This window comes from Hibiscus syriacus, unplaced genomic scaffold (genome assembly GCF_006381635.1).
Source record: "Hibiscus syriacus cultivar Baekdansim isolate YM2019G1 unplaced genomic scaffold, ASM638163v2 tig00116970_pilon, whole genome shotgun sequence".
NCBI lineage: Eukaryota > Viridiplantae > Streptophyta > Magnoliopsida > Malvales > Malvaceae > Hibiscus > Hibiscus syriacus.
The window spans coordinates 473,102-616,426 of record NW_024063494.1 but is presented as its reverse complement, the minus strand read 5'-3'; the positions used below and the strand labels follow the sequence as shown (position 1 = coordinate 616,426).

The window sequence follows — 143,325 nt, the reverse complement described above, 5'->3', positions numbered from 1 at the left end:
AAATATATCATTAGCCACCTAACTATTTAGCTTTGTACTTTTATCATCTATATTTAATTTCATCAATTAAACCACTTAAGTATTTAATTATATTCAATCAAGCCACTTGACGTTAATATCTAACGGAAACGCTGATGTAATAAAATCGGTATAATTATACATTTAGTCCTCAATACTTATATATACTATCAATTTAATCCTAAAATAACTTTAACTCAATAAATTTAGTCCTCCAAATAGATGGTGACACGTGTCACCATTAGATTAATATTTTTTATAATTTAAATTTATTTAATTTATATATATATATATATATATATATATATATTTCTATAATTTAAATTTCTATCATTTATAAATTTAAGAATTATATATTTTTAAAATAAATTTAATATTTTTAATTTTACATTTATAATTCAAAAAATATATAATTTTAAATTGAATCTTTTTAATTTAATTAATGATTTTACTTTTATTAAATATTTTATTTTTTAATTTAATTAACCGGTATAATATATATATATATATATATATATATATATAATCTACCCTCCATTAATTAAATGTGAGGTTTATCTTAGTGGTTTAATTCTTTTAAGATTTTCATGTGGTCTTGGTTCAATTCTCACCATGTACATATTTATTCTTTTTTTTTTCTGGCATTAACGAAAATATATACAATATTGTGTAAATAAAGACACAAACATTGGCTCGACTCAGTGGTAAGGCGTGCAGATTTTTCCTAAGATTCTAGGTTTGATTCCTTATGCCTCTTGTCATTAATATTTAATGGAAGTGTTTATGTGGAACCCTAATTTGTTTTCTTTCATTTTAGTCACTATTTATATATGATTTATTTTCTTGGATTTTTATTTAATGCAATTTGATCCTAATTCTGTTTTTAATTTGTCAAATGCCTTAATTTGAGCATCAACTTTAAAACTTTTATTCTAATCATGTATTAAATTTATAGATTAAATCCCCTAGATTTCAGAATTAATTGTTGAGTCAATTCTCACACTTCTTATCAAGATAATATACATGTTATATAACTTGTTTAGGTTTAGGCAAAAATACAACTAAAATAACTTAATTGCATTTAAACCAAAGATCAATTAATGGCCAAGCAAAACCCTAACCAATAGGCTAAATCTAGTATTAGGAATCAACTAATATATTTATATTTATATATATATATATATATATATATATATATATATATATATATATATATATATATATTATAATTAATGATAGAAATAAAAATAGACAAGTGAAGACTTAAATCTAGGCCAATTGAGAATATGATAACACTTAAATTGCTAAAAAAGTCTAATATATTACTTATAATTAATTGGAGATTGTAATATTTTTAAATTAAATTAAATTTATTTATTTTATATTTATTTATTAATGATTATATATATGATATTATATTTAAAATTAAATTAAAAAATTGTTTAATGCACTCAAACTCACGAGCATAATTTAAAATCAAAAGATAAATTTATAATTTGAATCATAAATACTTTCTTTGATTATAATTTGAATATTAATTTTTTTAATGATTTCACACGCATATATATATATAATCATAAAAAAATATGAAAATAATAAATTTAATTTAAAAATATTAAAATCTTAAATCAATTATAATAAATTATTAGATTCACTTTAGTGATTCAAGTGTTCTCAATTGGCCAAGATGTAAGTTCTCACTTATCCATTTTCATTTTTTATCATTAACTATAATATTATAATTGATTTCTAAATGTTAGATTTAGCTTATTGGTTAAGGCTTGCTTGGTTACTAATTTATTTTGGGTTCAAATCTAATTAAGTTATATAACACATGTCACCTTTTGATCGGACTGAAAATTTTATTAAATTAAAATTAAAATTAAGTTGAAATCAAATTTATTATTGTATTGCATATTAAATTAATTTCGATGTGCAACTTTAAGATTTAATTAAATAATATAATTTTAATAAACATATTAATTTAAGCTTCATGTATATAGTTTAGATTTACAGCACGATGATTAATACATTCTATAAAAAAATAACAATTTTACAAAAATCCCGATATGCTTTACAATTATAATTTTACTGTCAAATACTCTTATAATTAGAAAAATACTTCCATGCTACATATCTATACTATTTAATTACAGGAGAGGTTGAATTTTACTGATTTTAATTATTTTACTCCCCAACACAAAGATAATTAATTTTATGATATGAGAGGTAATTAGGGATGAACATGGGTCGAGTTTCGGTCAATCCAATCCGACCTGAAAAATATATACCCTTCACCCGACTCGAATCTGACCTGATACTATGAGATAAAATATGAACCTAACCTGACCCGAAATAATAAAATTTATTATTTTTATTCAATAAAAATAATGATTTAATTGAAAAAAAATATATATAGAGGGGTATTATTGTAATTATCTATAAATATATAAGGTAAAATTTTATTTTTTTCAGGTCGGGTCTGGTCGGGATATTTTTCACCTTAAACCAGAATTCGACTTGACCCAAACATCACCTTAAACCCGACCAGAATCCAAATTTTAAAAAAAAAGTCTGATCCAATCAAATCTGGTCGGGTCGGAACCCATCAGATTCAGATCTCATGTCCATCCCTATGTAATTTGATTGTATGATAATTAATTACCAGCGATTCCGTATTCAGATTTACGTCGACTTGCAATTTATACGTGATATAAAATTAAATTATTTTTTTAAAAAGTTAAAATCATAACAAATTTATTATTAAAGGTAGTCACACATTTATTTTTAATAATGGTTATATTGAAAACTTGAATATATAATTTTACTTTCAAAAAAATAATTTTAATCGAGATGCTATATATTCCCATACTTAAATTATTTTTATTCCAAATGTTAAAAGTTTCTCTAATATCAAATGATTTCAATCGTAAAACTTTCTTAATATAATTATTAATATTTAATTTATTAATTAATTTTTGTGAATTAGATACAACAATTTGAGTTTTCAATTGTAATTTTCGAGCTCAATCGTCTTGTTTGAACGTTTAGAAACGAATTCAAATGTAAATTTGAAAATAAAACCCCAATAATAAATTATGGCAGTGATCTTATTTTGGTCAGTAGTTTTAAAAAATTACATTCTGATCACTTTTATTTTTTATTTGTCTTGTTTTGGCCGATGATCGGTTGACTCCTATTAGTATGATGGTAAAAATGTTTAAATTTTAACTCGACCCTTAAATTTTAGATTAAACTTTAGATGACATATTAATTTAGGATAAAGTACACAAATGGTAACCCGACTATGTGGTGATATTTTATTGAGTCTATCAATTATTAAAAGTTATAAAATGGTCCCCAATTATAGGGCTATTTTTTGTGGGGTCCCCTGATGATTAAAGGTTATAAAATGATCACCCAATTATTCATAAGTTCTAAACTCACCTTTTTCGTTAAAAAATTGACGATTGTTTGAGATGTTAACCTACTGATTGAGATGTGATAAAATCAATTTTTAATGATGCCTACTAGCATAATCATTGCTTTTAAGCACTAACCCTATGATATACTGTAAACGAATAATCGATCAACAAAATACAAGTAAAGTAGTCATAGGATTATATTTTATCATATCCCATTAACGTGTTAATGTACAACTTAGACAATCGTCATTTTTTAACGAAAAAGAATAATTTTGGAACATGTGAATAGTCTGGCGATTATTTTATAACTTTTACTAATCGAGAACTATTTTTATATCTTTTAATAGTTGAAGAACTCAACAAAATAATATCATATAGTTAGAGGACCATTTGTGTACTTTACTCGTTAATTTAATTTATGAACTTTGGAAAAATATATATACCAATTTGATTCTTTAATACCAAATTGATTATTTAATACAATTAAAGTCTATGTCGCCGATACTCACTCATTGTTATCAAATGTTGTCATTGAAAACTATCGACTACCATCATCGACCATTCTTGGATCTAAAAATTTATAATCAACTATTTTTTAATATTTTAAACAAAAATCTCATGTTCGTTTTACCGAAAAATAACATGAACTTCATAGACTAATTTAAAATCATATATTTTTTAAAAAAATATAATAATAAATTTATCATCATATTTCTTAATAACACATAATATATACACATAATAATAGTACATTTATAAGAAGATCAATTGGTTTAAGAAAGAGATTTTAGATATAAATGGAGAAAGCAAAATTTAATTCAAATATTAGTGACATTTATGTAGTTTATCTTTTTTAATTTTATATATTATTGTGTCATGTCATAAATCTGTTAATGATCTAATGACAATTAATCTTCAGTGATCACATCTTAATTAATCAAAAATTAATATGACAAAATATTATATTTTTTTAATTCAATAAAAATAAGTTAACAAAACTAAAACGAAAATGATCAATTATGTAGTTTATCATAAATTTAATTTTTATCATTATTATACAAACATATTATATACAAATTTATCTTTTAAAATATTTTGAAGGGTTTTAGACTAAGGTCCCATCGGGCGTGACTTTTCAAATGCACTCTTAGTTAAGAAACTCGTTTTGGCTGCAAAATCAATGTTAAATGGGTAAAAAAATATAAAAAAAATTGTGGTGAAAAACGATGGTTTCAAACCAATCGCAAAAGCTAGGATATGTAGCTATTGTAACATACGATTTACATACAAAATACAGAGGTAAATATAGAGGAGAGCACGAAAAAATACAAAGGCGAAGCTATTGTAAACGATTCGAAAAGGAAATAAAAGGTAGCATATTTTTACCTTGATTCGTTCATTTTATCGCATGTGCATGTTATTTTTCTTGAGATTTGATTCAAATAACCCAAAACGTGGGTTGCGCCGATGACCAAAAAGGGGTGGGGTTTCGAAGTTTCGAACCTATATCTACCCCCGAGGTGTTTTTCTGTTTTTAAATATTTAATTCTCTCACCTAAATCAATTTTTTTATTCGAAATTTTCCCATCGATTTGTTTTTCCTTTTGATTCGGTCCCTTACATTTACGTTTTAATTATTATTATTTTTTTATTTAACTATATTTATACGCACATTTCCTTTATTACTCATTTTATTTAATTACTTTGTTATTTTTTTCATGTAATATTTTTTACATTTTATGCATTTTCTTTTTTACTTTGATATATATTTTTATTTTTTTAGATTATATATATATATATATATGTTATTTTTTATTATCTGTTTTATTAATTTATATATATATATATATATTTACTATTTTTTATGTTTTTATTTATTATATATATATATTATTTTTTGCTTTTTTATTATTATTTTATTTATTTGTTTTATTTCTATATATTTTTTCTTTTTCTCTATTTTTTATATTTTTATTTATTTATTTTACTTACTATTTTATCTTTTCTTTCTTTATCTTATCTTATCTTTTATTTAATTTGTTTCTTCTTCATTTTAATTTAATTTATTTATTTATTTCTTACTTTTTTATCTAACATGGTCTTTTGACCTTCTTAAGGGCACACATTTAAAACTATATAAAGTAAGTAATTGGGATCATATTTTTACCTTTTAATTTTAAATTACAATTTTCTTAATTTAAGATAATTGGAAATTGCGTAGTATCGAAAGGGCAGTTCAAGGGTGCTAACCCTTCCTTGACTCTAACCGACCCCCGAATCCGACACATCTTTGGAAAGACGCAGATCAGGTAAGAAATAGGGTATCTGATCAACACATTTGTTTTAAAATAAATGATCGGTGGCGACTCCAATTCGTTTAATCCAAGTCGAAGCCCAATTCCGGACATAACCGAAAGATGATTCCGACAGTTTGGCGACTCTGCTGGGGACAAGTAAGTGAATCAGGCGCTAAGGTAATTTCTAGTTGTCTTTTTAACGAAAAATGATAAGTTTAAATTTTAAGGTAGCATTTCGATCCTTATTGCTTACTTTTGATTATATTTTCGAGTAAATAATTGTACTAACCGTTTTCTAATTATTTCAGCCTTCAAAGCTTGTTTCTCACAAAAGGCTTTAAACTCGAGTTTTAAACCCTATTTAAGTATGGGTAAAAGCGACGCCTTTGTGTAAATTTATTCACCGTATAGACCTAGCAAGTAGTCTTCGGGATTCATATTGTAACATCCGTAATACCGGGTTAGTGACTAAATTGAAAAGTTTCAGAATTTGGTGATTAACGTATAAGAATGAAATAATTTAATGATTATTGGAAATATATGATGAAGGCTATTTAGTAATTATTAAAGGAAATTAAGGGTTAAATGGTCATTTGACCAGAAATATTTTTATCTTTCTTTTAAAGGTAATATAAACGTGGGAAATGAGAAACATCCAGAGTTCTCTTCTCCTTTCTTCTTCTTCATACGTGGGAGAGCAAGGCAAAGGTGAGAGTTTTATTAGTTGATTATTATTTGAATTTTAAGTTTGGCTTTTTGATCTTTAGTTGATGGATAAACTTAAGGAAAGCTTGGGTTACGGTAAAATCAAAGAATGGAGGGGTTAAGGGAGATTAAAGATTTGGAGTTTTTATATGAAATTTTGGAAAAGAATTGATAAGTATAATTTGAAGTTAAATTTGACTTTTCAATGGTTAAATTAAGAGATTTGGAGTGATAGAATTGGATTTAGAACATATAGAAAATTTGAGTATGATTATTGAATTTCATAAGAGGAAAGGTTTTTGAGAATTAAGATGGGATAAATGAGCACAAATGGGTTTAAGTATGTGTGTTTGAGTTTAGTATATAAAAGAGGTTGAAATAGGAAGTGTTTAAGTTGAAATGAAGTATTTTTCGTGCTGAAAATGTAATTATGGGCTAGGGGAATCGGTACCCATTCAAGGGGAACCGATACCCCTTCAAGCGAATAAAAATTCCAGAATGTCATGGGGGAACCGATACTCCCACAGGAGGGAACCGATTCCCCCTAAAGGAAAATTGTAAATATTGGCTTAATAAGTTCGTTTAAGTTGCTAGTATCAAATTACAAGGTGTAGGTATCTAATAATTTTCTTAAAATGTATAATTATGTAGATTTAGAGCCTAAACGAGTTTCGGAATCATTGACAAGTAAGATCGATAAAAAGGGAAGATAAGAGATTGGAATGGACTAGTGAGGCCAGGTGAGTGCATACTAGTGATATGTAGTGTTTAATGGAAATAAGACTTGCGATTAGTCTATTTCCTAGAGTAATATGCATGAAGTCATGGACATGATTATGTGTGGTTATAATTATATGTGATTATCTGTATTACATTGATTGTATGTATGCATGACTAAAGATAATGATATGCTTTGTATATGCTATATGATGTATGTAAGACTTTAATATGTAATAATGGAAGAACATGAAATAAGTTATATGATAGAGTCATAAGAAATGAAATGAACATGAGAGAATAAGATAATCAAGTATAGGTTATATGATATGGTATAAGTGATTATACGAGAAATGTTAGGAGACTCTAAGAGAATAGTATGAATTCGAGGGCATAAATAAGGATACATAAGTTATATAGGGAAGATTGATAAATTAAAGCTAACCATGGTTTATGTATTATAGTGAAGAGCTACAAAGTTTTATTAAAGAGTATTGTGGAAGTCATGAGAAATTGAACTAAATAAATAGATGGTTTATGTAAGTGGAAAAGGAAAATGATATAAAATAAATGGAAATTATTTATAAGATAGCATGAGACTAATTGAACATGTAATATAAACTTTATAAAGGAGTACTTGGGTAAAATCATTATATGATACAATTATAGAGTATTACTATACAAATTATATTAAAATATGATATATGAGAATATGAGTAAGTTTATAGGATATTGATAGGACATATAAGAATATTTAAATGTATGCTGATATGAAAAAGGGAATACAAAGAAATGGAGCATAAGGTAGATAATATGATATCAGTTATTATATATCTATATGATATATGTCATCATGTAATATGAAAGGACTCTGAAAATTGATATAAGCTATGAGAAAGTGTTCTAGGTGTTTCTATGTGTTATATGAAGCATATATGATCATATGTGAACAAGATATGATATGTATGTTTATATGAATACCTGAGAAATGATCTAAGCTATATGACATGTTATATGACATGGATCTATGTAACTACGCGAGAAAGTATATAAGCTATGTGACATGTAAATGTGACTCATATGAAAATGGTCTATGAGTAATTGAACTATGTGTTATGTGAAATGATAAGTATAAAAGAAAATGCCCATGTTATGTGTCTTGAGAGCTAGGGGTATAGTTGGCATGCCAAGAGTCGAGGGTCTATGTGGTCCTTCGGGACATATATGTATTCTTTGGAACATGTGTGAAGTCTGATGAGACACATACTTGATCCCTAGTATATGTATATGATTCTTAAGGAATGATATATGGTCCTTCAGGACATATATGTATTCTTTGGAACATGTGTGAAGTTTGGTAAGACACATACTTGATCCCTAGTATATGTATATGATTCTTAAGGAATGATATGTGGTCCTTCGGGACATATATGTATTCTTTGGAACATGTGTGAAGTCTGGTGAGACACATATTTGATCCCTAGTATATGTATATGATTCTTAAGGAATGATATGTGGTCCTTATGGACATTATTATATGGCACTACGGTACAACTCTACGCGGCACTACGCTGCAATTCTATATGGCACTACGGTGCAACTCTACGTGGCACTACAGTGCAATTCTATATGGCACTTCGGTGCATTTATATGAGCTATGGTGACAGCATTAGTGCAAAACCTCCATAAACTCACATATCTATAGTTCTCACATATGTACATGGGCTAATCAAGAGATATAAACAAATATATGTTAGTGATATGATAAATGTATTACAAATGATATGATAAATTATATGAGCTATAGTGTTTGATTGAAAAGGTTAAGCATAAAAGTATGTGATTACATGATAAACTGCTAATGATGATTTATGTGTATGTATGTATTTATTGTTAATTAATCTGATATGATTTTACATGATATGAGGAAATCATGTAATTTGGTATAGCATGATAGAACAGAACATGCATATATTGATATATGTTATAAAGTGCATTATAAGTTTTTATGCCTCACTAAGTCATAGACTTAGCGTGTGATTGTTTCACACGTAGGTTTCGAGAAGAGTAAAGAGTAATGCGGAGCAAGACAGGTCAGTTTTCCTTACCAAATGTCAGATCAGAAAATATATGTACTGTATATAGAGTGTAGTTGGCATGTAGTCTAAAGATATAAATTGTATGAACTCTGATATATTTTGTAAACATTTTGAATAAGTTAAATGTTATCAAAGTTTTTTTAAATTACTCACTATTTTATACAAATAAATGTTTGAAAAGTCAATGTGACACTTCGGACTCGTATCCGGGTCAGATACGGGTTGGGGTGTTACATTTAATGGTATCAGAGCTAAGGTTTAGCTGATTCTCGGCATAAACCGAAGTCTAAAGTGTCATAAAAGGTGTACATGCCAACATAGAATGAAAAAAATTTCTGATCTGATAGTGTAAGGAGTATGTTGTCTTGCTAATAGAATAAGAATAGTTTAATACAGTAGAAATCCGATCGTGATAATTTCGAAGTAAATGAAAGGTGATATTCCTGATTGTGATAGCTCTTCACTTGCCCTGGCCAGGCAGGATGAAGAGCGGACACCTCAGGAAATGGCTAGTAAGATCAAAAGTTGATTTCAGAAAGCTGAAATCATATCTGAATAATGATAGAAAATTTTCATCGTTTGGAATCGGAAACACGATATAGAGTAGTTTTGTTATTATGTGGATAAGATAGAATATGGTGAACAGGTGTCACCATAAGAATGTTAAAAAGATCTAATGACGTGATGAGTACGTATAGAAGAACTCAAGGATAAGTGCATCAGTGACAAGTGTATAAGATGTATAAAGTCAGAGCTTATGAGTTTGAAACGAAGTGATAATATTGCGCATAAACAAGAGTATGTTTATGATAAGGGTTTGCAGTTAAGATGGAAAGAGTTAGCATTGGCTAACTAGAGTATGTGATAAAAATGTACTGAAATTATAAGATTATAAGATATTGTCAGGATATGATAACCAAATTTGAAATGGATCTGGATACAGTTGCATATTTGGATCATAGTAATATGGTATAGTAAAGGAAAAGGAAGTAAGAATTAGTATATTTGAGTAAAGCTGAGGATTGATAAGAAGAGTTTGAGAATGTGTATATCGATGATCAGATTATAGGACACAAGAAGTCAGAATGTTGAGTTTGAACAAAAGAAATTTCAGGATGTATGAGAATAGAGGTGAAATTGATAAGTTGAGTAAGCGAATTTTGAGATAATTTAGATTGGAAATGATGTATATGATTGGTATAATAGGGCTTGTGCCCTAGATTGAACAAAAGTTATTATCTAGCTGTCAGAGTAAAGGTGCTAGAGTTATAAGATTGGAGGAAAGATAAAGTGGAGTTAATCAAATATGATATGAATCTGGATGTGGTTATGTATCTTGATCATACCGATATGATGTAGGCAAAGAGATAAGCATTGGTATGTTTTAAAAAGTGGCTTTAAAGAAGAAAATACAGATACAAGAAATGATAAAGAATAAAGATTGGTAGAAGAAATAGGGATATCAAAGTTATGAGGATGCAATGAAGATGGTTACACAGAGATAAAAATAAGTGATAAGACAAGAGTATGTGAACATGGAAGGAAAGATATGATTTGTATATAAGAAGATTTTGATAATAAAAGGATAAATGGATAAAGGGTTATAAGGAGGTGCAAATTATAAGTTTGATTAGAAGTAATAAAAGTATGTAAGGTTATATGAAGAGATTATGTGTATCGTAATACAGACAAGGATGAAAGAATGAGTAAAAATTTGGATTGTGGAGAATTAATTAGAAAATGAGGAAAGAAATCAATTGATTGATCTTTGATTTTGAGTAATAAGAATTGATGTTACTGTCTACAGGATAAGTAACATTATATGAATGAATCAGAGTTATGAATTTGAAACAAAGGGATAGTATTGTATATAAGAAAGAGTGTGGAGATGATAAGGATTTGTACTTTTGAATGAAAGAGTTAGCGTTGACTAACAAGATTTTGTGATGAAATTGTATTGGATATAGTTGTATATTTTGATTACGTAAATGTGATATAGTGAATGAAGTGAGGATTTGTATGGAAGTGTAAATGATAAGTTCGATATAGAAACACGAAAAGTGTGCAAGGTGATGTGAAAATATTGTTTGACTCCTTAAAGTATATGTTTAATCACAATTGAAGAAGATTTAAAGTTGTGTTTTGGTCAAATGATGACGAAATACAAGTTTGGTATGGTTATAAGGTAATTAGAGAGTTATGAAGAAATAGATGGATTTATGATATAGAGATGGATGTTACTGTCAACGTGATGAGTGACATTATATGGAATTTTAGAAAGGTCAAAGGAAAAATGCATAATCGAATGAGAGAAAAGACAACAATGGATTGGTATTACTGGTTATTGTTTATATGATAAGCAACAGAAGATGAATGTATAAACGAAAAAGATAGTTGGAAAACTAAAGGATTGAAAAGTAAGTTTATGATGATGACAAGAAAGAATAAGTCAGGGAAGCAACATAAGAACATTAGAAGATATGTTCTTATTAAGATGTGCAGTGAAAATTCGAGGACGAATTTTCTTATAAGGAGGGGAGAGTTGTAACATCTGCAATACCGGGTTAGTGACTAAATTGAAAAGTTTCAGAATTTGGTGATTAACGTATAAGAATGAAATAATTTAATGATTATTGGAAATATATGATGAAGTTTATTTAGTAATTATTAAAGGAAATTAAGGGTTAAATGGTCATTTAACCAGAAAGATTTTTATCTTTCTTTTAAAGGTGATATAAACGTGGGAAATGAGAAACATCCAGAGTTCTCTTCTCCTTTCTTCTTCTTCATACGTGGGAGAGCAAGGCAAAGGTGAGAGTTTTATTAGTTGATTATTATTTGAATTTTAAGTTTGGCTTTTTGATCTTTAGTTGATGGATAAACTTAAGGAAAGCTTGGGTTACGGTAAAATCAAAGAATGGAGGGGTTAAGGGAGATTAAAGATTTGGAGTTTTATATGAAATTTTGGAAAAGAATTGATAAGTAGAATTTGAAGTTAAATTTGACTTATCAATGGTTAAATTAAGAGATTTGGAGTGATAGAATTGGATTTAGAACATATAGAAAATTTGAGTATGATTATTGAATTTCATAAGAGGAAAGGTTTTTGAGAATTAAAATGGGATAAATGAGCATAAATGGGTTTAAGTATGTGTGTTTGAGTTTAGTATATAAAAGAGGTTGAAATAGGAAGTGTTTAAGTTGAAATGAAGTATTTTTCGTGCTGAAAATGTAATTATGGGCTAGGGGAATCGGTACCCATTCAAGGGGAACCGATACCCCTTCAAGCAAATAAAAATTCCAGAATGTCATGGGGGAACCGATACCCCCACAGGAGGGAACCGATTCCCCCTAAAGGAAAATTGCAAATATTGGTTTAATAAGTTCGTTTAAGTTGCTAGTATCAAATTACAAGGTGTAGGTATCTAATAATTGTCTTAAAATGTATAATTATGTAGATTCAGAGCCTAAACGAGTTTCGGAATCATTGATAAGTAAGATCGATAAAAAGGGAAGATAAGAGATTGGAATGGACTAGTGAGGCCAGGTGAGTGCATTATAGTGATATGTAGTGTTTAATGGAAATAAGACTTGCGATGAGTCTATTTCCTAGAGTAATATGCATGAAGTCATGGACATGATTATGTGTGGTTATAATTATATGTGATTATCTGTATTACATTGATTGTATGTATGCATGACTAAAGATAATAATATGCTTTGTATATGCTATATGATGTATGTAAGACTTTAATATGTAATAATGGAAGAACATGAAATAAGTTATATGATAGAGTCATAAGAAATGAAATGAACATGAGAGAATAAGATAATCAAGTATAAGTTATATGATATGGTATAAGTGATTATACGAGAAATGTTAGGAGACTCTAAGAGAATAGTATGAATTCGAGGGCATAAATAAGGATACATAAGTTATATAGGGAAGATTGATAAATTAAAGGAAACTATGGTTTATGTATTATAGTGAAGAGCTACAAAGTTTTATTAAAGAGTATTGTGGAAGTCATGAGAAATTGAACTAAATAAATAGATGGTTTATGTAAGTGGAAAAGAAAAATGATATAAAATAAATGGAAATTATTTATAAGATAGCATGAGACTAATTGAACATGTAATATAAACTTTATAAATGAGTACTTGGGTAAAATCATTATATGATACAATTATAGAGTATTACTATACAAATTATATTAAAATATGATATATGAGAATATGAGTAAGTTTATAGGATATTGATAGGACATATAAGAATATTTAAATGTATGCTGATATAAAAAAGGGAATACAAAGAAATGGAGCATAAGGTAGATAATATGATATCAGTTATTATATCTATGATATATGTCATCAGGTAATATGAAAGGACTCTGAAAATTGATATAAGCTATGAGAAAGTGTTCTAGGTGTTTCTATGTGTTATATGAAGCATATATGATCATATGTGAACAAGATATAATATGTATGTTTATATGAATATCTGAGAAATGATCTAAGCTATATGATATGTTATATGACATGGATCTATGTAACTACGCGAGAAAGTATATAAGCTATGTGACATGTAAATGTGACTCATATGAAAATGTTCTATGAGTAATTGAACTATGTGTTATGTGAAATGATAAGTATAAAAGAAAATGCCCATGTTATGTGTCTTGAGAGCTAGGGGTATAGTTGGCATGCCAAGAGTCGAGGGTCTATGTGGTCCTTCAGGACATATATGTATTCTTTGGAACATGTGTGAAGTCTGGTGAGACACATACTTGATCCCTAGTATATGTATATGATTCTTAAGGAATGATATGTGGTCCTTCGGGACATATATATATTCTTTAGAACATGTGTGAAGTCTGTTGAGACACATACTTGATCCCTAGTATATGTATATGATTCTTAAGGAATGATATGTGGTTCTTCGGGACATATATGTATTCTTTGGAACATGTGTGAAGTCTGGTGAGACACATACTTGATCCCTAGTATATGTATATGATTCTTAAGGAATGATATGTGGTCCTTATGGACATTATTATATGGCACTACGGTGCAACTCTACACGGCACTACGGTGCAATTCTATATGGCACTACGGTGCAACTCTACGTGGCACTACGATGCAATTCTATATGGCACTTCGGTGCATTTATATGAGCTGTGGTGATAGCATTAGTGCACAACCTCCATAAACTCAAATATCTATAGTTCTCACATATGTACATGGGCTAATCAAGAGATATAAACAAATATATGTTAGTGATATGATAAATGTATTACAAATGATATGATGTTGTGTGTGTATAGTGTTTGATTGAAAATGTTAAGCATAAAAGTATGTGATTACATGATAAACTGCTAATGATGATTTATGTGTATGTATGTATTTATTGTTAATTAATCTGATATGATTTTACATGATATGAGGAAATCATGTAATTTGGTATAGAATGATAGAACATAACATGCATTTATTGATATATGTTATAAAGTGCATTATAAGTTTTTATGCCTCACTAAATCATAGACTTAGCGTGTGATTGTTTCACACGTAGGTTTCGAGAAGAGTAAAGAGTAATGCTGAGCAAGACAGGTCAGTTCTCCTTACCGAATGTCAGATCAGAAAATATATGTACTGTATATAGAGTGTAGTTGGCATGTAGTCTAAAGATATAAATTGTATGAACTCTGATATATTTTGTAAACGTTTTGAATAAGTTAAATGTTATCATGTTTTTTTAAATTACTCACTATTTTATACGAATAAATGTTTGAAAAGTTAATGTGACACTTCAGACTCGTATTCGGGTCGGATACAGGTTGGGGGTGTTACACATATACCTTATGTCTTCGTGTGAATTTATTCACTGTGCGGGCATAAGGAAATGTTTCCTCTCGAGTTTAACTTTGTCCACACAAGCTTGTAATGGGCTTAGGACAAAGGGTCTGGCAAGCCAAAGGGACACCAGCAAGGAGAACTCGGGTACATTTTTAGAACCTAAATCGGGAGATTACAAGGAATTAGAGCCCACCCTGAAATCTCATTCCAAACCCTAGGTTGCTTTGATTTTATTTACTGCTTTACTTTTTGTTCAAAGAATACGACTAGATAAATATGCAGTTAGGGTTTGTTTAAAATTAGCATGCGGGACAAAAATCATGTCTGGGTAGGAATAATAAGCATGTGGGGTAGATATCATACGAGGTAGGATTTTTCATTTTTATTATTGTTTTGATTTACCTCACTACCTCTTTTTATTTTTGTTCTCTTTTATTTTAATTTTCATCATTTGCATCATTAAAGAAAGAGGTGTTGATAAAAAAAACGTGTTCGTTAAACGTAAATAATTCGTATTAAAGGACAAAGGGGTTGTAATACAAAATGTGAAAAACACAGGAGTCTAGCTATGGTAAGAAAAGACTCAAAAAGAAAAGAAGGACAATCTGCAAGGTAACTATGTGTCACATTCGATCAAGAAGACGTGGTGCCCACAATCAAGTACATCACAAGTCAACTTTTCAAATATAGGTTGACAAAGGTGGCAGGGGCAAGACGAGAAAGGTTACTAATCTTGGGAGTCTCTTCAAAGACAATAATGGAAAAATGATAGCTGAAATTGAAGACCATTGATGACGAATTCAAGAAACAGACAAATAAACTTTACATAGTTCCCATCAATTGAGGGCTCCAATGACGTATTCGTTGGGAACAAGTTCAACAAAAGATAAATGTCAGAGATGCAGTCATTCGAGACTTCTTGTTCTAGTAAAAAAAGTAACTCAACATTTGCACGATTCATCCAGAGAAGCCAGAGCGGATCGACATGTTATTCAACCGGTGACAGACGAAGGCAGAGGACTAGTCAACACGTCAGAAGTTGTCATGATATTTTTGTCTCTTAATAGATAAAACACTTGGTCCTCAATAAGGATTATTTATAATAACAAGCATGTTTCCGGATCAATGCCACTAGCATTTCATACATTTTTGCATCTACATTTCATTTTAAGCATTTTCATAAACATGAAGTTTCTCCATGGAGGATTTGATGCAGTGTTCTTAATCACGTGACACCACATGGAAGAAATATTTTAATAATTAAAAAACTGAAATTAGTACAGTGGGAGCCTGATCAGCTGACTGTATGGATAAGCCTGCTAGGATGATCTGAGAAAATAGTCCATATATCCTAAGGGCTATGATGTTGAAGCGGTGTACAGTTACCATATAGGAAGCTCCATACATTCCACTGAGAACGGTGGGGCATTGAAACGTAAGGTTTAAGATCTGATCGATTCAGGGGCGTTGACTTTCAATGTGTAATGGGGTATTCCGATCGGGAGTTGATTGGGGCATCCATCAGGAGTTTTGCATGTCATATTGTTTGAAATTGTCTTTCTTTTGTGATTCTTATGTTTAAAAGTCACTTGACATTCAAACATTTTAAATAAAATGCTTCATTTTGAGGAAATGAGCAAATTTTAATCTTGAATTCCTTGGATATCACCTTAATTAAAAGCTTTTTAATAATTGAGGTTGTAAATCTTTGACAAATGACAAGATTGAACCATGCAAAATAAATACCCCTTGATCATAAAAGATACACCAGACTACATGCTTTTCTATTACGAGAACCGAGCTAGTTTTCTCTTCTCATTAAGAGTCCATCAAGGGTTTGGCATTCAGACATATATTAGGAGCAGATAAAATGGGGTATCTAGTACCTGAAATTGCAAAGCTAATTGGTTTCAACTTCTGTTAATGACGTTCAGTGATGATCATGATCTTCTCAGATGGAATAGTCAAGTAGGTGAATCTAGTTTAGGTCAGTTGCTTGGGAATTGAACTCTAACGATGAGATTTTCTGACCTTCAACAAACACTAGATTATAACAGGTTCTTCTTAATAAACTTAAGAAATTGGACCCGTATACACAGATTATAATATATATACAATAAAGCTTGAGCTGTCCCTCTAAAGCAATTGGTTAAACTCCCCGACTTTATGGATAAGATTCAGCTAGCCTGATAAATATGATTATAATGTACAATAAAGCTTGAGTTGTCTATCTAGAGCAATTGGTTAAACGCTCTGGCGTTATGGATAATATTCAGCTAGCCTGATAAAGGTGATTATAATATATATACAATAATATTAAGCTGTCCCTCTAGAGCAATTGGTTAAAACGCCCCGACTTTATGGATTCAGCTAGCCAGACAATGGCAAATTAAATAAGGAGTTTCGGTAAAAATGGACTAAGGGAGTTAAGGAAAACATGTTATAGTCAAATTCACATGAGCACTCAAGAATTTAATTTTTAGACCGATATTTCTACACTACCTTTGTTAGAGGAGCCTACGAAGCTTGACCAAATGGAAGATTTCAGAGAACTAAAATAGAAGTGTTCTGAAAGTTCTGCAATTGATTTTTCTAGTTGTGTCATTTTGTTCGCCTTTGATTAAAATATCAAACCAAGAAAGAGGGGCAAGCCATGACCGAATTGAGAAAACAAACCTTAGGATTTAGGTAGCCCACCTCTACCAACTTTTCGATCTTGATATTTGTCAAAGATTTGTAGCTATCAAAGCATAAAAGAGAATTTGATTCTTTTGATATCCAATGAACTCCTGTTTTATGATTTTCTTTAATTGTGAAACCTAGAATGAGGCAATATTATTCAAAATTCATTTTGATATTTTTCAAAATTTTGAAAATTCAAAGGAAGAAAAGCATTTTCAAGATAAGTTCTCTAGAAGCATATCTTGAAATTCAACAAATATCTCTCTGAAGCTCAAGATTCAAGCTAGGGTAAGAGAGGCCAAATTTTTGGGCAAAATTTGTTGGAGCAAGGAAAACAAATTATCTCAAGTTGAAGTTTGCAAGAGTACACCCGGGTGGAAATGAAGACGAACTGAGTCAGGGATAGAATAACCCAGCTTCAACATATACATCAACATATACATACATGATGCATGAAATTTACATCTCTACATTCATAATCATGTGCAATAAAGACCTTTATTTTTCCTCTATTGAGGACAAATTCAATAAAACAACAAATAAATTTCATCTTGGCATACATCAAATATCCATCATCAGGATAGTTACATCCAGATACATTTTAAAGATCTTTCATGAGAAGATGAGATCAAAAGACAACAAGACATCCTCGTCAAGAGGGAACAATCATCTTCGTATTCAACATAAATTTTGTCTCGATTGAGACAGTCTCATTTAATGCAGATAATTTATCTCACTTGAGATTGTTTTTCTGGAAACAGACTTTGTCTCTCTTGAGACCTTTTTCACTCGAAAGAAGATTTATTTCACTCAAGATTGTTTTTCTTAAAACAAGATTTGTCTCGATTGAGACCGTTTTCACTCGAAAGAAGACATTTCATTTCACTCAAGAATGTTTTTAAAGAAAGTTTTATCTCGCTTGAGATAGTTTCCCTTGAAACAAAATTTTGTCTCCTTTGAGATTGTTTCTCTTGAAATATAAACATTAAAAACATTTCCCTTGAAATTAATTTTGCCTCTCTTGAGATAGTTTCCCTTGAAACAATATTTTGTCTCCCTTGAGACAGTTTCTCTTGAAATATAAACATTGAAAACATTTCCCTTGAAATGAATTTTGTCTCCCTTGAGACAGTTTCTCTTGAAACATAAACTTTGAAAACATTTCCCTTGAAACACAAAATATTTGAATTAGTTCCCCTTGAAACGAGTTTTGAGACAGTTTCTCTTGAAACACAAACCTTTGAGATTGTTTCCCTTGAAATAAATTTCGTCTCGCTTGAGACAATTTTCCCTTGAAACAAGACTGTTTTTAAAGAAAATTTTATATCGCTTGAGATTGTTTCCCTTGAAACAAAATTTTGTCTCACTTGATATTGTTTCTCTTGAAACATAAACATTGAAAAAATTTCCCTTGAAATGAATTTTGCCTCTCTTGAGATAGTTTCCCTTGAAACAAAATTTTGTCTCCTTTGAGACAGTTTCTCTTTAAACATAAACATTGAAAACATTTCCCTTGAAATAAATTTTGTCTCTCTTGAGATAGTTTCCCTTGAAACAAAATTTTGTTTCACTTGAGACAGTTTCTCTTGAAACATAAACATTGATAGTTTCCTTTGGAACAAAATTTTGTCTCCATTGAGACAGTTTCTCTTGAAACATAAACATTGACAACATTTCCCTTGAAATGAATTTTGCCTCTCTTGAGATAGTTTCCCTTGAAACAAAATTTTGTCTCCCTTAAGACAGTTTCTCTTGAAACATAAACATTGAAAACATTTCCCTTTAAATGAATTTTGTCTCTCTTGAGATAGTTTCCCTTGAAACAAAATTTTGTCTCCCTTGAGACAGTTTCTCTTGAAACATAAACATTGAAAACATTTCCCTTGAAATGAATTTTGCCTCTCTTGAGATAGTTTCCCTTGAAACAAAAATTTGTCTCCCTTGAGACAGTTTCTCTTGAAACATAAACATTGAAAACATTTCCCTTGAAATGAATTTTGTCTCTCTTGAGATAGTTTCCCTTGGAACAAAATTTTGTCTCCCTTGAGATAGTTTCTCTTGAAACATAAACATTGAAAACATTTCCCTTGAAATGAATTTTGTCTCTCTTGAGATAGTTTCCCTTGAAACAAAATTTTGTCTCCCTTGAGACAGTTTCTCTTAAAACATAAACTTTGAAAACATTTCCCTTGAAACACAAAATATTTGAATAAGTTCCCCTTGAAGCAAGTTTTGAGACAATTTCTCTTGAAACACCAACCTTTGAGATTGTTTCCCTTGAAACAAATTTCGTCTCGATTGAGACAATTTTCCCTTGAAACAAGAAATTTTATCTCACTCGAGAGAGTTTTCTTAAAATAGATTTCTTATTCATTTTCACCCAGATGTTGAATATTTGATAGTAACTCGAAAGTTACTAGAGGTTTCATTACACAATTCCATGTTGAAGTAGAAGATTTCAGCAAAGAATAAATTCACGTCTTCATTTTTGAAAGAAGTGGATCTCAACAAAGATTCGAGAACCTTTGGCTCAATACCTTCGGCTACTTCAAACACAATTATTACTGACACATGATAATCTTTTGCAGGTTTGAGAGAAGATAAATCGATCAACATTCCAGTAGAGAATTCATAATGAAGAAGATTGTTCAATTTTTGCTTGATTCCATCACCGAAGGAGTTGGATTAACATCAACTTCTTGCTTGATTCATCACATATGGAGTTGAATCAGTAACACCTCTCTTGAGGGATCAATATTTCTGGAAAAAAGATCACGATGAGAAAAAACCTGCGACTTGAAGAATTAAAGATGAAGACTCAACCAAGAGAACGAAGCAAAGATGACATCATTTGCATTATAACTCAAGGCTATAAGGGTTATCTGCCAACCAAAGACCTTCGAGTTCGACTACGCTCAGCTCCAAGGCACATCATTTGCAACATAGCTCAAGGTAAGAAGGGTTATTTGCCAACAAAGACCTTCGAGTTCAATTACATTCAACTCAGAGGTAAATCAAATTTACAGTATAACTCAAGGCAAGAAGGGCTATCTGCCAACAAAATTGTCGAGTTCGATTCCATTCAGCTCGATGACACATCAATCACACTACTTTCTGGTTGCAGACAAGGTTTTCAAGTCGAGAAGAGGACCTGGGTCAACCGTGCCTTAGTGACAAGCAACCATTTTCAAGCAGCATAACTTAAGTCAAGAAAAACTATCTGTTAACGAAGATTTATGAGTTTGATTCCGATCCAAGGTCTTTAAATCGAGAATAAGACCGAATAGAAACGAGAAGCCACATGCTGATTCAAATTCTGAACTACGGCTTCAATTCCATATCATTTCAAGATGAACTCGACTTCACGACGGAGGAGTCATCCACAACTCAATTCGACATGGAGTTATTGAAACATTAGAGTCAATTTTTAACTCCACCGAACGAAAAGTCTGTCTTTTAATCTTTGTCATATCCCTGTTACACGACTATGGGCAAAGAGGGGCAGTTGTCAACACACCTTTTTGTCCGGGTACAACACTCTCAACAACCTTGATTTAGTGGGATTCAGAAAACAAACATAACGTTAGAGTTTATTAGGATTCAAACTCCTAAAAATATGATAGAGTTTTACTAGGACTCAAACTCCTAAAAATATGATATAGTTCTACTATTATTCAAACTCCTAAAAATATGATCCACAAGCATTATAAATAGCCATTGTAACACACGATTTACATACAAAATACAGATTAGAGCACGAAAAAATACAAAGACAAAGCTATTGTAAACGATTCGAAAAGGATATAAAAGGTAACATCTTTTTTTACCTTGATTCGTTCATTTATCACATGTGTATGCTATTTTTCTTGAGATTTGGTTCGAATAACCCAAAACGTGGGTTGCGTCGATGACCAAAAAGGGGTGTGGTTTCAAAGTTTCGAACCTAGATCTACCCCAAGGCGTTTTCCTATTTTTAAATATTTAATTCTCCCCCTAAATCAATTTTTTTCTTCGAAATTTGCCCATCGATTTATTTTTCCTTTTAATTCGGTCCGTTACATTTACGTTTTAATTATTATTATTTTATTTATTTAACTATATTTATACGCACATTTCCCTTATTACTCATTTTATTTAATTGCTTTGTTATTTTTTTTCATGTAATATTTTTTTACATTTTATGAATTTTCTTTTTACTTTGATATATATTTTTATTTTTTTAAATTACATATATATATATATATATATGTTATTTTTTATTATTTGTTTTTATTAATTTATATATATATTTAATATTTTTTATGTTTTTATTTATTATATATATATTATTTTTACTTTTTTATTATTATTTTATTTATCTGTTTTATTTATATATTTTTATTCTTTTTCTTTATTATATATATATATTTTATTTATTTTACATATTATTTTATCTTTTCTTTCTTTATCTTATCTTATATTTAATTTGTTTTTTCTTCATTTTAATTTAATTAATTAATTTATTCTTACCTTTTTATCTAACATGATTTTTTGACATTCTTAAGGGCACACCTTTAAAACTATCTAAAGTAAGTAATTGAGATCGTATTTTTACTTTTTAATTTTAAATTACAATTTTCTTAATTTAAGATAACTGGAAATTGCGTAGTACCGAAAGGGCAGTTCAAGGGTGCTAACCATTCATTGATTGTAACCGACCCCCGAATCCGACACATCTTTGGAAAGACGCAAATCAGGCAAGAATTATGATATCCGATCAACCCATTTGTTTTAAAATAAATGATCGGTGGCGACTCCAATTCGTTTAATCCAAGTCGAAGCCCAATTCCGGACCCAACCGAAAGATGGTTCCGACACATGGATTAAATTCATATTTTATCTAAAGTTTAATGATTAAATTAATATTTTATATGAAATTAAAATCAAATTAATATTTTATCTAAAATTAAAAAATTAAGTTAAAATTTAAACAATTTTACTATCATATAACCAAACTAACTAGAGTTAATGGTTTAATTATCAAAATAAACTGGTCGAAAACAATTCAAATTTTAACTTTTTCACATCCTGTGACTAAAATAAGATAGACCTAAAACAAAAGGGAAAAGCAGAGTAGTTTGAACAAAATTTAAAGAAAAATAAATCGTGACCGAAAGAGTAATTTTACAAAATCGTGTCCTCTCCTTGCACAATATGGGCCCCACAGTTTACAATGATCAACCAACGTTCATAATAATATGTATTATCACGCGTTAACTTGGCGCGTAGTTCACACGGTCAATTATAAAGGGGAAGCTGTTGAGGTGAAAAAGAGGGGAAGGACTGGAGCGTGGGAAAGAAGTGGTTTTCAAAGCGTACAATTCAAAGAACCTCTCCCTCGCTTTTTCTGTTTTGGGGGAGGATTGAATATGATATATCCTACGCACAGCGTTTAGTCCCGTAATTGAAATTCAAAAACACCAATTTATCATTTGGTTTTGGTGTCTCTCGCTGGCGTTCGGCAGGGAAACAAAAAGCAAAGGGAAAGAAAACAAAAGGGAAGAAGAAACTAGAAACCCCTAACCCCTTCACCTCTTATTCTAGATCTGGATAGATCGATTCATTCGATAGGAGAAAGATTCATCAAGAAGTAGAAATAAAATGTCGGAAGAAGAAAAACTATTGAAGGAGGCAAAGAAATTGCCATGGGAAGACAGGTTGCTGCACAAGAATTGGAAGGTGAGGAATGAGGCTAACATCGATTTAGCTTCTTTCTGCGATTCCATCACGGATCCGAAGGACCCGAGGCTTCGCGAAATAGGTCAGTTTTTATTTTAAAATTTTTCATAGACTTGTTATTTTTTTTGAAAATTTTAAACGCTTCAGATCTGGTTTCCTCAATTGATTGCTGGATCTTTGTAATTTTCAAATGTACAGCTCCGTTTTTCAGAAAGACGGTGGCGGATTCGAATGCTCCGGTGCAGGAGAAGGCTTTGGATGCTTTGATTGCCTTCTTAAAAGCGGCCGACGCAGATGCCGGAAGGTGATGCCGTTTTAACTTTAAAACTTCTTTTGTGCAAAAATGTTTTTTCGAATCTGCATTTTGTGAGGTTGCTTCCGATTTTTTACCTTGAGTTTGCTCGGTGTTAGGTATGCCAAGGAAGTATGTGATGCCATTGTGGTGAAATGTCTTACGGGGAGGCCTAAGACTGTCGAGAAGGCCCAGGGAGCGTTCATGCTCTGGGTAGAATTGGAGGCTGTTGATGTTTTCCTGGTATGTTTGATAATTTATTAAAACAATTCTTATTCTTAAGCTATCTATGATCCAAATTGTGCATTTTCTCGTACTAAGGTTCTGAGGCTTTATGCATTTCCTTTATGTGTTCTGCGGTAATTATAGGATTCAATGGAGAAGGCCATAAAGAATAAAGTTGCCAAAGCAGTGGTGCCTGCAATTGATGTCATGTTTCAGGCACTAAGGTTTGTGTTTAAGAGCCCCTTGACGTGAACTATGAATCAATTCTATGGTTTGCTCCATAAAGCTGCTTATGGTCTGTTTGTATTTAGTGAATTTGGAGCCAAAGTTGTCCCACCTAAAAGAATTCTAAAGATGCTTCCTGAACTCTTTGACCATCAAGATCAAAATGTCCGTGCATCCTCCAAAGGACTGACTCTCGAGCTTTGTCGTTGGATTGGAAAGGATCCTGTAAAGTCAATATTGTTTGAGAAGATGCGTGACACTATGGTAAAATAATATTAAAATTAGTCTGCTCTAGACATGCCTTTTTATATTTATATTGATATATATATATATATATATATATTTGGATCTGCTGCTTGAAGAAAAAAGAGCTTGAGGCTGAGCTTGTGAATGTGACTGGGACAGCTAAGCCATCACGGAAGATAAGGTAAATTTCTTCATCTTTAGTAGTGTAAGTATGCACTGTGCTGTTTATGGGTGTATTTAGAGCTATGCTTCGTTAAATTGATGCTTTTATTTAAATAAGCATTGTTCTTTCATTTCTTTGAGCATGTATTTGATGACAACTGCTGGTGCACTATGATAGGGTAAAAGAATAAAGTACTTTGAAGGAGTCGTGCATTTTTTCTTTAAATCTTGAAGTTTATAGAGCAATCTTAACGCTGGTTTCTACATGCTCAAAAAAGAAAAGAAAGGAAAACAAAGCGTATGACAATCAGAAGATAGACAACACTTGAAACTCAATTTGACCATTATGGGCTATCAATAAGGGTTTAATAAACCATTAAATGACTTCGGTACTGTCAGGGATTAGCGGATTTGTTTTCTTTTATAATTCAGATAATTTATTGAATTATTTATTCGATGTTTTACACTACTATTGTTTCAGTCATAAATGTCATCTAAATGTATTAGCAAATTCAGTTAAGTGTCTATTACGATGTATATGTGATATTTCGTGTCTTCTATCTGATAGAGTTGATGATTGCATGTCCCTATTCACTACAACAGTTATATTTTCATTTTTTACTTGTGATTATCTGTCTTAGCAATTTATGATTTTATACTTCAGTTTGCTATGTTTATTTGAGATGTTTCATGTCTTCTGCCTTATAGAATTGATGATTGCATGTCCCTATTCACTACACAATTATATTTTCATTTTTCCTTGCGATTATCTTCCTTAAAAATTTATGATTTTATACTTCAGTTTGCATTGTTTAGGCCAGATTTATCATTATCTTATTCCCTTCATTTTGATTTTTCAGATCTGAGCAAGACAAGGAACCGGAACCAGAAACTGTCTCTGAAGCTGCTGGCCCTGGTTCTGTTGAAGAATCTGAAGCTGACGGTATGTTTTTTATTGTGAACTTTGGATTGTACAATTTTCTTTTATTTTTTTAATGAAGCTAATCTTGTAATTTTGGTTTGTATATCGTACTGGTAGCTCCTGTGGAAATAGATGAATATGAGCTTGTTGATCCAGTTGACATATTAACTCCTCTGGAGAAGTCTGGATTCTGGGATGGAGTGGTTAGTGCTGTTCCCATACTATTTATTTTTAGTAATTGCAACTCTTCCTTTTTATAGTAATTTTTCTGAAATTGGGTTTTTTTAAGCTGCTAACTTCTTCATTTATAAACACCGTCTGTCTTGTAGAAAGCTACCAAGTGGTCAGAAAGAAAAGAGGCTGTTGCTGAACTCACAAAGCTTGCATCGACGAAAAAGATAGCTCCCGGTGATTTTGCGGAAGTTTGCCGGACCTTGAAGAAGGTTTACAATTTTCTTCTTCCTAATAAAAAGATTTCATTAGTCTGTTGTATTGGGACAATATAATTTTGTTTCAACCAGAACAGGGATGAAAGTGCTATTGATTTTCCTACTGCTTGGATGTTATTATATTTTTTTTGATAAAGAAACGAGGCCTCGTTAAAAACACTACCTTCCAATCAAATTCTCTTGTTTCTGCTCCTCTTTTAGCATGCAAGCCAGGGTGTTATCAAGCATCTTTCACTCGTATGAGGTTGGCATATGTCAGCACGAATTACAATGTTTTTACTACTTCCTATCTAAATCCTGTTGCTTTCTTTGTTTGCATCTAAGAGGTTCTTTGATATTTCTACCTTATTTGGAATCTGAAACCAAGATTTAGTTGCACTTTTCTTGATGACTAGTGTAACTGCTATTTGTGGCCGCTGAGGTATTTTTTAGTACAAGGTCAAGTCGATAACAATAAATTCATAGTATGTGTTGTGTTTGATTAGTTTCTGCTTTGTTACCTTCGCTTGTCGTACTTTCCTTTATGCTTTAACCTTTATGTCTCTTATGCCTTCAGTATCATGATTTGCGTAAGTTGTCTTTCATCTTGCAGCTTGTTACAGATGTAAACATTGCTGTTGCAGTGGAATCCATCCAAGCTATTGGGAATCTTGCACGGGGTTTGCGAACTCATTTTTCTGCTAGTTCGCGCTTTTTGTTGCCAGTTTTACTTGTAAGTGTCATATATCTTACATTATCATGAAAGCATTTAATTGCAAGTAATGTTCCTTTTCCATTTTGCTAACTGTGCCTTCGTTTATCATTTTTGAACCTGCTTCATTTTTCTTTATCATAAGGTCTTTTGGATGTGGAATTTTACTTTAGGTAAAACCGAAGTACCACGTTTGTCTGGTTGACACCCTAAGATTGAACAAACTTTTTTGAATAGTTAAAGCCAAAGTTAACGATCGTCTATTTCCAACTGAAAAATAGAATGCTGGAAACTTTCTACAGAGCTAATATTTTTGGCATGAAAGATATGATTTTATTGGGATCTTACATTAACGAATTGAGATGGAAAGACTGAATAGTTAAAAGGAATGAATATAAATTTTAATGTAGTTAATTGATGAAAATAACGAATAAATTAGGGAGGCTTAATTACTTTAAATGTTTTCATTAATGAAAATATTTTAATTAGTAATTGCTGAAACAATAACAGAATTACATAAATACTACCGTACCCCAAAAAGGAAAATATTAATAGAAAATTCCCTCAGCGTGTCCTTTGCATTTGTTGAGTTTCTTTGTCCCCCATCTTTTGTAACCATGTTGCTGCTTTTTTGTAAAAGTTCATAGTGCTAAAGGTCCACAAAGTTCTCGAATTTACTTTCATGTAGTAGCCTGATATATAGATTTTTTTGTCAAATTCTTTTTAGCATTTATATTGGTGGAATAGGTAGTTAACATAAAGTAATGGCTTGTGTATGGATCATTTCTTCTTCTATAGGAAAAATTGAAAGAGAAAAAACCTTCTTTGACTGAGGCACTCACACAGACTCTTCAAGCAATGCACAAATCTGGGTGCTTAAATCTGGCGGACATTGTTGAAGGCAAGTTTATTCTTATTTTAATCAGTAATTTTGCTACTTGTCTTTATTGGGTAAAATAGTTTTTAGTCTCTTTTACTTGCAATGAAATCACTTTCTGATTCGTTTAATTTTATTTTCCCTGTTTGTTAGCAATTTCTTTTTTTTTATTTGCATCTGCTTATTTCTTTCAAAATCTAAGCTGGTTGGTATACCTTGATTATTTGCTACTTTCAATTTTAATATTTTTCAATATGATTTATTGCAGATGTTAAAACTGCAACTAAAAACAAAGTTCCACTTGTGCGTTCATTAACTTTGAACTGGGTGACATTCTGTATCGAAACAAGTAACAAAGCTGTGGTTCTGAAGGTGCATAAGGATTATGTCCCAATCTGTATGGAGGTCAGTGCAGTTTTTCTTTTATAATGCTAATTCCAAGTTAGAATATTTTAGGCCTTACTATTTTCATCTATCTTCGCTTAATGTCAGCCTGTCCATGCTGCATCCCTCCCCTTCCACTGTTGTTGAAAATGGAAACCCTGAAATATGTAATCAACGGGAAAGGGGGAATTTTGAGAACATTTTGAGTTGAATTATGATATGTGGCTGTACTGAATTTTAGAGTTCTTAAAATTAAAATTTACAATTTCATCTCATTTAGAAGTTAATGCTCTTATTAGTCTTTTCTTTTGTTATTTATTGCTCTAACTATTAAGGTTATTAATTTGAATTGCAGTGTCTTAATGATGGGACCCCAGATGTCAGAGATGCAGCCTTTTCAGTGCTGACAGCTGTAGCTAAGGTAATGTTTTCACTTATTATGTTATCATCTCCTTAATCCCCCAAGATTTATCCCTACATAAAGGTTTTTGTTCTTTCTCTTAGTCTGTCGGTATGAGGCCATTAGAGAGGTCATTGGAGAAACTTGATGATGTTAGAAAAAAGAAGCTTTCTGAAATGATTGCTGGATCTGGTTCTGTATCTGGTGCTACTAGCTCAGGTATATTTTCTGTATTACCATTGCAATTAAATTTTGGATCAATTAGAACCCTTTTTGACTGGTTTGGTGTTTTTGTTTCTTACCTTTATTATGGTATTCCAGCTGCTGTAAAAAACACAGGGGGTGGTGTGTCTTCTACAGAGGTGTGTGCCCTGTTAAATCTAATGTTTTTTTTCTTTATGTTCTTACGATATATACTACCCAATTTTATTTTTTAATCTGACTAGTTGATACATTCTTCCTTACTTTATGTGGATCTGTAACCTTAGCCAGTAACAAGTTTGCTAGAAGCTATGACAGAACCTATTTGGGGCTTAGTAACTAGCAAAGATGTTAATCCTTGAATCATATGCTGATCACATATATATTCAAAAAGCAAAATGAAATTGTTGAGTTTGGCACATGTGAAATAGAAGTGTTATGATATTTTATGATTACACATGTATGAGTGGAAGCATAAAAACATGATTTTTTTTTTATTATGATGGAACATGGTAAACTTTACAAAAGGTGACTTTGAATTACTGATGATGATATTTCTATACAGTTCTCCATTTATATACAGTTCATACAAGGCATGCTTAACCATCTTTCCTTAAACCTTCGTCGTAAATTCGGTTTTGTCATTCTACAAAAAATGGCCAAGTAAGTTAATTGCTATGAAAACGGCCATTTTAATGTTAGCATAGATAAGTCAACCATATGAGATGTGGTTTTTTTTTTAATAATTTTTAATGGAATTGGTGATTCGAGTAATGATATATTTGCTGACACTTCATTTGAGACAATTTTTATTAAACTTTTTAAATATTTTTATTTTGTCTGTTATCTTTTGTATCATGTTTAAGGGATTAGAAACTTATGAATTAGCTACTCGCCTACTCCATGTAGGCTTCTGAAGGTTCATTCGTTAGGAAATCAGCCGCAAGCATGCTTAGCGGGAAGAGGCCTGTCTCTGCAGCTGTAAGATTTTATTTTCTCATTGTTATTCTAGAGCATTTTCATATAAATAATATCATCCATCCGTGAATGTTATTGAAGTATGTAATATTCTATAGCATCAAGGTTCTGTAATAGAATTAGAGTTAATTCCGTGCAATAAAAGGTTGAGATCTGATTTCTGTTTCTCTTTGTAAGTTTCTGCTTATTTGGCTATTATTCCTATTTTTGATTATTTTTTAATCACATTTTTCTAATGTCATGCTGATTGAAAACTTTAACTGTCTGTCAGCCTGCCAACAAGAAAGTGGCTTCAGTTAAGTCAGGCAACATTAAGAAGGTAGATGGAGCTGGACGGATGGAAACAAAAAAATTGAGTGAAAAGCCCGAGGACATTGAGGTTAACTTATCTGTTAAAGTTTCTTTATTGCTATTACTTTAATAGCTGGAAATATCTTAGTTTCTTTGATATGTCTGACAATTACAGCCAGCAGAAATGAGTCTTGAAGAGATTGAAAGCAAATTAGGTTCCCTCATACAGGAAGATGTCATTTCTCAAATGAAGAGTGCTGTATGGAAAGAGCGTCTTGAAGGTTGGTTTACCTTGCAAATTCATGTAGTCATGGAAGCTAGATTTTACTGTGTATTGATAAATAGGGACGTAGTGAAGCTTATATAGGATTGGTAACTTGCAAATTCATGTAGTCGTGCAGGCCATATATCTATATCTATCTATATGTATATATAAATGCATATACATTCAGATCAATATATCATATGCATACATACATCCATGGATACATGTGTATAACCGTATAAAATCTGCAACCTTGTGCGATTTGTTCTCTTATACAAAAATTGAAAGTACACTCTTATGTTCTTATTGTTAGAAGAGGTGCTTAACTAAATCAATGCAGGCAACAAATGTCATATTTTTTTGCCTTTAATTACGCCTTGTTAAGCGGCCTACCTTAAACTAATTGGCTATAGTTTGAGGGACTCAACTTGAATATATGACCCTGAGATTCAAGACTTGAGTTTTAGGATAATATCACTTTAACACTTGCCCTAATGTGTGGATCCCTATTAATAAGATAAGGGGTAACATATCTTAACGTGTCTTTTCCCATTTTATTTATCATTAACTTCTTGTTGTTGGATCTTTTTTTTTTTTGGTTTGGTTACTTTTCTTAAAACAAGAGAAGAGGAATAATCCACTTTCCTTTTTAGATGAGACTCCTAATCTCTTATCCTCAGAAACTATATTGAGCTGTAATTTTCATTTCGAGTTTCTTTAAAATGCTTCAAAAGCTGGATCTTTTCTAGTCAATTGGAATGCTAATCAAATAATTAGATAATGTAATTGAAAAAAAGTTATTTTATTTTTGTGTTTATTAATCATTTGTAGCTAGAATTGCTAACATTAGTTTCTTAGTACTAATATGAATGTATTCTCCTCTACTTGTTTCTTTTAACTTGGATAATATTGTTGCTATGTTAAATGAGAGTGTAATACAAGATATCAATGTTTTGGTTGTTTTCTTTCATTCTTTGACATTTTATGGTATTTAAAAACCTTTTATCTTCACATTATATCTATTCATAACTCCATTACAATTTTATCACATTTTAGTTGTTTTCTTTTACATTTTATGGTATTTAACTTCTAACCTTTTACCTTCACATATGAGATAATCTGTTTTTATCTTGATTACAATTTTATCTTGCTTTTATCTTTTTGGTGATTATTGGATGTAGAAGATGCTTAACATATTTTCTTTTCAAGTAATAACCATGATTCTAACTTTATTCCAAATAATGGTTACATGTTTCTGGTATGCTCAGTTGCATGTAATTTATATGTATGCACCCATTATTTTTTAATTCTCTGCTGAGGGTTCGAATTATGGTATCATGAGTTCTGTTCATAGTGTTTTCTGTCTAAAACATTGTTCTCTATGTTGCTTGAAGTAGGTAGATGTTTTTTCCATTTTACATTATTTGATCATTTGAATTTTCTAATTGGGTACCAAACCTCTCTGATTGCAGCCATATCCTCTCTGAAACAACAGGTTGAAGGTCTCCAGGACCTTGATCGGTCTGTGGAGATTTTGATTTATTTGCTTTGTACACTTCCTGGTTGGAATGAGAAAAATGTTCAGGTATACGATATTTGCAGTCTGTAGATGGTAGCTTGTCTTCTTTAGCCTCTCTCTTTCTCCTAATTTCACTTTTTATTGGTGTCAAGATTTTAAATTGAATGATGCAGGTCCAGCAACAAGTTATTGAAGTCATCACTTATCTAGCCTCCAGTGCTACAAAGTTTCCTAAGAAATGTGTTGTTCTTTGCCTTCTTGGTAAGTATTAGTTTGACGTACACATTTTCCAATAACAGGCTTTTAGAATTTGTTATGATTGTCCTCTTATACTCAGTTTTGTACCTAATTTTTTTTCTATCCTGTGTCAGAATTAATTCTCTTATGATCGTCTTCCTATACACTGTTTTCTGTTTACTCATTTTTTTACCTAAATTTTTGTCCATTCTGTGTCAAAATTAATTCTCATTCAGTCTCTCATTATGGTGCCTGCTGTTATTTTGCCTCGTTGACAGGTGTAAGTGAAAGAGTGGCAGATATGAAAACTCGTGCTCATGCGATGAAGTGCCTAACCAGTTTCTGTGAGGCAATAGGTCCAGGATTTGTTTTTGAGAGGGTAATTGAAGATCAAATATTAATCTTCTGATCATTAATTCCTTTTTTTGATTTCAGTTCAGTCAGCTGTGCCTTTATAGAAGCAGAGATCAAGAATACTTTGTTCTTTTAAGTTTTTTTCCCTACTTTTATTTTGTTTTCTCTTGAATACTGCATAACAGATATTTATTGCAGCTTTATAAAATAATGAAAGAGCACAAGAATCCCAAGGTTCTGAGTGAGGGTTTATTGTGGATGGTCTCGGCTATTGATGACTTTGGTGTATCACATCTGAAGTTGAAGGTAATTCATTCATCTCAACTATTTGTCATCTCTCAGTTTTAATGCTATTTTTTGAATGGTTTACTTAGATATCGTTGCTAACCGTAATGCAGGATCTAATTGATTTTTGTAAAGATACTGGATTGCAGTCTAGTGCTGCAGCCACTCGGAATGCTACAATTAAGCTTTTGGGTGCTTTACACAAGTTTATTGGCCCAGGTGATGGCTGATACTTGGCATTGGCCTAATTAGATTTGTCTATACCACTTCTGTTTATGATTCAACATTCTATGAATTTCATTTTTCACATTTAGCTTTTTCCTTGGTCACACATTTTCACAGATATCAAGGGGTTTCTTTCGGATGTAAAACCTGCATTGCTTAGTGCACTAGATGTTGAATATCAAAAGAATCCTTTCGAGGTATGTGGAATATTTTAATCCCTTATTGCTTGAGTTGATGGACTTATAAATTCTAACATATTTGCTCAAACCATTGAATACCATAACACATTTAAATTAGGGACTGAAGAAACTTCATTTTGATTTCACCCAATTTTCCCATAATTTTACTTGCTTCTATCCTGTTCTCTGGCATTTTTTTTTACTAATTTATTAATAGAAATATAGGGATGAACACATCTGGTCTGTCTTTCAGGCTTATTAGCCTACATTCTAGCTAATTGTTGTGAATAGGATACTGATTGTATTTTGTGTCACTGTTCAGGGTACTTCTGCTGTTCCTAAGAAAACTGTTAGGGCATTGGAATCAACCTCTTTGTCTGTTGGTGGACTAGATAGTCTGCCACGTGAAGATATTAGCGGGAAGCTCACTCCTACCCTGTTAAAGAGCTTGGAAAGTCCTGATTGGAAGGTATTGCTATCTGTTTATCTGATCACGCTTGCACTTCACCCCTCAAATTTGTTTTAGTTTTGATTCATAATTGATTCCCTTAATTAGTATTTATGGTGGGTTCCCATGTTTAACAATTCTAGGTTCGTTTGGAGTCTATTGAAGCAGTGAATAAAATTTTGGAAGAGGCCAACAAGCGCATTCAACCCACTGGAACAGGTGTGCTATGGGTCTCATAACTTTCCTTGACTAATTGAGATCTTCTGTATTGTTCATTGTGGCAAACATTCTGATCATGTGGGTTATTTGATTGCCAGGAGAGCTATTTGGTGCTCTTAGGGGGCGGCTATATGATAGCAACAAAAATTTGGTTATGGCCACTTTGACTACCATTGGCAATGTTGCATCTGCAATGGGACCGGCTGTTGAGAAAGCAAGCAAGGTTTGATGTACACACTTTATTTATCATTTAAAATAACCTTTATTCTTTTATTTGCTTAGAAGAATGAATTCATGCCGGATTTTGTTAAGTGCAGGGAATATTATCGGATATTTTGAAATGTGTTAGTGACAATAAGAAGCATATGAGAGAGGGCACTTTGTCTACTTTAGATGCTTGGAATGCAGCTGCTCATTTTGACAAAATGGTGACTATTTTTCTGATTTCAATGTTGTAGCTTTTATTATCTTTGTTCCATATCCAGAACAATTCTGTTGTTTTAGGTTCCGTATATCACGTCAGCACTAACAGACACTAAGATTGGGGCAGAAGGACGTAAAGATCTTTTTGATTGGTCAGCTAGGCAACTCTCTGGACTCAGTGAATTTCCTGATGCTGTGCATTTGCTCAAACCAGCTGCTACTGCCATGATGGTAAATTTTGGTTGAATAGATAAATTCTGTGTTTCCTCTTCCTCTATACATTTCCACTATATTTACATGTATCTGTATGTTTGGTATTCTTCCAGGATAAATCTTCGGATGTTCGCAAAGCGGCAGATGGATGCATTGCTGAAATATTAAGAGTTAGTGGGCAGGAAACAGTATGTACTATCTAAATTATGTCTCTTTATATTTATTTTTGTTGTCGATTCTCCCTCCATGATTTTCATTCATTTGTTTTTAGAGTAATGCCTGAGCATCTTAGATTTTGTGTATGCCATCTTGTCAGATCGAGAAGAATCTAAAAGATATTCAAGGACCTGCTTTAGCTCTCATCCTTGAGCGAGTTAAACCTTATGGGTCTTTTCAAGGTACTTTTTTTTGTTTTCATTGGCTTGTGTCCCTCCCCCTATCATCTCACTTCCCTATCCCAATCTTTTTGTATGATGAACTGTTTAATGTCCATTAGAATTTGTTGAACCACCCAAAGGAGGGTCCATTGGACTTTCGTCAAAAACCAGCACAAAGGTTGCAAAATCTACTTCCAATGGTGTCACAAAGCATGGGAATAGAACTGTAACTTTGGTAGGTTTTTATTGCTTTGGTTAGTTACTCTTTCAATCTGAAGACTGTTAACTATCTTCTTTTATTCTATTTTTTTAAAAAATGTCCCTTTAAAGAGGGCCGTTCCAGCAAAGGGGTTGAAACCAGACACACTGTTGCCTGTTCAAGGTATATCTGTTCAGCCCCAGGCTTTATTGAATGTCAAGGATTCAAATAAGGTATGATTGGTTGATTTATTAATTTGAAACTTGTGTGGAGCATTTGAATACAACTCTTCACACTTATATGGTGCATGAATTTTCATTGATTTTTTGTCACAGGAGGAAAGGGAGAGAATGGTTCGAAGATCGAAGTTTGAGGAGCTGCGAGTTGAACAGATCCAAGAACTTGAGGTCTATTTTTTTATTACACTTGCTTATCATTTTGTGATTGCCAGTGATTAATATTGATTTGTAAGAAATCTGAGCATCACACCTTTATTGCAGAGTGATATGATGAAGTATTTTAGGGAGGATCTACATAGGCGCATGTTGAGCACTGATTTCAAGAAGCAAGTTGATGGTCTTGAGATGTTACAGAAGGTTTTCCACGAGTATATTATTATTTATTTAGGGTGGTTGTGGTGATATTTTTCTTATTTCAATCGTCTCAAAATAACTGCAGGCACTTCCTTCCATAGGAAAGGAAATAATTGAAGTTCTCGATATACTATTGCGGTGGTTTGTTTTGCAATTATGTAAATCTAACACGACATGCCTTTTGAAGGTCAAATTTATTTTATCTCTTTGTTAATGCTTCAAGTTGAAGATTTTCCTGTATAGTGGATAAATAACGGCCATTTGGTTTGCATTTAATAGGTGCTGGAGTTTCTTCCTGAACTTTTTAATTCTTTGAAGGATGAAGCATATAATTTGTCGGAGGCTGAAGCTGCCATTTTTCTTCCATGTTTAGTTGAAAAGGTCTGGTTCATTATCTTTAGTTATGATTTTCCATATGTGGAAATGTCTGCAATTCCTTGAATGTTGCTTGGTGGTTACATAGATTCTTTTGAGAAACATATTGTATGGTGCCTTGCACATAGCCCTCTTTATAGCATCACATTTTTGGTGCGATTCAACTCTATATTGAGCTTGTCAGGGGCTAATTGTGGAATACTTGTCCTAGTTCACTGCCAAATTTCAGTATTTTGAATACTTAGCCACAGCAGCTTGCTAACCTAGTTAAGCTTTCGAACTACAAATATTTAATTACTATTATTTATATGTAATATAATCATATATAAATAAAGCATAATAAAGATGAGTTTCAAGTTTTTGGTCAAGCTCCAGTGTATGCAGTTTTCACTTGTTGATTAAATCATGATCCTATGCTTGTCTGATATTTGCATGTTGTACGAAGGATACTGATTTCTAGATTTGGTTGCAGTTGGGCCATAACATTGAAAAAGTTAGAGAAAAAATGCGCGAGCTTACAAAACAAATAGTTCAAGTGTATTCGGCCGCAAAAAGCTACACTTACATTTTAGATGGTCTTCGTTCTAAAAACAATCGCACTCGGATAGAGTGTGCTGATCTTGTTGGTTTCTTTATTGATCATCATGGACCTGAGGTAAGAGAGTTCTCTCTCTCATGCATTTCTATATACCAAAATAATGGTACTAAAATAACTTACTTGGTAGAATATGTTGATCTTGTTGGTTTCTGTTTTATTTTCATGGAGCTGATGTTAAGAGGATTGGGCAGACTCTTTTTGTTATGCATTTCTTTTGGTATATTAATTCCTATGCCCTTTAAGCAGATCAGTGGACAATTGAAATCATTGCAAATTGTTGCAAGTTTGACAGCAGAACGAGATGGTGAAATTAGGAAAGCTGCCCTAAATGCACTAGCTACCGGATATAAGATTCTTGGTATGCATGATGTTATGCAACTTCTATACAGTATTAGATTACTCCTTGGCTTCTTGCTTTTTCGTTTTATTGTTGAGATGCTGTGTCTGTTTAGGTGAGGACATATGGAGGTATGTGGGGAAGCTGACGGATGCTCAGAAAAGCATGCTAGATGACAGATTTAAGTGGAAGGTCTGTGTATGTTTTTTCCTTTTATTTTATATGTTTGTGTATCTTTCTTTTCATGTAATATCTTGTGTCAGGTTCGAGAGATGGAAAAAAGAGGGGAAGGGCGCCCTGGTGAAGCAAGAGCTGCACTAAGGCGTTCTGTAAGGGAAAACGGGTATCTTTCTGCCCTCTAAGCTTCTTAATGTTATTATTCTTTTAGACTTAAAACACATTACCTCCTGAGCTTTACAACTTTATTCAAATTGTCCCCTATATTTTTGTGTTGAATTGACCCCTAACCTAAAGTATCAAACTGTAACACATTTTAACCCTTGAGGCAAACGCCGGTTATTTTGAGATGTTAGTGGACCACTAATATGGTCACAAATGTCACTAAAATTTTAAAAAATAAATTGTTTTTAAAAAAGAGACCTCGTGAATCTAAAAAGAGCAAGCAAAAGGCTAAGGTTGCTTAAGTGTCTCGGAGGAAGCTTGGGCTTTGGTCTGTTATCGGTTTTTGAAGGATTTTTAATTGATTGGATTGTGTTGCTTCTCCAAATATGTAGATGGTTCGCCTCTTGGAGTCAGTTGTGTTTTTTTTCACATTAATGGATTTGGGTGTTGGTTTCGATTGTTTTAGTTTTTAGTGATGTGAGGCTCGGGATAGGTGTGAGTTGGTATCGGATAGGGCTGCCCTTGTTTTATTTGGCTGTTTGAAGCGGTTTCTTAGAGGTTTTCTGGTTTTTCTTGATTTGGTGTCTGTATCTAGATTGGTGCGTTCTTTCCTCCTTCCAATTTAATGAGGTACTCTTTTCCTCCTTCCAATTTTCGTTGACATACGGTTTAGTATGTTGATGATTATGAAGGGGTTTTTTAACGAGGCCTCCAATTCTTATCAATTTTTTTTAAAGATCGAGTTTTCAATGCTCCTTTTATTTCACCTTCACCTCAATGCAAATTACAAACATCCCACAAACCCATGTAATCAATTTCATTTCCAGTACCATCATTTGGAAGTTTATTCCGGGAGTCATTTTCTAGTCTATATGGAAACATAGGAACGCAATGGTGTTCGAAGGAATTCTTTTAGACAGAGTGTCACTGTTCTTCATTGTTAGATTCAGGCTTGCTAAATGGTTCCATGCCAAATTTCCGGGTATTAATATACAAGAGGATGTGTTGATTGGTAATCCATCTCTTGCAGATGGTGTTTCATCTTGTAATGTTAAAGATCGTATTGTCTTTCGGTGGTTACCCCCCCAGTAGACTTTCTAAAGATGAATGTCGATGGAGCTGTTAGGCAGAACGATTTGGGTGCAGGTATAGGAGGCTTATTAAGAGATTGGAATGGTTGCACTCTTTTGACTTTCTCAGAGAGTATTGGTCAAGCAATACCCCCACTTGCTGAATTAAAAGCTATAAAAAGAGGCATGGATATTTTTCTGTATTCTCGGTGGGCTTCAGTTGGTAGGTTGATCGTTGAAAGTGATTGCTCGTCTGCAGTGGAATGGATTCAGTCCCCGACTCTGGCACCTATTTTTTTCTCGCCTATTGTTTATCAGATTTCGAGTCTTATCTGTGGAAAGGTTCATTCAGTAAGGTGGATTCCAAGGGAGTGTAACGGAGAGGCAGATAGCTTAGCAAAGAAAGGGATAGGTTGATTGTAAGGGGCTATTTGTGGTTTTCTTCACCAAGTGTGTAGGTTTTTATGTTGGGAGGAGGAGTGTTTAAGTCTTATGTCAAGCAATTTAGTGCTATTTTTAACTTTTATGTAATGTTCAATATTAATAAAAGTTCCAAGGCACTCTTTTCCTCCTTCCTATGATTAACGACCTTTCTTCAAGGTCTTTAATTTAAGAAGGGGGTTTTTAACGAGGCCTTTCATTCCTATCAAAAAAAAATTTATTTCACCTTCACTCCAATGCAAATTTACAAACATCCCACAAACCCATGTAATCAATTTCATTTCCAGTACCAACATCTGCTTCATCAATCGAATAACTCTTATCTATTCCAAACTCACTAGGAAGACATTCAAAGTTAATTCCAGGTTGCAGAGAAAGAGATGAGAGACATTAGGAAGAAATCTATATTACTTGTGAAATGTGTCATTGTTTTAGTGGTCTACATGACCACATGTTTTCAAAAATAAATGACAGGACTAATGTGTCACAATTTGATGGTTTTAAGGGCCTATTTGGTCCTAAATAAAGTTACCAACTTCAGTGGGTAATTTGTGTTTTAGCCTATTCTTTTATTTGTATATAAATATTAAAATTACACGAAAAGAAGAATTTGCTATTCTGCTTTTAGTTTTAAGGTAGGTTCTACTAGTTTCTGCTGTACAAATCTTATGTTTTTCCCTATGATTCTATAAAAAAAATGAAAATTTGATGGTCCGTTATCTGCTGTCACAGGATCCTACTGAGTTGTCTAATGTGGTGCCAAAAATTAAAATTCCTGGTTTTAGTTTATGTTAAAGAAAACGAAGTTATTAATTTGCATGTGACATGGTATTGAAACGGTCATATTGTCTTATTTTAGTCTGGTGAAAGCTATGATTCCCATTTCATTTTACATGACAATTGTTTTGAGTTTATCGCAACATTATTTGTTGTTTGAATAGCTGCCCTGGTAGATATCAATTAGGGTATAGGCCCTTCCTTGGCTTATTCATACCTGAATGTTTGTTAAGATATGGCAGTTTACATCATCTATTCAACTTTTCTATTCACTATTTCTTTTTTTCTTTTTTGCCAGGCCTGATGTAGCAGAGCAGAGTTGTGAAGTTTCACAATCTATTCCTAGGTCCATATTTTCTTGGTTTTATTGACAACTTTCTAATCATGGACTGTGCTGTTCACTTTGACCTATTTATTCATGTTGTTTTCCTTACTAGCACGCTTTTTGATGTCTATAAAACCACAGGAAGAACTTTGTGCAATCTGACCTTAACATGGAGAGACATATAATGCCTCATGCGCTTGTTGGAGTCAGTGGCCCCACAAACTGGATTGAAGCTCTTGATACCATTTCTTTTGGTTCTCCTGAGCAGGTTTCTAACTTTGTCTAATGATAGATAGTCCGTTTTCTTAATATGATTTGAAACTTCTTTGAGAGAGTGAGTTTTTTGGAATGAAAAGAAAAATGCTGTATTGATTTATATAGTAATATGTTACCTTTCGGTCTTTAAATTTACACTGCTCAATATGATTCATCAAAATTAAATCTTTATTTGAAATAGTTGGACATCATATGTTTAAGGAATATGTTTAATAATGGTAATTACAAAACAAATTATAAGTGCCTGGAATTTTTTTTCTATTTGTTAGTGTTAGCAATTGGATTTTAATATTTCCGATTTGACCAGTTGTAGAATGCCTTTGCACCTTAGGCTTCGATTCTGATTAAGCCTCTTCTATAGGAGAGTAGGCTTTTCTTATATGAGTTGGGGAAGTTTCTTGTACTATTAAACACACACACACACACACATATGTGTATATATACAAATACACATGTTATTATTCGCCATTTACCTTGTAATCAACTTGGTTATGAGATTATGACCTGATTTAAAATTGATGTAAACCATTCATGTGCTTCTTGTAGCTCTGACTGAGAACCATATTCTTAGCATCATATGCATTTTATATTGCAGTCTGTTGAGGGAATGAAAGTTGTCTGCCATGAGCTAACACAGGCCACTAATGACCCAGAAGGCAGTTTGATGGATGAACTAATGAAGGATGCAGATAGACTCGTTTCATGCTTGGCGAATAAGGCAATTGGACTTTTCGGTTTCAATATGATCTGATTATTAATTTCCTCAAGCATTGAGTTTGCATAGCAATAACTTCGTTAGTTTTTTTGTAGAGAACATAGTTTTCCTCCATGCAATAACCTTTTTTTCTATCTTTATTTAATAGGTAGCCAAAACTTTTGACTTCAGTTTGACCGGAGCATCGTCAAGATCTTGTAAATATGTACTAAACACACTTATGCAGGTGAGTTTAGAATCTAAATTACTGGTAACTTTTCTAATAAAACTTGTGATTGTGGTTTGGGATACTATATCTTGCTCTTATTTTTTTGCTGCTGACAGTAGGCTTGTAGGTTGGGGGTAGACTATTAAAGAAAAGGATATGCCTTTAGTAACCGAATATAGTGAAATGATTGGGTTGCCTCGTGAATAAAAAATCATTAGGTACTACCTTTGTTAATCAAACGTCTGACATGCCCAAACCTTGGAACATAAGAACATCTTGTGTCAAATGTTATGAACTTTTTTATTTCCGAATCTAAAAATAAAATTTTGAAAATTAATAAAGCATAACTTTTTGGCCAGATCACAAAAAAGAATCTAAAAACATGAATCAAGGAGAGAAAAATTGAAGGAAAGGAATGTGGGGGAGACGTGACCAGTGCTGGTATGGCTTACACCTGTGACTAGTGCTGACATTTTAAAATAAGACTTGCACATGCTGTGGAGGAAAATACACTGAAGTTTTCCTCCCTCAAAGCCGCCTTCCTCTGTTTTTTTTCATCATTTTTTAATAAAAATTAAAGTGGAAATTTTAGACACACGACACATTCTGGTTGTGTGTATTTTTGGACATGTCTTCTAATTGCAAAATTTCTTTTATGTATGAAATTGATAATTCCGCTATAGCATAGGCTCCAAATTTGTAATCATCTCCAGAAAATGTTAATTTGTGTACTTTGATATAAGTAGTAGTTAAATTAATTCAAGCTTTCTTTTAAGTTAATTTGTATACTTTGATCTCCAAAAACTTAATTTGAATTTCTCTTGGCAGACATTTCAAAATAAGAGGCTTGCACATGCTGTCAAGGAAAACACACTTGACAACCTTATTACTGAGCTTCTTCTATGGCTTTTGGATGAAAGGGTTCCCCATATGGATGATGGCAGCCAACTTCTAAAAGCTTTGAATGTCTTGATGCTTAAAATCCTGGTTGAACTGCTTTAAAATGATTATGTTTTCTTTAAACTTCAAATTTATGTATCTTCTTTGGATTTTAACTGATTATTGTGCATGCAGGATAATGCTGATCGAACCTCCTCTTTTGTCGTCCTGATTAATCTCTTGCGTCCTCTAGATCCTTCAAGATGGCCTTCGCCAGCAACAAATGAAACTTTTGCAGCAAGAAATCAAAAGTTCTCTGATCTGGTTGTCAAATGCCTTATTAAACTCACAAAGGTAACTAACTCTAGGTGCTTCTATGAATAATGTCAATTTTCAAGTTTTCTGAAAATTATTATCCTCCACTTGATAATGTAAGCTTCCTAGTTTTCCCTTCAATCATACTTTTGTGTGAATAATTTATTTAAGGATATTTTTTTATGAAGCCATCTCATAAATCACTATGCAGGAAAGGAATTTACGAAATCAAAGCAACTTAATTTTCCTTGGCATCAAGTGTTTTTGTTTACAAATTAACTGGTTTAAGATCATCTTTCTTTTTGTAGTAATTCGTGTAAGGAAAAAAATGTCTAGGTTTTATGTTTTGATCTCAAGATATCTTGCCGTTAACAGTACTAGCATTTGTCAACTTAATAATCCATCATACAATGGTTTGTACCCATTTCTTTGGGTGATTGGTACCCTTGCAAAGAAACTATTTCCACTGGCAATGATGTAGTTACGATCATTTATTTATATGCTTTCTGATGTTAACCCTAAAGGATTGGTAGGATTCCTTTGTCAGTAATAATTGCCGCTGATGAAATATGATAATTTGAGCTTGAAAAATGGAAATTTTGTATTACTTATCGTATCGTTATTGAGAAACGGAATGAAGCCACCAGTGAACATCGAATTAATCTGACCAGAAATTTCCTTCTAATTGCTGCATACGATGAATAAAAATTTCATTTTTTTCTATAGGAATTTTTGCATTGAGCTGTTCATGCTTTTGCATTGGTTATTCCCTATATTATTGTCAAGTAACAATCCCTTGGATGCAGGTTCTGCAAAGCACTATCTATGATGTTGATCTTGACCGCATCCTTCAAAGTATCCATGTCTACCTGCAAGAACTTGGGATGGAAGAAATCCGGAGAAGGTATGTCTTAAACCCAATATTTCTTTTTCTTTCTGTGTTGAATGCCAATTCTTATCCTTATCATGAATTGATAAACTGATTCCCGATTAACTTGTTTTTCTTCCTCTATTTTTTTGATAAAAGAGCTGGCGCTGATGATAAACCATTGCGAATGGTAAAAACCGTTCTACATGAAATTGTCAAGCTTCGAGGTGCTGCAATAAAGGGTCACTTATCTTTGGTGCCCATAGACATGAAGCCTCCACCAATTATTCTAGCTTATATTGATCTCAATCTTGAGGTAGTAATAAGCATAATAATTGACTGTTCAATTTTCTTAGGTTTTTTGTGGCAGCATCCTTTTCATAACGTCTAGTATCCCTTGTGTTTAATTTAACAGACTTTGGCTGCGGCAAGAATGTTGACGTCAACTGGCCCTGGTCAGACTCATTGGGGTGATTCTGGAGTCAACAATCCAGCACCCGCAACAAATTCTGCAGATGCCCAGTTAAAAGTATTATTTTATTTCTAGTCCTGATGTTTGTGCATAACTAAAGTTGTGATTCTCCTTTTTATTAGTGTTATGATATTTTCTGTTTCTTAAAATGTTTTCCTTATGTCTTCTTACAGCAAGAACTCGCGGCAATATTCAAGAAAATTGGTGACAAGCAAACATGCACGATTGGTCTCTATGAGCTTTATCGCATTACTCAGCTATACCCCAAGGTAATTATGTAGTTTCTATTGTGCATCCCTGAAGGTAGCTAAAGAAACGGTGGAGACTGATTTTTCGTATTTGTTTTTAGGTTGATATATTTGCTCAGCTCCAGAATGCTAGTGAGGCATTTCGGACTTATATTAGAGATGGCTTGGCTCAGGTTTGTGTTGTTACGTTGCTGAGTAAAATTTTAATGGCTAGATGTGATGTTATGCGTGTTAATGAGTTTTAGTTGCATTGCAGATGGAGAAGAATGCTGCTGCTGGAAGGACTCCTTCAAGTGTGCCGATGGCTACCCCTCCCCCAGCTTCTCTTAATGCTTCATCGCCTGAATTTGCACCTCTGTCCCCTGTACAGACCAACTCTTTAAATGATTCTAAATCACTTGGCGCAAAACCTGAACCAACAAACTTTAATTTGCCACCATCATATACTGAAGACAACCGGGGGTCTGGTAATGCTATAAATACAGCAAGAGTCCGTGCCCCTGAAAATGCGTTGGCAGACCAAAGAAATGAGAGGCTTATGAGTGGAGGTAATTTACTCGTCTTTTATTATTATTTATTGTTGCCAATGCTATTTTGTTCGGATTCACCATGGAAGCTATATTGTTGAATGTACAGTTACCAGTGGCACGTTGGATGCAATCAGAGAAAGGATGAAGAGTATGCAACTAGCAGCCGCTGGTGGGAACATTGATGAGTATGCAACCCGGCCCTTGATGTCCGTCAACGACAAATTGAATGCCGGGCTCTCTACTCAGACTCGTGCATTAGATCCTCATCCCGGCATGGATAATCCCACACCAGGAGGCGTGCTTCCTATGGATGAGAAGGCATTGTCTGGGCTACAGGCACGGATGGAAAGACTAAAAAGTGGCGGACCACTTGAGCCTCTTTAACCCCTTCCCCTTTTTATGCGTCATTTTACAGCCTGCCACCTAAGCCATTCTTGTAAATTGGCAATACTTCAGTTTACCCATCAAAAGCCCCGTCTCTCAATTCCAGCTTAATAGATTTAGCTGTACCAAATTTTCATTAATTTTAGAAGATGCGATTACGGTGATTTCCTGAAATCTACTTGTATTGGACGTTAGTATTAAGGCATAGATAGATACTTGATCATAGACTGAAATTTTGTTGCAAGAGTTGCATGGGATGGTATAAACGTTGGCTAATTATGTAATTGACATTTGATTTTCTCGTAAATTGCAAATACACCCAGTGTTTGCTTAACTTAGTCCAAAGTATCGACTTATTTCATGTTGTACAAACTTGTACCTAAATGTTTACCTGACTGTGAAAAGAGTTAAAAGGAGGTTTTCTTGGAACAGCCTTGTGCTTAGTTCATGAAATTAAACGCATTGTCCCGCTTGTAATTTCCAAATTTAACCGTCCATGCTCTAACTGCTTGCCAGATGGTAGTTGGTGAGTAGGGTGGACATCCCAGCTTCCAATGAACTCGTGTTTTGAAATATTGAGTAGGTTCACTTTTACAGAGTCGATATATATCTCACCACTATACGCCTAATTTGTACCATTTCCATGTAATTATGTTCCTCTGGTCTTCCTTCTGTTGGCGTCTGAATACATGCTGCATGCTATTGCTAGGTAATATTGAAACGTGTGACATGTTAATTACAAAATAAAAAACCGGTTCATTCACTTTGAGACAACCAACAATTTTGGAATGTTGATAAATAGTATTTTCAAACCTAAACGAACCGAATAAACAAACGCTTAATTAAAATAAATAATATGAATTTTTTTTTATTTGAAAATTAATATTAGAAATATGTATATTTTAAAATAAATATAAAGTGATTTCAATGGTAAAAAAGAATGTTGTTCTCTTTAACGGTATTAGGTTCAACAGCTACGTTTATAGGATATATACTGTCGATAGATTAAAAAAATCCTAAACATATATTACCTTATAATTCATCTATATTATTAAATAGGCCTGCAAACGGATTGAACATTCAACGAACCGTTTAGTGGAAATTTCGTTTATGTTCCATTATTTATTAAACGAACAAACATGAACAGGATTTTATGTTCATTTAATTAAATGAACGAACATGAACAAATGTTTCGTTCGGTCGTTTATGTTCATTTATTTATATCCGATCATTTATGTTTGTGTATGTTCGTTTATGTCCGTTCCATTATATTTAGCCCAATCTCAATACTCATTTAAAATATTAAGATCCAATCATTAATATTTTAAACCTCAAATAATTTTAAACTCATATCAATTAGAGAAAATATAAATCATACCCATTTAAAACCCAATTAATTTGAACTCTGGAGTTGTAGGTTATATTAATGAATACTGATTTTTTATGTGGTTATTGTTGTTGTTGTTTACATTCATTTATTGTGTTTGATTGCGTTCATTTGTTATGTTTTTGCAGATTTGATTATGGTCGTTTATGTTCATTTATTGTGTTCTTTTATGTTTGTTTATTGTGTTCATTTACATTCATTTGTTTATGTTCGTTCATCATTTAAATGAACAGATATGAACAAACACGAACAACAAATTTTGTGTTCATTTATGTTCATGTTCGTTCATTTGTTCGATTAAAATTAAACAAGCGAACATGAACATACCCTGTTTGTGTTCGTTCGGTTACAAGTCTACTATTAAAAGAGAATTATGAAAGGAAACATAAGATTTTTGAAAACTATACAATATGTATAAATAAATAAAAATCTTCGAATACTTAAAATAATTTTAAATAAGCAATCATCTATGCCAAAAGTACTAATTTGAATCCAATTGCTTCTAGCTCATATAGGAAAAAGACCTTATAAAAGTATTTATTAAAGATTCTCAGTTCATTTATATTCATTTATTGTGATATTTATTTTGGGTTTTATGGATATAATTTAATCATTAATATTTTAGGGTTAAAAAATATATAAAAAAAGTCTACGAAAATTTATAATTATCAACGGGATTTGTATTAGAATTGATTCATAATATCAAATTCAGTCATTATTTTAATGATCAATATATATACATTTTAATATATATATATATATATAATTAATAATTTAATTTGTGATCTTAAGTGAATATAGCTAAAGAGTAAAAGGTGTTTAAAAGTTATTGGTCACATTTTTTAATACCAGACAATGAATCCTAGTATTTTTATTTAAAATTTTGAATAATATAAAAATATAAGAAGTTATACAAAAATATTTATTATGCTTAAAATTAAGGTATTTTATTTCAAAATTATTAATATTTATTGTGAAATATTAAAGAAAAAAAATAAAATTTTATTGTTATTTTAATATAAAATTGATTATACTCAAAGTATATCCAATGAATAATAAAAATAGACTTGTACTGACGAGAGATTATCAAAGATACCTTTAATGAAATTGTTTATATTTTTAATAATTTGTAAATATTTTTTGGATATAAATTTTTTATATTTATAAATTATTATTTTATAATATTTTTAATTATTTTAATAATTTTACAAATACTCTAATAATTTTCAATATTTTAATAATATATTTATAAAATAATTATAATTAAAGTGATAAAACTATATATATGAACTTGTTAGTGTTGTATTTGATATATATATAGTGATTTTTAATTATTTTATTTATAACCATAAAAAAATTAACAATAATATTGATTTCCATTATAAGAAATGATGATTTAAGAACCATATATTTGAGTTGTTGTGCTTAAAAATTGGTCATTGGTGTAATAGCAAATGGCCCGAATTGTTTCCTTCTGTGAATGAGTTTTCAAGAGGTTTTTCAACTTTGAACTAAATTGGATTTAAAAGATTTTGTGGCAACAATGAGTCTGGTGCATCCTTCATATGTGTTGTGCTTATGGCAATTGTTGAGGATTCTATTGTGTGATGTGCTGTTATAAGTCTAATGTTTTGTGGATCGGGGTAAATCGCTTTTGGAGTTTTCGTTGATGTTTTAGGGGAGTGATGTTGGCTTTATCTTAGCTCTCGCTGTTGCCATGGTCTTCGATGCTTGTTTTTCCTTGTGCTTTAATCTGGTGCAGCGTTAATTTGCCTTTGATGCTGACTATTGTTGGTTTTTGCATTTGATGGTTGTTTCCTCCTTAATGCTGTCATTTTGGAGCTGCTTTCTGTCGATGCCATGTTGGTTGCATTGTTTTGTAGGTGTGCAGTCAAGGTTCAGATTTTGGTTTGCTGCCTGCTATGCTGGTGAGTGAGTGTGAATGATTTTTGGTTCATTATCATGATTTTTTTTTTGGGTTTTGCCTCAAGTGAGTTTAGTGAAGCTGACCTATTCGATTGTAGCTATGTAAATTATATGTGGATGGTGCAGACTCTTGACAACTCTTGGTACTCTTTTTCCTCCGTCTAGAATTAGGGAGTTTTTTAACGAGACCCAAATTGTTGTTTCGTTTTGTATTTGCCTATAATCGAGTACATAACCTTTTAAAAAAAAAGAAAGAATGATGGGTTGTTTTTAACTAAGTTGGTATTTGATTAATTGTAACATCTAATTTAAAATCTTTTTAGTATTTTTATGTATTATGAATGAAAATTATAAGTTTTTTTTAATAATATTGTTTATTAGACATGAATCTAAATTTTTATTAAAAATACTTTATTAGACTTGAACCAATATTCCTGAAATTATCAAAGGAAAATCTGATATATTATTAATAATAATTTTACCTCTCTTTATTTATTTTTCTTTGTCCAGGATCCTTCCTTTTCCTCTGAAAATTGAAGGAAAAAGAGAACAGACTCTTTCCAGTTTCCATCATTCACTTCCTTTTTTCATTCCAAAATTTTTTATACGTAGATATGAAACCCAATCTGCAACCACCTACATCGGCCGGTGGCTCCTCCTCCGTTAATAGGAGCCGTCCACGTCGACGAGCTGACCTAACCCTACCTCTTCCTCAACGCGACCCAGCTCTTGCCGTCCCTCTTCCGCTTCCTCCCTCCTCTAACTCCGCTCCACCTACCGCCAACTCTAACGCCGCCGCGCCTCTGCAGGTCAACATCTCGGAGCTCGACCGTGTCAGCCGAATAGGAAGCGGGACGGGGGGAACCGTTTACAAAGTCATCCACCGTCCTACGTCTCGCCCTTATGCCCTCAAAGTTATCCACGGGCACCACGAGGAGTCCGTTCGCCGTCAGATCCGTAGGGAGATCGAGATCCTCCGTGACGTGGACCACCCTAACGTCGTGAAATGCCACGAAATGTACGATCACAACGGAGAAATTCAGGTCCTTTTGGAATTCATGGACGGCGGATCTTTGGAAGGGATCCCCATATCTCTCGAGTCTAACTTATCAGATCTAGCCCGTCAAGTCCTAAGCGGTCTGAACTACCTTCACCGGCGACGCATCGTTCACCGCGATATAAAACCCTCGAACCTGCTAATCAATTCGAAGAAGGTTGTCAAAATAGCTGATTTTGGGGTGAGCCGAATCCTGGATCAAACCTTGGACCCGTGTAACTCATCTGTTGGGACCATAGCTTACATGAGTCCCGAGAGGATTAACACCGATTTGAACCACGGGCTCTACGATGGTTACGCTGGGGATATTTGGAGTTTAGGTGTTAGCATATTGGAATTCTATTTAGGGAGGTTCCCTTTCGCGGTTGGTCGACAAGGTGATTGGGCTAGTCTTATGTGTGCGATTTGTATGTCTCAGCCACCAGAGGCTCCACCTACTGCTTCCAATGAATTTAGGCATTTTATATCGTGCTGTTTGCAGAGGGATCCAGCCAGGAGGTGGACGGCGACTCGGTTGTTGCAGCATCCTTTTATACTCAGAGGACAACAACAACAACAGGTTGCTCAGAATCTTCATCAGTTATTGCCACCCCCACCTCCCCTTTCTTCCTAGTTCCCTACTTTTTATTTATTTTGGGTTTAGGGCAAAATTATCTTCTTCTGTAAGTTTTGATATAATGAGAGGGTCTGGGGGGAGTTTGGGTGCAATGTCTTTCCTTTCTTTTTCCTTTCATGTTTCTATTAATCACACTCTTGCTCTTTTGATAAAAAAAGATAATTTTTACAATATTAAAAAAATATATCTCTTATGACTTGCCCTTCTTCTGATTTTGTTTGCTGCTTTCTATGTTCTTTATCAGCTTGCTTCGAGGCTCCTTTAATCATGTTATATTACTATTATTATTTCTAATTCAATAGAGAGATGTTAGATACTTAGATTTGGCTTTAGCTTTAGTAAACAAAAGGGGGAATGGGTGCCTTATCTTTGTCGGTTATCTTATCCTGGAGGCTTGGCAAGAATGGGGTTGAATGTATAATGGGGAAGTTTCATATCTTGTTTTTTGGAATTCTTGTGTTGTTCTTTGGATACCCTTTTATTTCCTGTTGCAAAATTTGTGCATTAGTGGCCCCTGCTCTACTAGTGAAAATAATAGCTAGCTATGTAGGCAAAACAGGTTAACCAAGGTTGATTCCTTGTATTTTCTTGTTGATTATTTTTGAGTGTGTTCCGGTTATGGAAAGATATGCTACTTGCTGTTTTTCCACCTTTAGGTTGTCTTGTTTCCAGTTCCACCATTGACCTTTTTTTTTTTGTAAGCTTTTGTCATTACTCTACGTGGTTGATCATTTTGTTATGGTTTTAAATTGGGAATTTTCTGTATTACACTTCAGCAATGATGGATCGGAGAGTTGTAAGATGCATTTGTGTGACTGAAATTGAGGTAGAACAATACCCCAAATAACATGGTCCGTGTCTTTGATCTGGACTTTTGAGTAGGTTAATGTTTTATCAATTTCTGAACCTGGAAAGCTTTGTTTTGGTGTGGGTGTGTTGTTTTGTTGAGATTCCTTTACTTCAAACTGTCTTTGTAGTCCTCTGATGAATGTCCAATAATAATAATTGAAATGTGCGGAGGAGAAAGGCTCTAGAAAATGGCATTGCCATATATTTTAGTTGGACTTTGGTGCATGTATTGGATTTCTTTTAAAGTGATGAACCTTGGAGGTCATGTCTGGTACGCAAACATAGATTGCAGCCGACAATGAGTTGGGATGCCTTTTAGTAGGTTTGAATAGAAATCGGTACAAGTCTTGTACTGCTTTATATCATCATACGAAACTTTATTACTTAATAATTCAATTAGTCAAGACGAATCAGTAAGTAATTAGATGAAGTTAATAATTGTCACTAAGCCACAATCTGCATTCCCAAAGGAAGGGTGGGTTGACCATTAGTGAGTATTTGGCTAAGATCAAATTGTTGTGTGATACACAACAAGAACAAATAAGGGGGGTTTGTGTTCAAAATTCATCAAGAGGTGGTGGAGGCAATGGTAGATGCAATTCCAATCAACCGGGGTATACTCGAAACCATCAACTCCAACCGATGGTTACCAAAAACAGCATAGTTATTCAAACTATGATCAAACAAGGCCTAATGCAAGCTTATAATTATGTCGTTGACCCATTTTTTCTGGACCAGCTCTATCCTCTCAACCTGGGCCAGTTTGCTCAACTCTTGAACCGTCAGTTCATTTTCCGTCCTTCACTTGGACATCAATACAGCTCATTTGCCCCTGGAGGCGTAGTGTCGGCTGGACCAGGGGCACCTCTGATTTTCACCCATTGTTAAGGGTGAACCCCTTAAAAATAAAATTTTGTACTTGATTTGATGTTAAATTTTTTGATTCTATTCATAATTTGATTAAAAAAACTGTGAATAAAGTTTAAGTTACAAAATAAAATTTGAGTAATTTAAAATTTTTAATAATTGATTTTTAAATTTATGTTGTGTACATTAATTATATATATATAGAGAGAGATTTATACATTATTTTATGTTAGAGAGCGAACTTATAAAATTTTAAGAAGAGGTGAATTTATAAAAAATTTTCGGGACAAAAAAATTTCAATTGAAAATACATTATATAATAATTTAAAATTTTTAAAGAGACCTGTCCCTTAAACCCATCTCTGTATACATATAAGTATATAATATATATATGGTATATAATTATAGAAATACGTTTTAAATCTCGTAACATTATAAATATTCGACTGGATGAACCTATTAGGAACCCTTGGATTCTTGTGGGACCCCTTTACGGAGGCGCCTAAATGAACATAACGATATTCAACTGAATATTAACCAGAAAATTTCGCTCTTTCAATTTCTAAGTCCTCCAAGAGAAATTTCTCTCTCCTCCGAGAAAAAAAAACAGAAATGCACAGAGCCTTGGCCTTTTGCTTTCAATGCACTGCCATCTTGATGCTGTTTTCTGCAGTTCCTTCTCTCGCAAGACCACTTCCTCAAGGAGGTCAGTATAGATCAATTCATAACTTTTCCTCTTGTTCTGTTTGGTATATCCGTTTTCTTTGAATCCTGGTTTTCGATGTTTTAGCCATTTTTTGCTTCGAGGAATTAACTATAAGTAAAAAAAAAAGATTTACTGGATGATTTTTGTTTTGACATGCCAACTCATCTTGGTATTTTTCGGAGCAGACCCACTTTACTTGAGCTTTTCGTTGAATGCGACGTATTTTCCAACCGAGGACTACTATGACTACATCGTCGTGGGAGGAGGGACCGCCGGTTGTCCATTAGCCGCCACCTTGTCGCAGATGTTTCGGGTTCTTGTTCTTGAAAGAGGAGGTGTTCCCTACGGTAACCAAAATTTGATGAATCAAGAAGGGTTCTTGACCACACTCACCGAGGTCGACACCTACGACTCTCCTGCTCAAAGCTTTACTTCCGAGGACGGCGTCCTAAACGCTCGAGGACGGGTTCTTGGTGGCAGCAGTGCCATCAATGCCGGTTTCTATAGCCGAGCTGATCCGGATTTTTACGTGAGTTCAGGTGTCGGCTGGGATCTCAGTTTGGTTAATCAATCTTATGACTGGGTTGAGAAGGGAGTTGTGTTTAGGCCAGAGTTAAAGAATTGGCAATCAGCTGTGAGGGATGCTTTGCTTGAGGCAGGGATCGATCCTTACCGCGGGTTTAGTTTGGAGCATTTAACCGGTACAAAGATCGGTGGCTCAACTTTCGATAGCTCAGGTAGGAGGCATAGCGCTGCTGATCTTCTGAATTATGCAAAACCATCGAATATTAAAGTAGCAACTTATGCAAGTGTGGAAAGGGTGTTACTGGCTTCTTCTTCTTCAAATGCGATGTCTCAGCAGTCGGCGATCGGGGTCGTGTTTCGCGATGCGATGGGAAGGTATCACCATGCTATGGTGAAGGAGAAAGGCGAGGTGCTACTATGTGCTGGAGCTATTGGAAGTCCACAATTATTGCTGCTAAGTGGAATTGGTCCTAGGCCTTACTTGTCTTCTTGGGGAATTCCGGTTGCGAATCACCAGCCATATGTAGGCCAATTCGTCTATGATAATCCGCGGAATGGCATCTCGATTTTGCCTCCGATACCATTAGAGTACTCACTTATACAAGTTGCCGGGATAACTGAAATGGGGGCTTATTTGGAGGCAGCTTCAAATGGTATTCCTTTTACAACCCCTTCACGCTCAGTGTTTGTCAGACCACCTTCTTCTCCTCTGCTTTTAACAGTGGCTACCATCATGGAGAAGATCGTCGGGCCTATTTCAACCGGTTCATTAAGGTTGGCCTCGATTGATGTCAGGGTGAATCCTATAGTACGCTTTAACTACTTTAGCAATCCTATAGACTTGGAGAGATGTGTGAACGGTACCCGCAAGATTGGGGATATCTTGAGGAGTCGATCCATGGATGATTTTAAGTTCACCGAATGGTTTGGGGGCAGAAATTTCAGGTTTGTAGGGCCTTCATTGCCTGTTGACCAATCAAACTATGAAATGATGGCTGATTTTTGCCGGCGTACTGTGAGCACCATATGGCATTACCACGGTGGGTGTGTCGTGGGGAGAGTGGTTGATCAAAACTATCATGTCATCGGAATTGATGCACTCAGAGTGGTCGACGGATCAACGTTTACTATATCACCAGGGACTAATCCTCAGGCAACTGTGATGATGCTTGGAAGGTAGTGTTCGATTGTGAAGCATGTTTCATAGTTAAACAGAACAGCTAAACTAATCAGCTTTACTTTGTGTTTGCAGGTACGTTGGAACGAGAATAACCAAAGAGAGAAAGCGATTGAAATAACAACTTTTGGGTATGGAAGGGACCAAGTCTGCTGCTGGTTTGCTCTTCAAAATGCTTGGCTAATTGCTTTTAGTTTCCAGTTTTAGGTTTGGTCGCAGAAGACGATTACTGGTCTTCTTTGAGAAAATGAACACTCTACATGAAGAAATAGTTTAGCAGTATCAAATTGTACTTATGGAAGGTAGATTTTCATATGGTTTGACAGTAACTGGGTTGGTGTCGGGAAGAAGGTGGATAGGCTTGGGGATGAGCTGGTCGTACACCATTAGGAATGTCTCGATGATTTCTGTATATCTCTTAAATAAAAACAACATATTTCAGTGATCAAGATAAAATCATTGATGCTTGAATAAGTTCATGCAAAATACATCAGCTGCAGCCAAGACAACCAAATATTTGACAAAGATCAAATGGAAAAAAAATGATTCACTATGAACACGGTAGAGAGAGCCACATTCATTGCTAAAATATGTTCACTATTGAATATACAAATGTCAAAGGAATGATAACCTAGGAACTCCCATGCGATCTCACAGATGAGATTGATTGTGCTGAAACAGAGGCGGTGGGGCTGTTCAGATCCCTATCTGCTTTTGGTTTCCCGCTTAATCTTTCTATTGCGTCTTGACAAATGTCGTTGAACCAGTCGTCATCAGGCAGTACGCTGACAGAACAAAAACAAAAATGAGAATTTCTTACACATGCATCCAACAATTTAAAAAAAATGGCCAATACGCATCTTCATGCTAAATCCAACAATGCTAAACAAAAAGGTATTCAACAAAACCCACACATTTCCCCATCTAAAAACACTTGGAACCCAAATCCAACTCGTTCAAGCTCGCTCTCAGAAGTTATAAGGCCATTGATATCAATTACACCATCTTCCTAATAGGAAAATTCTTGGCGCAATAGTGATAAAGGCGTAAATGCAGATATTGACGCAAACCTATTGTGATAAGAAACTTAGAAGTTGGTACTATTATTCCCACTATTCCCCACATTTGTGATTACTCCCCCACAGAACAATGCTCTAAATAAAGTGATCTATGTATGACTTACGACATTGGTTGTACCAATAGTATACATCCATTTAGAATATACAGGCATAGCTGGGGAGACTAATAATGATAATATCATAGCATACCTATATGGATCCATCCCTGTAGCAGCAAATGCCGCCATGGCTTTAGCAATTATTTCATTGACAACTCTATGCAGATTTCTTGATAGGTACCGACCTTGGGAAGCAAAGCATATGACAAATTTTATATCCAGATAAAGCTGCAAATGTACAAAGAAAAATGTCAATTTTAAAAATCCAATACAAATTTACAAACACAAAAGGAATGATACTAAGTTTGCATGCCTGTTGTAAACCTAATGGACCTAAAGGCCTCGGTCCTTCCTCAATATCATCCCAAAAGCTTTGATCTTCCGAGAGCCATATGATAAAAGTTTCTGTAAGTCGCATCAATAGTAATGTAGCAAATCTTTCCCTTCCTACAAACATGTCTGCCGCCAGGCTAGTCATCCTGTTTAGTTTTGCAAAAAGTTCCTGCTTGATAACAGATCCGATAACTAGGCAATGAGTGAGCAAGCAAGAAACTCTAAGCATATATGTCTTAATAATTATCTCATAGTTTTATTACCCAACATAACCAGATGAAATGATTTTAAAATAAAAATAAAAAAGGAAATATTCTAAAGTTACCTGAAATATTGGAGATGGAAACCATTCCACCTCTTCTGCAGAACCGTCCATATTAATATACATTTCTGCAGTAAGATGGCTCTCACCCTCTTCTGTGAAAATGAGATCTAGGGCATGCTGTTGACAAAATGTATTTTTTAGTCTCTCAACCGAACTCAAAAGGCGCCTCTTCCATTCCCGCTGCTCAGGATGACGGTTTTGCCTATCTGAAGTTTTTCTGCGGTGATCATCCTTGTAGCTACCCTGACTTGGGCCCAGTTTCATGGCTGCACGTGGAAGAAGTTCATCTGCCAACAATGATGCATTTGCTAGCAATGCAATTTGTTGGCCCTCAGTCACAGCCATCCGCACAATTTTATTTCCAGTACCCCCAAAGTCCATTTCTTCATCAATTGAACCAGGTAATGCTTTTATGAGCATGTTCACATATGAGTCAAACACCTGAAATAAACCTTCCAGTGTTTGTCCTCCCAACTGCATGCTTAATAGCGGTCCAACATCCTCAAAGAATTCCTATAAGGGGAAGTAGAATATACATCAAATGAGTGAAAGTATACGATGCTGTTACATCAAAAAAATGAACCAAGGGAGATGCAGGATCTTCAATAGCTCAATAACTAGGTCATATATTAATGATATCGTAAGAGAGCTCATAGACCATAGTCATGCACCCATAAAGAGTCTAAGTAAAAACACAAAACTATTGCCAAAATGAATTAATACACCAAAATCATGAATATTAAAGAAATACAATATAAAAGAAAATGTAGCAAACAGTTATTTTAGCAATTAAACATACCGAGGTTGAGAAATACTTAATTAGCATTTAGTAACTAAAACAAAAGACAGACAAGCAGTTGCAAAGTAATTTATAGAAAATCACCAAATGGGGAACTAGATCCATATAAAAGAGTAATTTTATTATTGAAATTAAGTTTTCTATGAAAATGCTTTCCATTTTTCTATCTTTACGTGCGCATCATAAATGATCAATAAAATAAGTAATAATTAAACATTGAAATCCTTGTTTTCTCAAGTTCTCTACAAAAGAAGACAGATTGTGTCGAACTGTTTCCCAAAACATGCTGAGGACAAGATATATTTTATAATAAATTAAACGCCAAGCAAAAAATTAACTAATTAATTAAGCTGTTCACCTGGACCATAGAATTGAACCGATGAGCACTACTCGTTAGTTTATGCTGAAATCCTGTTGTGTTACTAAGGGATGCACTAGAGTGCCAACCAGATTGACGAGTATTGCCTGGGGGGTATGTTAGCACCCAATCATCAGCTGCAGCCAAAGCTGCGGTGCTTTCTTCAATTCTTTTGAGATTAGCATTGAGTGCCTGCTCAACACTAGGTCTAAAGAGTTTCAAGAGTACAGGACAAAGTGCCAAGCCACGAGCTTCCAGCAATGAGCAATGACCTAAAGCTATCTGAACACATTCTGCAGCAGCCCTTAGACCACCAGCAGCTGCTGAAGAAGCCAATGCATGTCTTTTAACAAGAAAGGCAAAAGCCTCTGCTTGCTTCGTAGCCCAGATCACAAGCTCCGAAGAATAAGCTGGTTCTTTACCAAAGATTCCTAGGGAATCACTGGCAGCTTGAGCAATAGCAGAGAACACCAACTGTGAGAGGGCAGCAGTATATGCTCCTCCATATGAGGTGCTTGATGGACGAAGGCTAAGCATGTTATATTGATATCTTTGGAAATGAGCATTAAGGAGCAACCTATGAGCACGTGGTCCATCACCAAGCCTTTTAAGAACTAGAATTGCTGCACGAAGTTCAGCACCACGTGTAGAAGGTTGACAAGCAGCCTCGGCAAGCTGGTCAGCCAACTTTTGCTTGCGCTCTGTAATAGAAGTCTGCAGATATGTAAGTGCTGCAGGACTCAATGAATCTGTTTTCTTTGCTTCAACAACTGCCTGCTCTCCTTCATCAAGGGCTGCTAGAGCTTCATCTACTCTCTTCTCAGCTAACAAAACATCAAGATGATCAGGGAATTCGGCTGACCATTTCTCCAGATCTGAAGGTTCACTATCTTCAATATTTAACAATCCATTAGCGTTAGGACCTTCAGAAACTTTGGGAGACACTGAATCTATATGAACTCCCTCAGCCAAAGTATGAATTAATGTTGCTTGTGTTGACAGCAGATTTCTTATAGTTGAAAGCTCTCCTTCTAAATCAGATATCTCCTTAGATGTGCTGCAAGAAATAAGCCCAAATTTCTTAGTGTTTCACACCTGTACAGGTTCTAGGAAACTAACCACGTTTACTTGTCTTTTTTGAAAATACATATCCAATCCAGCATAAATTCTTCAGTAAAAAAATAGTTCTAGATTCAACAAAATTCTAACACTGTTTCAACATCTCTTTCCAATAACCTCAACAAAATCAATGGCAACCACTGCATCTATACAATGCAGCCCTAACAAAAAATAAAGTGCATAAATTCACGTGACAGTGTGATCAACAAGTTTCAGTAGAGAAACAATTTTCAGTGAGAGAGAGAGACATACGAATGGATGCAGAGCTGAAAACATTTAACCAACAGATAACAACATAATATGTGAAATTGTGTGAAGAAATATAGTCAGAAGAAGCTTTCTTCTTGTCCTTGACATACTGAACAAAGCTAATAAAGCTTCAAACTTGATTTAAAAATATAGTCAGAGAATTTACAGCTTTTGTGGCCACAGGCTATGTAAATTCTTTTAAAAATAGATCTACAACACATTGTATTTGAAATTTCTGGGGAGAAGGGCATTTTTCTTCTTAACAAGATGAATTGAAGTGAATCTCAAATGACATGCAATAAGCAAAAATCAAATGAAATTGGGTGAACTATACAAGCACTAAAACAAATTTCCAAAAGGCAGGCTTACCGTATAAAGGCGGAATAATTAGCATAAACGCTTTTACGCATTTCTTCAGCAGAAGCTCTCTTCAAATCCAACAGATATGAACATAACTGCCTTATCTCCTGCTAATGTAATCATATATCAAAATTTGAAACAAAATCTTATTAATTCAAAAAGAGGAAGAAAGAAAAATAACAAACCTTGTCGTTGAGAGAACACTTGGACTGAACATAAGCATCGGCGTCGAACTTGTCGGATTTGAAAACGGTGAGGTCTTCCTCGGTCCTCGTGACGTTTTCTTTGGCAGCCGTGGAGGGTCGAGTGGACCGTCCTGTTTTCGCAGTTGCCATTCCCGTTTTCTCGCAATTGAAATCGGATCGAAGCCAAAGCTCGGTACAAATAATCGTTGGGAAATCTTTTGAAATAAGAAAAAGGGTAGGTGGACTTGAAGGGCAGTCTGGGGAATTTCAAAGGATTCCAGCCATTGGAAGACGACACAGTTGGTGACTTGGGTGGAAAGGCCCGCAGGGAAGGAAAACAGAACAAAATGGTAAATAAAATAAAAATAATTCTAGTTTAATTTCTTAATAATCTTAGTAGTAAAGTGTTGTGATTTCATCAGAAGAAACAAGGTTACAGGATTAAAACGCCCCGTTTCATTCAACTATTTTCCCAAATTTCGATTACACTTCGCCGGAACCCTCAAATCCCCAATTCTCCCGCTTCGCCGGAACCCTAATCGTGACATAAAGAGGCGGCACATAATTTTCTATCCCTCTAGATTCATGCCGTCTACGCTTCCTTTGGATTTTTCTTTACTCGGATGTTTATTTGACGTGCCCTTTTTTGGGATTTTACATTGTATTTTAATTTTAATTTCTTTTCTATTGAATCTCATCAGATAATTTATTAAAATAATAAACTATAAAATAAAAGTTTCAAGAATAAAAAGTAACAGTAAACTTAAAAACAAACCACCTGAAGGATAAATAAAATTTCCTTTGCTTTTCATCGTTGTCATCTATTTTCTATTATTAATTTTGTATTTTCAATTTCAAATTATTCTAATAAATTGATTTTTTAAGGTGTAAATTAATGTTTAAACGAATACAATTGAATATTTGTTTGTGATTGTTTAATTTTTAATTTTGTGTTAGTTTATTTATTTTTGAAATTGTTCGTATTTGTTTATTTAGTATTTGAAAACATATTCATTTATTGTCTACAAATATGTCGTTTAGCGTTAGCTAACATGTTCGTTTATCATTCCCGAATAGGTTTGTTAAAATGATAAAATTACACCACCAATCCTTAAACTAATTACACTTCATAGTTTGAACTCTAAAGTTCGCACTATGTTTAATTCACTCAATACTTTCATCGATATCTAAAACGTAATTGATAAAAGTAAAAGGAAAATTGAGGAAATAAACTTATAAATGAGTAGGTAAACAAATTTATAAATGAGTTTGTTCGTGAACATACATGAACCAAATATAATGTTGTTCATGTTCGTTTGTTTATTAAATAAACATAAATTCATACCCGTTTACCTAACTTAATAAATTCACATTAGCGAACGGTTCACGAACAATTCATCAAATGTTTTGTTCATTTGCATTCTTATTTTTTTTCAAAAATAATTATTTATTTTTCTAATATACTAAAAGTTTATAAGATAAATTGCACTTTTAGTCTCGATGTTAAAAAATTAATAAAAATGTTGATATAACAATATTTTTTTATTTTTTAATGATGGTGTGACATTAATTTATTGTGACATGTCAATATCACCATTAAATTTTTAACAACATGATACCAATATGATACCAAATTGAAATTTAAACTAAATATTAGATATAATTTTGCAAGAAAAGTAATAGTTTAAGTATTAAACGTAAAGTTTACCCAATTTTATAATGGTGTATTTCAAAACCCGCGTGAATTCTCCCTACTTTGAATGGAGCATTGTATGAAAAGGAAACAAATGCCATTTTGATCTTTATTATTTTTTTAGTCCTCGTCCTTCCACGTTTATTCATGCTCGTATGTCGCTAGCGTCGACTCTGGAACGACGGCGTTTTAAGAATTCAGAAGCGAGACAAACAATAACTTGGCAAGAGAAACGAGAGAAAGAAATCAAACTCCCAACCGACGAATAAACACACACACTCTTCCCTCTTAGTTCCTCGTTCGTACCGACTCTAGACTCAGATCCATTTATTTTCCCAGAGAGGGAAGGAAATTTCGTTGTTTCAAGAAAACAAAGAAATGTCAAATTCTCACAGCGATACGATACCTCTTCACCCGTCGTCCCAATCGGACATCGACGAGATCGAGAATCTAATCAATGCCAGCGTCCAATCCGGCCCAGCCACAGTCCTCCCGGCCCGACCGCCAAGCCCACCTCGTGCCTCCATCCCTGTCTCCTCTAACCCCTTCATCCAGTCTCAAATCCCCCCTCCGCCTCCGCAGTCATCGTCGTCCAATCAGAAGGTGCCGTCTGTCGCTGCCGCCCCTCCTCCTCCCTCCGTCGGAAACTCCAGCAGAATCGCCGCTACCGGGTTCGGTCCTGCACCCAACACGCTAACGGAGCCCGTTTGGGACACCGTGAAGAGAGATCTGTCGAGGATCGTTAGTAACTTGAACTTAGTGGTGTTTCCGAATCCCTACAGAGAAGATCCTGGAAAAGCCTTGAGAGATTGGGATCTATGGGGTCCTTTTTTCTTCATTGTCTTTTTGGGACTCACGCTTTCTTGGTCCGCCTCTGTTAAGAAGGTTTTGTTCTCACATTGGACTTCGTTTTTTTACCTTTTCCTTGTGCTTGTGATAACTTGTGATTAATTAACTTGATGTACATGTAATTAATTACGATAGTTAGCTGTTAAAAGCTGGGAAACTTGTCCCAGATCTTGCAAAAGATTATTCTGAATCATGGTAGTTTAAATTAAATTGCAAAAGGGAGGAAATGACATTATCTTGAAATCTTCTAATTGTTTTTCTATTTACTCGTTACTTGAAATATAAATGGTGGTACATGAAATGAACAAGTCTCTAAAATGCAACAGTGTTCTAGAATAATTGTTTTACCTTGGAGGATTCAGATCTATGCGTATCTTGGATGTTTGTTCTTCAAGTGTAAAGACCTTGACCGTAATTTCTTTTTCCCCTTTTGTTTTCTTGGATATTATCTTTCTAGAATTTGTTGCCTCGTCCATGACTCCATTATTTAATAGTTTCAAATATAACACAGTGATACAATATGATCTTTGTTGTGGACTGCATCATGGAATAAGCTTTGATATACAATTGCTGTTGTTTTTGATAGTTTTTGCAACGTTTTTCACTTGTATAAGTGCCAAACACCGAGTAACACCTTTCTATTGCCTGTGTTTTTGAATATTTATTAAACCCTAACCTTGAATTCAAGTTGTGATTCGTAAGATTTTGATTTAAGGCTAATATATAATTTCAGCATCTTTCCGGTGGGTTGTATACTGTTATTCTCAGCTGGTCCATTTATTTTCTGTAATGTCCGTTCTTGGCTTTTAGTGATCTTAGAATGCCAATTCTTCTTTGATTATTATCATTTACCACTCCTTCAAAGTAATAGATTTTGCATGAGATTTGATATTCTCCCATCATGAGTTAAGAGCTATATATTGGGCTACTTAGTACCTTAGGACTTTTGCAAGGTTTGAACCATAAACGAAGTTCTCATTCCATCTATCGATGGAAATGTTCCATTACATTCACTGATAAACATTGAGGTGTTACATTGTCCATTTGCATGAAATTCCTTTCAGGATCTTTTGATATATGACGATACTTGCATTTTGAAGAGATATTGTCTCGTTGATTTTTTTTATTACCGGTAATTTACAAGTTCTCATTTCAATGAGATATCATCTTATTGTGTTTTCTCCTCCTGGAGTATTGCCTTTTCTTTTCTACTGTTTAGTTTTCATCTGACAATGATCTTTTTACACTATTTCTGTTCTGCATATTTTCACTGTATAAGATGCATCTCTTGTTCCTGTACACCTTTATTCTTTTTTCTTCTTTATAATGTTTATTATATAAAATCATGTTCTTTTTATGTCAGTACTAACTTTTCTCCTCTTAAAAATGTTTCAGTCTGAGGTATTTGCTGTAGCATTTGCCCTGCTCGCAGCTGGTGCTGTAATCTTGACATTGAATGTACTACTACTGGTAATGGTCTCTCCTCTAGAGAGCAACTTTGGATTCTTTGCAAGCTATTTAAATTTATATTTAAATTTAATTAATTCTTGGAATCCCCATTTTGCATATGATTCATACCATTATTTTTGAATTTTAATATAAAAATGCTATGCATGGATGGTGAGTGATTGCTGCTGAGGGTTTTTTCCTTTACATTGTTTCAGGGTGGGCATATTATTTTTTTCCAGAGTTTGAGCCTTCTCGGTTATTGTTTATTTCCCCTGGATATAGGAGCCCTAATCTGTATGTTGAAGGACAATGTCATAGTGAAAATAGTTGTGGTCAGTGTGACATTGGCTTGGAGCTCATGGGCTGCCTATCCTTTCATGAGTTCAGCTGTCAATCCGAGGAGAAAAGCGCTCGCTCTGTATCCCGTTTTTCTTATGTATGTATCCGTCGGTTTTCTCATCATTGCCATTAATTGAAGTTCTCTCTTTTTAGGGATTCCAAAAGATTTACCGAAACTTTATGGAGTAACATAGTAATGTCATGTGGCTGTGGTTACTGTAATTTTTTTTTTCTGACCCAACACAATATCTTGAAAGGCTCATTCGCCAAATATGATATATATACCGTCTGTATCAAATCCTTTTGTGTTCTACTACTACTATCTCCATTTCTTTTGGTAGTAATGATTATCAGATTATGGCTAAGGCTAGGGGTGTGCAAAAACATCCGATCCAACCGATCCGATCCGTTGATCCGATCCGAAAAATCAGATATCCGATCCGTTTTTCAATTTTCGGATAGTTCGGATCGGGTATCCGAATTTTTTTCGGATTATCGGATCGGATACGGATCGGTAAAAAATAATTTTCGGATTATCCGAAAATCCGAAATTTTTTTTGGGCTATTTTCGATAAAGAGCTATTGTGGTTTGGGAGGAGTTGTGGAGCTTCAGGCTATTTTCGGATTAAACCTCTTCGCCAAAAATGGGTCTGAGAAGTTCAATAACATATGCATAGTACGAAATGAAGCTTCATTTTCCGTACAAGTTTCCACAGCTGCGTTTACTTTGCCCTTCATGTCAACACTCCAAATTTCAGTTAAATCTCTTTGCACTACCACATCGTGATCGAAAAGAACAATCTTATTCAGTACTGGAAAGATGTCTGGCAGATAGAACCGCAGATGGTTGGAGGGTTGAAGTAAATCTTGGATCATAGGACTTTTGTTCCTTCAATGTTGAATTATACTTGGTAGACAACCAATCAAAACTTTCTACACTCTGAAAATGGATTGTAGCTTTTCCAGGAGGATTTAATAAAAACCACATCGAAATTGCTGGGAGGTTTAGATAATCGGTTACCACATGAAAAACAATTTTCTCCGGCTCCTGCATAACCAGGTATTAGTTAACTAGGGTATATTTCATCCATTAACAGGTAAATCATAGGGCCAATCCTGACTCCTGAGTTAACTGTAGTTAATTCATCAAAGTAAGAAGAATAATGATAGAAGTGTATTGTCTTTTTCGAGAAATTGATCTAATGGCAAGTTAGGATAAGCTTATTGTATAAAGGAAAGGATAAAGAACTCCTTGGCAACTTTAGAAAAGCTCAATCCATTAATTCGTTATAAATTCCAAATGTATCGTTTATTGTCCAGAAATGTAAAACCACAACACACAAAGCTTCCTAACGTGATTTGTCACTCACAATTCTGTTATGTGACTGTTTTTAATGACAAACACTCTATATAAGCAAATATGTTTAACAAAATAAAATAAAATATTGAAATTTATTGAAAATCAACAGAGCAAATAATGAAAGTTGGCAAAGGCATCTTACCTTTGCAGATGAAATTGTGGAGTTAATAACCACTGCACAAGCGAGGAAATTGTCAGAAAACACTGCATAGTGATAGAGGTCTGGATCATTCAACTTTGTTGCTTGCCTGCTTCCTATTCTCAAATGGTTTAAATTGCAGAACAAAGGTAAATTATCAACCTCTTCCTTAAGCATCGGCAGGAAACCACATAGGAAAACAATAATTATAGTAAAATATCATTGAATGATCAGCATAGGTATGTTCACCATATTGATAATAAGTTTGGTTTAGAGAATCTGATAGTATCACCACATACTCCTTGATTTATGTTAATTGTTTTTGAATTTTTTGCAAAAAAAAAAATCGGATTCGGATTCGGATATTCGGATATCCGAATTTTTGGATATCCGATTTTTTCGGATCGGATACGGATCATTACTTTCGGTATCCGAAATTTTCGGATATCCAAAAATTCGGATCGGATAATATCCGATATCCGATAATGCACTCCCCTAGCTAAGGCGGCAAGGGGGCATTTTAGGGATTCAACTTTATTTTCTATAAATAAACACATAATTATCATATTGACGTAAGTATTTTTCTATATTTTCAAAGAATAAAACATTAAAAAATAATGTATATTTATATTAAGTTATTTTTATATAAGTTTTATATAAATTAAAATAATAAAAAAATTATATTTTCTATGAACTTTTGTGTAAATATTTTAATATTAATAATTCAATTTGTTAAAAAAAGAAAATATATCTCAATAATAATTTGTTAAAATATATATTTTCTTATCATATATTCCTTCAATCAAATATTGTAATTCTATATTCATCTCAAACAAACTAAATAAGATAATACAATATTTTTAATAACATGTTAAGTAATATAATATTTCGATAATCTCATTTCAAATAATAATCTTACATTTTGTGATCGAATGATCCCTTAACGAGATAAATAGTTATACAAAAACTATGTGGTTGAATATTATTTTATAACTAAAATATGATCATTTTAAATTTTTAAACATAAAATATTACAATTTACCCGTAAACAATTTATCTTTATATATAAGCCGACTATGGTTAATACTATTATTATAATTGAACGAGTAAATGATATAAATAAAATGTTCGCTTTGGCTTAGGGTTTAGTCAAGTCGGTAAGAAGATGAAAAAAAGGACTACTTTAATCAATTGAAATATGTTTTAAGTTCAGTATTCTTTGTATATTTAGACTTTAATTTTCATATTTCTATTTCTATTTTCAATAATTTAATATTTTTATTAAAATCTAATTATTTATTGTGTTAAAGATTCTTCTACTCCATTAAATTCATTTTATTGATACAATATTTAAAAAATAAATAATTTTAAAGTTATAAAACTAACCAAGTTATGTCATAATGGACTTGTAACATTGCTAATAATTAGATTTTAATTTTTTTATTTAAAAATATAGAAAATTAAATTCAAAATAAATGAAAATTATTTGTTACTTCCACTCAACAGTTCATTTTTTTACTCAAAAATCACCCAAAGAATCAATAATTACCTGCCAGTCATTCATTGACCAAATTTTATCAATCTAACATTCATTTACTGATATGGACGAAAGGCGCGGATCATCACGCACGTTTTCCCTGGGTTTTTGTCTGAGCTGGCACTACGCGGGTAAAGCGTGGATCACCATAAGCACCTTCCCTGGATTTTCGTCCGAGCTGGCGCCACGCGGCAAAAGCGCAGTTCACCATCCACGACTTCGTGGAAAACCTGACACGCGACGGAAGAAGCATATCACCATCCGCGCCTTCCATAAATACCCCCAACCGTCCCTCACTCCCTCTTAATTACCACCTACTCATCCCCTATAAATACCCCGTCATACAACTCTAAAACCACGAAAAAAAAACTTTTTCTTCATTTTTTTCATTCATTCTAATAAGCTTCAAGTGGGTAATGTTATTGTTTTTATAAGGTAATTTTGATATTATAATAATTAAATAATTTATTATTTTATTATATTTTACTGCACTAATTCTTTTTATGTTTTGCAGTTATAAAATGGGAGGCGAGTTCATACGTTTAGATAAGAATCATATATCGAGTCATTTTTTCGATACGGTAATAATTTTAAATTGTGTTATGTTAATTATTATGAATGTTTTATTTTTTATTTTTTAGCATTAGTTTATATTTTAATATGTATAATATTTATTTAATTAGGGGAATGGTCGTATATTAGATCCATTTATTCGTAACGCTAAGTTAGAGATATCGAATCGTGTCTGACCGTATTTAGCCGAGGCTAGATTCAGTTCCATAGGTAGATATGAAGGGCATAGTAACCTTGAATCCAACCTTATTTCTGCACTGGTTGAGAGGTGGAGACTAGAGACACGCACATTCCATCTATCGTGTGGGGAGTGCACTATTATGCTAGAGGATGTTTTCTTATATTTGGGGCTTTCGATAGAAGATAGTTGGGGATGTCATTTCTATGTGGCGGATGGTGATTGACATTCCTTGTGCGAGGAGTATCTTGGAGGTATCCCGCCTAATTTCAACGGTGATCGAATATCGTTATCATGGTTGGCTACAAATTTTTGACAGTTGAGTGACAACTGTTTCGAGGAATAAACTAAAATATTTGTCCGATCTTGTATATTACGACTCATGGGAGGGATCTTGATGCCCGATAAATCTCGCAACCAAGTTCATTGTATGTGGTTGCATCATCTCATAGATTTTTGAGTTGTTGGCTCATTCAGTTGGGGCTTCGCTGTTTTGGCATCTCTGTATAGAGAAATGTGTTGAGCAACTGATTATCGAAAAAATAATATCGAAGGATGTCTCATTCTTCTCTAGTCATGGGCGTCGTATCACATGCCCTTTTTATGTACAATATTGTTGAGGTAATTTCAATATTGAATTCATATATAAATAATTTTTTTGAGTATATAATGATTTTTTTTACAATGAATATGTGATCATGTGTAAAGAAAGATCATCGTGATATACAAGACGAATTGGAAGAATTTTGGCTACACACTGATCAAAAGGCTGGAACACGGGTATGTAATTAAATTTTTTACTTATCTTTAATTATTGTTATATAATTAAAATATTATTTTGATAAAAAATATATATATTTGTTTTAGTTTCAATGGACTCCTTATGCTACTGAAGAAATGAGGCGTTACATTCCACCTCACTTGAGTGGCCCATTAGATGTATGGATGGCGGTGGTCCCTCTGATATGTTATGCTATTGTCAAGTAGCATCCAACCGATCGCGTGCTCTGGAAATTTGGTTTCGAACAATCTATTCCTGAAGCAGCTAGGAATCTCGACGATTTGTATAACATCGATAGACGGGGCAAAAACGGAGTCAATTAGCTGATGAAGCACAACGAGTTAGTAATGATGTGGGAGGATCGACGTGGACGTATTCCCCATAGGGAGTCGATTTATGTGGATCATTATTCGGTTGTAGATTACTATTATTAGTGGTTTAACACGAATGAGAAGTCGTTCATACTTTACAGAGAAAGCATGAGGCGAAAACATTTATCGACATCGAGAAAAACGTCCACTGTCACAGTATCATCATCATTTGACTCGTTTATAACAGTTCATCCTCATCTGCAGCACCGAAACCATCACAACAACCGTCGTCTGTATCGATTTATATTTCGTAGTCGTTTCAGATGGGGATGTAACCGTTTCAGATGACACTACAAATGTTTCAGATGCCACCGTAGCTGGGTCAGATGCCACCGCAACCATTTCAGATGCCACCACCGCAGGGTTTTATGACACCTCATGGTGGATATTATAGTTCCATGCTTGTAAATCCAGCGTGGGCTTCATATGCTGTTTATTTGGCGGGTGATGCTTCACCACAGACTCAGACACCTCAAACCTAGTTTTCGCAGCTATCGATGTCAATGTTTTCACAGTTTTCACAGTTTCTATGAGCGGTGAGATAGTTAGTCATACACCTCCAAAGTCTTAATTCTATGGAGGTGCAACATTGTAATTCGTCCCTCATCAGCAAAAAAATGTAGCTTCTACTGTGATGATGACGACGATGAGAATGAGGAAGAATAACAACTTATACAAAGAAACCCTCATTGAAATAGACAACCACCGCCCTGTGAAACACGTTCAATCATCAATAAACTTATTTAGTTTGTAAAGTTTTTATTTAATTTTCTTTATTTATCAGCAAATGTAATGTTTTTATTTAATTATGGACTTTTATTTTTTTGTTAATATTTTTATTATTTAATTATTTGAATTGTATCGTTTGAATTTAATGTTTCTATTTAATTGTTTTTATTATTTAGTTTGTAATGTTTTTACTTAATTTGTGGCATATGTTTGTGTATCAGCGTCTGAATTTTGATTATGAGAATCAACCATCATAGCAACATCGTCATCATTGGACAGTTCGAACGCTATATAAGTTAACGGAAATATTGTGGTTGGAAATATGTACTGAAGTGAGGACAATCTTCTAGTACTTCAAACATGATCATTCCTTGAAATTTTAGTGATCAACTCCTCAAGAGTGATGTTTCTCTTGAAGGATATTCTAACATGATGATTTGAGCGAAGACAACGCCGGTTTCTTCTTCCCGAATTTCTCTATCATAGTAAACAATAGCTAAAATACACCTCATTTTGAGAGTTTGAAAGTTTGAAAGATTGAGAGTCTTATATCTACAAAAACAATAGTTGAAATACGCCTAATTAAATAAATAGTATACGAATTAAAATATAAACTAATGTTAAAAAAATTAAAAAAATCACATTAAATTAAATAACACAATTTAATATTGTTACCGTATCGACAAAATATCTCGAGAGTTGATATTACCTTCCATTTTATAATCTCAAAAAGTAATACCAAATAGTTAGTACCAAAAAATTTGGTCAAATAATTAAATATTAAATAAATATAATATAATAAAAAATAATTTTACCTTTTAAAAACTATAATAAAATTTATTTAGCTTAATAGAAAGAATTGATAGAAGGAAGAATGTGAATGTAATTTTGATGTGATTTGATGTTTGCATTCAGGGGTATTTATAGGAGAGAGATGGATGAGTCGTCGAACCTTGGGTAATAATGGAGTACCCAATAATTTAAGCTGAATAATGGAAGACGTTAATTGTGATCTGCGTCTTCCGCTGCATGTCAAGTTTCCCACGAAGGTACGGATGGTGAATCGCGCTTTTATCGAGTGGCGTTAGCTCAGACGAAAACCCAAGAAAGACGCACATGATGATCTATGTATAATAAATGATGGTTAGATCGATAAAATTTAATTAATGTATGTTTTACAAGTAATTATTGATTCTTTAATTGATTTTTGGGTAAATACGCCAAGTTCATAGTGGAAGTATCATAAAGTCTACCACCAATCCCTTGCTTCCGTTTTTTCATCAAATTAGAGATCCAAGTTTATCTCCCAACAATCTAACCGTCTTTGACATTATCCGTATTTTCTATCATTAATTGTGAAAAAAAATGTTATGTTGAGACTGTAGTTGCTGATGCATTACCCTCGGGAATCTGCCATTGGCTAAACAACGTCTTTTTGTTATTTCGGATTAACTAAATCGACCGCATTTCCTGGAATTTCCAGTTCTAATAACAATATCAGTATATATAACCACATTCTTTCCCTCTGTGCGATTTGCCAGTATTTTATTTTCTTCTTCTTCTTCTAGTTTGAAGAGTAAATAAATAACTTATAAATATTTCCCTGTGATTATGCGATTGCTGACCATTGATTATCTGGTATTTCCTGTAATCTATGATGTTAAGGCTTTCAGTGATTCTGCTATTTGCCAGTATTTGATTTGCCGTTGTTGTTGTTGTTGTTTTTTTTGGGTTAGCCATCTCCCTTGCGACAGTTCTATCTGTTTTTTCTCTTCTTCTGCTAAATTGGGATATCCATCATCAGCAATATGAGCAGCTTTTATTCTGGCGATCCTCGTCCCGACTTCCAAGACGTGGAGGCGGGCCCTTCTAATGACAATGATGACCGCAACACTAACCTTGATCCCGATGTTGATTTCTCTGATCCTTTCGACATTGACCACACCAAGAACGTTCCTCCCCAGGCTCTCAAGCGCTGGAGGGTAATCCCCTTTTTTAACCTCCTTTTTTTTTTTCTATTATCCCTTTCTATTTGCTCCTCTCATTGTAACAGGGAATAGAAGAAAGTGATTTCTATAGGGATTTAGTGATAATTAAATGAATTCCATTTCAATTGTATGTGTAGCCTATTTTTCTTTCTCTCTTGTTATTCACTGCAACTGATGAAGGGGTTATGTAGTAATGGATTGAATTTTCAAGGCAAGCTTGGGATGATCACATTGCATATTTCTATCCCTTATCTGAAAGCTTGCTTGGCTTAACTTCTGAATAGAGAATGCATTAGGTGTTGCTTGCATTTACAGCATGAAACTTGTACTTAAGGTTGCCACGCATTCTTGTTTTAAATGTATATGAGCAGCTGGAATGAACTGAATCATGGGTTAAACATCTGCTGTTTTCTTGTTCTCATGTTGCATTCTGAATCACTCAGTGCACTGAGCAGGTGGTTTACAATGAAGGATGCTTTATGGTCGGTCTTAAAATCGGTTGCTTTACAATTAGGTCTTTAACACTTAAATATCTGGATAATTGCAATCTTATTTAGTCAAAGAAAGCATAATTCTGTGCTACAAAGTTAATCATTGTGCAAATCATTGCAGCAAGTTGTATCTAATCAAATTTACATAAACAGATAGCAAGCATACAACTGACTACTGAAGAAAAATAATAATTATTTTTTTCTGCTATGGTATCTTCTGCTCACTTCTTTTTTAGTATAGAATCTTATTAGCAGGCTAATTTTCATAAATTTACAGGCAATTAAGCTTGAGCTTGGCAACCTATTCTAAGCATGCCATTGAACCATTAAGAGATCAAGGAGTGCAGCGAGGTGCCTTTGTAGCCGATATTAACCTAATGCTTAACCTCTGTTTAACAGGTCAATTTGAAAGAAATAAATTGAAGTCATAATATATCAAATTTTAACCTAGGACGTACTAAGTGAAGCTTCAAGTTGTAATTGTTGTGTTGTCCCTTTGCAGATGACCTTTTGATTATTGTACATCTTCTTAAGAACTCATTAGATGGAGCATATGGACATTTTTCTTAGAAAAATTATTGCCTTTTTGAACAAATATTACTAATTTCATGTAGTTATTATTATTATTATTATTATTATTATTTATAAGAATAGGGCCTCATTAAAAACTCCCTTCATAACCGTCAAGCTGCGAAAGACTCAACGACCATTGGAAGGAGGAAAAGAGTGCCCAAAATTTTATTACTAACACCAAGATAAGATCATTTTAAGTACAAAAGTTCCCCACTAAGTCACCCAAAGCACTCACCCACCTCACCCAACCAAAACACCCCACACTATCCTATTCCCGACTTAGCTAAACTATCTGCTTCCCAATGAAAACATCTCTGAACATGCCTAATCGTCAGATTGTAGTCCATTTCTCGCTTGGCAATTTAACTGTTTTTAGTATGCACTAATAGTTGTCCATCTTAGTCTTTGCATAGGTTGAGGAGTGGGGGACCCTTATTTTTCTTGGAAATTTAACTGTTTTTTTTATTCCCTTTTACAGCAAGCAGCACTTGTGCTAAATGCTTGTCGTCGATTTCGGTATACTCTGGACTTGAGAAAGCAAGAGGAAAAAGAGAAAATGAAGAGTATGATCAGAGCTCATGCACAAGTCATAAGAGTAATGCTGAATATTTTAATTGAAATTTCCACTTAGATATTTTTATCCCAGTAAAGTCTAACTGATGTCTGCATGTTGCTGCAGGCAGCATTGCTTTTCAAATTGGCTGGGGAAAAGCAAATTGGTATTCTTTTTGCAATAATATTTTGCTCCAGTATTTCTCGTAATTCTATATTTGAGGACTTTCTTCGACTAAGTTTTCAATCCAATTTCCAATTTTGGTAAACAGTGGAAATATAGTGGTCAGGATGGAAGATTCCTTCAAAAGAAACCATTGCTCATATTGTTAGAATCCAATAATGGCTTGAGTTAATGCGGATTCCTACTTAACTAATGTACAATCGAATCTAGCTTGACCTAAAGAGGATGGTGAATGTGTTGAGCCATGTTCAAGTCTTTTTATCTTTTCTTGAGCTGGTTGCAAGCCTAATCGAACTTCTGATTTTCATATTTTTAACGCAGTATCCATATATGCAGAAAGCACACATACTCCAGTTCTTATTTTCGGAACCCAAGTTACCGCTCCATTTATAAATCTAATACTTGTAACTTTTTTATATTTCAAAATTATTTTCATGATTTTTTTCTAAATTAAGATCCTTGGAACAGTGAATAAATGAAAATAATTTTTGTAGAGGTTCTTTGGTTAAGAGAGAGGAAGCTTTTGAAACAAGTGAAACGAAATTTTCCGGGATTCGGCAAAGAGGAAGACGAGAGTGGACCTCAAAGCATTGGGCGTAGTGGTCAGTGGTTGTTAGTAAGGTGAAGGAAGCGGAGAGCGGCAGGGTTGAGTAGAGAAATAGGATTGTTACGATACTTAGCATGAATGAGCTAATGTAGCTTTTGATTCTGTTTCTCTTGGTGCTTAAAAATTTAACTTAATCTTGTTTTTTTTCCAAATAGGATCTTATTAAATTCTTTTATTGTTATTTTATTTGTTATGGAAGAGCATTTTACTCAATTCCGAGATAGCTTTGTTTGGTTTACTCATAGATTATTTTATCTTCATGTTATCATGTTTCTGCTATTTCAGTGTCAGGTACACCAGTTGCACTGCCAGATTCTGCTGGTGATTATGCAATTGGACTCGAAAAACTTGCTTCAATGACCCGGGATCATAAGTTATCTGCTCTTGAACAATATGGTGGGGTAAGTTACCTGTTAATGTAATTTTATCCTTTTACTCGGTGTTTCTTATATGGTTGATTGGTGTTATTCATGGTGGATGTCTTCATCAGGTTAAGGGGTTGTCTGATATGTTGAGAACAAATTTAGAGACAGGAATAAACGGGGACGATATTGATTTGTCAAAACGAAAGAATGCATTTGGATCAAACACATATCCACAGAAAAAGGGGCGGAGTTTCTGGGTATGCTATATTTGCTTCTTAGTCATAATTCTTCTTTTATTCTTACCTTTATGGTTAAAATTTATTGCTTACTGGTACTCATACCTATGCTTCTGCTCCGCAGAGGTTCCTTTGGGAGGCATGGCAGGATTTAACCCTTATCATATTGATTGTAGCTGCTGCTGTGTCATTGGTGTTGGGAATAAAGACAGAGGTTTGATTTTTTTTTTGTATTGTATTTATTAATCTTTGTACATTGGATAGTGGTTTCCTTGCTAGGGTGTCAACACTCCCTTATTCTTACGTGTTTGAAAGTTTTAACTAGTATGCTTTTTGGAATGACTTGGCTTTATATTCTATGATATTTTCTAAGAACAAAGAAGTTAATGTAAAGGCGGTAGATGTGCTAAATATCTTTCTGGTATGAGTGATTAAGTGAAGCAGAAGTTTGTAATTTTAAATTTTAAATACTTTTATCTTAGATTTTCTTTATATGATGTTGAGAATGAATTGTGGGTTCCGAATTTTCCATATTTGCAATTATATTTTTTGAAGCATTATTTATATCTGTCTAAGCATGTGTTGATGCTACGGTTTTTAAAAATCACTCTGGCATGTGGATATTGTTACATGTTCTTAAGGTTTGTGTTGATTCTTAGTTCACGGGCTCCAAAGTGAAGAAATCTATATAAATTCTATTTCACAAAAATGAATTATCAAATGTGATATGTACTTTTCTTATACTTGGAATCTATTATTCTATTTACTTTTTGTTCCCCGCTTATTACATTTTGTCAGTCGTCTTTGTTTACCTAGCATGTTTTTTTGTTTGGCTCTTTTTTTAGATCTTGTTTTGTTGCCCTTAGTGGTACTTTCCCCACTTTTCCCTTGTTTATTTGATTGTTTTAATTGACATTCTTTCTAGGGTTTGGAAGAAGGATGGTACGACGGGGGTAGCATTTTCTTAGCTGTTTTTCTTGTTATAATTGTTACAGGTATGAAATTTGATAATTGTTCAAAATAGGATGCACGTAATATTTCAGTCCTCTGTTCCACTGCAGTATTCTGTAATAAAAAATTTCCGAGTTAAATAATATTGGTGCTTTTTAGAGCAAGGTAAATTGTTTTTACTGCAGTATGATTCCTTTCTAACCTTTTTTGTGTTTACTTATTTACTAGCTACCAGTGATTATCGTCAATCTCTTCAGTTTCAAAATCTAAACGAGGAAAAGCGAAATATCCAATTAGAGGTGTGTTCTTGCTATATGGTGACATTTCAATTGTTACCCTTAATTTTTGTTTTTTTGAATATCCATTTAGGTAATGAGAGGTGGTAGAACCGTGAAGATTTCTATATATGATGTTGTTGTTGGTGATGTCGTGCCTTTGAAAATAGGTGATCAGGTGGGTCATTCTGTTTTTTTTCTTCAGGGTATTGATATTGATGTGTACTTGCACTAAATAATATTTGGCGCTTTGGTTAGGTCCCTGCTGATGGAGTATTAGTTTCTGGCCATTCTCTGGCGGTGGATGAGTCTAGCATGACTGGAGAAAGCAAGATTGTAAGTTGCTTATTTTGGCTTATTTTGGTAATACATTTATCTACTGCTCAGGCTTCATTGCATTTACGCATAAGTTTTCTTGTAGGTTAACAAGGATAAAAAAGAACCGTTTTTGATGTCTGGATGCAAAGTAGCAGATGGTGTTGGTACCATGCTGGTAGGTTATATCTCGCCTTTTTTCCCCTTGGTGCTCTTCAGCTCTTGTTATTTATGTTGATGTTCACTGGTTACTTCTTAGTTCTGCATTATGATGTTTGCAATGTGCACTGAACTTTTTGCTCTTCCTTTTTATGGATATTGTGAAGAAACTTGAGGAATGGGTATGTGCTTTTGTTTTGGTGTTTCCCGTCCTTTCTAGTTGCTGTTTGTTCTGTCTATTATATAGTGATAAGTTTTGTATAGCTGGTTCTGATTTGAGCTAATGGTTGTTTTTATCTTTTAACTCAATTATCTTTTATGGTTCAATTCATTATATGATATGATCCTTGTATTGCCAACTAATTTTGATTGTTTTTGCATGTATTATTGCACTTTTTGGTGGATTTAATTTTTGGGTAAAGTACACCAGAGGTCACTGATTTTTTCTCAAATGATCATTTTGATCACTAAACTTTAAAAAATTACAAATGGTCATTAAATTTATCAAACTGTTACAAAATGATCATTAAATTTTATCTAACTGGTACTAAATGGTCATTGACTTTACCGAAATTTTATAACATTGAAGTGACCATTTTGTAACAGTTAGATAATTTTAATGACCATTTTGTAACTTTTGAAAGTTAAATGACTAAAACTATCATTTGAATATAGTTCGGTGACCTCTAGTGTATTTTACCCAATTTACTTTTGTTGATTTTGCAACAAAATGTACAAGTTTTATGGTATGAAGCGCAGAATGCTCTTCTTTTGGTTAGGAATAGAAAATTTTCTTTAATATCTGATTTGGTATACTTGAGATGCGAGACTTGATGGTCCGTGCCTTTATCGCTTTAGTAGGGAGTTTGTCTTGCGAAGCGATAGGCTCTTATGTAGATTCCAATCGTTGTAATCACTTTCTTCAATGTATATTTGATCTTTCCTTAACAATTTGGCAATTTAACCTAGTTTTTACCTTTTCATTTTCAAGCCATTTAAAAGTTGTCTTTCTTAAATCATTTGTAGGTGACTGGTGTTGGAATCAATACTGAGTGGGGATTGTTAATGGCAAGTATCTCAGAAGATACTGGTGAAGAGACCCCCTTGCAGGTTTCACCTTGTGCCATAACGTTCTCTTTCCAGTTTTTTAGATGCAGCTTAAGTATATTATTCATTTTACACTGTAGGTACGCCTAAATGGAGTTGCAACTTTTATAGGCATTGTTGGGCTTTCTGTTGCTGTTGCCGTGCTACTTGTTCTTTTGGTCAGGTATGCAAGAATATATAAATTTCTACTTTCGTGCTAGATGAATTGGATTTGATCTAATGCGTTACTGTTTGATTGGTTTTCTAGATACTTTATTGGACATACAACAAATCCAGATGGAACAAAACAGTTCATCAAAGGGCACACTAAATTTGATGAGGCGTTTAATGATGTTGTTAAAATTTTTACAATTGCAGTAAGTACACCTTATTGAATGGAATACATTTATACTATTACATGCTGGGGAGTAACCTAATATGGTGTCACCAGTGGCACCAATTTGGTGAAATTATCCAAAAAGAACAAAGTAACAGTAAATAGATGAAACTACAGATAAATGTCATTTTTAATTTCCTAAAATTTGAGTCTTATTTTTATTTTTGGTTTTGTTTTTAAAATCTCACATTTCTGCATTCATTAATTGAGGACTTCTTTTTCCTTTCCCCTGTTTTCCTCCTTGCCAAAATCTTGGAATAGTGTTGATTTGTTTAGTTGGAATAACACCCAGAAATATGCAATGGTAAACAAATAAAGACCGTTTAACTCTTTATAAAATGACACACGTCTTATATATATACTATTTTTCCATTCTGTTCCCCCCCCCCCCTTTTGTCTTCCTTTTTGTAGGACCAGGTCTAGTGGTTGATGTATTATTTTGGTGCTGTAACTGGTCATCCTAAGCATGCCTTAACAGTGCCCGACAGGACACAGGCAAACATGCCTGACCCTTGCTTCATTGTGGTGCTGCAAGGGCCGGATTTGGCTGCTTGCTGCTAGGTCTGCCCTCATGGCAGTATGCCTTTGTGGTGTTGCCATTGAGATGTCCCACCACTAATGTGCTTTTAGATGCTGCCAGAGCTAGTAATATCTGTGGCCTTTGCTGCTTGGTATGCAGTGGCCGGCTGCCACAGCTATACAACCATATTTGGTGAATGGTGTTTTTCCCTTTATTTCTTTTTGTAAAATTCTCTGGCCACCAGTGGTGTTTGGCTATTACCACCTGGTATAGTGTTTTGATTCATAATAAGCATGGAAAAGCTAAAATGTGGGACTGGGGTATAGTATTCCAAATATGACCATAATAGACCTGGTGACTAGAATAGTTGTAGCTATGAAGTGAAGAGAAGATAGGAAGGGATATTCCATCTGAAATAGCACTGGAATGGATCCAAACATCAAAACCTCACCCAATAAAACCCAAATCTCACTTGACAAAAACTATGAAAAACCTGAACCAAAATCTAAGCTTGAAAAAAAATAAAAACTTTAAACGATTTGATCCCTAAAATGTGGAACCCTAATTCCACTTGAAGTCTAGATGCATACTGAAATGATAACTAGTATTAAATCTAAAATTAACCTGACTAGCCCGTATTTGATCTCTGACTAAACTGGAAAGAATTAGAACCTAAAATTACCCAAACCCAGAATAACTTATATCCTAAAGTGATCTGAATGTAAAATACCTAACCTGCCACCTCTTGATATTCCCATTGAAAAAAGATGATGCTAATATTTTTGTCCTTGTTTAAGACTAAGCGCAAGATTTCTTAACTATGCGGTTGTTCAGGTTACGATTGTTGTTGTTGCTGTGCCTGAAGGTCTTCCTTTGGCTGTTACCTTGACGTAAGTTTCAAGTCACAGTTTTTTCCCCACTACTCTAACACAATTAACCTCCTTCTGTTGAGTGTACTTTCCTAGACTTTTCCTTCTCATGGTTTCATGGTTTTGTTCTCTACTTGAACTTTTACAGTTTGGCATACTCAATGCGAAAGATGATGGCAGATAAAGCTTTGGCAAGATCATAATTCTACTTTCTAAATGTTTCGCTTCAATGGTTGCTTCTGTATTAAAGTTGTTTGCTTTTAGTTTTTGTCTAACTGGCATAGATATACAGGTGCGTCGGCTTTCAGCATGTGAAACCATGGGCTCCGCAACAACAATTTGCAGTGATAAGACCGGAACATTGACTTTGAATGAGGTTAGTTCTATGCTAAAGAAGATGGATGCTTTTAAATTTGATTAGATATAATGTTTTTGAAGACCAAAAGACTGGGTAGCTTTATGCTGATAGCTATTCTCATATGAGTAGAATCTGATCTTCTATAATCTATTTTCCTTTTTTGGGAAATATTTTCCTTTTGTTTTCACTGCCAATTCTTACTTAAATCCCATCATTGACCTAAACTTGCTAAATTGCATCCCTTGCAGACTAACATAATTTTACTTCAATGACTACAAACACTACATAATTTTGCCTCAATATACCTTTCGTATTTATCTTGGCAATATACCTTGGTCACGCTTAATTTGTAGTGATTTTGGCTACAAAATTTACAAATTCTTCTTTTCATGCCTTTTCTTCATGCTATATTTCTATACCTAGTGCATTGTTTTGCCTCAATAGAATTGCTCTTATTCGGTCAAAAGTAAAAAAAAAACTTGGTTTTTTGAAAGGAGGTCAGCTTTTTGAAATCTGTACAACAGTTTCTATTTTTTTAATTCAGTTGTTTGAAAGCTTTTAGATATCAGTCTGATTAACTTGTATAACAGATGACTGTTGTAGAAGCTGTAGTGGGGAAAAAGAAGGTAATTCCACCTGCTGATTCTTCCCAATTGCCTGCATCAGTTGTATCTCTGCTGAGCGAAGGAGTTGCTCAGAATAGTACTGGGAAGGTTTTTGTGTCTAAGGTACGATTAGTTCCGTTATTAATTAATCTAATTCATTATGCTAAGGTCAAAAGATAAATAATTATTCGTGTATAAAAATATGTGATTTTTTTGTATAACCACTAATATCTGACCCATTGGCCAACTAAGTCGGATTGGGTACCAAAAAGTACAAAGGCCCATTATGGGGCGACTCTTTCAACCCAGCTTTCACAATGCTAAAATTCGAACCCTGGATGCTGAGTTAGGGATATAACACTTCATCCCATTAGTTTTAATTGGTTTTCTTCCTATTACATTATATAGTTTCCTTATTGAAATGTGTTTTGTTCTGTTTTTTTTCCTGTACCCTTCAAGTGATTAGATTCTGGCTTTGCTTAGTTCACATTTCTTGAGTATTAGATTTCCCACTGCTTTTGTGATTTATTGGTTCTAAAGATTTCCTTCTTTATTATTGCTCGTAACTCAGAACATCTTATTGAATTGCTTTATCATTCCAGGATGGTGGTAATACTGAGATTTCTGGATCTCCCACAGAAAAGGCTATACTTTCTTGGGCAGTAATGGTACCCCCTAACTTGTTTCAAATATCTAGATTAGATTTTCTTTTGTTTGTACATGATAATCATTGAAAATTGTGTTGCAGCTAGGAATGAAATATGATACTGTAAGATCAGAATCCAAAATCCTTCATGTTTTCCCTTTCAACTCAGAGAAAAAGCGAGGAGGTGTTGCATTACAACAGGTAGTGGCTTCTGTCTCATTTCTTGATGCTTTTTGACTTTGCTTTTGGTACTTTAATGTAAAGGTTCAAAATGTAATTATAAAAAGTAACTAAACCAATTACATTCTTTGCATGGCTAAAACACTTGATGTATATTTGACACAATTGTGCATGATTATTATGCAGACAGCTACATTTGATGTATATTTGAGCACTTTGAAAGAAGATTCTTGGTTATTTCCCCAATTTTATATTTTTTCCTAGGAAGATGATATTGGTCAAACTTTTAACAAATAGGTTTCTTAAGCGTGAATTTCTAAAAGAAGATTTTCATGCCTACATACCAATTTTAGGTTTCAAATGTATCACAAATAATTTTGGCCCATTTTAACATTAGTTCTTATGGGGGTGAATTCTAATTGCCAATTGAAATCGATGATCTAAAACTTTCATCAAATAATTGGAGCGATAGGTTTTAATTTCACTTTATATTTCATTAGATGCTGGTGGGTTTGAATACTGATGGTAGTTAATATCGTCAACTAGATGGATTCATATCACTATTAACTGCACTGAATCATCAGTGGCCGTATCTTGTGAAGTGACAACATTTTTACTCTAATCTATAGTTGATATTCTTAGCGTCCTATTGGACTGGAGTTAAGGACATGGATGTTATCTGTTATCTAGAACTTGATCAGGTTATTCAGGCTTGTCTTTTGTAGTAATACACTGGTGGATCGGGAATGGAGTTGGCTAAACTTAAGTTGGATTATTATTTGCATTTTGTGAGTTAGATCTGTGGAGGAAGAGGGAGGAGAAGAGGAAAGATAAATTCTTATGAAGAAGGCTAATCTGGCATCCCCACCATCTAACCATGTTGGGCAGAGCTGGTGCAGCTTTCCCCTACCATGCAGATAAAGATAGAAGCTAGTCATGGCTCACTTCCCAGCTGGAACACAAAGTAGGGACAAAGAATAAGAAAGAGGAAAATAGGTTCAACGGATTTGGGTTTTTAGGAAGTAGAAAGTATGAGAAGAAAAAAAGAAAATGGGTTTTGGCCTTTGGGAAGAGAAAAGAAATTTTGGATGGATAATAGGAGTTTTTTCCTTTTATTTTTTTTGCTGAAAGAAAATGAAACATAAAAGAAAGCAAAAGTGAAAAAAAAGAAAACAAATATGAAAAGCTTTAGTACTCTGACCTGTTTCTGATTTCCCTCTTTTCCTTTTTTGAAAAAAGAGTACTATTTTTCGATCTTTTCTTATCAAGTGTTAATAATTTTAAGAAAAAATACCAAATAATTTCTTTTATTGATTTTAGTTTCTTGACAATAAAAATGTCTTTGTTTCTGACAACTAAATGTCATGTTTTCCTACACTTCAGCCTATTTATATGGATCTCTTAGGTGACTTGTGGAGTTTTGGCCAAGGGAAGCTTTGGATTCTTGGCTGCTCTAAGTTGCTCTAAGTTTATAACTTTCCTGTGTATAACGAAGCTTCCTTTCTCAAGTGTTTTTACTAGATGGGAACAGTGTTGAAGTGTTCAGGTTCAGGTTCTTTTTGTAAATTTAGTTAAGCTGTTGCAGAACAATAAAAGAAAGCTTTCTTGCCCAATATTTTGAACTTTCTGGACTACTGATAACAATTATGAACTCGAACAATGACCTTGCCATTGAATTCTTTCTATTTTCTTTACTACAGGTTGATTCTGAAGTCCATATACATTGGAAGGGAGCAGCTGAGATAGTTTTAGCCTCTTGTTCCAGATACATTGATTCAAATGGTTGCCTGCAATCCATCAATGAAGATAAGGTTTGCCATGATGTATATTCATGCACACGTAAGCATGCATGCATGCACTAGAAAAACCTGAATGTTTTTACTATTAATGATATGATACACACTTGGCCTCCAAAATTAGTGACTTTTTGCTGTATTGATAACTATGCGAAAATATTTGCACGGAATATTGTTGTATGAAAACCATGTATAAACCTTGTGAAAATACATTAGGACATAGGTTGTCTCTTACCCAGAAATAAATTGCTTAGTCCGCTAGAAGTCTACGACCTGCTGTATGATTGCAACTGGGACTCTGTTGCCCCTCATGCATCCTCGATACACTTTTTTTTATCTATTTTAACGAGACCTCCAATTCTTATAAAAAAAAATTATTAGTGCTTCAAAAAACTATTTTCTGCTGTAAATTTGTTTCCCATCCTGCCGATTTTTTTTATCAGTTTCACTGCGATTGATATGTTTCAATAACAGCATTGCATATTTTCATGATCTGTTTTTCAGAAAATTATGCAGGGCATCAGGTTCCTATAATCATAATGTATGTGCAATCACTCAATTTCAGTGGATACTTCAAAGTTCATGTTCAACTGCTTTTGTGCAGGAATTTTTTAAGGCTGCTATTGACGAAATGGCTGCGAATAGCTTGCGTTGTGTAGCCCTTGCGTACAGATTATGTGAAAAAGAAAAAGTTCCTACTGATGAAGAGGGCTTTAATGGATGGATCTTACCTGAAGATAACCTTGTTTTGCTTGCTATTGTGGGTATAAAGGTACAGTTTTCAGTTATAATGAACTAAGTTGCAATATATGTGTGTGTGAGTGTGTGTGTCATGTGTGTTTGTTAACTAAGATTAAGATGTATAATTCTGTTAATAAACTTTAAAGATTGGTCCAGTTTTGTCCCACAAAACATGCAATTCTACCCTTTATACAATTAAAGGTAAAGTTAAAAGAAAATAATCAAAATAAAATAAATGCAAGAGAGCCTCACTTAGTCGAGCTTACAAAAAGCATGCCTAGGTTTACTATGTATGCACATGATCAAATGCAATTAACCTGAAAGTGTCTGAGGTACGTTAGTGCTAACATGAAGCACCCTACGTTTAGCTAATATAGTTTTCACTTGCAGGATCCTTGTCGTCCAGGTGTCAAAGATGCTGTGAAAATATGCACGGATGCTGGTGTTAAGGTGATTTTGATGCTTACTAAGATTAGCTTCAAAATTTATTATACCCTTGGTGCCTAGCAATGCTACTACTTATATTGAGTTCATGTGTTAAATGGTCAAGTTTTCCACTCCTTTGATATTTTTCACATTTAATTTTTTAGCTACTTTAATTTTGCACAATTTTTTTTATGAATGATAATACTTTGTGGAAAACTAAATGCACGCCCATATATGTGCATGTAATCGTTAAATCACCTGAAAAACTCTAATTCTAACCATAAAGTTTTGATCTGTAGGTACGTATGGTCACTGGAGATAACATCCAAACGGCAAGAGCAATAGCTTTAGAGTGTGGGATACTCAGTTCTGCCGAAGATGCTACGGAGCCTACCATCATTGAAGGAAAGGTGTTCCGTGACTTTTCTGATAAAGAAAGAGAACAAGTTGCCATGAAAATAACGGTATCTTTTGGCTTTAGCCTTTAATTACCAGATTATATTGCCTTCAGTTCCTGACAACTTTTCTCAAACTAAGCTACATAGTTGATTCAAACATGAAAATGTAGCTAACTAGGGGTGTTCCATAGGTAATGGGGAGATCTTCTCCAAGTGACAAGCTTTTGCTTGTTCAAGCCTTACGTAAAGGCGGGGATGTTGTGGCTGTGACAGGAGATGGTACTAATGATTCTCCTGCACTTCATGAGGTTCGTTTTGGTTTAACTAAGATTTATTTGTTCTCCATTCTCCTTGTAATGATGATTCTATATGATGCACTCATTTATAAATGCAAAAGTTTATGCTTTTCCACACAATTTTGGGGATTCACTAATATTATAGTGCAAAATTGTGTGATCTCCATATCATCAAACATGGAAAATTGTTCTATTGCTTACAACCAGCTATGTGAACTACCATGGACCAATACTTTTTCATTTGAACAGCTTCGTTCCTATATCTAATGAGCCCTTATTATGTATCTGGTACTGCATGGTGACTTTGCCATTTCCATATCTTAATTTGCTCATGTCCCCATTTGTCGCATTTTCTATCCAATGTTGATTGCTTTTTTACTTTCTCTATATTTTAGGCAGATATAGGTTTGTCTATGGGTATTCAAGGGACTGAAGTTGCAAAAGAAAGTTCAGATATCATTATATTGGATGATAATTTTGCTTCAGTTGTGAAGGTTAGTGGATGCATGCTTTCGAATATATATGTTTCTTTCCTCTGTTCCTGTATCTTACTGTTGAATATGAAGAAAGCCTTATATCAAATTTCTGTAAATTGTGGCTTATTATTACGTTCTTAATCTAGGTTGTTCGCTGGGGTCGTTCTGTCTATGCCAATATTCAGAAGTTTATACAATTCCAGCTTACAGTTAATGTTGCAGCTCTTGTAATCAATGTCGTGGCAGCAATATCCTCCGGTGATGTTCCTTTAAATTCAGTGCAGGTATAGCTCTTTTTTTGCTGTTCAATGTCCCTAAATCTCTTCCTATTTAATTTGACTATAGTCAAAAGGTTAGACCTTAGTGAATGTTCTCTAGTTTTTCCACAACAAAAATAAAGTAAAATAAAATTGCTTTAAAAACCCTAATCTATTCTGACTCCTTGCTTATGAAATTTAGTTTTCTTGTTTACTATCTGATGGATGGTTGAAATGCCTCTAATATTAGTACCGTAATATCATCATAGATGGTACAAATAATCTATGGATTTCTTTTATCCTTTGCATCCTTGATGGTTCATGTTTCTAGATGGGTTGTGGGACCATAGTTACCAGGAACGTCCTATTCTGGGGGAATAGAGCATTCCACATAGCTATTAGCTAATTTTGTTGTACGAGGGGGATAAGGCTCATTGGTAGCTATTTTTGTGTCGCAATATGCAGTAAAACATTTCTTGGGCCACCTATACTTTTGATGGTTACACCTAAAGTGGATTAAAAATCCGGACCTTAGTACTTCTTTGTTTAAATCCTTGGTGAGGGATATAGCTACTCGTGTGGAAAGGAAGGGTATTATCACAAGGCATTTTTCGAGAGCTGCAAATTGGGAAGCGGATGAATTAGCAAAAGCTGGTATAGGTTGATTTTTGGGTTTCTGTTGTGGTTAAAGGTGTTATACCTTGGCTGTTCTTTTTAAGGGAGTTATTAGGGTGCGTTATGTATTTCGAGTTATGGATTAAAGATTATGTTGTTAGTAGTTAATCATGAAGGTGTGGAGGTGTATTATTGTTCTCATTAATAAAAGTGAGAGGCTCTCTTTTCCTCCTTCCTATGTCCTTCATGTTATGTTTATAACATGTAGGATATGAAGGGGGTTTTTAATGAGGCCTTATTTTATCAAAATAAAATTAATGTATTGAAGAGGATATAGAAGTGATTTGTTATTATCCTGAAAATTTTAATAAGCTTTTCTTTCTCTTAGTTCATAAATAATCTTTTTAAGTACTTATTCATATCTGGGCTTCTCATGTTTTAGAGATGGGCATTACAGTTTAAAAGCCTGAATAAGATTTATGCCCGTTTTAGGGGGTTAGGCCATGAATTTATGTGGTGATGAAACTTTATAGTTAGTGGAATATGCATGCAGCATAGAATTCAGACTCAGTTTTTTCCCTTGGAGTAAAAAAGTAGGGGAAAAAAACAACTGGTATGATATTTTACTATAATTTTGTCAACATAAGGAACTATGTAAAGTAAAACCTCTTTTGTGATGAGCAAAGTTTGAAAATTTTAATTTGCTTGGTACAGTTACTATGGGTTAACCTGATCATGGACACTCTTGGAGCACTTGCATTGGCTACTGAACCACCAACTGACAACCTTATGCATAGGTCACCAGTTGGCCGAAGGTTTGAACTCCTTCGTTCATGTCAATTTCCATTGTGTACTTTTTTTGGGATTCTAATTTTATGGTATCACTTTTGCTAACATTGATATGGCAACCATCTATAAAATTAATCCAAATTTATTTTTCCATTTTTTGATGGGTAAAACACTAGAGTTTTCTCATTCTTACAAATAATTTTAAACTTTTTCTAAGAAAATATACCAAGGTTTTCAAATTTTAGGAATTTAATTTATCTTTGAAACGTTACCATACTTGTCATTCCAAGACTTTGGATGATTTTACAATATTTCAAGAACAGAAGGCTGAGAAACTAATTATGGGATTAGTTTACAATTTTATTTTGATACTTTTGTTATATTTATGAAGATTGATGACTAAAATATGTATTTCCAGGATATATTTAGTATTTTAAAATTTATTAACCGTGATTCCTTTACCCTATTAGGTTTTGTTTTCTAGCCAAGTTTGTTTTTCGGTGTTCTTGAGTTTCAACTCAAGTTTATTGTCTTATGTTTTCTTGAGTTCAAGTTAAATTTGTTAACTTGGAGTCCTAGTTAAGATTCTATATAAATTAATGTACTTTTCTATAGAGGGGCATAGGCATACACTAAATTTCATCTTATTCTGGTTTTGATGCAATCATCCTTGGGCGTGAGTTGGAGCCCTAGGTGTGATGCTTAGGTTTTTTTCTCGTCTTGGTTGTGTGATGCTTATGTTTTCTCGTCTTGGGCGTGAGTTGGTTTTTTTCTCGTCTCGGTTACTAGTTTTTTTTTTTTTTGTCAAGAAAATTAGGTTATAAGTTAACTTCAAATCCTAGCCCCTAAGCTGTCCTTCATCAGGATATTTTTTTTGGAGGTTGCTGCAGAATTAATCAGGATTGAAGAGGGAGTTCAGTGGGGAGAAAGGGAAGGATCGCAGAGTCACATTGCTTTTAGAAGTCTTTCACCATAACCGGTTGTTCTTATCAACTAGTTTACTCTTCAAGCTCATCTAACAACCATGACCTGGTTTACCTTTTACTAATTTGGAATAGACTGGATCTTTTAATAATTTGAATATTTCTGCAAAGATAAATATTAAATAATAGAAAGGGCTGGTGTACCATTAAATTATCCTTTGGTGTTTAATATAACTGTTTTGTTTCTCAGGGAACCTCTAATTACAAACATCATGTGGAGGAACTTACTCATACAGGTACCTGTTTTCTTGGCCCTTCATACGAGACTAATTATGTTTCCCCTCTTAGCTTTTCACCTGTCATGGTTGCAAGTTTATTTAGTTGAGAGAGTTGTTAACTCATATCACATTCTGGAAGCTTTGCAGTTCCGTCTTCTCTTATCATCTTTTAACATGTCATGTTAGGCTTCATATCAAGTTACTGTCCTCCTCGTGCTCAATTTTCAAGGCTTGACAATTCTTCATTTGAAGGATGACCCTGACAGCGAACATGCTTATAAAGTGAAGAATACTTTGATATTCAATGCATTTGTCATGTGTCAAGTAAGTACTTAATGACAATATGAACTGCTTGGGGCAGTTTTTCGATTTTCTGGTATTATTTTTAAGGCTAATCGCTCATTTAACACCAAAGCTATGGTTAAACTCTCGATCTGGTAGCTAAGGGTCTAATCATTCACAATTTTATTGGCTGTCTTTTACACATAATCCATTTGAATCACTTGGTTAGCTTTTTGGGAAGATAGATGGATGGAATCAAAGTTCTAGCACTTAATTTCAATTTTTTAAACTTGTTAAAGTACCAGATCAAGAATATGACCATAGTTCAAGTACTAAATGTGCAAGTAACCCTTGATTATTTTATGTGAGAAAGTCTACATGAGTGCTGAAGCATATCTATTTGACCCAAAATTGCAACTAGTGTAAAGCATAATTTTAGTCACTGTTCCAAATCACAGCTATTTAATGAGTTTAATGCTAGAAAGCCGGAAGAAATTAACTGCTTCAAAGGAGTGACTAAAAACTACCTCTTTATGGGGATAATTGGATTTACATTAATTCTTCAGGTGATCAATCATATTATCCTCTTTTACCATTGATTCTATCTTGTTTGTAGTGATCGTGATACTAATTCCAAGACTGTCTTAGGTAATCATTATTGAGTTCCTTGGAAAGTTTACCAGCACGGTCAGACTCGATTGGCAGCTATGGCTTGTATCCATCGGCATTGGCTTCATCAGGTAAGCTCTTGCTCTTCTTGTCAAGTATATCCATATTACTCTTGCTAAATTGATGTGAGTTAATTAGATTAGAAACAACAACGTTTATTTACCATTGCAAAAATAGTTGAAATTTGGAAAATAGCTACTAGTTTTTTTTAGCCTTCATTGATGACTGCTATTGTTGTTTTTATTACGTGTTAAAGCTGGCCTCTGGCGATGGTCGGAAAGTTGGTTCCGGTTCCTGAGACTCCGGTCGCTAAGTATTTCAGCAAGCCATTTCGACGGAACAAAGCATCTCGGAATGCATGAACTATTTGGGACGGTAGTTTCTGTTAATTCTTTCCATGCAAAAGGAAATAAAGATCAGGCTTCTAAAGCTTTAGCTTTTGCAATTTGTAAATAAGATCAGGGTTGTGAAAGCCCCGAGGCGGTGGCAGCAAACTATGAAATAATCGCTCGCTTCTGTGGGCTTTCTAAATTGATAATTTAGTGAATTTGACTTCGATGCTATGTTTTGTTTACACTTCCTTTTGTCGTATTAAAGTAGTTGGTTTAACAATGATGTGGAACAATGAACCAGTCAAATCTATTTAGCTGTTACAAAATCAATTGGTTTAACAAAAAAATGTCTTTTAGTTCAATTTCTTACAACCTAGGCGACCAGGAGGAAAGTACTAAGAAAGTGCAACCTTGTTACAATGAATAAATTATAGAAATGGAGTTTTGCAAAGCACATCAAACAACATATTGACTCGAAACCTTTAACATTTATTACCCTATTGGGAAACACAATAATGAACAACCATCTTAACAGATCAACTTTGTATCGAGGGCACTTAACGCCCAACTATGAACACCAAAGTTGGTCTTTCCCTCTACTTGATCAAAAAGACTCAAACTGAGGTAAATGGGAAGACCCCGAACCCTTTTACGAACGCTTCCACAAAAACATGCGTCGAACCAACACCCTTCCGAATGGAGGGCTAGCAGAAACACGAATAAGCCAAGTGGTTCTTCTTGGCAACATAGGGAGAGAGGTAGTTGGTGACGGCGGCAGAGGTACCTGGTATATCAGCTGGAACAAGGATTTGAGGTTCCCCTGAAGCTATTCTTTTTCCAGCCACATTTGCATAAAACAGGCTGGAGATGGCTGGTACGAAGACGTCGCTCTGAGAACATATGTAGAAGTCTATAACCTTCTCAAATTCTGAATCTTCGGATTCAAGGAACTTCCTCTTTTTCTCCTCTGGCAATATGGTTTCCTACATTAGTTCCGGTAACAGAGGTTCAGAATAATAGCAAAGAGTAAAGTTGTGTTTCAAGATTGAGCTACTAGTAATAATCGATTATTTGCAAGCATTAAACATTGTACAAAAATTGCATATTGCTGTATCATAGCAAAAGATTTTAGATAAGAGATGAACTTACCTTTGTGTATGTCTTAGGGAAGATATCCTTCAAGACACTAAGGCTATTATCCCACCTTGATTGAGTCAGGTATATGGTGGTATCTGTATCGAATCCTAACTTCCTCAAAAACAAAGCTATCTCCTCCGCATTATAACAACTTTTTGCCCCGGTGGAGCTACTTCTATGGCAATTCTTATTTTCGAGTATCTTAACCCTCAAGTCCACTGATATAAACTGGCCATCTGATTTGCGACTCAATGTTCTAAGCCGTTCAATCATTGAATCGACTACTTCATGAACCTCTGATTGCAACTCTAAGGTTCCAAACATTCCCAAACATGCAACGGAATCAACACTACTCTTTTGTGCCGTTTTTCTCATGTTCACGGTAGGGAAGTACGTTGCGAGCCTTATGTTGCCCTTTGATCTAAATATCGGTTCTACACTTTCCACAATGTGATCTTCAGTGACCCGGTTAGGAACCTTCACAGCTGCAAGATCCCTGATTGATATCTCATTCGGCAACTCTTTTGCTACTTTGACAATTCCATCCAGGCTTTTCATGAACTTCTCAAAATCATAAATATCTTCAAAGTTTCTGATAGAAGTTCAATTATCTTAGTACCATTCATATTTTCAACTTTTAGATCATCTCAAAGTTAAGTTGCTTAATACTCTTCATAGGAGATCATTAAAATTAGCATGAGCACGAACCTCTCATCACCAGGTTTGCTTCCTCTAATGTCCGGAAGGACCAGAGTTGCCGACAGATACCTTGCTACGACTACAGCATCCGCTATCTGATAAGAACAATCCACCACAGAATGAATAGTAAATGAGATGGGAAAAAAGATAAAGCTTTAAATAGATTAGAGTGCAATAGGTAAGGGACTTCCATATACCTGAGAGACATGGTACTCCGGACCATTTGTCAATGAGAAAGTAACATACCCTTTTGACCGCTCAATCTCACCTGTTAGCCAAGGAAGAACACTATCAGTTAAAGAGAAAAGCATTAAGCATAAATTTGTACCTATGACTGCACATTGATGCCTGTGGAAGATCTGCATACACATATGACAAACTTATATCATTTTTTTTCTGAGAGTTTAACGAACCGAAATCGGTCCTGCTCCAGCACGGCTTTAGCTCTTGGATGTCCTCCATCCAAGGCCCTTTGCTCCTCTTCGAAAGCTTTACGAGGCCATCGTTCATGATAGTATTGGCACTGTCGAATTGAACATCCTGCCTTTCTCCAGGCAGTGTTTCCTACATGACAAGGGCAGAACAAATACCATGTAAGTGAATACGAGGATTGGAGAGAAATCAAACAAAGGTTGAAGACCATGTAAGCAAATCAGGTTTAATTTTTGTTCAAAAGTAACAATTTTCAAGTTAAAACCTTGTGTCTTGTCTTCGTCATGAATTAACAATTATTTGTGATAAAATCTAACAACAATTGTACACAAACAACTACCAAAGACAACATTTTAAAGATCATGGTTATAATAATATTCTCTTTGTTTTTTTTTCTTCTTGAAGTTGCAGATTTGATGCCAAGCAAAGTGTAAAATGAAGAGCAAACTGAAGCAACAGATTCAGATTTACTTTCATACAAAAAAAAAACAATGTAATGAGAAGTGAAGATAAACTGGGACAGAAACATTACTTGAAGAGAATCAAAATGGTCTCTTTTAATCATTTTACCAAGCATCACAAACATAGTGAGAGTGAGTATACCGGCCACTACTTGCCTCAAATCAACTCCCATTTCTTTTCTTTTTTTTCTCTCGCAAAATTCTACGATAACAATGAAAAGAGAAAGACCCAAAGTGGGTGTTTGTTTCCCAATAAATATAGACCCTATAGAAGAGAGATTTGCTTAACAAACAGCAAGTTTAACCAGAGAGAAGGATGGAGAGGGAACTGATAACACGATAAAGCCTTTGTTTTTATGTAGAGAGAAAGCATTTGTTAAGTTAAGTCATAAGTTAAAGAGATGACAGTGTCGATGAGGATGATATTGACCTACCAATACCAATCAAGCTGTCCATAACTCATAAACCTGACACTGCCACCACCACCACCACCACCACCTTCCCTTCCATTACCTTTTTCTTCTATTTTTTTCTTTTTAAATTAAACATTTTAAAGTTAAACAGGTTTAGTACATGAAATGGGTAGTTATGCGTTGCGGCGTTTAAAAAACGGTTAATATACGACGTGACCGGTTAAATAATTGACTGGTTAAAATTTATACCGGTTATGTTATATTATTTAACCGGAAATATTATAAAGTACAATAACATACTAGGTAGCCCTTATATAATGTAATAGGTAGCGCTTATATTTACCTATTTTATAAGTAATCCGGTATATTTATACCGATAGTATTGCAAATTTACCATTACATTATTATATTGAAAGTGTCCATACTTTTTATAAAAAGGATCGATACTTCTTTTAAAGTTATGTAATTTATGTTTCAATTTTTTTTAATAGTGTTTCATGTTTTCCACCTACAATATTAATTTAATAATTTCATTTGCACAAAAAATTATTTGATTATTTGATATTTTATAAAATATTATTTAGAATTTTTAATTTAATAATAATATATATCGTAACGTAAAAAATAAATCATTAGACCCCTATAATTACTAAATTAATATCTTAAAACTCACTCAAAAGATAACCTTAAATTAATGTTTTCCACAGTGAAAAAAGTATGGACACTTTTATAAAAGGATAGACACTTTACAATATAACCACTACCTATTACATTATATAAACGATACCTATTACATTATATAAGCGCTACCTATTACATCATATGTTTACCTATTATATTGAAAGTGTCCATACTTTTATAAAAAGGATCGATACTTCTTTTAAAGTTATGTAATTTATGTTTCAATTTTTTTAATAGTGTTTCATGTTTTCCACCTACAATATTAATTTAATAATTTCATTTTCACAAAAAATATTTGATTGTTTGATATTTTATAAAATATTATTTAGAATTTTTAATTTAACAACATTAACCAAAGATAATAATAAATATGTAATATATGTTTATTGTTTTTAATTTAATAATAATATACAACATCAAACACATTTCAAGCTATAAATTACAAGCTAAGGACACTTGAAGAAGCAAGAGAACAACTATCCAAGCAATCAAAAACGAGAAAATCCCAACATGATAACAACTGAACATATCATATCAATGTTCAAACTCAAGTTGTAGATTTTGATTTCCTTTTGCTTGGCATCATATGAGATTTTTGATTTCCTTTTGCTTGGCACCATATGAGCTTTGGATTTTGATGAGCATCGAAAGTATTTCAGACTTATGATTTGGGTGGTACTCAGAAGCATTTCGGACTTATGATTTTAGTTGCTATTTGTTTACCACCCAGATCATACGCCCGAAACGTTTCTGACGCTTTAAAGTTGACCAAAAAATACAATGGTCGGGATTTCCCTCGCGTTTAAACGCTGAAAAAAAAAACAATGGAAATTAGGAATAATCAATGATAACATGCATATTGGCTTGGGCTAATATTTATAGTGGAGCCGAAATATATATTGAAATTCAAACTCAAATTGAAATTTAAATTCAAACTCCAATTACATATGAAATGAATTTGAAATGCAGTGTTAAATTGAACATGAAAATTGCATAATTGATTCATACTGTTCAAGTAACATGCTTTATGAACCATCAAGCTAAAAGACAATATTGATTGAGTTCAAAGCTGAGTTGTGAGTTGATGGAGTTGTCACACTTGTCACATGGTTGGAATAAAGTAATTTGATTTAATAATTTTATTTGCACAAAAAATTATTTGATTGTTTTGATATTTTATAAAATAATATTTAGAATTTGTAATTTAATAATAATATATATCGTAACGTAAAAAATAAATCATTAGACACCTATAATTACTAAATTAATATCTTAAAACTCACTCAAAAGATAACCTTAATGTTTTCCACAGTGAAAAAAGTATGGACACTTTTATAAAAAGGATAGATACTTTACAATATAACCACTACCTATTACATTATATAAACGATACCTATTACATTATATAAGCGCAACCTATTACATCATATGTTTACCTATTATATTGAAAGTGTCCATACTTTTTATAAAAAGGATCGATACTTTTTTTAAAAGTTATGTAATTTATGTTTCAATTTTTTTAACAGTGTTTCATGTTTTCCACCTACATATTAATTTAATAATTTCATTTACACAAAAAATTATTTGATTGTTTTGATATTTTATAAAATAATATTTATAATTTAAATTTAACAACATTAACCAAAGATAATCATAAATATATAATATATATGTTTATTGTTTTTAATTTAATAATAATATATACCGTAACATAAAAAATAAATCATTAGACGCCTATAATTACTAAATTAATATCTTAAAACTCACTCAAAAGATGTATATACCTAAATATGTAGTTAACAAACATACCTAAATATGTAGTTATTGTACATACCTAAATTTAATGATAATATATACTTGTAGTTATTGTACATACCTAAATATGTACTGCGAATTTAATGGTGTACCCACCCTTTAACTACCACTACCAATGCCACATCCTATTGAAAGCAGCACGACTGAAACATGTTCAAAATGAACCTTTGCTTACATCTCCATCAACTCCTGGAGCACTGAACTTGCACTACAAAATTTTTGCCATGGATAATACTGATGTAGACAATGTTAAGCCAACCGAGGAATGCCATGAAGTACATAATGTTGATGAATCTGAGAGATTGGTTGGTCAGCTCTTCTGTTCACGTGATCAAGCTTGGCACTTTTACAAGGGATTCGCACGGGAACATGGGTTTAGTGCACGTAAGGGAACAACACGGCTTGACATGGAAGGGAATTTGAAGACACAGGAATTTTGTTGTTCCAAAGAAGGGTTTCGAGTATCAAAAGTAAATATTGTTGATCGTCAACGTGCTCATACGCCAGTCACAAGAACAGGATGTAAGGCTAGAGTCGTAGTTACAGCAACAAATACAAACGATCAGTGGGTTATAAGTAAGTCTGATCAGAAACATAATCATGCATTGTGCACATCTGCTATGACACCATTTATGCGTTCTAATAGAGCTGTAAGTAAGGCTGATATCGATGAGGCAACAACATTGAAAGAGGTCGGTGTTGGCACGTCACAAGTAATAAACTATTTAACGCAGCAGGCAGGGGGCTATCATAATGTTGGATTTACACATAAAGACCTCTACAATGCACTTCAAAGAGGTAAAGCAAAGGAAATCGTCGATGGGGATGTGAATGCGCTTATTGCCTACTTTGATTATAAGAAACATGATGATCCCGGGTTTTTTATGACATACTCGGTAGACGAATCGGGGGCATTGTATAATCTTATTTGGTCGGATTCTACATCGAGATCGGATTACACATGTTTCGGTGATGTAATTGCGTTCGACACAACGTACAAAGATAATTTGTATGGTCGACCAATTATGCCTATTGTTGGTGTCAATCATCACCATAACACAATTGTGTTTGCCACTGCCATAATCGCTGACGAGACGTCTCAATCTTTCGAGTGGGTGCTACAGAATTTTTTAGAAGCCATGATGAATAAATCACCTATTTCCGTTGTAACCGATGGGGATAGGGCAATGCAGAGGGCTATCAAATCTGTTATCCCTTATGCTAAGCACAGATTATGTTCTTGGCATCTTTCTCGCAATGCACAAGCTAACATTGGTGACCCAAAGTTTACAGCAGCATTCTCAAAATGCATGGCTTCCTGGTGGACAACCAAGGAATTTGATATTCAATGGGGTTCGATTGTTTCAGAATTCAACGTCCAAAAGCATCCATGGGTGATTGAGAAGGGAAATACGTGACACTTATGGGCACAAGCATATCTAACCGGTCATTTCTTTGCCAATATTCGCTCAACACAAAGGTGCGAGTCTATGAATGCTTCACTAGCTATTGCACTGAAACACAGAAGACATATTTAGATGTTGTTCGTGCAATGAATGGAATTAGTAGAATGCGTATGAACGAGTTGAAAGCGGATTACTTAAGTTCCCATACGAAGCCCTTCCAGATCACAAAACTGGTCGACCTGAAAGCCATGCCGCTGCGATTTTTACCCGCGAATCTTTCGTCTGTTCCAAGATGAACTTATACGGGAGACATTGTACCGGATTGAGGCAGAGATTAAGTCCTTATCAGATGAATGTCAACATTATATTTTGTCAAGTACGCAGAAAAAATAGGAAATTGAAATTAGTTTTGATTCTCGTACGAAAACTCTAATTTGCTCCTGCAAAAAATTCGAGACCGTTGGACTTCCGTGTCGCCATCAACTTCACATTTTGAAGCAATTGGACTACACATATTTGCCCGGGACTTTGATTCAAAGTAGGTAGACTAATGATGCGAAGGCTTCTGCACCCAGCTATGTTGATTTGAATGTGTCTCCAGAAGTGATGCAAATGGCAAGGTTCGCTGCTCTACGTTCAACGTCAAGTAGGTTATGCTACATTGCATCAAAGACAGACGAGTCTTTCAAAACCGCAAGAGATGAGATGAAAAAACTAATAGAAGAATTAGAAACTCGTTTGGTTTGAATCATTCAGTCAACCAGAGCATTGTAGTAAACAATGTTCGTGACCCTCAACGAAAACAACGCAAGCGAAAAGAAGTGCCCGAAGAACAAGGTCAAGAAGAAAATTAGGCGATGTGGGTACTGCAACGGTGAGGGCATAACAAACTAACATGTCCTCAAGTCAAGCTCAGTTTGAGTACAAGCACAGCCTACATCAACTGATTTTTTCGAAGACGGAATGGAATGACAACGATCTCCATATAATATATCGTAAGTATCAACATGACTCCTATTGTATGTACATATAAATATTTGAATGAAGGAAGAAAAACCGCGTTACTTAAAATTACCGACACTTTTTTAAATGGTATCGACACATTTCTTCCAATCTGGACATAAAGTACCGACACAATATTATAAAGTGTCGATATAGGTTGTAGACCTATTCGCTCATAAAACCGGTATATTTATACCGGTTATTACAAAATTACTATTACATTATAAATCTGGGTTCCGATGTGTAAATGTCGATACTTTTTTAAATCGTATCGACACATTTTTCTTCCATATGGACATAAAGTACCGACACAATATTAAAAGTGTCGATATAGGTTGTAGACCTATTCGTGCATAAAACCGTATATTTATATCGGTATATTACAAAATTATCTATTACATTATAATTAGGGTTCCGATGTGTAAATGTCGACACTTTTTAACAATGTATCGACACATTTTTCTTCCAATCTGGACATAAAGTACCGACACAAGATTAAAAAGTGTCGATATAGGTTGTAGACCTATTCGCACAAAAAACCGGTATATTTATATATGTTGAAAGTGTCCATACTTTTATAAAAAGGATCGATACTTTTTTAAAGATATGTAATTATGTTTCAATTTTTTTTAAGTATGTTTCATGTTTTTCACCTACAATATTAATTTAATAATTTCATTTGCACAAAAATTAGTTGATTGTTTTGATATTTTATAAAATAATATTAAGAATTTTAATTTAATAATAATATATACCGTAACGTAAAAATAAATCATTAGACGCCTATAATTACTAAATTAATATCTTAAAACTCACTCAAAAGATAACCTTAAATTAATGTTTTCCAGTGGAAAAAGTATAGACACTTTATAAAAAGGATAGATACTTTACAATATATTAAAAAAGTATAGACACTCAAATGTATATGTACACATAGAAGCAAATGGAATAATTAATGAAAATATACACACATATTTAGACCAAAATATAAATACACAAGAATGTTCAAATAATGTACCGACAAACAAAATAATCCGATGAAAAAGGGTTGTTTCTACGAAGTCCGGAACATTAGAGGCCTTCAACAAATTTTCCAAATACTCTCCGTATGTTTCCGCCTTTTCTGAGGACTACATAAATAATTTTAATTATCAAACTAATGAGGTGCAATTTTACTAACAAAATTAAATTCGCATAAGCATGAATAAATTTGTGTCATACCTAGAGCTTTGTCGTTCGAATGGGAAGCAACGTCAAAGGTATGTGGACATATGTAATTGTATTTCTATATAAACACATAAGTTGTTAAAATAATCAATGTCTGAACACCTGTTCAACTGGAAAAAACATATTGCATAAATGCAATTTACCGGATTATAAATCATTTTTTCCGCTGAATCATCGACCAAAAGTGTATTTAGCTCGTTAAAATCTGGACACGCGTTCCAAACATCATTGAGATCTTTACAGTAGGTAACAGAATCGTATGTTTTGCATTTTTTTGATCCTGTTCACAAACAGTCGAACATAAATATGTAGGAATCATAGCACACGAAAGTCAGCAAACTGTAATGACATTCATCTTACCCACACGAATAGAAAATGCTCGGAAATACAGGTAGTTTCTCAAGTACACGGTCGACGTTATGCCTGAGATTGTAATCAAGTTTGAATGTTACATTCAAATGTATATAACGATTTGACTACAGTAATTCAATTGCCTCAAACATTATTTAACCTCATCTTTGAAGACCAAAGGGCAACAACAAATTGTCGACACAAAATTGCATAAATTCAAATAATCCTCTTCTGAGGACAACATCTACACATGAGAAAAATTGCATAAAGTTCTATGCTTATATGTTAAAATAATGGATACAAAAGAATAGAATTAAAACCTGCCGGCAGTCTTGGGATGTAGGCAATGACACCATTGAGATCAAAAATTAAAAGTTTTCTTGAAGGCGGCGTTGCAGACACGATATACTTGTTTGGATCATCATCATCATCATCATCATCATCATCGTCATCATCATCGTCATCATCTTCATCGCCAGCTTCATCGTCATCATCATCGTCATCTTCATCGTCAGCTTCATCTTCTGCGACGCTTGGTTGTCCACATCGTTAAAAGAAAATAAAATAAAGTTCAGAACGTTTAAATGTTAAGAAACATAGATAATGAATTACCTAACTCGTTTGATGTCGTTGACGTAATTCGTTACGCAACATGGAGACTTCACGTTGCAATGATGAAATCATTGCGTCTCCACTTGGTTGCTCTTCTTCATGGCCAACGGGGTCCATTTCCTCCCTCTCTTGATCTAATCCGACCTCCTTGACACGCTTCCAATCGAGTTTTTCAACAAAATCATATCCCGCTTTTTTAATAAATACCATGTCAATCTTGCGGGTTAATCGAACAGGGGCGTCATGCGAAAAATCAACTTCCTTCTTCTTCAACAGATGGGTGATGACACATCCATATGGTAGTGTAGTTGAAATTGTTGCTCCCTTTGTGACCATATATACAATTGTATTAAATATGAGTTTTGCAATGTTTGGAGCCGTTTTGGATTTATACTTTGCTATCCACCAATAATCGCTGTCTCGAAGCGTTGAATGTTTTCCCCCACTAGGCTGGATATACCATGTGAACATTTTGTGAAACACTCTCGACTCTACATCGAGGTGAATTGGGCTATTTCTAGTAACCCGTTTAATTGTAGACCAATCTACACCATTTTCATCTGAATCCCCTGTATTCGTTACACCTAAACCCTCCGCAATAGTTTCTGGAGATATATATATCCTTCCCCATGACATGTGTATTTCCTATTATATTAGTCTTATTAGGCTCGTGCTGTAAGGAAGCATTGTTGTAGAAGACTCTAACTAGGTTGGGATAATATCTTGGTTCTACACCAATGAATTCAAGCCAACCCCAAGATATAAATGTGGATTTAAAACTAAATGCATATTTATCATCAAACAAGAAACCCAGGTCAATGACACGTTCGGGACGAATCTTTCTTACTTTAAAACTCGTCTGCCATCTTTGTTTCTCCATGTCGGATCTAAAGTTCAGAGTTTCGAAGGACCTGATTTCCTCAGAAGAATCGTTTGTTACAGAAGGAGGTGGTTGAGAAGAACTGGGTTGAGAAGAGCTTTGAGAAAGACCTCGCTTCTGACGCTGACGTTTTGGAGCCATTTTGGTTGGATGCTACCCCTATTACAATGGAACACAAACACATTCAGGATAAAAACTCCAATATAGAAATCAATCAAACCCATAAAATATCGATAAATTTACCTGAATATCTAATCGTCACTTATGATAACGGTAGAAGAAAGAGGGATCTGCCTGCTTGCCTTTATGTTTAGGGTTTCTCGATTAAGAGTATATATCATAAACGGTGGAAAAACACTTGATATTTAAATTAGTATCGACACAAACTATATAGTGTCGACATTATTTATACATATTATCTCATAAAACCGGTATAATTGTACCGGTTAGATTGAAAAATTACATATTACATTATACTTTTGGGTTCGATGATTTTGGGATCGACACTTTTTATATGGATCGACACTTTATGGGTGCACCCTGTTTTCCATTCTGGAAAAAATATCGACACAAACTATATTAGTGTCGACACATTTTTATATATATTATCTCATAAAACCGGTATAATTGTACCGGTTAGATTAAAAATTACATATTACATTATACTTTTGGGTTCGATGATTTTGGGATCGACACTTTTTATATATGGATCGACACTTTATGGGTGCACCCTGTTTTCCATTCATTCTGGAAAAAATATCGACAAAACTATTAGTGTCGACACATTATTTACATATTGTCTCATAAAACAGGTATAATTGTACCGGTTAGATTGAAAAATTACATATTACATTATACTTTGGGTTCGATGATTTTGGGATCGACACTTTTTATATATGGATCGACACTTTAGGGTGCACCCTGTTTTCCATTCATTCTGGAAAAAAATATCGACACAAACTATTTAGTCGACACATTATTTACATATTATCTCATAAAACATGTATAATTGTACCGGTTAGATTGAAAAATTACATATTACATTATACTTTTGGGTTCGATGATTTTGGGATCGACACTTTTTATATATGGATCGACACTTTACGGGTGCACCCTGTTTTCCATTCATTCTGGAAAAGAAATATCGACACAAACTATATTAGTGTCGACACATTATTTAGACATATTATCTCATAAAACATGTATAATTGTACCGGTTAGATTGAAAAATTACATATTACATTATACTTTTGGGTTCGATGATTTTGGGATCGACACTTTTTATATATGGATCGACACTTTATGGGTGCACCCTGTTTTCCATTCATTCTGGAAAAAAAATCGACACAAACTATATTAGTGTCGACACATATTTATACATATTATCTCATAAACAGGTATAATTGTACCGGTTAGATTGAAAAATTACATATTACATTATACTTTTGGGTTCGATGATTTTGGGATCGACACTTTTTATATATGGATCGACACTTTATGGGTGCACCCTATTTTCCATTTATTCTGGAAAAAAATATCGACACAAACTATATTAGTGTCGACACATTATTTAGACATATTATCTCATAAAACATGTATAATTGTACCGGTTAGATTGAAAAATTACATAATACTTTTGGGTTCGATGATTTTGGGATCGACACTTTTTATATGGATCGACACTTTATGGGTGCACCCTGTTTTCCATTCATTCTGGAAAAGAAATATCGACACAACTATATTAGTGTCGACACATTATTTAGACATATTTTTTCATAAAACCGGTAGACTTGTACCGGTTAGATTGAAAAATTACATTACATTATACTTTGATTTTCGATGTTTTTGGGATTGACACTTTTATATATGGATCGACTTTATGGGTTCACCCTGTTGGCCATATTGTAAATTTGCCTTTTACTTCAAAGTATCAACATGACCCTTATGTGTATAAGAAACATGTACAACAACATACTGCTAACTTTTCTCATCTCATTCATAATTATATTCACATACAAAATATAAATCGTATACAAAATTATAAATCTTATACAAAATTAACCCTACATTTACATCATTGCATCCTTGTTATTCTTATGTAATATTGCAGCTTTGTTATCTCCTGTCTTCGTTCATTTTGATTGTGGCTTACGGATCGTTTAATATTCGCGATCGATCCCGTCTCCAACAACCTGTTTTCAAATTGTCAGAACGTTAAGTATTGTCAACTACAGCATTCAATCTACGACTTTTAAAAATTAATATACAAACGATTTTTTCAATCCACTTACAAAATCACCAGTTGCCCCTGTAGAACCGATCGATTCCATCCACATCTGTTACAAAATTTGAAAACCACACATGTCAATTATGATGAATACTGCATAATTAAGCTTTCTATTTGTGATAACATCTCATACCCATTCAATTGCTTATTCTTCTTATGCTCACAAATTTGAAATTTTTCAAGGGATACTTTCTAGAGATCCACAGGATCAACCCAAATGCGTTTCTTATTATAAGAATCTAATATTTTAATCTGCATTAAAATAGAAGAAGTTATGCACCAAAAAATTATGCATTATAATTTACATAATGTCCTTTCATACATACATACATACCAATCTCTTAGCATCCTTCACTCTCTGTTTAGCTGCTTCAGTTGTAAACATACTATCATATTGTTACAACACGATCTACCATATCCAACACCAACAGATACCAATGTGAATTATGGTAGTTTATTGTGATCATGATCTGCAACAAATTTCACACCCAATTTGACAAAATTCAACATTCTATATCTGAAAAACATCATTTTCAATTGGTATGGTGTCTTACCTTCTCACAGTCGGTGAATTTCACATAGTTATCCAATATGACACCCCAGAAGGTAGAAATACTCTCAACACTTCTTTGTTGTTGGCATCCAACGCCTGTTGCTGTAATTACGCAACAAACATTATTAATTTACTGTCTATAACACTACTTTTCAATATTTATTAATTTAACTCACCACTAAGAGGTATGGAAGGTAGCCAATCCTCCGGAGTGACTTTGAGAATCGTAGCATATGGTCCAGGCGAGCAAATCGATAACCTAACAAAATTAATACACAATCAGAACATATTCAATAAGTTTTAACATTTTCTACTTTCTACTACCACACCGCCAACCCATTCCGTAGGCTTCAACGTTGCAACGTCGTATACAGTAGCGAATTGATTTCCCATTGAGATTACAGAATATCTGTATGAATCATTAGGATTAATATGTTGTCATGAAATATTTAAATATCACTCACAAAACAATATATTTCACTTACCCCGATTCTAACTCGCTATTCCATAAATAATCACAAATTGCAGCTTCGATGTCATCAATTCCGCTTGGAATATCCGCTTTTCAACCTACAATTTTGCATACAAATTTTTGTCACAACAACATAATAAAATCAATTAAGTATTCTTTTATTAAACTTACCTTCTGCTTCTTCTTCTGGGGTGCAGGACATTCCGAATCCAAAACTGCTGCTATAACACTCTCCGATGTATAAATGACATCGACTTCCTTCCGCCTCATTTCTTCCATCTCTTCTTCTTCCTCTCCTCTTTTCTTCTCCATATTTTTTCAGTTCATCGTACTTTTTTTCTACATAGCTCTTCATCTCTTTTATTCCACCCTTCAATTGAGCTCCTTCATATGAGTTTATCAACCACCCCTTCACCCCCGTAAGTTCACTCCTCAAATCCACAACCTCCTTCACCACTCCCTCTATTTTTCTCCCGTCACCATCTTAATATCACCCCTTAACACCCCAACTTCTTTCACCACTTCACCCCTCAACACCTCTACTTCTTTCACCACTCCATCTATTTTTCCTTCCACTACCCCTTTATGCCTCTCAAGTGTATCTTCGACTCTCTCGAGTTTCTCTACGACTCGATCAGTTTCTCTTCGACTCTTGATTGTCTTTGCATGATTTCAAATTGGTTTTTTTGATATCAGCCAATTCAGACATCAAAATGTCGAAGTTACTATTTTCCCTCACCGTCATCCCACTCACCGTCATCCCCCAATACAACCATCCCTCCTTTCTTCTCCTCTGCCTCCACTGCCTCCTCTACATCCTTGCCAATAACCTTCAAAATTAAATTACAATATTAAGACATTGATATATTCTTAATATTATTTAATTACATTTATTACCATTTCTTGCTTCTTCCATCTATCCAACTTCAACTTCACCATCACTCTAACCACCTCTTCCTTCCCCCATGCACGGATGCGTGCCACTCGGTTCTTTCATAAGCCGGCACTGCCTCACAGCCAGACCAAAAATCGAACAGTGCAACCTGCATTTATAATAAAATTTATATTTTTATATAAAAACACAAAAAAGTGATTCAACTCATTTACCTCTAAGATTGCTATGCACCCTTTGAGGTATCTCTGGCTGCCCTTTTAAAGGTGATTATTGATTCAATCAATCTCGAATGGATATATCAGCCCGGATGCGTGCCACTCCGGTTCTTTCATAAGCCGGCACTGCCTCACAGCCAGACCAAAAATCGAACAGTGCAACCTGCATTTATAATAAATTTATATTTTATATAAAAACACAAAAAGTGATTCAACTCATTACCTCTAAGATTGCTATGCACCCTTTGAGGTATCTCTGGCTGCCCTTTTTAAAGGTGATTATTGATTCAATCAATCTCGAATGGATATATCAGCCCAATTGAATTCACCCTTCAAGCCTTCATCGCAAATGAGCTTCATATATTCCTTGTTCGTTGACGTATCACCGTGGACAAAGAAATATCCCGACAAGGTACAATAGAACTCGGGCCTTCAGCTCATCCCCCCAGTAAGATCCACTTTTGATATCCTCTTCACTTCAGCATATGTCACCTTATGATTCAAACCATATTTGGAGGCAAGTGCTTTCCAATTCTTACTCCTACAGACTTCTATAACACTTTTGCCTTTGTTTTGTACCCCCAAGACGGCTGCAGCAGTCGATACCCCCAGAGGGAATGAATAATCACCATACTTAGCCATACATTGACTGACGTAAAATTGTGCCATCAAGGATCGACACAATTCCCTCCGAATAGGTCGATCCCTTACTCCGATCAACGATCCAAAACCTATTTCTCCCAGCACATTCAACTGATCCTTCTCCTTAAGGTGTTAATTAATAATTCACCCTTTTAATGCTGCATCTTGTCGACACTTCCTACATTTTTTAACAATATATATGTTATAGTTCTTATATATTTTTTGTATCAACGTATTTACAAGTTTAATGAATACCTTATTTTCATGTGCTTTCCTCGTTCTTTGTACTCTTTACTATCATTCCTTGACTGTGTGATGTAAGGTTCCTTTTCAGCATCACTCATTGAATTCCATTTGGACCTCACATCTTTTTTCACCTAATATTAAACATAAACGTTTCTTAATCAATACATTAACACTAAATACTAATACTACTCAATGTCAATTTCATTTTACATACCGAACCGCTCTGTGTGCCATCTCCCTTCATCCTTTTGCATTCGGCCATACTGTTAATATTTAAAATTTGTAATCAATTTAAAGTTTATCGATACTTTAATCCAATTACCATTTCAACAATAATAACAAAAGGACATTGATACTTACTAGAAGTACATATATCCACCCTTGGTTGCTTTCGAGTCTCGGCCTCAATTTCAAAGTCATCTGCTCCACCAACAATTTTCCAACCCATTGACTCCATTTTTCCTTCATATATCAGTTTACGCAAATCAAATTATTTCGTTACATACACTTTATTCAATATACAAGATAACTACTCTTGTGGTAAAACGGTTTTTTTCAAAGAATTTGAATGGCCACACCAAAATGTGTCGGCACATTATACAACCTATAATATCATTTTCTATCTATAATATTTAATAAAAGTATCGACATTATATTTTTCCTTGAATATCTATTTCTACCTACAATCGGTCCCAAATGCTTCCTTACTCCAAAACCCCAAACAACACATAAAAAACCCTATCGCGATTACTGTAATAATAAAAAATTAGGGTTTCGACAACATACTTTCGATTCGACTGCAGCAACAAACAAACAACTTCGCTTTAGAAACGCATTCTGAAATGCAGCAACAATTACGCTTCGATTTCAAAAACTCGTCCGTTCTATCTTTTTCAGAGGATATTTAGCTATGGCCTTTATTTTCATCGGATATGTTATTTATATTTAATCGATACAAATACAAAAGTGTCGATACTTTTATGTCAGGTGTCGATACTTTCGAAAGGATAATTACCTATTCTTGAAAGTGTCGATAATTTATTACACGTACTTACGAAAGTATCGACACTTTAAATATATCCGGTATCATTTTACCGGTTTTATCATTTTGATACCGGTTTTATCATATTTTTTACTGTTATATCGTTGTGGATCGATATATTTTTTAAAGTATCGACACATTATAGGCGCTATAACTGCTTCTCTTTTAAATTCACAAAGTGTCGATCCTTATATAAAGTATCGACACTTTTAATATATCCGGTAACGTTTTACCGGTTTTATCATTTTGTTACCGGTTTTATCATATTTTTACCTGGTATATCGTGTTGGATCGATACATTTTTAAAAGTATCGACACTTTATAGGATTTAAAACTGCTTCTCTTTTTAAATTCACGAAGTGTCGATCCTTATATTAAAGTACCGACACTTTAAATGTATTCGGTAGCGCTTGACCGGTTTTATCATTTCTATACCGGTTTTGTCCTAGTTTTACCTGTTATATCGTTTTGGATCGACACGAAACGGTAGCACAATTTTTTAATATTTCTTCATGACTTAGACCTACTTTTATAAGTATGGACACTTTTATAAAAATGATACTTTTTTAAAGTTATGTAATTTATGTTTCAATTTATTTAATAGTGTTTCATGTTTTCCACCTACAATATTAATTTAATAATTTAATTTACACAAAATATTATTTGATTTTTTGATATTTTATAAAATATTATTTAGAATTTAAATTTAACAATATTAACCAAATATAATAATAAATATGTTTTCAACAGTGAAATAAGTATAGACACTTTTATAAAAATGATATATACTTTTTGAAAGTTATGTAATTTATGTTTCAATTTTTTAATAGTGTTTCATGTTTCCACTACAATATTAATTTAATAATTTCATTTACACAAAAAATTATTTGATTGTTTTGATATTTTATAAAATATTATTTAGAATTTAAATTTAATAATATTAACCAAATATAATAATAAATATGTTTTCAACCGTGAAATAAGTATGTACACTTTTATAAAAATGATATATACTTCTTTTAAAGTCATGTAATTTATGTTTCAATTCTTTTAATAGTGTTTCATGTTTTCCACCTACAATATTAATTTAATAATTTCATTTACACAAAAAATTATTTGACCAAATTATTTCCACCTACAATATTATCAGGGAATATGATTACTGGAATGTTATATTTTGTGTTTGGTTGGTTTAGCAGGAATGTAAGATTACCGGTTAAAAGAATAAAAATTATTGGAATGTATATTTGACCAAATTATCCTTATTATATATTTGTATAATATTACAAATTTTAAAATATTTATATTTTCTTTAAAAAATTAAATTCATAATATTTATATATTTTTTACAAAATAAAAAATATAAAAAAGGTTTAATGAAAGGGTAAATTTTTTTAACCCCTGAACTTTATATAAAATTTTAATTATAGACTTTTTTTTTGTAAATCTAAAATAATTTAAGCATAAATTTATAATTTAACCTTCGTAAAATTTTTATTATTCAATGACAGAAGAATGATATTTTTGAAAAAAAATAAAAATTTAAAGGTATTTTAGTCCAAAACGCTTGTAATATTACAATACCTAAGGGAAGGGAAGTAATGACATTCTCGGTATATATACCTCAAAAAATCTACTATTGGTAATAAAACATTACCGAGAATGAGATTCCCAGCCAACCAAACATGAGAATGTGGGATTCCCATCCCATGAGAATCTCACAATCCTTGAATCAAACACCCCTCAGGTCTCGATGTTTGTGCGTGCATAGTATTATTAGGTCTACCTTTTAATTTATATACTACTTATATTTTAATATTATATATATGTATAATTAAATAATTTTTAATTTATAATAACTAACATTATATTTTTTTTATATTTTTCAATGACATAACCTAACTAATCGATTAAAAAAAATATGAATCTGCAACCCAATGCATAAAAATATTATGAGGCAAACTATGGTTGACCTACTTTATATCCTTGTCGATTCTGCCCATTTTTAGGGCAATAAATACAATTTATTATGAGAAATAAAAGCAATTAAAATTTCCATTTTTAATTCAATGATTATTCTGAATTTAATAGCGTGAAAATAGAAACAAATTGATTAGGTAGTTTGCTAAGCTGCTCTTTCAGGGTAATGACTGATAAACCTTGAGTTTTGATTCATTGGTTGAGAAAAAACACACAAGGAACCTTAAAGCTTACGATACTCATTTCATCCCCCATGCTCAAAAACTATAAAACTGGAAAAAAGCAGCAGTTGTTGAGTTCGTGTTGTTGCATTGCAACATGTCCATGGCCGAAGTGCAGAAGAGCATTGACAACCTTTTGTCCTATAGGAATTTATTGGAAGCCAGCGTAGACAATTCGACAGCTCTTGCCTTGGCTCTCGAACAAACCGGGCCACGAATAGCCGAGTTAGACAAAAGGTTGGCACTATTGGAAGTGGCTGTTAGGCCTGGCGGTTCCAAAGATTGCTCGTTTGCCGCTGTTAGAGACCATATTGGTCTCGCTCTTGGCCCTGCTGTTGCAGTTTTAAAGATCTTGGATTCCATTCGTGAGCTTGAGAAGTCGCTGTTATCGGATTCCGGCCAGGACTCTGATATTTTTTCTTACATTTTAACCATTAGACAGTTTGAAGAAGCAAAAAGTTCCTCACTGGCAACTGCAACTTGGCGATCCAATGGTTACAAGGAGTTACCCAGTTCCTGGAAGGTAATTCCGTGGCCGATGATTGATACATCTCGAATGTTATTGCTATTTTAGAGGAATTACTAGCAACTGGGGAGCAAGCTCATCGAAATGGGAAACTTCTCTGTGGTGCATTTGACAAGCTAGAAACTTCATTCAAGCAGATTTTGACAGAGAGTAGTGCTCCAGTTTGTTTAACCATCATCGCCATCGACAGCCGAGCTTCCGGGGCCTATTCTTAGGAAGTTACTGGCTATCGTGGAGAAACAAAATGGCAGTAACAGGATAAAGAACTGCATATCGATATTCCTCGAAGTCCGGAGTCTGAATGCTAGAAAGAGTATGCAAGCTATCGATTTGGATTACCTCGAGAAAGTGATCAAAGAAAATGATGATGTCCGGGATATGGAGAGCTGCATACATGAGTGGAGCAAGCATATGGAGTTCATTGTGAAATATGTGCTTGAGAATGAGCACAGGCTCTGCAAAGAAGTGTTTGGAAGCCTTGCATCAGGTATTTGGACGGGCTGCTTTGAGAAGATTGCAGTCGAATCCGGCATTCTTTCGTTCGTCTGGTTCGGAATGAACATTGCCGAGAGCAAAAAGTGTCCTACCAAACTCTTGCATTTGTTGAACATCTTTTCTGTTCTTGAAGATTTAAGAATGGATTTCAACAAGATTTTCTGAGGGGAATCTTGTAATGAAATCAAAAACATGACAAGGGATCTCGTCACCAAAGTTGTTAATGGTGCCAGTGAGATTTTCTGGGAACTTCCTTTACAAGTGGAGCTTGAAAGACGAAGCTCTCCACCGAGTGACAGATGCATTCCGAGGCTCGTAAGCTTTGTGACCGATTACTGTAATCGGTTGCTAGACGACAATGAGACCAACTTTGACCCAAGTCTTGAGAATCTATCAAGGTTGGAAGCATGAAAAATACGACGTGGGGTTTGTTACAGACCAAATATACAGCGCAGTCAGAGAAATCGCGGTTAACTTGGACGTTTGGTCGAAAGCCTACGAGCAAAGGGCATTGTCCTATGTATTCATGATGAACAATCATTGTCATTTCAATAGTCTTAAAGGCACAAAATTATGGGATCTGATGGGAGATTCTTGGTTAAATGCTAATGGAAATTACAAGGAATACTATTCAGCTCTCTACTTGAGAGAGACCTGGGGAAAATCCTATCTCGTCTATGCCAAGACATTCCAGTTTCATCGACTATTTCCAATTCTCCAAAGAAGAGGCTAAAGGCATTCAACGAAGCCTTTGATGACATGTACAAGAAGCAGTTGAATTGGGTCATTATCGATGAAAGCTCGAGAGACAAGATGCACAAGCTTGTGGTTCAGACCTTGGTGACTGCTTATGCAAGTTACTTGCAGAAATATAGCCTTGTGGTGGAACACAGTGATGTATTTTACATGGTGCAAAGCTTAGAAAACATGCTTAGCACTGTGTTGAAGCCAAAGCAAGTGAAATACACAAGCAGCAGCACGATTGGCTCACACTTCACTGTTAAGCAAAAAAACGCTGCAATAGACCAATTTGGCTTTACACTTACTGCTATGTAATCATATGAACCTTTATGTGTTTATGAATACGTGATTAAATGGACATTTTATCATTGGCTTATAATGTTTAAAGGGACAAAACTAACGTTTTACCATCTTTATAAGGTCAAGATGCAATTCTATCATGTATTAGTTTATAATTTTTCAATTTCGTAGGGGGACTTGCAAGGCAAATTTACCATTTTAGGCAAGTTTAAACGCAATATTTGTTAAGGACGGTAACACCAATCATAATCCACCAATATACCAAATGCCTACTCAAATGTTGAAAATTTAATAAACTGCAAAACAAGAATCATCTTCCAAATAAAAGTGAAGATAAGAGCACTAGCACCACTTGTATAGCATAAGATTAACAAATTTATAGCATTCCGCTGTATGTAATTCTCTTCAGTTGTTTAACCTTCTCGAAGTCACGGGCCTGGAAATTTTTCTCCACCTCCCAAGCAAGTTGTGACATACCATTGAATGAGGATTTGGCACCTTTCTCATCGGTTACTTCCCGGGGAAAAGGAATTCGAACATCGAATACACTGTTCTGAGGAGAGTAAATACGCAAGTCAAAGCCAAGATGATCCACCCATATCATCTTTGCTTCTGATACCTGCTATGCCATACGGAATCACATAAGAGTATTATGTAAACTTAAATCTGAATGTAAAATTCAGGTAATAGACAAGCAAGCAACTTTAGTTCTTGATTATAATCGTGGAAGTTCGAAGATTTTGTCGCACAAGAAGATTAAATATCATTGGTGCTCATATGATGTTATGAATACCAGTGAAGTAGTATGTTTCCATTATGCGAAGCATGCTCTCACAAGCGAATGAACATTTTAGTCTTTAGAATAGCACAATAAATACGTGAATGCTTCATAATTTTCGCAGCATGTATATGAGATAGGGGGAATAAACCGAAAAATGATGAAATTTGTAGACAAGACAGAATGTAGGTAAACATGGATTACATAAAGCAAGCGAGTTCAGTTTTTCTCTCCCCTAAGATCTTTAACTCCACATATTCATGATAAAAATTTGCATCAATCCAAATGTAGAAGCACCAGGATAAATTACCAATCAAGTAAGTCAATACTAGAGTTTCCAACATTGTCCACACTTATAAGTATAACAAATGTAATCTTAAGCAAAATATGTCCTGCCAATTTTTAAATATAAAAAAGATATGGAAATGGGATTTGATTTTTTTTGGGTGGATTTCCCTCACAGGATACCAGATAAGCAGTAAGCAATAGTAAAAAAAATGGAGTAGAAATTATCTAAAAATAGCATAACAGGTGGATATGCACCTGGAAGTCCAAATCAACGAATACATTGCAAAAGCGAAGGACATCTTCTCCGTTATAGGTATTAATTTCATTGACAAATTCTTCAGCAAAGTCTCGAAGTGGATCGGGATTTGCATTTTTATAATCTGACGACGTAACCCATAGACCATCCTGCATGAGTTAAAGAAAGCACATAAATTAACAGAATTGAGTATATTACTTCTAACTAATATAAAACATTCTAACGGATGTCCGTAGGCTAAAAATCATTACACTTAAAGCAAGCAAGACAGCAAAAGGCCTGGTATACCTCATTGAAGTCTTCCATCTGGAGTACTCTTTGTACATCAACAATATAAAGATTGTCTACATCAGCTTCCTCTCCAAACCTCTCCTTCCATACTGAACCAAACCGCTGATGAGGAGATAACCAATTTAAAATTCGAACAGCAGAGATGAAAAAATGAGCAAATAGATAACTACTTAGCACCATGCAAGTAAAAAACAAAAACCCTCATATCTTAGATTCCTACTTCTGAGATACATGCTAAGTGGGCAATATTCAATTTAAATTCCAAATCAGAAAGTTGATTTAGGTTCAGAGAAAGTTGCAGATACACAAAAACAGAAAATAAGAGTGGAAGGGTGGTGGAAGCCTTAACTGTTTGCAGAATATGCATAGATTGCTGCCCACAACAGCCATCTTCAATTATAATTATCACTATCGCTCATTTTATCAACAACCTAACTGAAGTTTCATAAGAAACAAAACATCTGCAGTATTTGGGACTTATGCCATACCAAAAGGGGTAAAAATAACTTCGAGGTTAATTTTCATGACAATTGGGTATGGGAAAATTCAAATGTCATAGACATTAAGAAATCCTTGTATCTGAACAAAGAATAGAAATTCCTCTCGAGTTCTATCCTCTATAAATGTCTTTTACATTTCCTAATACAATTAAAAGTGATTATCAAGTAGTGTTATGAATTCAACATAACCAAACACCGGCGCAAACATATAAATGAAACAATAAAGCTTCGAAATGGGGAAGGGGGGGGAGGGTGAGAAAGTGTTGCAGTTTATTATCCCATCTACTCGATTTGTTCCCAAAACATAGTCATTACAAAGTAATGAAAGACACTGCCTGTTTGGTCAGTGTCAAATATTAATCTCAAAACAGTGTCCTAAATCTTCACCCAGTAACGGTAACACATCATGTATAACTTCTAAAGTAATATCAGTTGGGGGGAAAGGTTCTACCCTCAAAATCGTAGCATCAGCTAGTTTGTTAAGACTGCCCTGTATCGTGCACTGAGGAGTCCGCAATCCACACTGCTCTAACTGATTTCGCATCGCATTGCATTTTAATTTTGTCTATCAAGAAGTTTATATAGGCATATGCATATGAAAGCGCAGAATAATTTACCTGAACATGGAGGGTGGAGCGGTTATCAAGAGAAGGGTGAGGCAAGCGCAAAACAGGAGTGCCCTCAGCATCGACAGCAAACCTTACACCAACGCCCAATGGCCACCCATCTTGCGCTAGAGTGGAAAGGGTCCCCATAGAAGACAATTCCATGATGGTCCTGGAAACCTCAGCAGGAAATGGCTTGTGGTTGGTCGTTGTTTGTGGGACTGAAACAGCGGAAAGCGAGCAGCATAATTTGAAGGGACGCCTGGGTTTAGCATGGATGAATTTGGGTTTTGGAGGGAAGAGAGGAAGCGGAAAGTGGGTTGACAGGGATTGAGATTGGATTTGGAGATTCATTTTCATCTTCCCTTTTATCCTTTATGTATTTCCAGACAAGATGATATGAAATTAGATGGCTTTGCTATCTGTGTTTTGTTTTATTTTTTCACTGTAGGGAATAATATCTTAAATGACCCTCGAGTGTTCACAAAGTAACCTTTGGTGGCCCAAATAAAAAATTACACCGGAAAACAGTATTAGTAGTAACAAAACACTGATGTACTTTACATCATATAATAAAGCACTCGTTTTTTTAAGTAATACCTCGTTATAAGAATGAAAGCAGGTTTCTTGAAACAAAATTGTTCATTGGAAGGTCTAACTCGAGCTGGTTTGGGTCATTCCATCGTTTCACCCGCATCCTGAGCTAAGTGAATGGTAATGTGCTCTAACTTAGCACCCAGAACAGGTAAAAGTGGACATGAAACTTTACATAGACATTGGCTTCAACATGGAGGGTGGAGTGAGCATCTGATGTGTGCTAATTCGGAAGTTACTGTTACGGTCGTTAGTGTTAGACCGTTAATGGAGTTCGTACGCTATTTGCCGTTGTTTCTTCTGCTAAGGTGAACGCCATGTAACACTTTATTAGTAGTATAGACAAAATTTTCAGATGATAGAAGTGTTTGGGTTTGATCTTGTACATACTTCAACTCAGTTATCGGTTTTGTAGTGTTTCTACAACACTACACATTGTGTTTTGTTCTAAAATTTGTATGCTTTCATATGCTTCTTTTGGCATCCTATCAATCTGTGTTGCACCACAAGCACTGGAACCCCTCTTACTCGCTTGATCTTTGCCTCTTGAAAGTCAATTGTCCAAATTAAGTCTGAGTTTTCTCTCCAACATTCCCTCCTTGAATTTTCTACACATCTTTCACCGCCACCTATAAAATAAAGGAATAAATATTCAAACAGAGCATAACAACAAATTAAGAGTTTTACTCTACCGAAAGAAAATTACGTACATGTGGAACATACAAAGGCAAGGTGATGTAGCTACACAGAACTTGAACGATCACAATGGAAAACCAAATAAATTGTAAAAAAAAAAAAAAGCAACGGTGAGCTTTAGATCATAGGATAAAAGCACTGGTTGTTGAATAGTTACCCTATTATAAGTTTAGGGACGATAAAGTCGATTTTTTTCCATAATGCATGACTAGAATCCATACGTGCTCTTAACAAAACAAACTTGTTTGATCAGTAAGAAAAATGGCCACTGAGGGTGTTTTTTTAGAAGGATAGCTTAATTATTTATTTGTAACATTGGCAAGCATACTCAGATCCAGAAAAGAAGGATAGCTTAATTATTTATTTGTAACATTGGCAAGCATACTCAGATCCAGAAAAAGAAAGCGAGTACGAATGCGTTTTGAAATAAGATGAAGTGAATCAAGTGATGAATGATAGCAGGCTTTTTAAACCAAAAATATTCGTTGGAATGTTTAACTTGTGTTGTTTCTCCTTGCTTCATTTCACCTACATCTTGAACTAACCGAATAATTATGTGCTCTAGTTTAGCCCCCACAACAAGAAGAAGCTATGAAGGTTTGTTTAACACAGCGATTAAATGCTATCTGAACCTCAATATGTTTATATACATATGCAACTAATCCACTTACAACAACAGGGAGAAATGATAGCGAAAAATACGTATATCATCCTGCTTGGAAACACACAGATACGAATATTATTATACTTTATACATTATATAAATATGTCGTATACATTAAGATTAAAGGAAATTTACCTTTCACATTAAGTAGCAAAAACATCACCACAAATAGCTACAAGTACCAGCTACAAGAAGGTTATTAGTATTATCTCAAAACCAAAGGGATAACTAAAGGATTAATGAAGCAATTACCGTATGCCAACGACCTTTTTGATGTCCACTTCGAGGGTTCTCATCATGTTATTGTGGAAATCTAGTTCAAGGTGTCCAGGGATATGAGCCTATAATGGGGGGAAAGGGAAAAAAGTAATTGGTTTAACATCTTTTCTAGAAGAAATAATGATAATTGTGGTATGGGTACTTAACCATGATAAACCCTTCTCGAAGTGCTATGTACTCTGACTTAGTAACAAAGTTGTAAAACTGCTTGAAAAATGCCTTCTACCCACACCATATCCCCATAGAATTGTTAAGTGTTTACATCTATAGAGGAGGAAACCATATATATATGGATAGATGAAAGGCTTACTATCCATGTCACGATAAGTGTCTTTTTCCAACCTCCTTTTGCATTTGTTCCATAAAAATATGGCGATGAAGTGAATCCTTTTCCGAACCATAGGAAAACAACATCATCAATCTTGTTGCCTAATGGTAAATCAAATAATAAATTAATTTGGAGATGAGCGGTTTCATCAAGTTACCACTTCTATTTCCAAGAATCCAGTCTTCCCATCGTTTTATCTGTGCATATCATAAACATGAATTATCAAGCGAAAACATCTTTTGAAATGAACAAATAATAATTTACTTATAGTGGAAAAAATCATCACCCTTGCTCCTCCAAGAATCATCGTAATGACACAATATATTACATGAACAATTGCCAAACCAAAGATGAATTCGTGTAGCATGCAGTGCTTCCAGTGACAATAAAGGGACCTTCCCCTCAGATAAGGAAGACAAAGATCAGATTCAAGTATGGTTCGGAGCCTAATCCCTTGATAGAATATTGAAACCATGATAATATATATACCTCAGAGCAATGCTCTAAGATAGTCTTTGTCGAGAACAGGCCCCATCTGTTGTTTATTCCTGGAAGATAATATTCTTGATGAGTTTTGGTTTCACTAGGCCGCTTGCGAGGGAGAAGAACGGTTGACATGTAAGAATCTGGGATGCACATTTTACTTACTAGACCTTGAAACACAGTTAATATAAGGGATATAAACCCTAATATATCATCAGTTCTATCAACAAACATGAATAAAGATTTGGTTAGGAACAAAAATTAGAACCTGTGAAAATTCAAGGTATAGTAAGGATGCAAACCTTCTTTCAGTTTTTGGAATGATTTAGTTAATGCATTTTGCTTGTTATGCTTCAAGAACTAGAGTAGAAAACATAAATCTTTTTAGACTATGATCATAGACTATAATGTGTATTTAAAAAAATATGAAAATTTGTAATATGTACCTTTTTGAGGCAATGAAGAACTCATTCATCGATAAGAGATATGAGAATAATGAGAAAACAAACAATAGCGACTATAGCGACTATCCAAGTCGGTGCATACTGAAAAGAGCTTGGCTCTTCTTCTGCTGTCATATCTTAATTTCCACACGAGTCAATCAATGTGCTAAGGAAATGCAATTGAAATTTCAGTGGTGAATAAGGGCTGCTTTCACGAAAATATCATCTACCTGGAAGCAACATCAAGATATGAAGGTGACAATAATAAATCATATATTAAGGTGAAGGAAAAGGATTTTGTAATGATAAGTAGAAGAAAAGTAATGTGCCAAAGGGATCAACCAAGTGACAAAACAAAGCATAAAACTTGTTTCAGTAATAAAGATGGCCAGAGTTTTTTTTAAAAGAAAAATAGCTTAACTATGTATTTGCTACATTGGTAGTCATACCAAGATCCGGAAGAAGAAAGAAAGTTAAAATGCATTTTGAAACGAGATAAAGCTAATCAAATGAAGAATGAAAGTAGGATTCTTGAACCAAAAAAGTTCAGTGGAAGGCCTAACTCGCTGGTTTGGTCCATTCCATCATTTCACCCACATCCTGAACTAAGTGAATGATTATGTGCTCTAACTTAGCACCCACAACAAGTAGAAGCTGTAAAAGTTCATCTAACATATCAATCAAATGAAATTTGAACCCCAATAATATTTCTCATCTGCTGAATATATAGAGCTAATCAACTTACAACAAGAGGGAAGAATGATAACCAAAAATATGTATGTCATCCTGCTTGAAAAATCACAAATATATGTTATATATGTAGTACACATTATGTGAACATATTACATGGAATAAATAAGAGTTGTCTTCAAATTAGAGGAACATTACCATTCACATTCAATAACAGAAACAATGCCACAAAGAGCCACAGGAACCAACTATATGTATATGACATACACAAAACAAGAAGTATGTTAATGGGTAGTATTTTCTCTTAATCAAACGGATAGATAAGATTTAATAAAGTAATAACTTTATGCCAAGAACCTTTCTGAAGTTAATCTCAAGTGTTCGCATCATATATTCAAGAAAATCAACAGAAGAGCTGGACTTTTCAGAACTCCAATATCTGGTGGAGTGCAGAGTGCAACTTCAGCACATGGATTACCCCGAACGGCCTTAGCAGTCCGCAATCTGATGGAACAAGTAAAGGCTATTTTTTGAGTTCATGTCTTGAGGAAGAAAAAAGAATTTGATCTATTCTCTTTCTCTCTGTCTCCTTTCTAGTTTTACTGTAATTTAATAGTCCTGTATTTATTGGCCTCTGTAATTTAAGGCCAGATATGCTCATTTATTCACTGTAATGTCTCGGATGCACCACCGACGAGAAGGGTATCCCTTTGGCTCTCTGGTGGATTTCGCGCCTGATTCAATGGGTCATAAGTAGTCTTCTGAAGTTCTGTTATTTGTTTACTATTTCTTTCCACTATAAATACCATTTAAACTGTCTTGATTGCTTAGCACATTTTTTTAGAAAAAAAGCCTTCATAACTGTGTTTATCCTTCATGAAAATAGCATACCTTTTTGCCTACAAATTGAACAGCTGTCTAATGGTAGTTGATTTTTTGTATAAGTTGTTGGATTTATTTGATAAATCTTTGATTGTCAATCGGCAGATTCAATATTTTCATTTTCACCATTGGCTATTCATACGCGGAATTTATTAGCAGACCCTAGATGCACCCTTGTCGTGCAGGTTAATTCTTTTGATCCTTTTGTTCTGATGAAATATCTGGTTTATTTATTGTCCATTTATTGAAGACTGGCTTACAGATACCTGGGTGGAGTGGCTTATCAAATGCAAGGGTAACAATATTTGGCGATGTCTACCCTCTTCCAGAACATCAACAGGTACTCACCTCATTTCCTTTTTCCTTCTGTTTTTTAGCTGTGGGAGTGAGTTGAATTTCTGTTGGAATGCTTACGAAAAGAGATTGGGACTTCTGCATTTTTTGAATTCATGAGCTCATGACATCACTTCACAAATGGCTGTAGAGAGCAAGGTTTCCTTGCCTTGAGTTTCCTTCTGTTAGCTTGTAGGGGATGTCTCTTTGTAGGAACTCCCATTTCCTCACTGTTTAAGGAACGTATAATTTTGGATATTTTCCCCTTTCTTCTCTTTGACCACATGTTTTGAGGTTATTGTTTATCTCTTGGATCACTAAATGTCTGGCATGATTTGAATTTTGCATGTCTATATATTTCGTGCCTAAAATAGGCTTCCTCACCTTGGTTATTTTACAAGGAATGGGCTCATAAACAGTACGTAGCAAAACATCAGCAAGAGACATCACAGCAGTGGGGGAATTTCTACTACTTCAGGATGCAGAACATGAGTTATGTTGGTCTATAGTATTTCTTATTTCTAATGCTTGCTTCTTAGAAAAGCCTATGGGCTAAGTATCTATGCATTTCATCTTATCTATTACCTGTTTCTCTTGCTGATACTTCTGCTTGGAAACTGTTAATATCTATTATACAGTCATGCACTCTCCTTATAACATTTGGTAGGGTTTAATTTTTTTGGTGTTGGGGGTGGCTTCTTAGCTCGGCTGTCCTCTGCTGCCTATTACCAGTGGCCTGCCTTCAAAAAATGTGGAGATAGTTTTCAAGCTTGTAGGCACTCTAGTCAAACTTGCCCTGTCCATTTCATATGCAACTGCACTTTTAGCCTTAATAGTCTTGTACTGTTAAATAGAAAAGAACCTGTTTTCTCTGATTTTGGAATCAATGTTCTAGTTGACTTTTATGTTTAGCTTGTGGTTCTACCACCCAAAGATTTGGTTTAACTGAAATTGGTTTGGCATGGAGAAATAAAGAAACATGTTTGGTGTTTGCTTTGATTGTAAGTTTCATTGTGTTATTAGTTAACTTGAGACTCTTGGTTTTCTGTGTACTGTATGCGGCCGTGTAAAATAACCCGATGCTTTCGGATTCAGAAGACTGATTAGTAGTGGGATAAACCAGTTAAGTAGAATCACCCTCTTTTATTTGTTTTTTCTTTTATGCATATTATTTTTTTTTGTACTTAATATAAATCGTCATTTGATGCACTCATTGGAAACATTTATTTATCAAAATTTATTTCAGTGATATATATTTTTCATTGGAGGATTTGGCACCGTTGCATGGGTTGATGTGAAGGAATATGAGGAGCTTAAACCAGACAAGATTGCTGTTGATGGAGGTAAACAAAACCTGAAGGTGAAATTTTGTAAATCCTTACTCTTGGTTTTACTTTTGTATTTTGCACAGATTATATGCTCTATTTTTATGTGTTTCTCTCTCTTTTCTGTTGAAAATACAGTCTAATAATTCATTCCTCATTCTCCAAAGAAGTTTGTCAGTATGCCCAATTTTCCCAGGCTAATTTGGGTTTCATTTGGTTTACTGTAGGAACTGAATGCAACCTTTTCGAAGCCTCTTAGGAAGCTGTTATCAACAGAAGCCGAGGTTGATGATGCAGCTCTTGTATCAATAGACGCCAAAGGAATTGATATCAGGGTCCGTCAAGGTGCACAGGTATTGTGTATTTCATATGATGGCTTTTGACAGATAAAGCTCGATTTCTTCGAAGACACAGAGGGTGCGTGCCGTTTTTGTGTGATTCTATTCTTATTCCATTTTTCAGTTCAACGTACAGAGGTTATCATTTGAAGAAGGGCAAGCTGTTAAAACATTGGAGGAAGCCAAAGCTGCTTTGTGGAACGTAATAAAAAAAGGGCAAGTGCATAATCTGAAGAAATAGCAGTCGCATTTTTGGCCTTAAATGTGAAGCATAAGGTGACTCTGCATATCACTCAACCGTAATACTATAGAGAAGGTTCCCCCCCCCCTTTCATTAATAACCTTTTGTTAGAACAAAAGTTAGACTGCTTTTAACTTATATTCAAAGTCGCATTTTCATGGATGTTATGACATTTTACCCTATATGCATCGTATAGTTGACAATGATTATACCAGATGAGAAGAATATTCATTTATTTAATCAAATACAGGAATGATTTTATATGTTTTTTAAACGAACAATTAGTTGATTTCTTCGCTTGATAAATATAGGTCAAAAAATAAATGGAAGTTTGGTTCTCCACATTTCTCCAATGACCTTCCTTGGCACCGGATCGGTTGGAACTTTGTCTCGCTGCCCTGATATGAAACACAACCATCCTTGCCAATATCCGATACTAGTGTGGTTTTCACCTGGAATGGAAACTTTCCGATCACCGACCACTTTTATAAGACCTTGTAAATAATTGTAGTCAGCTCAAATATAAACTAGAAGAAGATTGAATAACAGCGGCTACTCCACTTGAGGCATGCGTGAGCATCTACGGGGGTGTACTGTGCATAACTAAGCAGACATGCCTTTATTTTCACTCAAGTGATATACCTATGCGATTGCGTGTATGGTATACAGAACAAAATGCAAACCATCCACACCTTGCACGTGCATGCATGCACAAGTACGAAAATCTTGTTTACCCAGGTCCAGCTAAATAAAAAGATAAGAATATGATACAATACCAGTGTGAATCTGGCTTTGGCATTGGAGGAGGTCCACTTCATTTTTGTCATCAAGCTGGCATGCACACATCACTAAGCGATGCATTTATCTGACATTGGACAGAAACTAAATCCACTAGTTCAAAGCAAGCTTTACTACAGTTATTGTTCTTGTTAGTTATTAAACCAGCCTCTTACTATCTATATTTTTATTCATATTAATCTCGTAGACTTGTTCCATCTTTGCGAGGGATTGAATAAAATATTGATATGATTGCCTGGTACCGTTAATTTAATTCAACCTCGTTATTGTTGTAACATTTAAATAAATCAACTCAAATTAATTACCATAATATAATTTAATGAATTAAATTAACTCAATCGGAATTTATAAAATCAATTTAAGTAATTTTTTAATTAACAAATTATGCAAACCAAAATTTATATAGTCCTATACATTTAAATCATAAAGTTTGAAATTTACCTAAAACCATAAAAATAAAAATGGGATGATATACTTCAATTAACTGATTTAACCCCTAATGATGAAGATTGATAAAGGCATTACTTCCAACGTAAGAAAACAGGATGACAATGCAAATGCAACCAATTCGGGGGGGGGGGGGGCATTCCAACTCCAAATGGAAAAAGGATGAAAATCCCAGGTCATAAAACAAACGAAACACTGCTATTTTTACACAAATAACCAATATGAAATTCAAACCAAAGTCATCAATTCATCACACTCTGCTTGCCGTTTGTAAACAAAACCTATTCATGTAAAACTGTCATTAAGAAAGAGTCACAAATGTACTTGAATAACCTTGTCAATCACCAAATCCGCAACTGAACGAAGCCGGTCAAACCCCAACATCGCCTTTCAAAGCCAACAAGATAAAAACTAAAGGCAAAGAAACCTGGAAAAAGCTATACACCGAGTTAAAAGGATAAGAAACGCCACATCTTTTTTTTCATGTTCATTGCTTGTCCTTACCACATCCCCCAAAATATCAATAGAATAATAAGATCATAATTTTTATGTCGTGGATTAAAAGTAGTTTACAATGCACATGATTCTAAACAGGTATGGCATCGTTATTTGACGTGTCTTCACATCTCAATACGATACCCTTGAGGTTAGCTGGGAAGATACATTTGGCCCATTGGCATCCTGTTGTAATCGGTTCAGGTGGAGGAACAATCATAAGAACATTGTCATTTCTCTGAACAACTCCCATTACACTAACAGTGCTTCCTTCCTTAATATACCTGTAAACATAAAAATTGCAACTTCAAAGTAGTTCACAACATGATGAGAGTTTGGAAAACAATTTCAAGCTCAAACCACTTTAGATCCAAGTTGCATTGGGTTTCGGGTTTGATTTTTATCAAGTTCACTGACTTTTTCGGCAATCATACTATATCAGGGTCTTGTCTCAGATAGGTCTATATTTTTTCGAGTTCAATTAGATTTTGCCACCCCTAGCTAGGCCACCTTACCTCAAGCTTCACTCTCAGATCCCGGTTTATAACACACAACAAAAATAGCCAACTAATCTGTACAAACAGAAAAAAATTAACAAAAGGCCGGCCATTTTGAAATGGATGAATTGTAGAAGATGAATTCAAACAATTTCTACACTCAAGATAACCCCCATTAGCCATCGGTAAATAGAGAGCCGAGAGACCCTCAGGATACCATTTATTGTTCCTGCAACATAAGCTATTAATATCATGGTGAACCATATAGGGGAGAAATTTACCCTTCTTTCAGTCGCATTAAACGGTCATCACTTGAAAGGTTCCTTTCTCCCAACCACCTGATGAACTCTGGAGACAAAGTTTTGTTGGCTGGGTTGACATCTATAACAATCGAGTCATCCACATAAGGAGTCACTGATGCTCCATTCCCTGTTTTAACTAATGCTCTCAACCCAGACTGGAAATCTGAGATGTAGAGGTCAACTGAACGCCTCTGTCAAAATGATATAGAAAAGGTTATATTCAAAAGAGAAAGAAGCCTGGAGTATAGTACCCATGTCCAACACTTGTATCAAACGCATACGGGGATATGAACCTCCAAATACGTGGAAACTTAAAAAAATCAATAAAGATATGTCAAACACATTTTCAAAAATCACACAACCAATTCAAAGTAACGTAGCTACAAAACTGTGCAGACAAAACAAGAAACAAATCTTTCACATGAAGCATTAAAATAGTTACACACAACGTTTGGCACATCTGCCCCGCCAAACCTATAACCGGAGGGCAATGTATTACTTCATAGCACAGCAAGCCAACAAAGCCTAGTTCTTTTTCACTTTTCCAGAGCATAAAAGATGATCAGCTACTTGAAATTATAAAATAAGGGAAAGCCTTTGTGTGAATTGTATATATAAAGAAACAAGGAAATAAAAAGTTTTGAAAAAAATTCAGGAAAAGGTAAAAAATTAACAATTCAATTACTTACTTCCAGCACTCGGAGTCCCCAGGTAAAACGACGATGTGTAGGATTGGCAGCTTTGGAATCCCATCCTCGATACTCATATAAACTAGTTGATGTATAAACACATCTTGGAACTTTCTGGAAGGATGACTCAAGAGGAACATTTCCACATGTTACCACCTTCAAAAATTACAAACAAACAATTAATCAATATCACCTACGGATTAATAAGTAGATAAAATTAAATGATATAAAAAAAAGCACAAGTACACAAGCATAAGCAACCAATAATTCATTTCCCACTAGTTAGATGAGTTCAACAGTTACAAGGGATCATAAGTGCATAAAACAAATGCTGCTGTATGTCCATTGTACATGGTTTTTGATACAATGGGCGTTACGCACATGGTGATTAGTAAGACCTTGAGTTGGCAACTTGACATCCACTCCAATTACATCTTTTAATAAAATATCAAACTGTATAGGATCTTGTGATTATAGATTGCTATTTTCCAGTAGCAATAATGAGAAATATCATATCTGAAATTTAAATTAGATTACTTACCCCAGAGATTTTCACGAATTGTCCATTTTTTGCATTTCTAAGCTCAGCATCCGGATAACTAGAAATGAAACCCATAATAGCTTTTCTCCCACAACAAGAATTCCAAGCAAATAATGCAGCAACAGTACCAAAAAGCACTACAACAGCAATGAGGAGAATGGCGTTGTGAACTGCTCCAAGAATAAAACCACCAGCAATGAAACCCATTACAAAGAGCAGTATCAGTGCATATAATATTAGTTTTGGGAAGTTTTTCTTGAAAGAGAAGTCATCATTCTGGCCAAGAATATTCACAGCCTGATTATAAACAGCAGAACCTTTCACTTTCATTGATCCCATTGATTCCAAAGGACCAGACGCTTTCCGAGGAGCACCAGAGGAATTTAGTGGCCCTGAAGAGATGGGTCCAGATGTAATAAGGCCAGTTGTGGGGAGAGCAGGAGGAAGAGCACCAGAATTTTGACGTCCACTTGGTGTCACTCCACCTGATTGTGGACCAGATGTTTTCTTCACAGGATCCCCATGTCTGTTTAATGGTCCAGAGTTCGACTTCTTCAATGAAGCTGAACCAGACATGCCTCCAGTGGCAACAGGACCTGATGAGGTATAGCCAGACCGAGGTGCTGCATTAGGCATGATTGGTCCAGAATGTGAAGCAGCACCCCCAAAAGATCCAGTCCTTGAAGGAGCGCCACTTATAGGTCCAGATTTCCTGGACTTGGAACCATCTGTAGGAATATCGAACATTTTCCCTAATTCTCCCGACTTCTTAATATCTCCACCAGTATAGGGCATGGCCACTGAGCTCATGGTTGGAGTCCTTTCTTTAGGCTGCTCTGGCCTGCCTGAGACATAAAGCCCATTGCTGAGCTTATGAGATGGGAATCTGGAACCCATCTAGCTTCCTATGTACAACGCAGAAGATATTTAACAAAAGAAGTTTCTAGTAGTAGACCGATAAGTACGTCAAAGCCCACCTGAAAAAAAAAAGCACCTTAGCTATTAGAACAATAGTTCAATCTAATGATTTCTGAGATAAATACTGGCATTGAAAGAACCAAACATCAAAGGATACAGACCCAACTGATCAGATAGTCACGGAAACACTCATATAGCAGCTGGAAAAGGAACATATTTACAACATTGCACTTCTATGAAGAAATATTGTTACAATAAAATTCACCACAAGCAGCACAAGAAATCCAATAACTAACACCACCACGTATTTCCCTGTGAACTAAATCATAAGTTGGTTCATTAGTCAATTGTCCAATTTTAGTCAGATCTCTAGAATGTGATGCTGCATCAAAACTGACAGCAGCAATGCAGAAACCATGAATCTCAATGAAGCAAATTCAGTGACAGGAAAAACAATGAAAAAGATAATGAAAACTGAAAGGTAAAACTGAATAAACCAATTAGATCAAAATAGTGCACAGGAAAACAGGTTCGAAAATCAGTTTCCACATCAATAGTTCTTGACAAGAAGAACCATATAGCACAACCTCAGTGTCTTGTCTTCTGATCGAAAAGAGACCCTTAAAAATCTGAGTTTGCAGTATTTCAACCAAAAACCACCTCCCTGCTAACCATAACCTCTGTTTCACAAAAACGATTCCTAAAAACAAATTTGAAGTATAAGAACCATGTCTTCTGCTGCTTAATATTCTAAAAGGTTCTATGAAGTCCACAACCAAGTCCAAGAACTTCATTGCGACAGACCTTAGACTACTTTTTTCACATATTTTCATAAAAACCTATCCATGCATGCTGGACTCACAAACTAGACATCCCGTACTACTATGCAGATATTTTTTTTGATAGAATCTACTATGCAGAATTTATCCACACAAACAAGTAGAATAGAAGTGAAGAGAACCATGAAGGTCTGAAACCATGAAAAAGAACCAGAAACTCCAGTGTAGTTCGCTAAGATTTTATCAACCAAGGACTATTTATTTTCCTCCTGAATGGTTTAAAAAGATGAAGGAACTAAGATATCAAACCACAAGTCAAATAATTCAGATTCTACATGAGATCATTAACATATTCATTAAAAAGATAAACCCAAATAAAAAAAGCACTAAGCATACCTAGATCACAACTTGAAACAAAATCAATGAAGAGATTGAGATCCAAGGTTGTAGTAACAGAAGCTCCCACTGATCAAATATGTCGATTCAATATTTTCAGGCTTTTTTTTTATGGCTAGCAATCAAAAATAGATCGTGTCATACTTTCCAATTAAGAAATATGCCATACAAAAAGACACCCGAAGAAGCAAATTGACAGCCCAAATCAAGCAGGAAGAAGGAAAGTGCATTCACATCCTAATTTCTTTTCCTAAAATAGATTAAATAAAAAATCTAATGTAAACCAGCACAAATTTTCAAGCTGAAGGAGTGAAGCTCAATGTATGATAAAATACTTAATCACATTATTATTATTTCCTTAGCCGACACTTTTCGGCTTAACAAGACCCTTGGAAAAAAGTAAAATCAATGTCAAGGTAACAAGATAAAGCAAACCCAGATCACCATTTTGAAGGAAAACCATTATCATGGGACAGATCTGAGGAAAATGAACAAGTTTTGATAAGAGTGAAAGGAATTCAAAGACAGAGAGTCATACCTGGAAGTGAATAAGTGGAGGAAATCAGGAGATTTGGGGACATTATACGAGAAAAAGAATAACCAAACATAACAAAACACAATAATCCCACTGTTTTCCCTATCTTTTACCTGTAAGTTTTAGCTGTTTACTGGGTTTTTCTTCTTCTTCTCTCTTTTTCTTTTCTTTTTGTTATTTTATTATTCTTGGTGTTTCACTCTTTTAGACTTTGACACTTGAAAGATCCGCAACGCAACAACTGGTGGCCGGTGGGTTGTCTCAGCCGACAACTTCTCCCAATATATTTTATTATTTTATTAATAAATTAATTTATGAACGTACCACGGGTTTTTCTTAAATAAATTTTAGACATAAATTAGAGTTATTTTATCATTTACATGTTTAACAGCTAATAATATAAATATATAATCAGGACATTAAACCCTTTTTTGTTATATTGATTTATTCAAAATAGTTTTTGGCGTGAAATAAACTATCGGAAAGATGATACATACAATATTTAGCATATCAAAATGTTAAAATAAAAAACAAAATCTCTTTCATCACTTCGAAGTAAACTACTTTAATATACGCCATATTTGTTGTCAGATTATTTTAAAACACTTACAAAATTATTTAATTAAGGGAGGAATCATTAATAAATACTATTGATTAAATTATTTTCATTAAATAAATATTAAAAATTCTATTAACCTGTCACCAATTAACTCTTTTCCAGTATTATGTGGTATATTTGTTTCCGGTTCAGAGAACCATGCCCTTCACCTGTTCGACGAATTGAAATAAACAATATTCGGTTTCAAGATTCATGATTTTTACGACGATCGAAATTCAATTTATGATAATTTAATTACCGAATAAGTGCTTATCGAGACTGCCGTTGGGCATGAATTCGTAGGCAAGGAGAAGCTCAGGGCCTTTGCTACAGCAGCCAACGAGGCGAACCAGATTGCGACGATGAACATTACTTATAAGCTTCACTTCCGTATGGAATTCTGCTTTTACCTGTGCCGTGCCTATTGCTAATTTCTTTACTGCTACTGCCCTCCCGTTCTTTACAACGTTGAGTAAACTGCTATGTCAAACTAGGTTGAAGGTAGAACCTGTATGATATTGGAGTGTTTTCATGTGATTATCTTTACAATTTATATTATAAATTATGTTTGCCTTGTATACTTCCCCGAAACCTTCTCCTGATTTATTTTGTTGACTAAAGTTTGAGGTTGCAAAATTCAGTTCTTTGTAAGTCATTGGACCTTGCAACTCAGGTGGCCCCTCTACATCCTCTGCAACTGGACAGACAACTGATTCTGTGTCAATCGGTTCAATTGATTAGACCGATCCGATCCGATCCAGTCTTACTGGTTCCGAGGAAGGGCCTAAGATCAACGGTGTAATTAGCAGGGAAGAAGGGGGAGTCTGAGTATCTTAGGAAACATCCCGTGTCAACTGCTCGACCATCTGAGTCAGGCGGGCATCTTCGAATATTGGCCAAAGCCACATCCAAGCATGCCTTGGACCCTGTCTCGTCGATGGTTTGCATGCATTGTGCCACCCCGTACGCTGTTACATTGCCGTTTACGCCAACCACTTCCTCGCTGTTCGCCGCAAAGAACGAATCGCCCTTGCAAGATTCCCTAATAGCCTTCTGACTGTTGTTTCGAAAATAGTCTGCTGCTATGCTGACCGGTTCCCGCAATTCCCAAGGTGTCCCTCTTGTGTGCTTCGCTGGTAGAACATGTTGTTCTCGTACCTCTCCGAAAATGAAAAAGCACATATAATTATAAATATGGATGGTTCTTGCAAGGTTCAGTCTATGTGGTTCATGACTTGATGTAGTTGAAAGAAATAAAATTTACACCTGAGGAAGCAACCGTCGTAGATGACACGGGCACCGTTAGCGGAGGAGCAGCTTCGGATATGCGACGAAGCAGTAGTGAAACAAGGGATACAGTCTCATCTAGACTGCACTGCACCATGGTGCTGACTGGGTCCGATCCCGTTGTTTCTTGAGCCACCGCGAAGTGCATGCCGTTCCCTGACTGCCCTCGGAGCTCCGTTAACGCTCCTAAATATATTTGTGTACTAATTTAAAAGATTGAAACCACAAAATTTATCATTTATTGATGAGTTCAAGTACATTGCGATTCCAACATTCATTTCATCAATTTGGGTTTAACTATAATATGTTTTGATATCAAAATCTTAAATGTATCAGTTTAAGATATATTTGTAGATTTTTTTGTAAAATTACTGAAATATAATTTTATGCTAGTCGTGAATAATTTTAAAAATATAGAAATATCTTTCTTCTTATATTACTCGAATTCAGGTCACTAAAGAGAAAAAAAATTATTGTACCCCTGACTTCAAGGGTTCAAATTCATAATATTTTGGATATACCCAAATAACATACATAAAATGTCACGTCACAAATTAGTATTTTCTTTAATAGCCTAGTGTGATTATAATGTAGTATATGTTCATTCTTTTTTAATTTATTGATATCGCACACACACCTTACAGACACAACTACTTAAACATATAACCTCTAGAGAGAATAATATTTTCCTTTATCATTGAAGTCACTCAATAGATTTATCATGAATTAATACTTAAATTAATTTATATTGAATAATTATATAAAATATGTCATAAATTAAAAAATATATAAAGAAAACAACATAAAAAGTATAAAAAATAAAAAAATAATATAAAGAGGACTCAAAAACGAATATTTTTAGATTTGAGATTTATTTTTCTAAGTAAAAGTTTTTATTTTTATTTTTTTATATTATATTATATTATATTATATTATATTATATTATATTATATTGTATTGTATTGTATTGTATTGTATTGTATTGTATTGTATTGTATTGTATTGTATTATATTATATTATATATTTTACTGAACTTTATAGATTTGAGATTTATTTTAAGTTATAAGACAAGTCATTGGACCGATTAGACCAGATAGACAAAGCTATTTTTAGAAAAAAAAAAAAGCAGGCCCTGGGCCTATTCGGTGGACACAGAGCCCAAAACTTAAAAACCGATTCAATTCGTCTATAAAAGCACCCGAACCTTAGACCGGAAAGAAATCATGGTTCTGTTAATATCCCCGAGAGAATCGGATATGAGGCATTTCACTTGATTATGGAATCTTCAAGCTCTTCAATTTGATCATCCAAACATCGTATTTATTTCCAAATCAGAATCTGTAACCCGACAAGGTGAGTGATCAATTTGATTTTCGCTAACGTTTTCTAGGGTTTGCAAATTTGATGTTAATTCGGGAATCGGTTTTAGGGGGAACGGAAAATGTCGGCATACGAGAATGTCGTAGGTGGAAAGCTGAAGCTGAAGGGAAAAGCCTTAGATGTTAAGGCTGGTGGGATTAGGAAGAAAAAGAAACATAAGAAACAGATTCAACATCACGACGAAGTTACCCAAAACGATCTCTCTGATGCTGCTTCTGGTCTGTTTTTTTTTCTTCTCATTTCTGATAATATTGTTGGACTTTGGTCTGAGTATTGGATATGTGTATGTGTGCGTTTAATCTTTTCTGTATTTGTTTACATGTACATGGAGGGTCTACTCTTGTTCTTTTGTGGACATTACTTTTTCATATTAATATGACAATCTTCTTTTTTCCTTTTCTTTATTCTTATTCTTATGTCTATTGCAATGTGGATACTGGTTAAGGTCAATTCTCTAAAATGTTCATGTTTTACCCCCATGAAAGTTCCCAGAGAGATTCGCAAAAACGTTTTCAAGGGAAATATTATTTTTGTTCTTTTTGCTGGTCAAATGGCTTTTAAAACAATACAACACCGAGACATCCAAATCTGTGTGGCTGCATCAATTTTTAAGACCTTTTGCTTTACTGGAATTGGGTTGGGCTATTGTTGTGAATGGCAATGGCGCACTCTAGGCACTAATAAACTCAATAGAGTGCTCCAGTTTATTTTTCAAACTTGCAATGTTTTCTCTCTGTTTTGTTGGCAAGTATGATACAATCCATTGTTTTTATGCTACTAAAGAAATCAAGGAGAACACTAATCACTTTGGCTTTGTTTGTGCCTACCCTTTTACAAAAAAGGTACTGTATAGGGCTCTAGGCACTTAGGGTCTGAATTGCTTTTGTTTTCTGGACACACACATATGTAATGTATCGTGAATACATGCTATGATCATTGTATTGTTTATACTCAGTTTATTTGACCCAACCCGTTTCCATCGTGTTACACACTGTTAAGTTTAGTGCATCACAATTCACAATTGTTTCTAGACCTCATAATTTTAGCTGGTACTTGATGTAGGTGGAACCACAGAAGTTTCTGTTGACCTGAATGAAGAAGTTAACAATGATGCTGAGAAATCAAGTGGGGAGAGGAAGGCTCCTCATTATGATGATCATCTTACCCCTGCAGAGAGACGATACATTGAGCAGAGGGAGCAACTCGATGTTCATAGGTTGGCTAAGCAAGCTAATAAATCTCACCGTGATAGAATCCAGGATTTCAACCAGTATCTGGCAAACATGAGTGAGCATTATGACATTCCAAAAGTTGGACCTGGTTAATTCGTGTGTAATCATCTCAGTGTTTTCGGATAGAAGTTGTTTGTGTTATGTACCAAAAGTCAATGACAGTGGACTGCTTTGCTTTATGATGTTGTTTGATGATATATCACAGATTATGCATATAATTTGTAGTTGCGGTTTTTGATCATCATTACTTTCGACAGGTGCTTGCCCTCAATACCTGCTTCAACATGCTCAGTAGGACTGGTAAACGTTCCCTTAAATTAGATTTTGGAAGTTTGTGATTTTTTTTTACTACAGATGATTGAAACAATTCAAACCAATTGGTTCCGTTCAGTTCTTAAAATTTTCTAAAAATATTATTTTGGGTTTGGTTCAACTAGGTGTAGTTTTTGACTTTGGATTGAAAATCATCCAAGTACCTAGTTGGCTTTTCGTATTTTGATGGTGGCGATTAATTTCTTTTTGAATGCCTGTGCTTATTATTTGAGAGTCCAAGTGACAAGGAACTTTGGATTTTCCAATTGGAATTCTTATCATGGTATCGGGTGGATTATTGTGATTATGTCTTGAATAAAAATGTAACTATTGAAAACCATATACGATGAAATATCTCAGTTATTATTAATAGTTTATAAAACTAGACCGGTCAAATGGTTGGATCCATTGATCAGCTGACCCCATCTTTAAACAATGATTTTTAGTTATAGACAATATTACAGTGATTCTTAATCGAATGTTTTTGCAAATTATCCAATAGGAATACAAATTTTACCCTATGGGTTTATTAAAAACAAGTAGTGATCCATTATGGTTTTTTCCTGGCAAAATGGGCCAATACCGCATGAGCTAATTATTTAGCTTTATACGGTACAAGATTTTTTATTTGGAAACTACTGATTTGGATTTCGTCGAGTATAACGAGTTTTAATAAATATATTTTTTATTAAAATTTATCATTTTGACGTGATAATTCTAATAAAAGATTATATCTTTTTAGAATGTCACTTTGACGTGATAAGTTTAAATAAAAAAATATTATTTAAATAAACTCGTCATGTTGACATAAATAACGAGTTTACTTTGTACTATAGCATTCATAGTAGGTCCAAATTAATTTTGAAAATGATTTAATAAACCAATTTTTTTACCAGTCTCATCTATCAATTTTGCTTTCCTCTCTTTTGGAGTGCTTTTTCCCCCTCTTTTGGAGTGGGGTTATCGATCCAGTATATTTTTTTTTTCATGGTAATTAATAATTTTTTCTTAAAAAATAATTTTTTTAATTTCATGAACAAACCACCCAACTCTCTAAATTAAAATAATTACATTTTTCATATTATGACTCTACCAACTCTCCAAATTATATCCTTTACATTAAAATTTTCGGTTAAACCAAAAACCCAAAACCGCTAGGATTTTGGATATCAACCCAAATCCTATATTTTATCCATTGATTAAGAACAAAAGGAAAGGAAACGGAAACAGAAAGAATACGAGTCAAGGCGTCTAAAATCTCATTCCACATCGGGGGCAGGCAGGGAGAAATTGAAAATTAAGTCTCCAGGCTCCAACTGCAAATCAAAATTTTGAAACAATCCAAGTTGAACAGGGGTTACAAGAAAGAGATGATTGAAGGCGAAGGGAGGAGCGAAGTGAGCAAAGCATTGGGATTGCTTGTATGTGGTACTTTGGTGTACTACCATTGTGCCTACCGCAATTCAACCATTCTCTCTCTCTTCTCCGATGTCTTAATCGTTCTCCTTTGCTCTCTTGCCATTCTCGGCCTCCTCTTTCGTCAAATGAACATCTCGTACTCTTTCTTTCTTTTTCACCTCTGGGTTTCTTTCAAATTGTCGTTTTCATCTGTTTTATTTGTTGGGTTTTTAGTTTATTTGTGTTCTTGCTAGTTTAAGATTTGATGTTGAACTGTTTTCCTGTGAAGACCAATTTTATGTTTTTAAGTTACAATAAGTAAGCTGATTGGTAGTTTTTAGATTTGTTTTTGTTAATTGGAATTGGTGAAGTTTGGGCATTCAAATGCTTTGTGCCACTTTTGATTCGAAGAAATGGGTGGATTTGGATTGTTCTCGCCCCTTTTCTACTGAATTATTGCCTTTCATTTATCCGAGTATCGCTTAACCCTCTTATAGTGTGTCTGCAGTAGTCTCCGGATTTAGGTTTCGGTTGGTTTAATTAATCATGGTGACTGCAGATATTATGCGTGCTCATCAGTATATTAATTATTGATCGTCCTGATGATGCTTGGCAAGAACGTGCTTTCTGAAAGATATAGCATTTCGGATTTGTTTATTGATCTCATAAGCATTTTCCAATGCTATCTTAACTTTCACTACATCTAGGGAATTATTAGGGCTTTAGGGTTAAATGAGCTTTGTATTAGGTTCCATTGTTGCTGAAGATGTTTCTGTTTGTAATAGCTTTGAATTCTGGGTAGATTTTAAGTTTTTTTGAAATTCACCTTTAGTTTGGGATTCCCCCTCCTATTCTTCTAAGTTTGGGATTCCCCCTCCTATTCTTCTAATTTTGTCGTGTATTTCCTATATTTCTTTCCCTTTCCTCGATAGCTTTTATTTTGTTTTTATTTTTCTATCTCCTCAGATGGTATTGCATTACTTGAACTACTTTTAAAATTTAGTCCAGTGTTGATCAAATTGTGTGTTTATGATATCATATGTGCATATTTGCAATGAGATCTGTCTGATGGTATTCATATGATTTTGCTTTTTCCTTTTAGTAATGAGTTTTTATTATTGAACTACTTCACCCTCATAATGGAAAAAAAATGTTGTATAGGGTACCAGTAGATCCACTTGAGTGGCAGATCTCACAGGATGCCGCTAATAGCATTTTTGCGTGGTTAGCTAATACTGTTGGGGCAGCTGAGTCAGTTCTAAGGGTTGCAGCAACTGGACATGACAAAAGGCTGTTTTTTGGGGTGAACTTTTGCAACTTAAATTTATATTCACTATAAAATCAGCTACTTCTTGCTATTTATATCCTGATTCGTCTGCTTTAGTTGATATCTGCTGAATATCCATCTCAAATGGTCTGATGCTTCTAACCTCCGAGATAACCCATCCTTCTCTTAGGAACCCCAGCCAACTGTTTCTCTTGTTGGTTTAGTTGCTCATTGCTTTGTTGCCTTTTGAAAATCATTATTTAACCCACCCTTTTCCGATGCATGTCTACTTTCAGGTCATTGTTTGTCTTTACATACTGTCGGCCATTGGACGATTGGTCTCTGGTGCCACTGTTGCTTATGCAGGTATGTTTGCCATTAACTTCCCATTTTCTGTTGCTGAATCAAGTGCAACTTTAAACTTTTGTAGATAAAACATGACAGATAATTGAATTGGTTATTGTTGACTGAACCACACTCTGTCTTGAGATCCTCTCAAGTTCTTTTTGCTCATTCAAGCACTTCGAATTGATTTCATGCATTCGGAAATTTTACATTTCTACTTTGGAGCAATCACCGTATGAGCAATAATATTTAAATGCCATAAACAATCGATTCCCCATGACAGGATTCGGGAATGTGGCTAAAATATGTTAAAAAAATGTGATTTACTGTTTGACAACAAAGAATACTTTTTATGTAATAAATTTTCACAACCAGAAGTTCTAGCATGCTTGATAATTTTTTGATAATGATCTCTCTTTCCCCCTCAATTCCATTTTGAATTTATGGAAAATAAAATTTTGTGTTTCTGAAATAGGATTATGCGTGTTCTGCCTTTATATGCTTGCTGAAAACTCACAGTCAATCAGAACATGCGTTCCTCAGTTACAAAGGCAAAGAAATGGAACCATTGTTGAAGACGATAATATGTAATTGCAAGTGCTGTTTGAACACACGGGAAAGCAAGTTGAAGCTTCTGAACTTAGATCAAGCCTTGTCATATCCTCGCTATACTTTAGCCGACACTGTAAGATGTATTACTGATTTTTAGTGCCGTAGTCATCAATAAAATTTTAAATTCATTTGTAACATGTGTACCTCCAAGATTGTAATACAAACTTTTTGGTTATGTCTGTTTCACCACATTTTTAGTGGTAATGGCTTCTGTTTGTTCAATATCAACATATCAAGGACAATGAGAAATGCAAACCTGAGAATTGCAGTTACAAGAGATTGGAAAAATATAGAGACCAAATGATCAAATTTTCATGTGATACATAAGAAATCTTTCGGTACATGTCAATATTTAATATGGCTCCAAAATTGAAACTCACCTGATAATTCAGCAGAACAAATTTAAAAAAAAAAAATTAATGTAGAAATTGCTAGGGTTATTATTCATATACATATGAGAGCTGATACTGTTAAATATCATCAGCCACTGAATAACACAGCATCCTCTTGCACTTTAAAGAGAGGAGCTTCAACTAGTTAGCTTAGCTATGAGAAGTGTTTTTCGTTTCTACAGCCATCATACTATGCGTCTATCAGCAAGCAATGTCTTTCCAAGCTTCATAAAACATCCAGGTGATACCAGAGGAGGGCATTACTTTTAGACAGCTAGCACTCCACCCTCTGTAAAGCTCCGACCATTAGCTGTTTTCTGGCAACTTCTGGAAACTTCCAAGGGAAAGCTTATGTTGCTAGCGGTAAAACCTTGTCATTTCAATTGAACCAGTTTAGCTGCTAATACATTAATAGTCAAAATAACAAATGAACGAGTATTATCAATGAATGTCAGGAAAACCCCATAAATATTTTCAAACAAACAGCACAGGCCGAGTCTCACCCGCAAGAGCTCCAAGTACAAGCATCTCTGGATGATTTAGGGAAATTTTCTTCTTTGATTGGCATTATGATTTCTTTAATTTATCATACATGAAATAGTAACAAGAACTACATGGAAGCATGCCAACTAGAGTTGGAGAGAGACCAGAATAAAGGGCACCAACTCTACCATCCTTGTAAATCTTGCATATTGCAATGCTTAAGCTAGGGTATATATCAGGACTGACAGTCAACCTATCCTGTAAGTATTACACGGGGGAACATCAGATCCATAGGCAAAAGCATAAAATGAGACTACTCTAATAATTTCAACGTGATCAGATTCAGATTTATTATTTTCCCAAGTGTCTAAACAACATAAAGATAGGCTATTCAACTAATTTACCCACTGCTCAGACAAGGGAGATACTAAGAGGTCTCTTAAACATTAATAAAAATGATTAGTTGGATGACATCATTATACAGCACCATCTGTAACTATTATTGAAAACCAAAAACTAAAAGAAATAATTCGTCACAATACGGAATGTTCTGCTTTTCTTTTTCCTTTTTATTCGGAAAACAAAAATAAAGAAGAAATATAATCAACTCATGATATGTCATATACCTTGATAACTTCAAGAGGATGGCATGCAAGTGTGCTAACAATTCCAGCAGCTGCACCAGCCAGAGAAGATGGAGAAATCCAGGAAAGAGAAAAGTTAACATTAAAATTATCAATTTGCAATTTTGGCTTGTCAGTCTCATTCCATTTCTCCTGTGCTGATGTCATTGTGCGCTTGACACATTCAAATTTTGCAAGCTCAATTGCTTGGGTGGGAATTATTCTAACCATGTTGATTCCATTTCCAGCCCACAGTCCATGCCAACCTTGCTGCTCAATGATCTCCATGAAACTACCAGTTATGTTTTTGGATCCAACCCCGACCACCATTCTGGTCCTGCATATCAGAAGACATAAATTATAAGTTGAACAAATACACTGGTGGCAAACACATGATAATGATTTTAAGGCGAACAGGATCATGAATAAGGTAACAATGATGACAAGAAACTGTTCAAAGATTTCAAGAATGACTTGATATCCAAAACTTTTCAGGTCAACAAGTTATTATACCCTAGAAACAAAACTAACAATGCACACATCCAATCCTATAAAAGACTAAGAAAGTTGAAATCCACCAGAGGAATAAGTGGACAACAGTGCAGTACTAGACTAGGAAAGAAAAAAGGCATCCACAAGAATCATCAAAATAAGAACCAAATGTTCGAAGTGTTGATAAAAGTTTGTCACCCCAATTTATCCATTGTAAATTTCCTATGACCCATGTCATAGAAATATATGGAAAACAGAAATTAAATTCAAAACCATGCTTAAAATCATGGTCAAAATGGAAAGAAATTCAATATTTTTCTAGTTAAAAGCCAAAACCATTCAGTAAAAAATAATTACACTTACCAGACACCTGGATAAAGAAACAAAAATGTTAGATATAATGGTAAAGACAAGAATTCAGCAAATTAATAAATGAAAACATATAACACGACGTGTCTGCCAACGTGATAGTTTCTAAAGGAGCGAGAACAGCTTTGGTCATAGCCCCGGCTTAAGCTCCACTAAGAAACTCACCAACTTCTCTAGTCCTCAAGAATTCCTGAATCACAGCCAGAGCATGCATTTGTGATATCAACAACAATCTATTGGCCCTTATACATACAATCAAAAGGATCCTAAAATTCACCAAAGCATCTTTATTTCCTTTGTTATCTTCATTAAAACAAAAGGACAACAGTTATTTGAAATGGTGGCCTTTTAAACCTCAGATTTCTTTTATTTCCATAAATCGGTTCTGCTGCTTCCAGCAAATGGAAGTTTAGAAAAAAGGTTCAATGAATTACATAAAAGATTTCCAATAACTTAACCTAACTCTAATAATAATATAAAATTTTCAGGTAATCATCTTAGGTCATTATAGAGAATTGGATAATAAATATCCATGAAATTGACAAAATACAACATAAATTTTTCCTTCAAAAATTTTCTTACATTTGGAACAATATATTCCTGATGTCCATGAAATCTGAGGCCGCAACAGCAATTGCAAGTTTACAGAAAGCCGCAATGAAATATAGCCAAAATAAACAATTTTCATAAGAGGGGTGATTTCCTTTATATCTTTTACTCGGTGTGATTTTTTTGTTATAACTTTCCCCATAGCTCTTAGCAGCAAAAACTTTAAACAAAGCAAATAGAAAGCAATTTGACGCAGAAAAGCATGTTTTATACAGCAGCTTTTGCCTTAAAAAACGAGACTCCAGAGAATACCCTTATTAAAATTTTTGCACATTCCATTTTCTCAGCATGCAAACAGAACCTTAGGAGGAAGAACATTGTAAAAAAGGCGGAAAACGAAAAAGGAAAAGGAAAAACATTGTAAAGTTGATGACCCTAAATAGATTCAAACTCGATGACTCAAATTTGAATCGAAATTTGAAAAATCGAATTGAATCGAAATTAATCTGAATTTTAGTTAAACCGAAACTAATCATAACCGAAAGTAATTCGAACCAAAAACAATTAAATCGAAAGTAACCCGAATTTAATTTATCTAAATTCGATTTAAACCGAATAGTGACCTAATTTTAACTTGATAATTGAGTTAAAATGAATTAAAATAATAAAATAACTTATTAAATTGGTTTTGAATTTATTTAAATCAAATTATGAATATTAATGAGTTAATTGCATCATATATCCCCAATCTATCACCCTCATTTCAAATTAGTCCATAGTCTTTTAAACATTTCAATTTCATCTTTAAACTATGACTATTATTCTAAATTAGTCCTTAAACTTATGAACATTTCATTTTCATCCCCAAGCTATGATCTTCATCCTAAATTGGTCCCCAAATTTTTTGAATATTTCAATTTTATCCTAAATTATTCATATATACTAATCACATCTATTGTTAATAAAATCATTAGGCAAGTTAAACTATTATATGTTTGGAAAAAATTAGGCTAAACTATGGTTGAAATGTATTATTATATTTTACTTTGGAACTACTAAAATAACTTTCTAAAACTCACTACAATGAATTTCATCTTTTGAATATGAAAAAATTAGTTATTTAAATTTAATATAAAAATAACCTATTTAATACTACACAAATAACTTATTTTTATAATATAAATATATATATTCTTTTATAATTTAAAATTAAAATAGTATCAATGACATAATAATATAATATCATTTATAAATATATTTAGAATATTTTTTGTTCAAACATAATATTTATATTTAAAATTTTAATAGATTATATAATTTATAATTATTTTTTTAATGAAATAGATCGTATCATAAACTTTTCAGTCCGAATCAATAAAAATATCACTAACTCTAACATATCTTATAGGTCGATAATTAAATTATAATCCATAAATGATAATTGAATTTGAATGAAATTGAACACAAATGATAAGATTTTAAAAAAAAGACATATTTTTTATAAAAATATATCACTAATTCTATATATACTTGATTTGACTTATATTCAACTTAACTTGAGTTGACCTGAAGATCTAAAGTTGACCTAAATCGAAAATAACTGATCAGATATTAATCCAACCCAAAATCAATCGATCTGATATTTGCTCGACCTGATACCTATAGACTCAAATAAAACTGAAACTCGAAATGACTTGACCCGACCCAAATTAAGTCTAAACCAAAATGACCTAAACCGAACTCGAACCCAATGACTCGTTTGCCACCTTTAATATTATATATTAGACGATAAAACTTTAAATCGGCGTTAAAGAGTAGTATTAAAAACTTAAGATTCTTGAACTCAACAAGTGGCTTCAGTAGTTTAAGTAAGTGTTATTCTTCCTAAAAGTCTTGGGTTCAACTGTTCAAGCAACTACATCTGCATGATGTATGTATATTGTTAATAGTTAAGAAATATTATAAACATATACTATCTTCTAATCACCTCAAATTATTAAAAAAATAAGAATATTAAATTTAAGTTTAATCTTGTTGTCTTTTTCCAATTTTATTTAGGTAATTAAAATTGATTATCAATTCAGTTTGTGTTCTATAATAGTTTGTTATTAATTATAATTATGATCATACATTTTTATTATAGGATAAAATATACAAATGGTCCTCTAACTAAAGGGTACGACTTTATTAAGTTCTTCAACTATTAAAATTTAAAAAATTGTCACCCAACTATTCATTATATTTCCAAACTCGTCATTTTTCATTAAAAAATAACGATATTTTGAGTTAAACGTTAACCTGTTGACTGTGATATGATAAAATCTAATCCTAGAATCTCAAATGACTATTGTATCCTAGTAATCATGTTGACGTCAAACTTAAATAATTGCCAAATTTTTAACGAAAAATGACGAGTTTAAAACATAATAAATAGTTGTGTGACCATTTTGTAACTTTTAATAGTTAAGGGACTTAACAAAATAACATTCTATATTTAGAGAATCATTTTATAACTTTTAACAGTCAAATGACTTAATAAAACAATATCTATAGTCAATAGACCATTTATGTATTTTACCCTTTATTCTATTACATTTATTTTGTATGATTAATTATTCTATTACATTTAAGATATATAGTATACGTATTATTCATTTGAGAACCTTTAATTTTTTTTAAAAGAATAATACAATTCATTAGAGAGTAAAAATACAATAAAAAATAATTAGATGTTAGTGTTACAGACCGCAAGCCCAAGATCGATTGAAATGCGATCAAGGATGCCCAAAGCTTTCTTTGTCATGTTTTGGGCCTTCTAGAAGATCTATAAGAGTTTTTAGAAGAGCCAGGAGAGCTGGCCCACTCATTTGGATAAAGAGATAAGGCATGATAATTCCTTATTTATCTTGTAGATAACCACAATTATATGTTATAATTATCCTTTTTAATAAGGATAAAAATTAGAGTTTTAGATAGAGTAGACTTTCTTCTGGACCATTGATGTAATTCAATCGTAACCGTTGGATGTAGGGGACTCAAACTATAAAAGGAGGCTTTCCCCACTTCATTTGTCATCATCACTTTGAGGAATACAAGTAATCATTCACTCATTTTCTCTTCTCTTTACTTTGAGTGCTCATCTCTTGATTTTTCCTTTCTGTTGTTCGTTTCCACTTTGCTTTAAGCAATCTTTACTTAAGCGTTTAGGTTACTTAACTGTCGGTTTGACTAAGAATGCAACTAAGGCTACACAAACTTACTAGCAGCAGTCTAGCCCCGTGACATTAGTAAAAAACATACTCGATATACTTCTTTTATCGTCTCATCTACGTAGAATCTGAAATATAAGAAGCAATAAAAAATGGGATACAATCTCATTTGTTGTGGTTTGTACTTCACTTATATACGTGTAAATTACACCATATACCACCGAACTTTAGGTGTTGTATCGTTTATATCACTAAACTTTTAATTTTGTCAATTATAACATTGAACTTTGATTTTCATTTCAATTATACCACTGAGTTGTTAAATCATTAATAGTCTGTTGAACCATGTTTTATAATATTTTGATCTAACGAATTAAAGCAAAATGTTTTTGGACTTGAATTGAATTTGTTCATAGTTTTCAAAAGTTTTTAAAAATAATTCAAAGTCCATTAAAATAGAATTTGAGCACAAAAATATTTTTCTGGGTACATAGTACCGATACTGTTCACGTAATACCGATACTGTTCACGTGGTACCGATATCAAAGGTAAGAGAAGAATTGATACTCTCTAGGTAATATCGATACTACCAGTTGTTTTTCAAATAGCTCAAATTCCAGAATGCAAAATAAGTATCGATATTACTTTACATAGTAATATTGATACCATGAAGCATAGTATCGATACTGGTCAGGCTCAACGGCTAGTAACGAATAGTTTATTTAAATATTATAAAGGAAATACCGATACTCATTAAAGAAGTACCGATACTCCCTGTCCTGGGCAGTTTTATTTTGCAGAAAATTAATCCCCAAAGGCTCCAAATCATCGCAACGGCTAGAAACAACCACAAACTCATTCTAACTTATAAAAATAAGTTGAGGACACTTGAAGAAGATTACTAACACCTATCCAAGCATTCATACACAAGAGAAAAATTATTCAATCTTTATTTTCTTTCTCTTGTAAATATTTGTGTGTGAGCTTAATTGTATATCCTTAGGTCTTGTTTTTGTGAGCTTAAATTCATATTAACACCCTACCTTAGAGAGGTTTTCTTGTTTACATTTTATTCCTTGTGAAAAGGGGATTGGTTTTAGCTTAGCCTGTGAAAAGCTAGGGATTGCAAAGGTTCTCTTTATCATGTAAAAAAGAAAGAACAAATTAGTGAATTTGTTAGAAAATCCTTAGTGAGGAGCTAAGGTATTGGATGTAGACTAGGTTGAGAAGTCGAACCACTATAAATCCTTGTGCATCTTTTTTCTTATCTTTTAAATCTCCTTAATCCCTAAATTTTTCTCAAATCCACTTCAACCCCTCTTGACAACTTTTTCGATTAATCACTTGAGCTTCATTGAATATCCTAACATAGTCGGATCAAAACGACGTCGTTTTAGTGAGGTGTCTAAGTTGGCAATCGTCAACCACGTCAACAGTCGTCATCCATGTCATTATATCGTTAATGATTTAACAGTTCTATGGTATAATTGAAACAAAAATCAAAGTTCAATGTTATAATTGGCAAAATTAAAAGTTCTGTGGTATAAATGATATAACGACTAAAGTTCACTAGTATCTGATGTAGTTTACCGTATGTATACGGGATATGTTCAACTTCCACCATGTAAAATTAATAAGTTTATATTAATTTATAGATATTATATTTAAATAAATAAACGACTTAGATTTAATTAAAACTTATAACTCATAAATAAATATTTTTTAGCTCACGATAAAATATATTTTTACCTCAAACCCTAAATGCTAAACTAAAACCTTAAACATAAATCATAAACACTAAACTGTGAATCTTATATATTAACCCTAAAAAACATTGTTTTACATGAGTTAAAAGAAATAGTTATTTATGAATTATAAATTTTAATTAAATCTAAGTCATTTATTTAAATCTAATGGTTATAAATTAGTGTAAAACTTATTAGTTTTACATAGTGCAAGTGGATCCTAACTCTATATATATATATATACATATATATATATATATATATGGTTTAGGACTAGGATTGCCAAAGCTCAGGAATGTTTTTTACATTTGATATATATATAAATATTAATGGGATAATTATGAAATTGCCTCCTAATTTTAGAAAATTTATACTTTGCCCCCTCAAATTGAAATCCTGGTTCCGTCTTTGGGTTAGGATCCACTTACTCGTACTTGCTAGAACAAATTTAGAATTATTCGCAGCAGTTCGAGAATTTCTTCAATAACATTTTAAACTTAAGGACTTAGGACCCTTAAGGTACTTTCTTGGCTTTGAGATTGCTTGAAACCCAAATGGGATTTATTTTTTACAAAGAGGATATGCCTTGCAGTTATTAGAAGGCACAGGTTCTCTTGGCAAAAAGCCTAAAATTTTGCCCCTTGTTTCTCCTCACGGACTGAGTATGTATGAAGGTGAACCATTA

At 33.9% G+C, this 143,325-nt stretch overlaps 12 protein-coding genes and 4 pseudogenes across 16 annotated transcripts; 9 read left to right on the top strand and 7 right to left on the bottom strand.

Moving 5' to 3' along the window:
• The first annotated feature begins 23,346 nt into the window (after nt 1-23,346).
• On the top strand, nt 23,347-44,888 carry LOC120191474 (protein MOR1-like). Of its 4 annotated transcripts, none has more exons than XM_039194416.1 (54): nt 23,347-23,599; nt 23,716-23,821; nt 23,929-24,052; nt 24,179-24,258; nt 24,346-24,523; nt 24,622-24,686; nt 25,528-25,610; nt 25,707-25,792; nt 25,919-26,032; nt 26,631-26,750; nt 27,528-27,630; nt 27,875-28,011; nt 28,346-28,411; nt 28,495-28,610; nt 28,707-28,752; nt 29,501-29,572; nt 29,841-29,948; nt 30,036-30,141; nt 31,598-31,710; nt 31,818-31,905; nt 32,160-32,260; nt 32,434-32,541; nt 32,634-32,739; nt 32,863-32,942; nt 33,247-33,393; nt 33,516-33,591; nt 33,690-33,814; nt 33,909-34,019; nt 34,096-34,245; nt 34,341-34,415; nt 34,544-34,625; nt 34,724-34,839; nt 34,935-35,036; nt 35,139-35,210; nt 35,304-35,399; nt 35,482-35,583; nt 35,676-35,777; nt 36,244-36,429; nt 36,619-36,727; nt 36,822-36,898; nt 36,970-37,049; nt 39,635-39,682; nt 39,803-39,929; nt 40,533-40,655; nt 40,801-40,878; nt 41,689-41,847; nt 41,935-42,093; nt 42,861-42,958; nt 43,082-43,238; nt 43,338-43,451; nt 43,568-43,663; nt 43,744-43,815; nt 43,899-44,190; nt 44,279-44,888. In XM_039194416.1, the coding sequence occupies exons 1-54, from the start codon at nt 23,440-23,442 to the stop codon at nt 44,554-44,556; spliced, it is 6,075 nt and encodes a 2,024-aa protein (XP_039050347.1). In that variant the 5' UTR covers nt 23,347-23,439; the 3' UTR covers nt 44,557-44,888. The 4 variants fall into 4 exon arrangements, with proteins under 4 accessions (XP_039050347.1, XP_039050348.1, XP_039050346.1 ...); XM_039194417.1 differs by having other exon boundaries at nt 23,348-23,599; nt 28,495-28,609; nt 28,712-28,752; nt 36,244-36,426; nt 36,616-36,727; XM_039194415.1 differs by having other exon boundaries at nt 23,348-23,599; nt 36,244-36,426; nt 36,616-36,727.
• LOC120191478 (mitogen-activated protein kinase kinase 5-like) lies at nt 41,432-49,740 on the top strand. Its single transcript, XM_039194421.1, has 2 exons — nt 41,432-41,447; nt 48,439-49,740. Exon 2 carries the CDS (start codon nt 48,484-48,486, stop codon nt 49,537-49,539), a length of 1,056 nt encoding a protein of 351 aa, XP_039050352.1. The 5' UTR covers nt 41,432-41,447; nt 48,439-48,483; the 3' UTR covers nt 49,540-49,740.
• A 2,095-nt stretch (nt 49,741-51,835) lies between these two features.
• On the top strand, nt 51,836-53,874 carry LOC120191477 ((R)-mandelonitrile lyase-like). The gene is made up of 3 exons (XM_039194420.1): nt 51,836-51,964; nt 52,150-53,665; nt 53,742-53,874. Exons 1-3 carry the CDS (start codon nt 51,871-51,873, stop codon nt 53,785-53,787), a joined length of 1,656 nt encoding a protein of 551 aa, XP_039050351.1. The 5' UTR covers nt 51,836-51,870; the 3' UTR covers nt 53,788-53,874.
• Nucleotides 53,875-54,077: 203 nt separating this feature from the next.
• LOC120191476 (exocyst complex component EXO84B-like) lies at nt 54,078-58,913 on the bottom strand. Its single transcript, XM_039194419.1, has 8 exons — nt 58,572-58,913; nt 58,396-58,493; nt 56,659-57,715; nt 55,502-56,014; nt 55,157-55,345; nt 54,935-55,071; nt 54,241-54,451; nt 54,078-54,195 (listed from the first exon to the last, which is right to left on the bottom strand). The coding sequence occupies exons 1-7, from the start codon at nt 58,719-58,721 to the stop codon at nt 54,298-54,300; spliced, it is 2,298 nt and encodes a 765-aa protein (XP_039050350.1). The 5' UTR covers nt 58,722-58,913; the 3' UTR covers nt 54,078-54,195; nt 54,241-54,297.
• Nucleotides 58,914-60,511: 1,598 nt separating this feature from the next.
• Nucleotides 60,512-63,174, top strand: LOC120191473 (protein YIPF6 homolog). Its single transcript, XM_039194414.1, has 3 exons — nt 60,512-61,149; nt 62,509-62,583; nt 62,778-63,174. The coding sequence occupies exons 1-3, from the start codon at nt 60,643-60,645 to the stop codon at nt 63,036-63,038; spliced, it is 843 nt and encodes a 280-aa protein (XP_039050345.1). The 5' UTR covers nt 60,512-60,642; the 3' UTR covers nt 63,039-63,174.
• A 7,203-nt stretch (nt 63,175-70,377) lies between these two features.
• Nucleotides 70,378-88,415, top strand: LOC120191471 (calcium-transporting ATPase 9, plasma membrane-type-like). The gene is made up of 33 exons (XM_039194413.1): nt 70,378-70,551; nt 72,100-72,216; nt 72,301-72,340; nt 73,250-73,365; nt 73,455-73,586; nt 73,690-73,779; nt 74,491-74,560; nt 74,745-74,815; nt 74,886-74,969; nt 75,050-75,127; nt 75,213-75,284; nt 76,292-76,375; nt 76,453-76,535; nt 76,620-76,728; nt 78,103-78,158; nt 78,286-78,328; nt 78,430-78,513; nt 79,086-79,223; nt 79,703-79,768; nt 79,849-79,947; nt 81,627-81,737; nt 82,327-82,494; nt 82,854-82,913; nt 83,189-83,353; nt 83,479-83,595; nt 83,979-84,077; nt 84,206-84,343; nt 85,646-85,746; nt 86,894-86,939; nt 87,108-87,245; nt 87,662-87,769; nt 87,852-87,943; nt 88,129-88,415. Exons 1-33 carry the CDS (start codon nt 70,378-70,380, stop codon nt 88,232-88,234), a joined length of 3,255 nt encoding a protein of 1,084 aa, XP_039050344.1. The 3' UTR covers nt 88,235-88,415.
• A 351-nt stretch (nt 88,416-88,766) lies between these two features.
• LOC120191507 (protein MANNAN SYNTHESIS-RELATED 2-like) lies at nt 88,767-91,131 on the bottom strand. The gene is made up of 6 exons (XM_039194444.1): nt 91,005-91,131; nt 90,454-90,604; nt 90,238-90,308; nt 90,050-90,135; nt 89,354-89,933; nt 88,767-89,187 (listed from the first exon to the last, which is right to left on the bottom strand). The coding sequence occupies exons 1-6, from the start codon at nt 91,104-91,106 to the stop codon at nt 88,909-88,911; spliced, it is 1,269 nt and encodes a 422-aa protein (XP_039050375.1). The 5' UTR covers nt 91,107-91,131; the 3' UTR covers nt 88,767-88,908.
• Nucleotides 91,132-107,976: 16,845 nt separating this feature from the next.
• On the top strand, nt 107,977-109,950 carry LOC120191559 (annotated as a pseudogene).
• Nucleotides 109,951-110,213: 263 nt separating this feature from the next.
• On the bottom strand, nt 110,214-113,051 carry LOC120191562 (glutamyl-tRNA reductase-binding protein, chloroplastic-like). The gene is made up of 5 exons (XM_039194503.1): nt 112,666-113,051; nt 112,500-112,580; nt 111,546-111,650; nt 111,257-111,406; nt 110,214-110,554 (listed from the first exon to the last, which is right to left on the bottom strand). Exons 1-5 carry the CDS (start codon nt 113,011-113,013, stop codon nt 110,312-110,314), a joined length of 927 nt encoding a protein of 308 aa, XP_039050434.1. The 5' UTR covers nt 113,014-113,051; the 3' UTR covers nt 110,214-110,311.
• An 804-nt stretch (nt 113,052-113,855) lies between these two features.
• Nucleotides 113,856-116,275, bottom strand: LOC120191592 (annotated as a pseudogene).
• Nucleotides 116,276-117,052: 777 nt separating this feature from the next.
• LOC120191591 lies at nt 117,053-120,021 on the top strand (annotated as a pseudogene).
• Nucleotides 120,022-121,643: 1,622 nt separating this feature from the next.
• LOC120191561 (uncharacterized membrane protein At1g16860-like) lies at nt 121,644-126,539 on the bottom strand. Of its 2 annotated transcripts, XM_039194502.1 has the most exons (6): nt 126,350-126,539; nt 125,812-125,926; nt 123,719-124,695; nt 123,178-123,333; nt 122,468-122,679; nt 121,644-121,973 (listed from the first exon to the last, which is right to left on the bottom strand). In XM_039194502.1, exons 3-6 carry the CDS (start codon nt 124,613-124,615, stop codon nt 121,781-121,783), a joined length of 1,458 nt encoding a protein of 485 aa, XP_039050433.1. In that variant the 5' UTR covers nt 124,616-124,695; nt 125,812-125,926; nt 126,350-126,539; the 3' UTR covers nt 121,644-121,780. The 2 variants fall into 2 exon arrangements, with proteins under 2 accessions (XP_039050433.1, XP_039050432.1); XM_039194501.1 differs by lacking the exon at nt 125,812-125,926.
• A 513-nt stretch (nt 126,540-127,052) lies between these two features.
• Nucleotides 127,053-128,379, bottom strand: LOC120191590 (cysteine-rich receptor-like protein kinase 2). Its single transcript, XM_039194522.1, has 5 exons — nt 128,211-128,379; nt 127,712-128,104; nt 127,517-127,641; nt 127,204-127,402; nt 127,053-127,114 (listed from the first exon to the last, which is right to left on the bottom strand). The coding sequence occupies exons 1-5, from the start codon at nt 128,377-128,379 to the stop codon at nt 127,053-127,055; spliced, it is 948 nt and encodes a 315-aa protein (XP_039050453.1).
• A 1,094-nt stretch (nt 128,380-129,473) lies between these two features.
• On the top strand, nt 129,474-131,068 carry LOC120191566 (protein FAM32A-like). Its single transcript, XM_039194505.1, has 3 exons — nt 129,474-129,585; nt 129,662-129,830; nt 130,675-131,068. Exons 2-3 carry the CDS (start codon nt 129,674-129,676, stop codon nt 130,935-130,937), a joined length of 420 nt encoding a protein of 139 aa, XP_039050436.1. The 5' UTR covers nt 129,474-129,585; nt 129,662-129,673; the 3' UTR covers nt 130,938-131,068.
• Nucleotides 131,069-132,294: 1,226 nt separating this feature from the next.
• On the top strand, nt 132,295-134,953 carry LOC120191564 (reticulon-like protein B22). Its single transcript, XM_039194504.1, has 4 exons — nt 132,295-132,711; nt 133,716-133,857; nt 134,118-134,187; nt 134,642-134,953. The coding sequence occupies exons 1-4, from the start codon at nt 132,527-132,529 to the stop codon at nt 134,755-134,757; spliced, it is 513 nt and encodes a 170-aa protein (XP_039050435.1). The 5' UTR covers nt 132,295-132,526; the 3' UTR covers nt 134,758-134,953.
• A 316-nt stretch (nt 134,954-135,269) lies between these two features.
• LOC120191563 lies at nt 135,270-137,518 on the bottom strand (annotated as a pseudogene).
• Between the last annotated feature and the right edge of the window lie 5,807 nt (nt 137,519-143,325).

Coding starts and splice junctions, on each gene's coding strand:
- LOC120191477 (XM_039194420.1), top strand. CDS start 51,871: ATGCACAGAGCCTTGGCCTTTTGCTTTCAATGCACTGCCATCTTGATG. Junction 51,965..52,149: donor AAGACCACTTCCTCAAGGAG/GTCAGTATAGAT, acceptor TTTTCGGAGCAG/ACCCACTTTACTTGAGCTTT. Junction 53,666..53,741: donor ACTGTGATGATGCTTGGAAG/GTAGTGTTCGAT, acceptor TTGTGTTTGCAG/GTACGTTGGAACGAGAATAA.
- LOC120191566 (XM_039194505.1), top strand. CDS start 129,674: ATGTCGGCATACGAGAATGTCGTAGGTGGAAAGCTGAAGCTGAAGGGA. Junction 129,831..130,674: donor TCTCTCTGATGCTGCTTCTG/GTCTGTTTTTTT, acceptor TACTTGATGTAG/GTGGAACCACAGAAGTTTCT.
- LOC120191561 (XM_039194502.1), bottom strand. CDS start 124,615: ATGGGTTCCAGATTCCCATCTCATAAGCTCAGCAATGGGCTTTATGTC. Junction 123,334..123,718: donor AATTCGTGAAAATCTCTGGG/GTAAGTAATCTA, acceptor TAATTTTTGAAG/GTGGTAACATGTGGAAATGT. Junction 121,974..122,467: donor TTAATGCGACTGAAAGAAGG/GTAAATTTCTCC, acceptor TTATGTTTACAG/GTATATTAAGGAAGGAAGCA.
- LOC120191476 (XM_039194419.1), bottom strand. CDS start 58,721: ATGGCAACTGCGAAAACAGGACGGTCCACTCGACCCTCCACGGCTGCC. Junction 56,015..56,658: donor GGTTCAATTCTATGGTCCAG/GTGAACAGCTTA, acceptor TTCCCCTTATAG/GAATTCTTTGAGGATGTTGG. Junction 54,452..54,934: donor ACAGGGATGGATCCATATAG/GTATGCTATGAT, acceptor TTGTTCTGTCAG/CGTACTGCCTGATGACGACT.
- LOC120191507 (XM_039194444.1), bottom strand. CDS start 91,106: ATGGGAGTTGATTTGAGGCAAGTAGTGGCCGGTATACTCACTCTCACT. Junction 90,309..90,453: donor CTGGAGCAGGACCGATTTCG/GTTCGTTAAACT, acceptor CTTGGCTAACAG/GTGAGATTGAGCGGTCAAAA. Junction 90,136..90,237: donor CGGAGTACCATGTCTCTCAG/GTATATGGAAGT, acceptor TGTTCTTATCAG/ATAGCGGATGCTGTAGTCGT.
- LOC120191474 (XM_039194416.1), top strand. CDS start 23,440: ATGTCGGAAGAAGAAAAACTATTGAAGGAGGCAAAGAAATTGCCATGG. Junction 25,611..25,706: donor TGAAGAATCTGAAGCTGACG/GTATGTTTTTTA, acceptor TCGTACTGGTAG/CTCCTGTGGAAATAGATGAA. Junction 37,050..39,634: donor CGTTCTGTAAGGGAAAACGG/GTATCTTTCTGC, acceptor CTTTTTTGCCAG/GCCTGATGTAGCAGAGCAGA.
- LOC120191564 (XM_039194504.1), top strand. CDS start 132,527: ATGATTGAAGGCGAAGGGAGGAGCGAAGTGAGCAAAGCATTGGGATTG. Junction 132,712..133,715: donor TTTCGTCAAATGAACATCTC/GTACTCTTTCTT, acceptor AATGTTGTATAG/GGTACCAGTAGATCCACTTG. Junction 134,188..134,641: donor TGCCACTGTTGCTTATGCAG/GTATGTTTGCCA, acceptor TTTCTGAAATAG/GATTATGCGTGTTCTGCCTT.
- LOC120191471 (XM_039194413.1), top strand. CDS start 70,378: ATGAGCAGCTTTTATTCTGGCGATCCTCGTCCCGACTTCCAAGACGTG. Junction 73,780..74,490: donor TGTTGGGAATAAAGACAGAG/GTTTGATTTTTT, acceptor CATTCTTTCTAG/GGTTTGGAAGAAGGATGGTA. Junction 84,078..84,205: donor ATTTTGCTTCAGTTGTGAAG/GTTAGTGGATGC, acceptor TTCTTAATCTAG/GTTGTTCGCTGGGGTCGTTC.
- LOC120191590 (XM_039194522.1), bottom strand. CDS start 128,379: ATGCACTTCGCGGTGGCTCAAGAAACAACGGGATCGGACCCAGTCAGC. Junction 127,403..127,516: donor GTTTCGGGGAAGTATACAAG/GCAAACATAATT, acceptor AACGTTGTAAAG/AACGGGAGGGCAGTAGCAGT. Junction 127,115..127,203: donor TCTCGATAAGCACTTATTCG/GTAATTAAATTA, acceptor TTCGTCGAACAG/GTGAAGGGCATGGTTCTCTG.
- LOC120191478 (XM_039194421.1), top strand. CDS start 48,484: ATGAAACCCAATCTGCAACCACCTACATCGGCCGGTGGCTCCTCCTCC.
- LOC120191562 (XM_039194503.1), bottom strand. CDS start 113,013: ATGAAAATGAATCTCCAAATCCAATCTCAATCCCTGTCAACCCACTTT. Junction 112,581..112,665: donor GCTCCACCCTCCATGTTCAG/GTAAATTATTCT, acceptor ATGCGAAATCAG/TTAGAGCAGTGTGGATTGCG. Junction 111,651..112,499: donor CTGATGCTACGATTTTGAGG/GTAGAACCTTTC, acceptor TCTCCTCATCAG/CGGTTTGGTTCAGTATGGAA.
- LOC120191473 (XM_039194414.1), top strand. CDS start 60,643: ATGTCAAATTCTCACAGCGATACGATACCTCTTCACCCGTCGTCCCAA. Junction 61,150..62,508: donor GGTCCGCCTCTGTTAAGAAG/GTTTTGTTCTCA, acceptor AAAATGTTTCAG/TCTGAGGTATTTGCTGTAGC. Junction 62,584..62,777: donor CATTGAATGTACTACTACTG/GTAATGGTCTCT, acceptor ACATTGTTTCAG/GGTGGGCATATTATTTTTTT.